General features: G+C 39.2%; 2 protein-coding genes across 2 annotated transcripts; both read right to left on the reverse strand.

Moving 5' to 3' along the window:
* Nucleotides 1-19,563: 19,563 nt before the first annotated feature.
* On the reverse strand, nucleotides 19,564-48,161 carry CPA3 (carboxypeptidase A3). The gene is made up of 11 exons (XM_004419270.3): nucleotides 48,028-48,161; nucleotides 47,861-47,936; nucleotides 44,982-45,106; nucleotides 36,137-36,239; nucleotides 35,931-36,032; nucleotides 34,763-34,864; nucleotides 33,310-33,420; nucleotides 32,246-32,336; nucleotides 31,028-31,230; nucleotides 29,164-29,248; nucleotides 19,564-20,097 (listed from the first exon to the last, which is right to left on the reverse strand). Exons 1-11 carry the CDS (start codon nucleotides 48,093-48,095, stop codon nucleotides 19,910-19,912), a joined length of 1,254 nt encoding a protein of 417 aa, XP_004419327.1. The 5' UTR covers nucleotides 48,096-48,161; the 3' UTR covers nucleotides 19,564-19,909.
* Nucleotides 48,162-53,500: 5,339 nt separating this feature from the next.
* On the reverse strand, nucleotides 53,501-86,687 carry CPB1 (carboxypeptidase B1). Its single transcript, XM_004419271.3, has 11 exons — nucleotides 86,617-86,687; nucleotides 86,429-86,504; nucleotides 79,211-79,335; nucleotides 72,424-72,523; nucleotides 72,238-72,339; nucleotides 71,294-71,395; nucleotides 68,450-68,560; nucleotides 68,282-68,372; nucleotides 67,404-67,606; nucleotides 54,737-54,821; nucleotides 53,501-53,688 (listed from the first exon to the last, which is right to left on the reverse strand). Exons 1-11 carry the CDS (start codon nucleotides 86,685-86,687, stop codon nucleotides 53,501-53,503), a joined length of 1,254 nt encoding a protein of 417 aa, XP_004419328.1.
* Between the last annotated feature and the right edge of the window lie 53,615 nt (nucleotides 86,688-140,302).

Genomic DNA, 140,302 nt, shown 5'->3' on the forward strand with positions numbered 1-140,302 from the left:
CTTACAATAATAAACATTCATTTTCGCCTTCACAGATCTGTGGGTTGTGTGTGGCTCAGCTGAGCTCCAGGAGCCTGGCAGTGGCTCCAGGCTGTGGGTTGTGTCCTGTCTGCTTCACCAGTGCCAGCGGCTCTCTGGGACATGTTCTTATTGTAGACCACAGAAATGTAAGTGGGCAGGCGAGACCACACAAACATATTTAAAACTTCTGCTTGCATCACGTTTGCTTAAAGTCCATCGTCCCATGCAAATCACATGGCCAAGTGCAGCCACAGTGGCTGGGACATCTACTCTGCCCACAGTGGGAGGCACTGCAGAGTCACTTGGGAAAGAGCGTGGCTGTGTAACTGGATCAAGGAAAGAGGGAAGAACTGAGAACAGCAATCCTGTGCATCGTCACCTCAAAGCACTTGTGCAGATTGTCTATTGTTAGCTCACCGTCGTCCCCATCCCTATACTATATTAAAGGTGCTCATTGCACTGCATTGTAGGGGAGAAGCCTAGTGTATTAGTCAGCTTGGGCTGCCATAACAAAATACATAGACTGGCTGGCTTAAACCACAGACATTTATTTCTCATGGTTCTGGAGGCTGGGAGCCTGAGATTAGGATGCCAGCATGGTCCGGTCCTGGTGAAAGCTCTCTTCCTGACTTCCCACCTTCTCACTGGGCCCTCACATGGCAGACAGAGAGAGGCAACAGCTTTCTGGAGTCTTTTTTTTTTTTTTTTTGTGAGGAGGATCAGCTGTGAGTTGACATCCATGCCAATCCTCCTGTTTTTTTTGCGCTAAGGGAGACCGGCCCTGAGCTAACATCTATTGCCAATCCTCCTCCTTTTTTTCCCCTTTTTCTCCCCAAGGCTGCAGTAGATAGTTGTATGTTATAGTTGCACATTCTTCTAGTTGCTGTATGTGGGACGCCGCCTCAGCATGGCCGGACAAGCAGTGCATCGGTGCGCGCTCAGGATAGAAAACCGGGCCACCAGTAGTGGAGCCTGTGCACTCAACCGCTAAGCCACGGGGCCGGCCCACTGGTGTCTTCTTATAAGAACACTAATCCCATCACAGGGGCCCACCCTATAGACCTCATTTAAACCTATTTACCTCCCAAAGCCTGGTCTCTAAATACTATCACATATGGGGTTAGGATTTCAACATATGAGTTTGGGAGGGGGACACAACTCAGACCTTAGTTCCTCGGAACAACATTTCCCAGAATCCCCAGCCAACAGAGTTCTGGGTCAGATTCTGTTAGTGAGAAACACTTACTTGAGATATCAAAAGTGGGATGTTAGGAGAAGGTGTTATTCTTTGCCAGCAGGTGGGCAGATAAATAGCAGTTGGCAGTCATGAGGTTTACTGTGACTTCCGGGCATTCTTTTGCGAATGACTTGTTTTGGTGTAGCCCAGCTGAGATCAGCAGTAGAGGTGTTCTGTGATTCCGAAGGCCTTCTGACCTCTGAAAGACACTGGTGGTTTCCCCTGACCTTTGCTCCCCCAGAACTTCCCACAATTTCGTAAGCACTTGTAATATTTTATTGAATTTAAGATGCCATCGATTGTGTCACTAAGAAAGAAAAAAAAATGCTATCAATTAGATTAAAAAATTTTTATTCCTAAGATTTTTAACCCATACTTTTTTTTTTATTGATGTTTTAATAGTTTTTAACATTGTGAAATTTTGTGATGTACCTTTTTGTTTGTCCATCACCATATATATGACTCCCTTTACCCCTTATGCCCACCCCCACCCCCATTGCCCCTGGTAACCACAGTACAGTTTTCTCTGTCCATGTGTTGGTTTATATTCCACATATGAGTGAGATCATATGGTGTTTGTCTTTCTCCTTCTGGCTTACTTCACTTAAGATAATACCCTCCAGGCCCATCCATGTTGTTGCAAATGGGACGATTTTGTCTTTTTTTACGGCTGAGTAGTATTCCATTGTATATATATACCACATTTTCTTGATCCAATCATCAGTTGAGGGACACTTAGGTTGCTTCCACTTCTTGGCTATGGTGAATAATGCTGCAATGAACATAGGGGTGCATAAGCCTCTTTGGATTGTTGATTTCAGGTTCGTTGGATAGATTCCCAGTAGTGGGATGGCTGGATCATAGGGCATCTCTATTTTTAATTCTTTGAGGATTCTCCATACCGTTTTCCATAGAGGCTGCACCAGTTTGCATTCCCACCAGCTGTGTATGAGGGTTCCTGTTTCTCCACCTCCTCTCTAACATTTGTTGTTTTTTGTCTTGGTGATTATAGCCATTTTAACGGGCGTGAGGTGATATCTTAGAGTGTTGTTTTGATTTGCATTTCCCTGATGATTAGTGATGTTGAACATCTTTTGATGTGCCTATTGGCCATCTGTATATCTTCTTTGGAGAAGTGTCTGTTCATTTCCTCTGCCCATTTTTTGATCGGGTTGTTTGTTTTTTTGTTGTTCAGTTGTGTGAGTTCTTTATATATTATGGAGATCAACCCCTTGTCAGATGTATGTTTTGCAAATATTCTCTCCCAGCTGGTGTTAACCCATACTTTTTAAAAAGGCTCTTTTAGATTTATCTAGACAGGTTTTAAAAAACATATTTCACAATTATACATACAGAAAAATGCAAATATGAGCACAATAAATTTGCTGTTATTCCTGAAATAACTTCACATTCAGAATTTTGCTCCTATGAGTCATTTTTCTACTTTGAGGCCTCAATGTTTGCATTTTCCCACTCATTAGGAGGCGTCAAGAACATTGGTGATGGGTCATTTCTTAAAAGGATGTTCCATCAATATCTCCTGTCTTTTCCTCCAAGCTGCTAACAACTATTCTGCCAGTTTGGCTGGTGTTGTCTTGATTTTATGTCAACTCATATTCCATTCTCAAAGAGACCTTAAATGGTTTGTGGATGCAAAGTGTGAGGATTTGCAGTGGCTCAGTGGTGCCACTGGGAATGACTACGAGGTTCTGCACTTCTCAATGAGCTTGTTCTTTACCTGTCTTAATATACATTCCTGCAATGCATCAAGAACTAACCCAGTTGGTGGGTCATGAAGGGTTCCTGGTTTTCTATTCTGAAGACTTTCAGTTAGCTTTGTGGCAATCCATCTATGTTTTTTGAGCACATACTATAACATCTTAGGGGAAGATCTCATTTTTATATACCATTTTGCAATTTAAAATTAAATATAAAACTCATGGAATGTACAACAGCAAGAATGAACCTTAATGTAAATATGGACTTTGAGTGATAGAGATGTGTCAATGTTGGTTCATTGATTGTCATAAATGTACCACCTGGTGTGAGATGTTAGTGGGGGAAGCTGTGCATGTGTGGGGGCAGGGGGTATATGGGAACTCTCTGTACTTTCTGCTCAATTTTGCTGTGAACCTAAAATTGCTCTAAAAAATAAAGCCTATTAAAAAATTAAATATAGCAACAACACTGTTATTGGCAATTATGCATAGCTTTACAGGTTTAGGCTGCTTTTCATAACCTGTGTCATGATCTCGATCTCTTTACCACATTTAGCACTGGTAGTATCATCACGGGAGTTTCTTTAGCATTTTCTATTTGACTACACAAATAATTTTATTAATTTCCTCAATTGAATTACGTGTTGCTGGAAGTTAAGTAACTTCTGTGCACAGTCAGCAAAAACTTTCTGACAAATTGATAATTAGGGCTTTAAGGATACAGTCATGCAGTGAATAATGACATTTCGGTCAATGACGGACTGCATATATGATGGTGGTTCCATAAGATTAGTACCATATAGCCTAGGTGTGTAGTAGGCTATACCACCTAGGTTTGTGTAAGTACACTCTATGATGTTCACACAATGACAAAATTGCCTCATGACACATTTCTCAGAATGTGTCCCCATCGTTAAGTGATGAACGACTATAATCCTGGATGGCGCATGAATTATTCACACAAGCCTCTCTTTCATCTCTTCTGGATGATTTGGCAATTTCTCCTGCCCTCATTTCTCTCTTAGTTTGGGTTCCCCTAAAAGCAGAGCCTGAGACAGGGATGCTGGTGCATAGAGAGCATATTTAGAAAGTGATTTCTGGAAATGGATGACCCTCTACGGGCATTAACTTCACCCCTGGGGACATTTACTATCTCCTACACCCCAATTTCCAGGGTTCTCTGAGGTAGAAAAGCAGAGACAGCCTCATTATTTTGAATAAAGGGAAAGAACAGTGGTGACGACTGGGAAGCCCTGTGCTGGTTTTGTTTTTTCCATGTTACTTACTAGGCCAAAATGCATAAAGTTGAGACTTAGCATGATCCTATGACATTTGTTCCCCCAGTCTGTTTGCATTTCTGCCTCTTTAACAACTGTTTGGGATGCATGCTGCCTGTCTATCCTGAGTGTTTCTACTCTGCATTCCCCAGTTCCCTCCAAACCCCTATCAGCCCAAGTAAATCAATAATTTGGCAATCTCATGTAGAAGTCAGACCCTACTGAGTCTGGTTGACATGTATTCAGTTAGCAGAGCCTGTTCGCTTCCCATCACGTTTCTGCTCATCAGATTCTGGACTGTGGTTGCTCCACCTAGGTGTTGCCATCCCAGGAGGCCCTGCTGAAGCAGCCTGCCAGGATTGGTCTTATCCTTTACTATGCTCTAGATGTGTTAGGTGCTACGGGGGATAAAAAAAGAAGTCCATGCCATAGTGGCTGATTTCCAGAAGTATAGATGTGTGCTCAGGAGTAACCTTACCCCAGGGGAAGTTTCCGAAGTCAGCAGCTCTAACTCGGGGAGCAATTGAGAGAGGAGAGCTTTCATGGACTGGAACCTTTTAGAAAGGCCCCATGAAGGGGCCAGGTCTGAGCAGTGAATTTGTTTAGGGGAGCAATATTGATAAGGGTCTTAGGACACATTCTTTCTGGAGCCTGGGCCTCCCAAGCAAATGCCACTTTAAGATGTGATCTTATTCCTCTTTGGTCACCAAATTATCTGGTAAGTTAGTTGAAGTCTGTAGACCTTAAGAGAGGGCAACTTGATTGTGGGATTGAGATTTGAATGTAGGTCCAAATGCTATGCTTGCTGAGGAGGCGGGTGACTGACATTTAGCAGTGTCCTTGGAGAGGCTTGGTGACATACTTGTGTAAGGAAGCTCAGTTTCTGGATGTCTGGCAACTCTGGATAAGAGCCGTAGATGCAGTGGGACCCATCAAGAGGAGAACCTGATGGCTTGCTCTCTGGGGCAGCCAGATGTAGTACAGTCCATGCACTCAGGTCCACACCATTGTGTCATCTGTGCTGGAACTTGCTGGGAGAATTGCTGTCCCTGGCCTGTTGGATGGTGCTGATCAGCTCTCGGGTGGACCTGCACCCTGTGGAGCCATGTTGCCTCTTCTTCATTTCTAGGGGAGAGCTGTAACCATTTGCTTTCCCATGGGCAATGGTGGGATGGAGGCAGGGGTCTAAGGTGGCTGGGAGGAGCATTAAACCTTTCTTTTGTTGACTCATTCCTTGGGAGTCTATGCTGTCTGTAAATTCTCACTTGTTAGGAAACAGTTCACGGTCAGCCCCAGAGACCTTGAATGATGTACCACAAGGACTCATGGTCACTTTTGGAAGGCATCACTTGTGTCTCAGACCCTGGGTTCAAAGCCTAAGGCTGCCCCTCTGGTGAAAACCATGGGTGATTCTCTTAGATTCTTCGAGTCTTGGTTCTCTTCTTTATACGGTGGTTAATTATACCTGTCTCATAGCATCGATGGGAGATTAAATAAAACAGTGATGTAAAGCACCTGGCACGGAGCTCCAGGAATGTCAGTTCCCTTCCAATGCAGCCTAATGTGTCAGCTGTGATACCTGAAGCTAAAGCCTTAAAAGTCCAATTTAAATTTAGTGAAAAAAAATAAGATATTCATGCATTATTAAAAAAAATAAACACTACGAGAAAAATCTTTAGATTCAAGCTGAGGAATTTTGAAGGTGGAATTACAGTCTTGTTTCCTAAATGCAGTTGTTTCCAGTGACTATTTTATCCACTTTATATGGAAAAAAATATATCATATATAGAAGAGATAGCTTTGGTATAAAGGCATCTGATGAAATGCAGCTAATTAAACACATAATTTGGTACAGACTGTGTACCCAACATATTTTGGCACATAAAATATTTACTCTGATAGACTGAAGCTGTTACTCTGAACTGGGTCTGAGTTGTTATTGAGACTGAGTGTTTTTAATCCAGCAAACAATAATGACTCCATCACTTCTGACTCTGTGTGTCTGGTTTCAGCCCGGAATGAGATTTTATTGCTGTGCTTTCAGCTTTTGGTAAGAGTGCTTGATAGACTATCTCTGCGAAAATCCTGTTTTGGAAAAGAACGTCAAATACTTGTTAATTTATATTTATATTCAAAACTCTAAATCTGTGCTAAACGTAAGCAAGTCTCCTAATTAAGAAATTTCCTCCTATTTTCACTTTTATGGGAAAGCCGAGAACTTGAACAGCACAAAAAGTAGATCAGCTCAAAGTTTCTTTTCAAAGTGCTTTGATGTTTGGTTTCTACCCTTTCTGCCTCCTGATGCGTTTGTATTAGAAAACGGTGTCGTTTTGGTCATGTTCTAAGAAGGTATATTTTGAGGAAAAATCTCCCCCAATCTGTGCTTTAAGAAAGCACTGTTTGGGTTTATTTCAGTTCTAAGTTTACTTAGTGTATTTAAGTCTACTTCTAGTTCTGCTTGAGTTCAACTTTAGCTTCCTTCACTGTTTCTGTCGTTTTTAGAGCTTCTGGGCTTCAGATCTGTGACCTCTCAAATTAGGGGCATGGAATGAGAATTTGCTGATGCTATCTAAAGCTCAAGATTCTAACTTCTTTCCAGCTGTAAATCTCTCTGGTGCTGTAGCACAGGGTTTCAGCACAGACCACGGGTCGGCTAATCTGGGCGGGTGTGGTGCTGAGTCTGCATTTCTAAGAGGCTCCCAGGTGATGCTGAGGCTGCTGGTCTGAGGAGCACACTGAGCACATTTTAACATTCGACGGCTTGGGTTTGAATGCCTGTTCTACTCTTTATTAACTCTCTGATTTTGAGTAGGCCATTTAGCTGCTCTGAGCCTCCATTTTGGCATCTGTCAAAATGGGAGTGATTAAAATGGCATTTAGCTCTAAGGGTTCATTTAAGAATAACTGATATAACCCATGTAGAGTATTTAGCACCTAAACCAAAATGATAACTACTAATAAATATTAATATATATCTTATCTGGTGAAATAGTTTCTAGAAAATTGGAAGGAGAGAAGAAGGAGTCCTAATATTTATTTATTTTTGCTTGAGAAACATTTCAGTGCAACTTGGTGACCACCATCTTAGCTTTGTCAGGACCGTCTTTGTTTCAGCACTGACAGTCTTGTGTTCTGGGAAGCCCCTCACTTCCGAGCAAACACATGGTCACCCATGTGTTTTATATAGCTCTTTTTAAATCTTCACAATAATCTCAGGACATAGGTACGTGACCTGAGTTTCACAGATGGGCCATGGCTAGTATGTGGTGAAGCCTCCATTCAAACCTGCCTTTGAGTGACTTCAGAGTCCTTGAATGCTTCATTACGTCTGTTGTACGTACAAATGTTGTTCCTATATTCTTATTTAGTCTTTCAAAATGTATATCAGAAGTATATTTGGTTTAGAATGAGATAAAGGAACAAAAGATCTTTAACCTCTATAAGATTATTTTAATAAAAAATCAATAGGTAAATAGTAATATACTCGACACCCCAGAATCATGAGGCTGCCCTGGTCCAAAGCCTAAGAAAAGGTGACTCATCTCAGAGATTTGCTTTTTGTAGACCAAATGAAATGGACACTTGGGTTAGGATGAGGCTTAGAGGCAGAGTATTTAAATAATTTTGGGAGAGGGTGGGAGAATGGAGAAGGGGCTAGGGAAAATCTGATTTTATTACTTTTTTCTTCCTGACCCTTTCTTTCTAGTCTTCTGCCAAAATGACTAGACACATGTTCCTTACCTTTCTTCATTTCTCTGCCTTTGTAAAGAGTTAATTAGGGCAGCTACAATTGAGCTTTGTAAAGTGGCAATATCAAGGGATGCCTGAACATGAGAAGGTCCCCAGATTATCCCATTACCCTGTGTGAGCTTTTTATGTGACAGCCAAGGAACCATATCAGCTGGAATCTTCCCCTTAGTCTTCATGAAACAAATGCTGTTAATTCCAAAAATACTTTTGCAAATACTTCTCACAGAATTCACTCAGTTTTACTTTTAAGAAAGCTACTGCTTATATACAAAGGAATTTTTACAATAGTTTCCAAACCAGAGTTTCCTCAGTTGGATGTTGCCATTGTGCACCTGGGCCTCAGTGGAAGTCACATTTTTCATGTTCTAAAAATGGATTTGGATATGAAATTTAATGTAAAAACTTAAAACATTTAAAAAGTCAATAAATTGATAAAAATATAAAATATAAATATAAATAATAAAAAATAAATTAATGCCAGTTATTTTAAAAGCTGTAGAATCAATAGAATTTCAAAGCAGAGACCCTTTATTATACTTATTTATGTATATTTTAAAACTATTTTAATGTGTAACGGAAATACGTAAATCTGTGTTCAAATGCTTGGTTTTGTTATTTGCAAACATTTTCATAGAAGATAGGAATTGAAATGGTAATATTATGCCTATTTCGTCTATTTGATTTGTCTACAATTTTAATTGAAAATAAAACCTATGAGTAATTTACTTTGCAAATAAACTGCACAATTCCATAAAGACCACTAAAATTATTGGGAAAAAACAATCATTGGAAAACAGATGGAAAATTTAGAATTATTCTATATCAGTGGTTCTTAAAGTGTTGTTCCTGGACCAGCAGCATCAGCATTACCTGAGAACTTGTTAAAAATGAAAATTCTTGAGCCAGCCCTGATGGCCTAGTGGTTAAAGTTTGGTGCACTCTGCTTTGGCGGCCCGGCCCGGTTCCTGGTGGTGGAACCACATCACTCGTCTGTCAGTAGCCATGCTGCGGCGGCGGCTCACACAGAAGAACTAGAAGGACCTACAGCTAGAATATACAACTATGTACTGGGGCTTTGGGGAGAAAAAAAAAAGAGGAAGATTGGCAACAGATTTTAGCTCAGGGTGAATTTTTCCCAGCAGGAAAAAAAAAAAAAGAAAGAAAATTCTTGTGCTCTACTACAGACCTATTGTTTCAGGAACTCTGGGGGAAGGTCCCAGCAACCTGAACTTCAATAAGCTTCCTGGGTGATTCTGACGCACCTTCAAGTGTGAGAATCCCTGGTCTAGACCATCCAGAAGTGCGTCCAATGGATTGTTATCATTGATGATATACCTTTGGCAGGGTTCGAGAATTAGAACCTAAATCGATGACTCACAAATTAGATAACCTCTTTCTCTCTTTGCCTTCTAGAGAAGTGATGACCATTGGACAGTGTGATGTAATGAAAAGATTCTGAATTTTGAAGAGTGAAGGTCTAGTTTCAGTCTGCAACTTTATATATGTGGGTCACTTAAGTACTTTGAGCCATGGTTTCTAATATCTAAAATGGGGATAATAATAGCCTCCCCCCAACTCAGCCGCATCAAGTTGTTGTGATCAAATACAGACATGCACGTGAGGGCAGTTTTTAAATGATCCAGTGCTATGCAAATGTTACTTTTCGTATGATTATTGCTGCCAGTATGATTGCAAGTCTCAAAACTTTCCCTTCTCACCTCCCCACTCTTTGCCCCATTAAAATTTAATTACCTCTTGAAATTTAAGTTTTGCAAAGCAGAGATTTTTTAAAAAAGAAATTGGAGACTTTAAAAATGAGAAACCAGATTCTTGCAATTTCTTTTATATATGAAATGATGCATATGGATGTTTTCTTTGTTTCATGAATAGTCTTTTAAGCCTTTAATCCACAATGTAAAATGAATCACTAGCACACTTCAGTGATACCATGGCAATAATAATGCATTTGGAACATTAAGTGTCAAATTTCCCTCACATATTTCAAAAATTGTTTTACATTTTTCTGGTCTAACCTCTCTTGACACCAGTGAACTCTTAAGGCTTGTAATTGAAGGATAAGTGAGCAAAAAAGCAGTTCAAGTGATAATGTATCCATTTCAATTCCTGTTTTCTGGACGGAGACCTTTTATGCTAAGTTCATGTGAGAGTAAATTTTTATGACAAAATTATAACCCTCAGATAGATGTTACTCAGGCAGGCTGAGATCTGTCCTGGTATAATGGGTTTTGTGACAATGAAATGCAAGAGAGTCTCCCAAAAGCTTTGCCTAAGGAATTTCTGACAGTAGCCTATATGCTGCCGAAATTTTCAGGATGCTATTATGATTCAATTTCTACTCATTATAGAAAAATGGCTTGGTATTTTAATCATGAAATACAATTGTGTTGAAAAGGAGAAAGAAGTGTAAAGGCATAATCTTTGAAATGTTGCCATGTATTCATATTGGCTGCACTATTTATTAAATGTTGTTGCTTTTAATGTGGTTTGACATAATAAAACCTTCTAATTTGGAAGGTCACATATATTTGTTACTTCTAATTTGAGTTACTCATAATTTTCTGCATGTCACTAGTTGAAGGGAAAGGAGGCGTCCTCTGCAATCAGAGGTAATCTGGACTTCATATAATTCCCTGTAAGTTCTTTCTTCCCTAAGTGTTAGAATACTGCTTCTTCTCCCATTTCAATGGGTTAATTTTTTTGAAGAAAATATGTAAAGTTGCCTTGAAATGTTCTAATATGCGGTTAAAAATATCACAGCATCTATAAGGGCCATATGTTGTTTTCTTTTTCTTCCCCAGCTTTATTGAGATATAATTGACATAGACATGGTGTAAGTTTAAGGTGTACAACCTGCTGATTTGATACACATATATATTATAAAATGATCACCACAATAGGGTTAGTTAATACCTCCATCACCTTACATAATTCTCTCTTTTTTTTTTTTTTGTGGTGAGCATTTAAGATTTACTCTCTTAGCAACTTTCAAGTATATGATACAATATTGTTAACTATAGTCACCGTGCTGTACATCAGATCCTCAGAACTTATTCATCTTATAGCTGGAAGTTTGTACCCCCTGACCAACATCTCCATATTTCCCTCACCCCCAGCCCCTGGCAACCACTATTCTACTCTGTTTCTATGAGTTTGGCTTTTTCAGATTCCATAAATAAGTGATACCATACAGCATTTGTCTTTCTCTATCTGACTTTTTTCACTTAGCATAATGCCCTCAAGGACCATCCATGTTGTTGCAAATGGCAGGATTTCCTTCTTTCTCATGGCTGAATATTGCGCATACAGTCATGTGCCACATAATGACATTTTGGCCAATGATGGGCCACATATACGATGGTGGTCCCATAAGATTAGTACCATATAGCTTAGGTGTGTACTAGGCTATACCATCTAGGTTTGTGTAATTACACTCTATGATGTTCACTCAACAATGAAATCACTAACAACACATTTCTCAGAACGTATCCTTGTTGTTAAATGATGCACGAATGTGTGTGTGTGTGTGTGTATATATGAAAAATGGATGAATATATATGTATATGAAAAATGAATATATATATATATGAAAAGCAGCGTCCATTGATGGACGCTTAGGTTGTTTTCGTGTCCTGGCTATTGTGAATACTGCTGCAATGAACATGGGAGTGCAGATGTCTCTTTGAGATCCTGATTTCATTTCTTTTGGATACATACTGAAAAGTGGGATTACTAGATGATATGGTAGTTCTATTTTTAATATTTTTTTTTGTGAGGAAGTTCAGCCCTGTGCTAACATCTGCCAATCCTCCTCTTTTTTTGCTGAGGAAGACTGGCCCTGGGCTAACATCCATGCCCATCTTCCTCCACTTTATATGGGATGACGCCACAGCATGGCTTGCCAAGCGGTGTGTTGGTGAGCAGCCGGGATCTGAACCAGCGAACCTCGGGCCGCCACAGTGGAGCTCTCGCACTTAACCGCTTGCGCCACCAGGCCAGCCCCTATTTTTAATATTTTGAGGAAGCATACTGTTTTCCATAGTGGCTGCACCAGTTTACATTCCCACCAACAATGCCCAAGGGTTCCCTTTTCTCTGTATTCTTGCCAAGACTTCTTATCTCTTGTCTTTTGGATAATAGCTGTTCTAACAGGTATGAGGTGATATCTCATTGTGGTTTTGATTTCTATTTCCCTGGTGGTTAGTGATGCTGAGCATCTCTTCGTGTATCTGTTGGCCATTTGTATGTCTTCTTTGGAAAATGTCTAGTCAGGTTCTCTTCCCATTTTTTAAATTGGATCGTGAGGTTTTTTTTGCTATTGAGTTGTATGAGTTCTTTATATATTTTGAGTATTAACCTCTTATCAGATAGATGGTTTGCAAATATTTTCTCCCATCCCATAAGTTGCCGTCTCATTTTATTGATTGTTTCTTTTGCTGTACAAAAGCTTTTTAGTTTGATGTAGTTCTTCTTATTTATTTTTGCTTTTATTGCTTGTGCTTTTGGTGTCATATCCAAAAAGTCATTACCAAGACCACTGTCAAGGAGCCTTTTCCCTATGTTTTCTTCTAGGATTTTTATGGTTTGAGGTTTTATGTTTAAGTCTTAAATCCATTTTGAGTTAAATGGTTTCCAAGTGCATGAAATATCTTTTCCATTCCTTCACTTTGAATCTATGTGTGTCCTTAAAGCTGAAGTGAGTCTCATGTAGGCAGCATCTAGTTGGGTCTTGTTTTTTAATCCATTCTGTATCTTTTGCTTGGAGAATTTAACCCATTTACATGTAGAGTAATTATTGGTAGGTAAGTACTTACTGATGCCATCTTATTAATTGTTTACTGGCTGTGTTGTAGTTCCCTTGTTCCTTTCATCCAATCTTGCTGTCTTTCTTTGCAAACTGGTGATTTTCCATAGTGGTATGCTTTGATTTCCTTTCCTTTATGTTTTGTGTACGTACTGTAGGTCTTTGCTTTGTGGTTATTGTGAGGCTTACATAAAATATCTTATAAATAACAGTCTATTTTACACTGATAACAACTTAACTTAAATTACAATCAAAATCTCTACCCTTTTACTCCCCACCTTTTATGTTTTCGATGTCATAATTTACCTCTTTTTACATTTTGTATTCACTAACAAATTTTTGTAGCTATAGTTATTTTTAATACTTTGGTCCTTTAACCTTTTTTACTAGAGTTAAGTGGTTAATATACCACTGTATTAGAGTATTCTGAATTTGACTATATACTTACATTTACCAGTGTGTTGCATATTTTCATATGTTTTCAAGTTACTAATAGTATCCTTTCATTTCAACTTAAAGAACTCCTTTCAGCATTTCTTGTAAGGCAAGTCTAGGGGTGATGAACTCTCTCAGCTTTTGTTTTCTGGGAAAGTCTTTATCTTTCCTTCATTTCCAAAGGAAAGCTTTGCTGGATAAAGTATTCTTGGCATTTTTCCCCCTAGCACTTTGAATATATCATCCTACTCCCTTCTGGCCTGTAAGTTTTCTTTGGAGAAATCTGCTGATAGACTTATGAAGATTTCCTTATAAATGACAAGCTTCTTTCCTCTTTCTGCTTTTAAGATTCTGTGTTTGTCTTTGACCATTTTATTATAATGTGTCTTGGAGAAGATCTTTTTGAGTTGAATTTGTTTAGGGGTCTATGAGCTTTGTGAACTTGGATGGGCAAATCTTTTCCCAGATTTGGGAAATTCTCAGCCATTATATCTTTAAATAAGCTTTTTGCCTACTTCTCCTTTGCAACTCCAATAATTTGCAAGTTACTTCTCTCGATAGTATCCCATAATTCATGTATGCTTTCTTCACTCTTTTTTATTCTTTTTTCTTTATTCTCCTCTGGCTGGATAATTTCAAAGTTCCTGTCTTCTACTTCACAGTTTCTTTCCTCTGCTTGATCCATTCTGCTGTTGATACTCTCTACTGCATTTTTTTCATTTCATTCATTGTATTCTTCAGCTCCAGAATTTCTGTTGGATTCTTTTTTATGATTTCTGTCTCTTTATTAAACTTCTCATTTTGTTTGTGTATTGTTTTCCCAATTTTTTTGGATTATTCTTTCTGCATTTTCTTGTAGCTCACTGAACTTCCTTAAAACAACTATTTTGAATTCTTTATTGGGTAAATTGCAGATCTCCATGTCTTTGGGGTCAGTTACTGGAACATTATTATCCTTTGGTGGTGTCATGTTTCCTTGATTTTTTATGTTCCTGAAAGTCTTGCTGTCTTCATATTTGAAGTAGCTGTCACCTCCTCCAGTCTAACTGACTTTGGGAGAGAAATACCTTCTGTCAGCCCTGCTAGGAATTCTGAGGCTTTCTCAGGCCTTCTGTGGATATGCCTGCTCCACGCTTGTGGCAGAATTCTTGAGCTTGTATGCCTTCTCTTGATCTTTTAATGCATCAGGCTGGCTGCTGATAGTCTCCCTTTTGCTTTTCCAAGGACAGTGCTACATGTTCAAGCTTGTGGTTTCTCCTTGTCCCACAGATTTGGGCCATCTTTTGGCATGTGTTCACTATCTGTCTGCTGAAGCTGGCTCTCACCACTATTGGGAGTGCACACAGGGAGGTGGCCATGGGGTGTAGGAATATGTGTGTGATGAGTACAGAGCACTGGGGGTGCTTGTGGGCCAGTTGGGGGAATCTGTGGGTGAGGCCTCCCAACGACTCATGGATAGGCCTCAATATGGAATCCGTGATATGGTTAGTAGCATCCACGTCCCTTTGATATGTTCCAAGCCCTGGCTGCTGTTCTCCCAGCTGCTCACTGCTCCCAGTCTTGCAGCTTATGACTCAGTACTCTGGATAAGGTGAGAGAGAAATGGGCCTCTTTGGCAGCATCCCATACAGCTGGAGAAGCCAAGTGCTCACTCACGTGCTCTCCCTTTCCTCCCTGGGAAGAATCATGGGCCAAGAAGGGCTCTCTTGGGCTGAACCGTGACGCCTTGGAGGAGAGGTGATGCAGATAAAGTCAAACTGTTCCTCTTACCTTCTCCAATGTGTCCAATCTTGGATATTTTTGCTCCAATGGTGTGCTGGAACTTCTCCACTGGACTCTTGGACTTCCACAAATTAAGTGGTTGATTGTTTAAGTCAGTATTTTCCAGGGGATCCCAGACTAGAGGGACTGGAGCCAGTTCATGGACCACTTCAGGGTCCACAGCTAGGACTGAGGTCTGTATATCTATTAGCTGATGTATGGATGGGCAGGACTCCTCCTGGATTCCTTGGCATATGGAGCTTGATCTTACAGCTCCCACAAAGGCACTTTTGTCCATGGATGGATGCCAGTTGTTGTTGAAGGAGGGATGTGAGTGAGGGATGTCCTATTTGGCCATCTTGCTGACGTCACTCCTCCATATGCTACATTTGGACAAGCACCAGGTCAGAGGCAGAACAACTGGGGATACTGTGGGTGGCCCTATAGAGCAGGGAAGCATTCAGGCCACATACTAGAACAAATAAATTGGCAGGCTTTAATCATTTTGTAAAATTTTATGCTATTTAATTTTTTTGTTTTTGATAATTGGAAATGTTTTATGTTTTCCATCATCTAATAGACATTTTATATATTTTTTTCTGAATGTTGTTTAAAAACAAAGAAAAAATAGTAACAACAAAAAAGAGCAAATTACTGTACAAACTCTGAGATCCCTGAGTGGAGTTAATTTTGACTTTCGTATGTAAATATTTTTTCAAATTATGTTGGATTTTGTTTTCAATTGTGCTTAAACTTTTGAGGATCAATAACCCTTAGATTGTGAGAAGCTGATGAAAACTTCGCATGCAGGGAAACATACATATGCACATGCACACCTCACTTTACATCCCATTATAGCAGAGCCTTGGGGAAGAAGCACACTTGAGAGCAGCAATTGAGCCATTGTTTCTGTACCACCCAACACCTACCTCAACTAGGAACCACCTGAATTGACTCTCTCTAGGATAAGTGTACTTTGTCCCAAATACAAACAAATGGAAACCAGTGGCTTACCTTGGTGAGCATCTATTATCTTAAATCCCAACAAAAATCTTGGAGATAATTAGGGCAGGGAGAGGGTGATTGTGTCTTGCTGGATATTATTCGGTGGTAGACTCAGGATTCTAACTCAAATCTCCTGATTTCTAGTCTTGTGATTTTGTATAACACCACATCCCTCGCCAAGGATTTCCATCTAAGACACACCTGGAATGCTCTACCAATTGTCAGAGTCCTGGGCTCCTACTATCATATTTTTTGCTTCGGTTCTCAAGAGCATTTTATAGTCCAAGATGATTGCTCAGCATCAGTCTTCACAATTGTATTCCAGCCAAAAAGAAGGAGAGAGGGATGCAGAAGAAGGAGCCAAGTGTATCTGGTAGAGGTCTTTGAGGTTGGCTTCCTAGACTTTGCCACGTGACATTTCCTCTTACGACTCACTGGCAAGAACAGTCCAAGAGGCACTTCTATGTGAAAGGGAGGTTTGGAAATTGAGCCTGTATTTGAGTGGCCATGTGCTCAGTTCAAAACTGGGAGGCCTATTACTAGGGAAAAGGGGAGAATAGATTTTAGGGGCAACTGGCAGTTTCTAGGGTCGGGCACAGTTTCTGGACTCTCTTGCTTCTTATAGATGCTCACATAAATGAGTGTTCAACTGCGATTGCTTACTGGTGCTGCTTTGTATTATTTGTGTCCTGGGAAATCAATATCAATTTAATACTACCGTATTTCATTGTAGATTTTGGAACCAATGCATATTCTTTTTAAAAAAAACTCCTATTTACATTCCTATATTAAAGGTAAAGGTTAGTTTATAGTACTGAGAACCACATGGTGGAATCAAGAAGAGTTCTGTTTTTGATCTTTTCCCATGTCCAGGAAAGCCCAGTGTCCATCCATTTGGAATGGCCAAAATAATTTAAACACTTTTGTGAGAACAATTGCTAGGGAAGAACCTGAGAACAGAGAGAACTCGTGTATTTTCAGTGATCTGTTTTAAGTTTCTCTGGGAATTACTTGTTTATTTTTTTATCTAAAGAAAATCAGGCGTAGATGTTTGTCTTAAATGAGAAACAGAAACTCTTGTCAATAAGCCTAATGTTCACTTAGCCAGTGGGCACTTATGTAGTTGTAGAATGTATCCAGCATTTAGGATGTGGGGAGAGTACCTCTGATATGACATTTAAAAATCAGTTTGGAGTCATAATGCCCACTGGAAACACATTTATTTGTATTAGAAAAATAATGTTTCATTTTCTCATATAATGGAGATATGTATCTCTGCCACTAGACCATTGCCATAGAATAATAAATTTTCAAAATACGAAACAATGTCCCTTGAGTGAATTTGGTAGTAAGAAAACTAGGAAATGAATGATGATTTAAAAGATTTTTTTGTGAGATATTATCAAGACGATTGTAAGAGATAGCACACTTGTCACATGGGTACAAAGTCCTTTCACTGATAAATGAGAAATGACAAGGGAAGAATCATAGCACTGACTGCTCAAACCATCTCATAAATAAAGTGAAGTTTTAGTTTTTAAATTTTACTGTAACTATTTTTCTTCACAATTCATGTGAAGTCAAAGAAACAAAATACCCTGGGATGCTGTGCAAAAGAAATTCGATTAAGATAAGGAATGGTTTTGTTAGGATTTTTGATTTTTCGCCACTCCAATGATTATTCTGATTGAGAAAATAAATATTAAATTACATAATAGCTCAAATAGGGGCCAGTCCAGTGGTGGTGTAGTGGTTAAGTTCGTGCGCTCGGGCATGGACCTACTCACTGCTCCTCAAGTCATGCTGAGGCAGCATCCCACATAGAAGAACTAGAGGGACATACAACTAGGATATACAACTATGTACTGGGGCTTTGGGGAGAAAAAAGGAAAAAAAAAGAGGAAGATTGGCAACAGATGTTAGCTCAGGGCCAATCTTCCTCAAAAAAACCCCCAAAATAGCTCAAATAAAATAGTGTGTAAAATTTTTGTGTCTTTTATAAACTGAATAGCAGATGAACACAGGACGATATTCAACCATAGGGATTATCTCTCTCAGCTCCTCCACCTAAAGACCCAATGAAATTAGAAATATTTATGTAAATTTTAAGGTTTAGAATTTCTTTCAGTCCTTTCTCAGTTGAGTAAGTAAGTGTGAACGAGTGTATAATTCCCATATGGCATGTTTAATGGAACAAATTTACATTCTCGTGTTCTGAGCCAGTTTTGAATGCTAAATATTTAGGTATAGATGTTATATTTTTTATAAGGGGCAATGTAATCTTATAACCACAGTTTGTCTTTTATTTTTTTGACCGTGTCACCTTCCCCTTCTGTACCTGTAAAGTGATTTTGTTAGTTTATGTTGGTTACCCCTTGACAATTTTGCATGTGAAACTTTTACCTGCCTCATAACTATCAAAAACATCATCACCTTGCAGATTTGATGGCACTCTTTCTTTTATGGGCCCCTAAAATATTCATGAGGAATGTCCCAGATTATTTGTTGATCTTTCAGGATCCTCAAAAATTTTATCCGGAGTGTTCTGAGAAGAAAGTTTATAGGAAGTCAAGGAACTCTCTACTTGTCCCTCAAATTCTGGTCAGGCATCTGTGTTCTGGATTTCTAGAGTGTAGAAATCTGTTGTCACTTGATGAAGTACTGAAGAATCAAGGCTGGGGAAAAGGTATTTTGTAACACTATCTTAAACAATGGGATTATAGACAGTATAAACGTAGTAAGTTACTCTGCTTGCCCTTGTCAACATGACTTTCTCTCTTCAACTTGTACTACATTTCCAGGCCTCTTTTCTATCCATTATGAGGGCAGGGCTCACAGCTAACCAGTGGCCCTCACAGCTAACCAGATTGTCTTGGCTGTGTAACTGCCAAGAGATTTTTTTATTTTTTTGGGTGAGGAAGATTAGCCTTGAGCTAACATCTGTTGTCAATCTTCCTCTTTTTGCTGAGGACGATTGGCCCTAGGCTAACATCCATGCCCATCTTCCTCTACTTTATATGTGGGACGCCTGCCACAGCACAGCTTGACAAGTGGTGCATAGGTCCGCACCCGGGATCCGAACCTGCAAACCCCAGGCTGCCGAAGTGGAGAGTGCGAACTTAACCACTATGAAACCGCGCCAGCCCCTGCCAAGAGACGTTCTGGCAGGTAGTTTCCTCTGATTATGGCAGGTTAAATTAAACTATTTTGAATTTAATGTACATTGTGTTGATGAGAACTGGATTGGTTGTTTAAAGCACTGAGATTCATCTCTATATGAACCACTTTATTTCCTGCTAGGACATCCTTTTGCTATTGTGAAGATATAAACAATGTCTACTCCTATTAAAAAAATATATATGTAGGAAAAATATGTTTTTGAAAATTGAAGATCTTCTTTCTTATTAACAGACTTCATGAGAAGCATTAATGCTTGATTATTAATGCTAATGGAGAAATGTAGAGAATATACTTCATCAGAAACAGAAGATGCATTTTGGAAGGCATTTTATTTTCATTATATTAGCACATGAAATGATGAAGTTGCATGGAAAATCTGATTCTGGAGAAACTGAAGGTTCTCATTTCTTTCCTGTGACCACTGTATATCATCTTTCAAAATACTCAAAATCATCCTTTGAGCTGGGTTCAGACTTTACTCGGAGCAAAGAAAGGTAGTAAAAGCTTTCACTTAAAGGTATTTGTTAAGGTGCTACTGAGAGTAAATAAAAGTAGAAAGAAATAACATAGTGCTTAAGTGAGCAAGAAAGGGACTATTCAGGTGATGTGGAAGCTACAGCTAGGGATAACTGAAGATTGACTCTCTGGTGGTGAAAGGCATAAAGAAGGATTAACTGGCTTATTCCAAACTGAGGGCCATTCTTTAGGAGGTGTGCTTGAGGATATACTTGGCAATAAATTTGACAGCTATCATGGTCTCTTTACAGGTTGACTTTATCTGAGATTCCGGAAGGAGAAAACCAAATTTGCCTTTATCTCGGAGCTCAAAGGCAAATGTGTGTTTGATGCCCAGGTTGTAAGCCCAGTCTAGAGAAGAACCTGATGTCGGGTCTGTAAAACATAAGCAGTAAATATTTAATTAGAAACAAACGCTAACATTTTTTTTGAAATGGAAGTTCACAGGTGTAAAATTAGCAATAAAAAATAATTATGTGTACAGTTAATTGAAGTAATGAATGGGAGTAGTGGTGTGCATAGTATAGAGCGTTGAGTAAAAAATAATCCTGGCTTTGGAATCCACCACACATTTTAAATATGTGCTGCACTTTTATTGTCAATATTAGTTTTTGCTTGGGTCAGTGCTCTAAATTGAGTTTGCTTCCTGGGCACACATTGTTGCAGATTGAGGTGGTCTGAGCAAGGGCAAGCAGCTGGGGAAACCAACTGAGAAGAGGTCACCAGTCACTGAAAACCCACCGAGGAAAACTATACATATAAGCTATGCAAAATTACATTCTTTCTAATAGTTCAGATCTTTTTCTATTCAAGTTGCTAGGGTAAGCTATTTTATAGTTAAAAGGCCAAGAAAGCTTAAATCAGTTATTTTAAGGATGTATTTAATCCCCTAATCCAACTTTTCCGTGTCAATTTTTATGAAATTTTACTAAGAATGTTATTATTTGGTAAAAAGATTGAAAATATAAATTTATATCTAGAGGTTATGTATACATAATGTTTATACAAGTTCAGATAAACACTATAAATGTATTTATATGTATTTTGCTTTATATAATAGAAAAAGCATTTTTTTGTACACGAAACCATTTATGTTCTAGGATTAGTAATGAGTTTAACTGATATTAACATGTTGGGTTTGTAAGATAAGAATTCAAAGCTGTGATGAAGGAAGAGAGAAGGAATATTTTGGTGGAAAGAGATAGGGTTGGCTCTTAAATTATTCAGTAAATATTTGCTAAACCTTTAATATGCACAGTGCATTTTATTTGGCACTGTGGAGGGTGGGTGGTGCAGGGTACAAAGATGTGGAAGATGCTATTGGTGTCTTTGGGAACTTACAATTTAGGGGAGAGAAGTCAAAGATGCAAATCAATGGAGACAGGGCAGAATATGTAATACCCTAGGAAAGGTACCATATCTTATGAATATTTAAAGGAAAAAAGAGATTATGCCTGGTGAGGAGGACAGCATTCCGTGCTTAACATTTGCTCAAATACCACCTTGATGATGGTGAGCCTTGAACAAAGGCTAGTATTTTTCCAGATAGAGATGGATGAAAGGCATTCTGGCCAATGAACTCAAGGATGGAAAAGCATGGAGGCATTTTTAGGGACCCGTGAGACCCAGTTGGACTGGAACAAATGGAGCAGTGAGAGTTTGTGGCAAAACTCAGAAAACCTGATGAATCAGGATAAGGTGTTTTGTTTGGGAGGCAATAATAGCCATTTCAGTGTTGGATTTAGGACGGTTGATCTGGACTGGAAAGAGTAGAGACCAGTTCGGAGGTATTGTGAAATGAAAGCCTGAACTAGTGTACAGTCACCACACTGGGCATAGAATTGAGGGCTCTATGTAAGAAACACTGCAGTGAAGAGTCACAGAGTTTGCTAAAAATGATTGAGATTTCAATGTGGGTGGCTAAAAACAAGCCACATATTATTAACAGAAACAGGCACTCAGAGAGGGTAGTGATAGGGAAAAGAGAGGGTGAAGGAAAGAAGACAAAAGGGTATATTTAGAGTCAATCAGACATCCAGGACGGAGCTTGGGCAAATGGATTTTGAAATTATTGGCTGAAGCATCTTAGGTGAAATTGGCTTGCACGCATTCAGGTCATTGTGTCTTCTTGGTGGACTGATCCTTTCATCATTATTAATGTCCCTTTTTGTTTCTAGTAAATTTCTTTGCTCTGAAATTTGCTTTATCTGATATTTAATATGGCCACTCCTCCTTTGATTAATGTTTGCATGGTATATCTTTTTCCAGCCTTTGAATTTCAACCTATGTCATAACTGAAGTGAGTTTCTTGTAGACAGTGTATTGTTGAATCACATTTTTTAATCCACTCTGCCAATGTTTGTCTTTTAATTAATATATTTAGATAAATTATTGATATGACTTAAATCTGCCATCTTATTATTTGATTTTTGTTTGTTCCCTCTGTTTTTTATTCCCATTTCTCCTTTATTGCCATTGTCTTCGTACATGAACACTTTTAGGATTCTATTTTGATTTATTTATGATAATATTTTTGAGTATATCACTTTGTATAGTTTTTAGTGGTTGCTCCAGATATCACAATCTACATACATAACTTATCACAGTCTCCTGGTATCAGTGTTTTACCATGTTAAGTGAGATAGAGAAATCTTACTTGCATTTAGGTTCTTTTCCCCTTCCCACTTCTTAAATACAATTGTCTTGAGTATGTCTCTACATACACTGAGCATCACATTGGATGGAATTACAATTTTTGATTTAACCCCCATGAGAAGAAAGTCTATTTACCCTATTTATTCATTCATGTATTACCTAACCCATTGTTCTTCCTTCCTTCCTACAGTTTCAACCTGCCTTCTGCTTTCATTTCTTTCTGATTTGGAGAACTTCCTTTAGCCATTTTTAAAGGGTAGGTCTGCAGGTGACAAATTCTCTTAGTTTTCCTGTGTCTGAGAATGTCTTTATTTCCTCTTCATTTCTGAAGGGTATTTTTGCCAAATATAGAATTTAGAGTTGATAGTTCTTTTCTTTTAGCACTTGAAAAATGTTGTCACTTCCTTCTGGCCTTCCATGGTTTCAAATGAGAAATGTGCCGTCATTTGAATTGTTTTTCCCTTCTACATTGTTTCTCTCTGGTTACATTCAAGAGTTTTTTCTTTGTCTTTTGTTTTCAGTATTTTAATTATGGCTATTTAAATACGGCTTGATGTGAGTTTGATTTTATCCTGTTTGAAGTTCACTTAGCTTCTTGTATATGTTGGTTTATATCTTTAGGAAATTTAAGTCTTTATTTCTTCACATCCTTTTTCCAGCCCCACTCTCTTTCTCTTCTCCTGGGGCTTTGATGACATGAACTGTGGATCTTTGGTATTATGCTGCACAGCCCTGAGGCTTTGCTCATCTTCTTTTTCAGTGTGTTTTCTCTCTTCAGATTGGGTGAATTCTATTCTATCTTCCAGTTCTCTGATTCTTCCTTCTGTCATATTCATCTGCTGTTGAGCCCTTCCAGTGAGTTTTTTAAAATTTAACTTATTGTATTTTTCAGTGCTATAATTTCCATTTGGTTCTTTTTTATATCTTGCATTTCTTTGCTGAGATTTTCTATATTTTCATTTGTTTCAAGGCTATCTGTAATTGCTTGTTGAAGCATTTCTATAATGGTGTCTTTGAAATTCTTGTCAGATAATTCCAACATCTAAATTATCTCAATGTTGGCATCTCTTGATTGTCTTTTCTCATTCAAGCTGTGATTTTCCTCGTTTTTGGTATAAGTGATTTTTGATTATATCCTGGACATTTTAGCTATTACGTTAGATCTTACATCTTAACTGAAATCTATTTTAGCAGGTAGTCACCTTGTTTAGGTTTAGCATGCAGGCCTGGTCTTCTTTTGTGACTTGTGGTTCCAATGACAGTATAGTTTGCAGAGCCTTTGCATTGCTCTTTTAGTCTGGTTGGTTCACCTAGTGCGGCTGGGCTCCTGCTGATCCCTGCAGGTAGCTGCTGCCTGGGGGAAAGGTGATTTCCTAGCTGGGCCACCTGGTGCCTCTAGGTGGCAAGTGTGGGCTCCCGCCTGTGGGGGATAGAGAGCACTTCCCTGATTAGGAAAGAGGCAGGAGGAAGAGGAGGGGCCTGAAGAGAGAACCTTGTGAAGCATCTGCATATCATACCTATTTTTTTTTTTTAAATGTCCATCCACTTTTAGAGGCAGTCAGCAGAGACAGAGTAGAAAAGGAGGAGGCCAAGCAGGAGAGTTCAGTGTCGAGGAAGCCAAAGGAAGGGCAAGAGGAAGCGATATCCACGGGGTCCAGTGTTGCAGGGAGTTTGTGGAGCGTGTGAGCTGAGATAACTGTACGGGCTTTAGTGATCAAGAAGGCTGCCATTGTTAGCTAGAAGTCGGGTTTAAGTTCATTAGGAAAAAAGCACGTAAAGGTAAGAGTTTAGTAGTAATGGAGGTCGAGTAAATAGGAATTGTGTCTTGCCTGGTGATGTAGAGCGTGCTAGACATTTTAAGAAACTTGGTCAGTTTCTAGCTGTACCAGCTCTCCATTTTCAGTTAAGTAAACTATTGTGATTTCAAAGAGTTAAAGAGTATGCCTATTCCATTTTGACAAATTTATTTTATGTGAAATTTCTCATTAATAGTGGTGATTGAGCATATATGTGATTGGTGACTTCATAATTGTGTGATGTTATTGAGTGTAATATATTTTCTTTTATGATACCACTTTTTGTATCTTCAAAACCTTAAATTTACAAACAAAAACTATATTAAGGCATAAAATAAATGCAACATTGAAAGCTTTTTACTTGCAAAAATACATTATTATAGAACTTAATTTGTTGAACGTGCTACTTAGCCTTTTATTTATCTCCATCTGTACCCACTAAAATATGTGTATACATTTATAAAATACAATAACAATCACTTGCTAAATACCAGGAACCCTTCTAAGTGCTTTATGTATGTTAATTCATTTCATTAATTCTTGCAAAATCCTTATGATTTAAATACCAATTGCTGTTTTACAGAAGAGGACACTTAGGGACAGAGAGATTACGCAATTTGCTCAAAGACGGTAGCTAGTAAGTGGCTGAGTCAGGAGTCAAACCCAGGCTGCACATCTTCAGAGTGTGTGCTATGAAGCATTGTGCTGTACTACCTACCACATGGCAGTCTGGAGTCCTCACGATAAAAAGTCTTCACTGAGTTCTACAACATAATTTTTTTTGTGGCCATTTTCTTAATATATCAACATTAAAAATTTTTTTTTCCCACTTCTTTTGAGGCACATTAAGTGCAAGGAATTTACTATAATATAATCAAAACACGTCAAAATAAAACTGAACCAAACTAGGAATCTGGTTTTGGCCCAAAGGAATCCACATAAAGTGAAACTGGTGACTTTACATGTGTTTTTTAAAAAAGTATTATTGACGTGCTTTAAACATAATAACCTGCATTTCTATATCAACACTAGATGAAAATTCTATTTGAAGCAAGAGCTGAAGCTAGAGATACAGGGGCCTGAGTTGAAATATTTTCTCTGCACTTCTGTTGCCCCTTAATATAATCTTAGCTTGAGTGTCTCTTAGTAGATAGATATTGGGTATTGTGAGCTACAAATTCGGGGTCTGGATTTTCTCCTTCAAAATGTACAGCGGTATAGAGTATGGAAAACAGTACGGAGTTGAGAAACAGGAGCAGATCTTGCAATTTTGGTGGGTGGGGAAGGCAACAAGAGAGGTACTTTGAAGTTAACTTTTTAATTCGCGATGTGACTCACAGATGGATGATATTAATGATGCAAGCTGCCTGGTTCCTATCAATTCAATGACTATTCTTGCTAACTAGGTATGATGTTCAGTTATTTCTAAGCTGGTAAAGGATTGGATATGCTGTCAATACGCAAACGGAAACATTTTACAATCTTTTAACATAACTTTTTTTTTTTTGGTGAGGAAGATTGGCCCTGAGCTAACATCTGTGCCCATCTTCCTCTATTTTGTATGTGAGATGCTGCCACAGTGTGTGTTGATGAGCAGTGAGTACGTCCGAGCCCAGGATCCGAACCTGCAAACCCCGGGCCTCCAAAGCGGAGCGTGCAAACTTAACCACCCATGCCACCAGGCCAACCCCTTAACATCAATTTTTGTGCCATCCAAATATTGCTGCTTCATGGCAAAGTAGTTGGTACACCATTTGACTCTGGCCTGGAATGCTGATTTTTGTTCCTCTTCTGCCCCAAAGTGATACGATCCTTCTGTATGTCAATTTTACAGACTATAAATGAGAGATTTAGCTTAGATCAGTTGTTCTCAACCTTAGTTTCATTTTAGGATCACTTTGGGTACTTTAAAAAAATGCAGATACCTGGGCCCCACCGCAGACTGATGAATCAGAATCTCTGTGGGGGGCGGGGTGGGGGCATGGGGCTTGACCATCTGCGTATTTTAAAAGCTTCTAGATGATTCTAATGGGAAGCCAGGCTTGGGAACCATGAATTAGATCATCTCCTAGGTTTCTTCCTGGTTTCAAATTTTATGATTTTAACTAATTTGCTATATTTGCTTCTTAGGTTCAAATTGCAAACATATTTATTTTTTTCTGAAAGTCAGAGATCTCTCCACAATTTGGGTTTTAAAAATGCTCCCTCAGTTCTTTTCTTCTGTCTCCATCAAATTAAAGAGAGAAAAATACTGGCATATGGTAGATGCTTTCCCAAATCCTGGGACTTGTTAAGTGACCATCAATTGGAATGACCAAACTTTAATCGTGGGATGCCCTTATTTTCTATTCTTACCAAGTCAACCACTTTGTGACCCGCTGCTTCCATGAGTGTTTGATTAACATTCAATCAGATGCTTTATTAAAGCAGTCACTCCCAAAAACTTTGCATGTCTATCAAGCTGCTGTAGCCCTGTATGGAAGAGGGAATTCTTTCTAAATCTGAATTCCTTAAAAAAAACTTTTAAGATAATATAATAAAAAAGTTTAAAATACTGTGACACAGAATAGTAGATTGTACAGAATAGTAATTCCTGTTCACCCTGTCCTCCCATTTTGAAAGTGACACACGATGGCATGGAGCTATGGTGTCTTTGGCTATCTGCTCCTCTCAGAGTGTAACTCCTTGAAAGCAGTTATTGTGTCTTAACTCTTTTCACCTATCTCTCAAAGCTCTAAAGTGCTGGGCTATTATGTAGGTGCTCCAAGAATTCTTGCTCATTAAATGATTATGATGCAATGCCACGCGTAGCTCTAGTATGCCCATAATTTGCATATATATCTGCAAATATACTATTTGCATATATATGTGGAAAGTGTGACAGTAATAATCCTTTGATGCTCTAGTTACCATTTGCAAAGTTTGTTCCTGTTTGGAACCCTTTGTTCTTTGCTGCCAAGAAAGTCTGTGTGTTTTTTCTGCTTATGATGGAAGACTTGCTCTTACATTATATCTGGGTGGTTTATCTGGCCCTGCTATTTCTCAGTATCCACTACGTAGGTGGCCATTTTAAACTGGTTTTCTAGTCTGTCCTCTAGTTCTTTATTTTGCTAACTTTCTGTCCACTCACATATGTCATCTGTTTTGAAATCTTGTCATCCACTTGTGTATGTAATGAATCCCTGGCATCGCTGCATTGCAGCAAGATTTATTTGAATGCTGGTGATTGGCTGTGTCATTGTACTTTCTCTTCAGCCCTTTAGTGACTAGTTGATAGGTGATTGCTGATGAACGTTCTCTAGGAATAGGACTTGCCTGCTTTTTTTTTAGTTATTTTTCCAATTCCACCAAAGGAGCCTCTAATAAGTAGGTTCTAGAAGCCGTATGTGATGACTCCGTCATTTTCAAATTCCATGGCAATTGTTGAGGGTGTAGATTTTCAGTTCTAAGTTTATACTTTTAGCTTGGGTTAGGGAAGTGGGTTATAAGGTGTGGCCAGGTAGAGTAATTGCAAGGAACCCATAGATTCAAATGCACATATTTATTTTTTCAATCTACAAATTCTAAAAGTATAATGGAAATAAGCGTGTGAGTTTGGTGGTGGTGGGTTGTCCAGAAAATGTTTAAAAGTTAAACAGCAGTCTTCATGGTAAAAATATTGGCTGTCATGGCTCTAGAAAGTGATGCAGGCTAAATCAAGTCTAGTCTTGTTGTAGTTTCAATCCACATTCATTCCTTTTGGATGAGTCAGGACACCATTTTCACTGAGCAAGTTTATGGGAATCAATTCTGCTGTTGTTCCATGCCCTGCACTGTGCTAGATGTTATGTGGTCTGAGAGGAGATCTGAAGTGTAATCTTTGCTTGAGAAATTAAATTTTGTTAGGAAGTTAAGGTTTTGTAAGCAGTTTCATTGGGAATTTTCTGTAAAGTTCTGGCCTAAGAACTAAAGCTTGGAAATGGTTTGGAGAAAAGGCGATTTTTACTAAAGTATTTCCAAACTAAGATCAGTGGTACTTGCAGAAATGATCTTAATTCCGAGGTCTGATTTAATGGTCTTTGATTGGTGAAAACCAAATGAATTTCTTTTCATTGCTTGAAAATAGAAAAGCCTGGTTATTTTAGCTACAAAAACCAAAAGGGAAAGTAGTATGCACAGTAGTCAAGATCATGGGCTTTGGTTTTGTTAAAACCTGGGATAGAATCCCAGTTTAGCAAGTTGCAAGTACTGCCCACCTCCTATGGTGTTGTGAAGATTAACTGAGATTGTGAAAATCAAGGGCTAAGCACAGTTCCTGATGTGTAAGAAATCGAAGTCAATAATTCAAAAACACACAAAGACAAAGAAAGTCTAAAACTAGTGGAGAATGAGAAGTAGTGCTGAGACACTAAAACAAAAGCAAGAGAACTAGAACCTAGTGACCTCCTTTCTTGATCCACCATGTAGATTTCAGTTGAACACAATAGGAAGGGCTTGGTGAGAAGGACAGAAAACTGGTTCTACGTGATCAAAGTGGCTGAAACTGTTGGCCTACCCATTTTCCCACCAGAAGCTCGGGAAAAGACAGTGCTTGCTTGGGGACAAGGCCAAAGAAGAAAGAGTCCAATTAAAGTTAAATGGTTTAGAAAAAATATATGAGCTGGCCCCCAACTAATTCTTGTTAGTTCCTGTGAGTATAACATGGTGGTGGGGGGGAGCAGGAAGGTGGATGAATTAAACTGTAAATTCATCTTGATTTAATAACTTCTGTTGACCTTGTTTTAACCTTGTAAAAGTTCGGTATAATTTGTTTCTAGAAAAATCTTATCCCCCCAAAAGGGTGGAATCTGTCCCCTAGATTCACATATAATTCAGAATTGCCTGTTAAAACAGAAGGTTAAATTAGCAATTCTAGATGTTCTAATCCTAATTTACAAATTCTATAACTTCCTATAATATTTATAAAAAAGAATTAGGGAAAATGACACAGTAAATAATAGGAAAAACTTACAAATTGTTGATGCTATTGAGCCATGGATGTAGTGGGTTTCATATCGAGTTGATAGAACATCAGTGCTGATCTTTGCAACTTTGTCCTGGAGAGAAAGGGAAGTTCGAGTGGAATAGTAGGATACTATGTAAATGCCATTAATTTACTGGGGATTAAAAAAAGTCAATTTTACTGGTTACTTGGCGTTTGAAGATCGAAATAAAATAAGTGTTAAATTAGAAATTTATTTTCAATAAGATATGCTGTCATTGTGAAAACTTCTAAATGTGAAATCGGTTATATACAGCAATGTCATATCTCATTTTGTGTTTCTCCCCTTTCTTGTCTTCCTCTTTTTCCTGCCTTCCTCCCTCTCCCTCTCTTCCTTTCTTCCTTCTAAAAAAACATATTCATTCTTCTTCTTCTCAGACTTTTTTGGCTTCAGATATTTATCTCTTCCAAAGTCAGTTTCTCTCACGTTCCTCCTTCCTTTGTCTTTATAGGCTCCACATTGCCCTAGGACTTTCTCCCACAACTGATTTTAGCATGCCAAGGGAAGAAAGGTGGTTGGTTGACTCCTCTTTAAATCAGAGTTTCTCTTCCAGGGTGGCATTTCATGACCTTTAATACACATTAGTGTTTTGTGCTGTTGTAATGAACTTTAATGAAATGGAGTCATATTTGTACTCTAAATGAAGACTTTTTTTTTTAGTCTATATGTATAGTTTATATAACCAATAAATAAATTTTTTCTCAATCAGTTTAGTTGCTGTGTAAGGACTTACTTTACTCAAAGTGGTTTGTTGTGTATAGTTGTATTTTTTAATCCATAACACCATTTTCCTAAGGGCAGATTGAAATTGCATTGCTGTATCTTTGCATAAATTAATCAGACTCATAGGTTCAGATTCTCAACTTGGCTGGTTAAATAAGTGACTCTATGAGCCATATATTGGTTGCATGTCTTCTTTGTTGTATATACACAAATTGTTTTATTGACTGGTTCAAATCTCTGTTCCAACTCAAAATTAAATGCTGTTGTGCTGAATACAATTGACTGAAGTCAGAATGACAATTGTGACCTCTTTAAAAAACTTAAAAAAAAATTTTATGAGGCAGTATTTGAACCACAGCTTTTACTGGATGTGCTGTATTTGCCAGGCACCATGGGATCTGGGACACTGAACTTTATCTGCTTTATTTGTTTTCTTCTACAGCAATTAAAAATATTTATTCCTTTTTATGGGTATTCATTCATTCAAACTGCCAGTACTTGTGATTCATCGGAACCCGTATGGAGGGTGTTTTTGTTTTGTTTAAAGCTAACATGATAAAATTAGTCCATAGAAAGAAAAAGGATGCTTAGTGAATCATAGTTCTGCAAAGACAGTGTGTTCTTAGTGAGGAAGCTTCACAAACAGGCATGATGTTCTTTCTTTGGATAGTGAAAGAATTAATACCATTTCCAAGTTGATCAGGAGGATAAAAATACAACAGATCTCCTTAAATCTGGTGTTTTGGGGACAGGAATAGTGGATGTCTTTGCTGTTCTGTTAGGTTTTTGCTGTGTATGGTTTTACAGTATGGCTCATGGTAAATGTTTACACAATGATCTGTGTAGTAATGGAATTCTACCCTGGATGGCCTAGACATTTCTTCCTACTGCTTTATGTGTAGAATCACATTGAAAGATTTTATCATTTATATACTTTTATCACATGAGAAATTAAGCATTATGATTTTAACTCCAAGGTAAATTTCATTAGTTCTTTTCTATGATATTAAAATGTGAAGTTCTTTCAACATGAGCCAAGTTGTTAATGAAGAACAGACTGAAAGTCAATGGTGGTGTCAATGCATAAACCACAAGCTTTTTTCTACATACCAAGTCCTCATGGTTAGGTGGCGGCTCTGATGTATATCCGAAGGGAAACAGTAGCATCTGGGAGTAGGAATGGAATGTGATGTAGGCCTTGATTGATTTCAGGTGCCTTCGAATGAAGTCAGTGACAGCTTTGGTCTCTCTCTCAGACTCTGGTGCGGGGCCCCGATAGATTTCCTTACATGGGTGCTTGGTGTCAGGAAGAGCTGCAGAGGACATGGATGGACAAGATCACAATCTGCTTCCTATCAGTACAGCCCCCGCCTCTTCTGACGGGGATTCACAAAATGTCTTAAACATTTTAGTCTCTCAGGTTTGCAGGGCTGTCTCAATGTCTCTGCTGTCACAGTTTCTGCAGATTAACTTTGTACACACAACTCAGAGTGTAACAGACTTAGCCCACTGGAATATTCTTAGCCTTGTTTATTTCCCCTCCATTTCGCAGGGTCACAGGAATAATACATCAGAGGCAGCCCAGGGCCTGGAGCCAGATATACCCCAGTTTCAATTCAACCCAGGCTGTAACTGGCTGGAGACTGGTGTAAATTACCTTCTTTGAGCCTGAGTTTCTTCAACCTGTTTCAGCAGGCAGCTCTCAATTAGGGGTAGCTGCTATTATTACAGTCATTACGGTAGAATAGAATTAAAAGCTGAGGTGGTATTTTCAACAAAATTAGTTAAAGGAAAAATTTATGAATTGGGATAGTGGTTATTTCTTCCTGAATGTATGTAAGGATAACGTCATATTTGTGTAGCAACTACAGTGCCATCTGATGTAGTGAGCCTCTGCTTATCATTGCATTCCCGTTAAACATTTTCACTTTCTTTGCCCCAGATGTTTCTTTTCATTGAACATCTGAAGAATTACCTGTGGGTTTTAACCACTGGTATTTCTCAACTTTTATCAGACCAGGAAGAGGAGGGACCTGAAACCTCTCTCCAGATTATCTGAATTTTTGTACATCTAGACTGTGCCTGATTTTTAGCAAGCTAGATACATTAAGAGATGGTGTGATATACAGCCCCGCCACTCACTTCCTCCCATACAAGGGAGCATCTGTCATACTTCTACGATAGTGATTATCATCTTTCATTTTTTAGATTAGAAAATTAACATGCAGGGAACACCTATCTTTACTGAAATAAGTAGGTGGTTTAACTAAGTTCGGTGTCTAAACGCTCTTTATAGCTATTTTCCTTGAGATCATGTCAGCTGCTCACAGTTCCACGAGGTGTTGAAGTTCCTGTTGAGGTCAGTGCCGATGCAGCGAGACTTCTGGTTCCTGGAACGATTTTTTCTCCACATGCGGTTCTGTAGGATTGAATGATGAAGTGTTTACACCACATCAGTTTGCGTTTTTCAGTTTAATCATTTCGGATCCTCTTTGCAGGTATCTACAACTTTATTTGAAACCTATCTGGTTAACCTGAGGACCTTTATTATAAAGAAAAATATATTGTTTTCTTATAACTTGTAATATTTTCAGACACATTGCTTTTTATATTAATAGTCTAAGGCTTTGATAAAATTATTCAATTAGTTTTAAAAACTGTTGATTAGTTCTCAGTGTTAGAAAATGATCAACGATGTTCTGAAATTACCTATAATTTAAATGATAACTTCATTATGTCTTTCACCATTTATAGATTCAGATATAATATAGGTCAAATTGTGACTGTTGGAGCATAATTTTCATAAAAGAACTTGATGTGATAGTATCTATCTGAAAGTTCAGTATTAATCTTATTTAGCAACAGTAGGGCCATAAAGGATCCTGTTAAAAGACAGATAGACATCTGTGTCACTCTTTTACTCTCGGCCCTCCGTATCCCTGGTTTCTGCATCTGCAGATTCAACCAACTGCAGATAAAAGGCCTATGATGGTTGCGTCTGTACTGAACACGTACAGACTTTTTTTTCTTGTCATTATTCCCTAAACAATACAGTATAACAACTATGTCAATGTGTTCATAATGTCTTTAAATGACTTTTATTTTTAGCTAGAATATGTTTTTGCCATATCATATAACATACATTTCCTTTATAATTATTTTTCCACATTACTGGCTTCAGCAGCAAAAATTTCATATTGTGTCAAGGACATCTATGCAACCAGGAAATCATGCTTGCCTTAGTCTGAAATTGAGATTTTTAAAAATATCCTTTCCTGAATTGGAATTAACTGGTTACCCAAACCTTAAACTTAATGTATAACAATCAAAGTGCATTAAAGTCAGTAAATAATATATTATATAAATGCAAATGAGAGACTACAGAGCAGTACCTGTGTCCATGACCAAATATATCCATCAACATTGAACACAGGAAGAACATAAAAATTCATTCGGTCCAAGAGCTTGGTCATAATTTTGTTTTTTCCATAAGTTTTGGTTGCCTGTAGGGGTAGGAAAAAAATTGAGCTATTGGTGTAAAGTTTAGCTATGATGTGGAAAGCTGTGGTTATAATAGTAACAACTACCATTCCTTAAGTCGTTCGCCCAAGGTCACATGATTTCAAACATATTTCCTCTAAACTGCACAAAAATAAATGACCTATATATATGACAGAAAAAAATGACACTTATTCAGACTAGTGAAATTAACTGAACTCAACATTCTTTAAAGGATCATTTAATTAATGAGATTTGTAGCGTTTCAAATGTAGCATGCAAGATATGTTTCATAGAAGAATGGAGGCCAAGTGAAAAATTAGCAGTACAACTTGTTTTAAATGGATTCTTGCCTTCACATTCTTTAGGTAAATATGAATTGAGTCTGTAAGCATAGAAATATGTAAATGTTGGAGAGGATTAATAAATTAATTATTCATAAGATTAAAGAAAAAATACTCTATTAATAAAAAAGTCAAACATTGAGATTGACCAATCAACTTTTTTTCTCACATCTAGCTGAAATTTCTCTAATTATCTGGACTTAATATGGCTACCTAACATCTCTCTCATCATTCTTGGAAGATGTCTTCCAGGTACATGTGTACTGGAGCCAAGAGATTTCTCATAGCCCCATGGTGTGTGTTCTTTTATGGGTTGAATAAGGGGAACTCTCGGCCCTCAGCTGGAAGAGCTAAAACAGCCGTAGAGATAAGACAGTTCTACTGGCAGGTTCCTTCCTAGTGAAGGTACCCATGCCCAGAAAGCCATTGTCCTGCATGTGCCATCAGTGTGTTGTACACAAAGTTGCAGAAAGAGAAAGTTAAAAGATAGTAGGAGTCAGAATGCAATAGAAATAGAGTGAGAAGAATAACAAACTTATAAATAGGATTTACTCTAAAAAAAAAAGTGAGTTATTTTGCATTTGGAAAGGAAATTTAAGTATGAAAATTCCAAGTGCATGTGTGGCCAGTGAAATATCTAAATAGGAACTAAAGGTCTGGGCTTTGAGCTCACTGAAGAACGGCCATGTTTGTAATATTAAGGTGGTTTCAGATTTTCCAGGCTTAACTACAGGGAAAGCTCTCTGTTTTCCCAAAACCAAAAAATTTTCTTTTAATTTTTACAACTGTCAGCTGGAGTTCAAGAAGTTTGAAGGAAGGTGTCAATTTTATAAAAACTGCAACTATGAGTAAAATCCAGAGCATTTATTTCCTGACAGCACCACACGTGGGCTCTTCTGGTTAAGTGGAGCCATGCTGGTTTGGAAAGGGGTGTTGCCCCTCAGAGAAGTGCCGGAGACTCGACAGTCAAAGGAGAGCTGTGTGAGTGCTCCGATTCACCTACCTGATAGACGAACCACTGGCAGAATGCTGGCGAGACCCATTCTCGCGCATGAATGCCACAATCCATAAAAATAGCCTTTCTGCTGTCATCCTTTTTCCCAATCTATTTAAAAACAAAGTTGAGATATTATTTTGCATGAACTCACACATTGATCGCTTGTTGTCCAATAACTCATTCATATTCTCAAAGTAGTTCTTTCCTTGTCTGCTGCTGAACGGGTAACTGTAAGCACATATTGTTCTCAGGGGGGACCATGGCACATACCCTTAAGTCTCTATACATAATTCATCATCTATTACATAGTAGATTTTTCAAAAATTTTTTCTAGTTGCAGAGTTGCTTGTTAGGATTTTTTTTTTTTAAAAATCACAATCCATTTTTTTCTTATTGCTAACATCCATTAGTCTGAGAAATAGTTTATAACATTGCTTCTATTTCTGTCACGTCCTTTTGTTTTTCTGGCTTCATAAACGGGGGATGTTTCCCCCGGATATTTATTTAGTGTGTAGTTGTGTTTGCAGTGTGGAGGAGGAATAGGGGCTGAAGGGCTATCTGAAGGGCTATTTGAAGGGCTATCATTTTGAAGAAAATTTAGATTGTTTTGGGTGGTTGGAGAGAAGGAATGGATGGGAGTTCAGTGGAAGGAAGGGCTTGCCAGTTATTAAGGGGATGCTTCAGGGAGCAGTGTCTTTGGATGTACAAAAATCCAGCAGCAGCTGAATGACAATTGTCAGCTCAGTTATAGAAGGGAATCCTCCATCAACAAGAGGTTAAAATGCCTCACTTACTGTTCTGGGATCCTATGATTCTATGATTCTTAAATTTCTCTTTTCTTCATGACATTTTAGTCATCAGTTTCACTGAATTTTAATGGATGGAAACTGTTTTATACACCAGGGACATCATAAACTCTTGTAATAAAGATATAGAATAAGATGTTTGTCTGGGTTTATCCTCTGTATCTGACAAATGGTTTATTCTGGGACTTTCTTGGTTCCACTTAAAACCATCTGTCACTTTTATTCTTGAATGGATGTCTAGAGCATAATGTCCTTCAAAAATTAAGACTTTTTATTTTCTCAAAATTAGCTAGATGTGTCACAAAGTAACTTTTCAATTCACGTTTTTCAACAATAATAAGAATCAGTAGTCCTTGAATTATTTGTACCTTGAGAACATACAGTGGATTATCTTCAACAGTAGTTCCAATTTTAATACGAGAAACCATTTCAGGATGCTTATGCACCATTTTTTCAGTCCAAGCAACAATCTTAAGAGCAAAACAAATTTGAGGAATTAGAATAAAAGAAAAGTAAATGACAACAAATGTTGAGGATAACTCTCTTTTTGAAGTACAGGCATTTTAAACTGTACCTTGTCCCAGTTATTGTATTTTGCATAGCTGTGCCTGCCTGGGATATCTTGTTTAACATCAAACTGTTTCTCAATCTCTTCTTGTAGATCATGAATCAAGATTCTGTTTGATAGGGGATTGATAAAGTACACAGTTACTAGAGAAAGGAAAACACAGTTATCTTTCATTTGCAGAAATATTCTCTTCCTTCTTCTCTCTCTTAGATCTCAAGTTTGCCCTGTTTCTTCATTATTCTCTTTCCATCTCCTTTAGATGTGTCATGTGTCTGGCTTCACATTTCCTGTTTATCTAGAGCTGTGCTGTCCAATATGGCAGTCTCTAGCCACACATTGCTCTAGAGCACTTAAAATAAGCCTTGTCCAAAACTAGAGATTGCTGTATATGTAAAACATACACTGGATTTTGAAGACTTAGAATAAAAAAAAGTAAAATATCTCACTAAGTTTTATATTGATTACATATTGAAATGTATTTCAGCATGAACATATTGGATTCAATAAGATATATTACTAAAATTAATTTTTCCTGTTGCTTTTTACTTTTTTAATGTGGCTGCTAGAATACTTAAAATCACACACGTGGCTTGCATTATACTGCTACTCGTCAGCGCTGATCTACTGTCACTCCCCATCCTTCTCCAGCGCATGCACACACAACACAGGCAACAACGGGTATGCTTACGCACACCCCTTATCATTTCACACTTTGAGAGCTGGGAGAAACTTGAATAACAACAATAATAGTAAGCGCTTACTTAGCACTTATCGTTGCTCTAACCACCTTATGTACATTAACTCATTTAATCTTCACATGAGATTATTATCCTCCTTTTACAGATGCAAAAAATGAGGCACAAAGTGTTTGAATAGCTTGCCCATGGTTACAGTGCTAGAAAATGGTTAGGCTGGTTTGGAGGGGGTGAAATAAGATGAGGGAAGAATTGTTGGGAAGCTGATGTTGGGGACCAGAAGGCTAATGTCTCTACTCTCTTCTCTATTTTCCTCTCTTCCTAAGTCATCTCATCATCTCATTGAGTCCCACTGCTCTCACGGCAACCTGATGGTTGCCATGTTTATATCTCCAGATCTGGCCTCTCCCCTGAACCTGCCCCTCACCTTCCTCTTCCCTGCATCTCCCGTGTCTGGTACAGCCAGCTGCCTACCTGACATTTTCACTTGCACATCCATTTGTGTAGTGTGGGCCAGGTATTGCTTTACATGCATTATTTTATTTTATCTTATTAATATTATCACCATTTTAGAGATGGGGACGTTGTCGCCCACAAAGTTTAAATACTCAAAATTTGTATGTGTTGGAGTTGGGAATTTGAATGCTGACTTGCCTGACTTCAAGATTTATGTTTCAAAAATACCATTGTCCTCACATACACAAGTATTTTTGTGTATTTTGTCTGTTTTAGGATTTTCTTTTGTGCTCTGTTGATCTGTTTTTCTACTCTTGGGTAAGAACCAAACCATATTTAATTATAGTTTTAATATTGAATTTTAACATTTCATAAAGTGTCTCGTAATTCTTATTTTCAAAATTTTTGAGTAATTTCACCTGTTTTTAGTAAATGTTTTGTCAGAATCATTTTAGAAATTATTAGAATTATTATTAAAAAGTGGGCTTTTGATTAGAATTATATTAAATTATTAATAAATTTGAGAATAATCTTATTAATAATGGACCATATATAGCTATCTTTTTAATTCTTCAGTAGAATTTTGTATATTTTGTTTATTCATTTTTTTTTTTTTTTGTGAGTAAGATCAGCCCTGAGCTAATACCTGATGCCGATCCTCCTCTTTTTTGCTGAGGAACATGGGCCCTGGGCTAACACCATGCCCATCTTCCTCTACTTTATATGGGACGCCGCCACAGCACGGCTTGACAAGTGGTGCATCTGTGCTCGCCCGGGATCCGAACCTGTGAGCCCCGGCTCACTGAAGCGGAGCGCGTGCACTCAACTGCTGTGCCACTGGGCCGGCCCCTATTCATATATTTTTTTATTAGTCTTGTGAGTGGCTTTTTTCTCACTAAACATTTGAACTGGTTATTATTCATATATTAAAAAAACCTTATGCTTTGGTTGTACTTATCTATTAGCCACTTTGTTTAAAAAACTATCTTTTTACTTCTAAGAATTTTATATTTATGTCTTTAGGGTTTTCTGTGTAGTTACTTCTGTAAAAAATTATGCTTTCTACCTTTTTTTACAATAACTCTTTCTTTTTTTTTCCCTTTATTGCATTGGCTAAACTCTCTGAACAATGGAAAATAATAGTGGTGAAAGAGGGCGTTCTATTTTTTTTCTGGTTTTAACAAGAAAACCTGTCTTTCACCATTAAGTATAATATTGACTGCCATTTTGAGATTAATATGGCCGTATCTATTGATATGAGCAAATTATTATTGTCCATCGATGTATGGTTGCTTTAAAATTTATTATTAGATCCCTTAATACGTTAAATAATATGTTACAGCCATAGGAGATTTGCAAACACTCTCACAAAAAGCCTCATTCATCTTATTTTAGATACAGTTATAAAAAGCTTGTCCAACCTAGGAAGAATGCACTGGACATAAGGAAAATGACTTACAGGGAGCAAGCCTACTATCAGTAGGTGATAGCTGACAGCAAAAAAGGGAAGTGAAACGACACAGATAGAAGGACTTTGCAAACACGGGGTCTGGGGTCCCTGGATGTAAGTCCAAATGACTCAGCATATTTTGGTAACTTAAATAGCCCTTGAGGAGACCATTCTTTTACAGCACAGTATGAAAATTTGTGTTGATAATGATAATCCCTCAGCCAAAGGTAAACTATATTCAATATATTCTATTTTGCAGGGTAAGGAACTGTGGCTTATAACGAAAATATTTCAGTGAAATATTTACAATAAAGGATTTTTTGAAGTTGTACTAATCTGAACAATTTCCTTATTTGGATTATCTCATTTCCCATTGACTTCACATAAAAAAGGGCGTTCTACTTTTGTTGATGAAACATATGCATTTTCCTTCTGTGAGCAGTGAGTCCTATGGAGGAAGAGGCTGTCTGTTTTTTTTTTTTTTTTTTGTGAGGAAGATCAGCCCTGAGCTAACATCCATGCTAATCCTCCTCTTTTTGCTGAGGAAGACCGGCTCTGAGCTAACATCTATTGCCAATCCTCCTCCTTCCCCCACCCCCCCAAAGCCCCAGTAGATAGTTGTACATCATAGTTGCAAGTCCTTCTAGTTGCTGTATGTGGGACGCGGCCTCAGCATGGCCGGAGAAGCGGTGCCTCGGTGCGCGCCCGGGATCCGAACCCCGGCTGCCAGTAGCAGAGCGCACACACTTAACCGCTAAGCCACGGGGCTGGCCTGAGGCTGTCTGTTTTTTAACATTCCTTCTAGTAGGACAGTATCATGCACTTTTTCACCTCCATAAATACTGTTAAATAAGGAAGCAGTAATCTACTGGGGAGAGGCTCTGTGGTCAGACATTCTTGAGTTCCATCCCCAGTTCGGCTCCTTAATACTTAATGTGATCTTGGCTGGGTTAAGTATCTCTCTGAACCTCAGTTTACTCATTTTTGCAATGGGACCAAACATGCCAACCAGGATGGTGGTGAGGATGAAATGAAGTGAAACATGAGATGCACTTGCCATGCCACAGGCATGCAGTGAACCTCAGGATAACAGTGAAGATGAGTCACAAAACTGACAACTGCTTCACGTCTGAACGTGTCTTTAAACCAGGCTCTGATGGTATGTAGCTGGTTGACTGATTTCTTCAATTTCTTATGATAATGAACTGTGACACTGCAGCACCCACTCTGCTTGTCGGTTTCTTCTTGCTGATTGACTGACTGATCTGAGTTCAGAGGCAGAACGTAAACAAGGTATACTCCTAATTAGAGTTTATTTAGCACATGAGACCAAGTACTGCTCATGAATATTGATTCTCGTTAACAGCAGTGACAAGCACATTACTATGCACATTATGTCTAACTCACTGTACGCTTGGCTTTTGACTTATGATGAAATCTGGGATTTCTAAGAAAAAAAATTGTGACAATTTTGGAGTCAGTTGGGGCCTGTTGCACTAAAACTCACTTGAAGCTTGAGAAGGTTGGAAATTATATTTTGGGTGGTCACTACAGACATAATTATTTTAAGCCTTAAAGAGGGCATGTGGCTTTTGTTCCACCTGCATTAATAGAAGTAGAGGAACCAGACGAAAGAGAAATTTTATGGTCCCGGAGGTTGATTCTAACATAAGGCAGTATTAATTAGTCACAGGAAGCTTGTATCTAAGAATATTTTTAGACTTACACATATCAATTTAGCTCTTGTGGTAACAACAGCAAAAGAAAATTTCGTGAGCTGAAATACAACCTTTCCACAAATGCAGCTGCATGAGGACATCAGAACTTGCCAGATTGTTGCTAATCGGGACTAGAAATTAAGCCTAAGGCTGGAAATTAAGAACTAGGGCCAGATGTTATTTCCATGAGCCCTTCCACTAACCAGCAGCCAGGTTTAAGCAGATGAAACCAAATTACTTTCTCTCAAATATTATTTTAGTGCTCCAAGATTTGCTTAATTTGTTAAAAAAATATTCCTAAATGTAGGTGAAAGGGTAAATAATTAACACTGAGGATTTAATGACGTACATGGCTAATGTTTATCGAGTCTTTCTCATGTGCCATGCACGCTGCTCAGCGTGTTATTTATATTTTATCATTTAGTTTTCATGCCAACACTATTAATTCGGTACCATTATCACCCCCGTTTTTATAGAGGTTAGGTCAATTTCCAAAGTTGACACAACTGGTAAAATACAGAAGTTGGGATTTGAACCCAGGGATGTCGGACTTCAGTACTCTAGCTGTGAACCATTCCAAAACAATGCCTCCATCACAAGGAGTGCCTTGTGCCACTGCCATCAGACCTGGAGTCTTCTTAGTCTACCAAGGCTGGTGCAAAGTTTGCCCAGTTGACCAGCTCTCCTGGAAGCCTGTGTCCCAAGGTCAGGGAGCAGGGAAGAAGCTCAGAGAAGAGGCAAGATGAATCTTATTTTGATAATTTCAAGGCACCCTCCCTCTGCTGCTTTTGGAGAGTAACAAAGAAGGAATGGGGTACTGTGGGCAGGTGTATGTGACTGCTATAGCCTCTGGGGTGTGTGTGTGTGTGTGTGTGTGTGTGTGTGTGTGTGTGTGTGTACCTGTGGTGGGAGGGATGTTACAGGGAGGCAGAGTCATTGTTATGGTGCCTTATAAACTGGTCTGCCCACCCCCCCAGGCCCACATTCCAGCAGGATAGGGGCTACCCAAAAAGCATGATTACAGGTTTCCAGAAGATCCATTTGTCCCCAGTAACTCCCTAATTTTGCTACCATGTATCAAACTTGGTACTCACTGAGAGGGATTTCTCAGCCTTTGAGGCATACCTCTGTGTTGGATAATAAACTGTAAGGCACTAATTTATTCACTAGGAGGGAAAGGGAGCATCTGGTGATAGCCTCTAGTTATCCCCTGTTGCACAGCGTGTGTGTGTGCTCATGTAAGCACGTGTATAAGTGGTCTTTCCTCCACTTGCATTAATAGGAGTGAAGGAACCAGGCAAAGAGTGATTTATGGTCTCAGTCAATCATTATGAAACCCCTATGAAACACCATTTTAAGGATGAAGAAAATGAGGTGGAGAGAAGTTAATGTCAATGTTAAATACCTAATACATGGTTTAAATGGGACTGGACCCAGACAGCTTCGCTCCAGAGTCCACATTCTTGCATATCACCCTCTTCTGCTTTCCACCGTGACCAACATCTCTTCGACATTTGTAGCAGGTGTCAACTGATCTGTTTTACTCTTGGGCAAGTAATATATAAAAATGTGGAGCAGAAGGAAAAGCGAATGGGATGAGACATCAGAATGATTTATTTGATTGAAATACTTATTTGATAGGCCCGTGTATATACTTGGAATATGAATATGTGTCTGACTGAACAGTATTAGGTAGTTAGACATTAACATGAAGTGTTGATGGTCGCTGGGTCGGTTTGGCGTCGATCTCTTTTTCATTTCCCACATAATCTTATGTGGATTTTAATAAGATATTTTACTCAATTGTATCGTTTGAGTTTTACTATTGTATTAATAGTTGTTCTCTGAATTACCTTTCATTAACAACTCTTTATTTTCTAATTTTAACTTTTGATCAAACAAAAGGTAATCTAAAATGTATCTAAGATACAAACATTTAAAATTTAAGAAATTAGTAAACACACTAGGGTTTTTAACTGCTGAGTCTGAATACAGCGTCTGCTCCTTTAGGCTCAGTCCAACGGATGGATGTACTCTCCTTTAGATATTTACTCAGCAGTCTGTTCAGGTTTGTTAGTATATACACATTATTTGTTTTTTGGACTTGGCCTTCTATGATTTTGTAAAAGTGTAAATAAAAAGGAGCAAACATGCTACTTTAGAATCAAATCTGTCTTAGTAATTTAATTTTCTGAAAATTAAAAGAATATCACACACAGATGCTTTAAATTAAATAGTGGTTTATATGCATTGTCTAGTGAAGGGTGTCTAAGTAAATCATTGTATCAAAGCAGCCTCCTAATGTGGTTTTATTCAGACTGGTGCCTGGGTCCAAGCAGATGTTTCTGTTCTTAGAACCCTCTTCTGTTACTAACTGACACCAAGTCACACATATAATTAATATGCAAATAAAATTATCTGTGTAATTAGTACTTGGAGACAAGATTTTAAATAGTTCTTGTCTGCACAGATCACTTTACATATTTATATTTCTGAGGAAGGTAACTATCTAATTATGTGGCTTTCCCACAACTGTGGTTAATTTGGACCAATTTCTAGAAATCATGTCCTAATTAGATAAAACTAATTTTTATAGGTAGTTTAACGCTTTGGTTCTTGATGTAGATAGCGAGGAAGTATCTTGGCATAAGACAAAGTGAAGGACACACTATTGTAAGGATCTGGAGTTAGACCTCTGTTTGGGTCAGAATTGTTTCAGGCTGGCAGAGGCCAAGAAGAGCGAAGAGGAGAGAGGGCTCATGGGAGCTATGTGATAGAATGGAAGGTTGTCGGCCACCTCCCTAGGTGTCTTCTGTCACAGTGATTTATTCCACTATCTACACTCATGTCAAGCAACTAGCTTTTTGTTTACATTACCTGGATATTCAGGAAAACAGAATGCTTCATTTTTACCCTGCTGTTCAAATCAAATTATACAATATTGGCCAGCTACAATTTATTTTAGTCTAGGCTGTGTACTTTGTAAGAATTAGTTGATCACAGGAATCTGGTCAGGTCTATATTAATGAAGAAAAGAGAGGAGTGTGAAAATCGAGGCACACATTTGAGAAGTCTGACTGTGAAGTGAATCAAGAGACACAGTCTCCAGCAGGTACAGAGTGGGGGGCGATTTCTTTTAGATGAAAGAATCAAGACGTCATCTGAACCTTAGTGTAACCAGAGTCCATAATGCACTACTAATGTCTTTGATCTTGGAGGTATATTTATAAAGTGTCTATTTCTAATTTTAATGGGGCAATTTATAAAAACAAAGAAAAGCACTTATTGATACAGTAATTAAAAAGGGTTAGATGCTGGTATAAATTAATTTTGAATATGTTCTCCCCATGTATTAACTTCTACATTTGTTTCACAACCCTCTTGAAACAATAGCAAAAACAAAGACAGAGATCAGCAACATCACAAATAATAGCCTGCTACTTTTTAAGCCATTAAGCCACAAACAAGAATGTTTTTTGTTTACTTGTCTTACGTTGTTTTCCCTTAATTTCAATAGAGTTTATATTTATTAAGGATATGGTAGTAATATCATAAATACAGTCAAGTCATGAAGAGCTGCAGTAAATCCCACTCTGCAATATGAGATCATAGGATCTTTGTCTCTAACAGAAGAAGGCCTTTTAAGTTACAGCCCTACGTTAGAGAGCAGAGGCATGAAGTAACAAGTCAAAGAGAAAGAACTAGTGGTTAGCAGTGTTTTGAGTGGGGAGGGTCTCAGTAAAAGGGACTCCTGGGATGACAAGTGCTGGGGGAGTTAACAGAGGACCCCTCAGGACATCAAAACGCTAAACGTTTGAAAGTATAAAAACACATTTTGTTTTCTATATTAGGCGTTGATTTGTGATATTCATTGTTGGGCTCCCTGCTTGTTCACTGCCCCAGGGCCCTGACTGTGCATGGCCCATGGATGGTGCTCAATAAATTCTAATTTCCCCTTATTTCTCTATGAGGCCACAATGACTCATTCCTGCATCTTTGGCCATTTGAGAATTCTCTCCTCTTGCTTTATGTCTTATTCTGCTGTATTGCCTTTGCTTTCTCTGAAGAAGTTCTTTTATGAAGAATTATTTTTTTATCATATATTTTACATCCCCACATCTCTGCCTTGAACACTGTTATTTGGGCCTCCTTTTATGTATCAGGAGAATTCAAATGCAGGAATGTGGTGCTGGTAGTCACCAGCAGCCCCTGAGCTCCTGGGTGATTACCTGTCAGGGTGATGAGTGTGGCTAAGCCATCCATGCCTGTTCTGTCCTTACTAGGGGCTGATTTTTTGGAGATGGCAGATGTAGGTAATTGTCATTCTTGCAGATAAGAGCAAACATAAGATGGAAGTTGAGTGGCCAAGTTTGATCTCATCGCCTCTATAAGCAGGCCTCAAGAGTCTTTTAGGAAGGAACTGTGAATTTTATCTCATAGATAGAGCTTTTGTTTTTTGGCCCAATTAAAAAATAGTACTTCCCTCTCGATTTCAAGAATCCAACACATTTGAATATTTGCATAGGACTTACTCATAGTGCATTTTATTTTGGTCCAAGGCAGACTGGATGGCGTGGGATTCCTTTTCACTAACTCGGAAATCCACTGTCATGTTAGCAGCGACGTGGTGGGTGGCATCTGGATACCAGAAGTCAAGCTGTGGAGATGAGTTCAGCGTTAGCCACAGTTGTTTACTTGTTCACGCAACACATTTATTAAGAAATGACTGTGTCATACACCATGAAAGGAATTTGGAGTTCAATGTGACTAAGGTATGGACCTTTCTTTTAATAAGCTTATGAGATTTTTGCAAACATATTTAAGAACTGTTGAAGATTAAGGAGTGGGAAAGAAGCCATTTGTACTGATCATTTTTTCAGGACATACTATCTATGTATATGTATCTATGTATCTATATATAAATGTATATATAGTATCTATATATCTATATATAAATGCAAAAGGAATGAGCAGTATTGGGTTAATCTGTTTGCTTCCACCATCTTGGGGTTGATTAGGGTTGTTTCACAATTGATTTAGCCACAGCACCTGTCTCTAATTGGGAATATAGATTAAATATATGCACACCCTCCCCCAACCCCGTCCAAATCAGGCCTCAAAACCAGGTGTCCCTCTGAACTCTGGAATTCCTGGAAGGCTTGTGCCCAACAGAAGGCATAATCTCCAGCCCTGTCATTTTTCTAGCTGTATGTCCTTGGGCAAATTACTAAAACTCTTAGAGTTTCAGTCCTCTCCCCTAAAAAATGGGGCTAACAGGAGTCCATTGGGAGTGTTGTGAAATGAGTATAATGTCTGGGACATGCAGGCATTTAGCAATGCTGATTCCCTTCTCTTTCTCTTCCTCTAGCTGAGAATTTCAGAAATTCAGTGAATGGGCCCAGGAGGATAGCATTCAGATTAAAATAACTTTGAGAAGATTCCAGTTCTTGTTGTTCTTCAAAAATCATACTCAGCTGTGAAACCAAATGAAGTACAACTCCCCAACCTGGGAAGTGTGGAGGAAGTACTCAATTTCCACCCATCACACCAAGCTTGTGTGTGTGTCCAAGTCTACCTGGCGGCTTTGTAGTTGAATCTCACTCTAACTCTAGGTCAATCGATTATGTGCCAATATGAGACTTCTATGAACCAACCAATATTTATTGGTTTATTTCGGTCAAAAACGACAGCATGAATTGGACATATGAGAGATGCAGTGTGACTTGAAGATGAGTTAGGCAGGGCCATCTAATCACCATAGCAATTTCTCTGTTCTAACAGGGTGATGTGGAGAAGAGTTTAGGGCTTGGTGAACTTGCGTGAGCATCGATTAAGCACCGGGCACAGGACTGTGTCCACGGCTGTGGAGGCTGATAAAGGGCTTATGAGAAGCAAGAAGGTTAGTGTGGGAGACAGAGCATGTTCAGCAAGCTGACCAAGGCTGGGCTGAGCACAGGGTGCTCCAGGAGCACAGGAAGCAATCCAAACTGGGTTACGAGAGTTGGTGGACAGGGAACAGTTCCTGCAGGAGACACTGCCTGAGCTGGGTCTCGAAGAATAAGTATGCGTTAGCCAAGCAAAGAAGGAAACACATTCTTCGTGAGAAAAGGGTTGCGGGCCAAAGTGGGTGAGTATTTGGTGTTCCTGGAGTGAGAAAGAGGGTGGGGGAGCAGGAGCCTGCAGAGGCTGAGAGGCTGGCAGATCATGAAGGACTTTGAATGCCACACCAGCACCAACAGAAAATGCTTCTACAGTGCTTATTATGACCAGGCCTGCTTCTGAGCACTCCCCAAATGTTAGCTCACTTAGTCTTTATAATAACCTTAGGAAGTAGGTATGATTTTTATCCCCATTTGATGGAGGAGGAAATTGAGGCCCAGAGATGTTAAGTAACTTGCCTAAGGCCACAGAACTGGGATTGGAACCTCTGAAGACCATGCTCTTTCCACACTAGGCTGCCTCTCACTAAAAGCTTCCAAAGGAGGAATGCAACCCTCAAGTTTGAGAGAGAGCAGTAGGTTGCGGTGTGGACTTGGCTTTTTGGGAGGGAGGACTAGAACCCTGGCCACTAGTTAAGGGGCTATTGAAATTGTCCAGGTAAGAGGTAGAGCAGCATGAACTTGGCAGTGACAGTGGAATGGAGAGGAAAACATCAATTTGAAAAACATTTGGCAATTAGAGTAGGCAGAACTTTTGATTGATCTGATGTGGAGATAAGGGTGTGTGTGACTATGATAAATCCCAGATTCTCATCTGGGTTCAAGTCTGATGTGTAATCTTGGTCATTTAATTACTGTCTTTGAACTTCAGTTCTTCTATTTTAAACAGATTAAATTATGACTGACATTGAAAATCCATTAGAGAATTTGAAATGGTGTTGTAAGGCGGCTGGCCTGCCTTTTGTACAGGAGTGGCCAGATAAGTGAGAAAATGATTATGTCAGCCCGTTGGATTTTGAAAGACTGATCTAACGTTAAGGGTTTCTTTTAAAATGGCTCTGCTCTTGGAAGGGTCACATCTTGCTATTATCAGCCAGGTCCTTGGTGTTATCACCTAATACTTTATCAGAAATTATGCCGTTGGTGAGGGTGAGGATGGGAGCGAGCAGAATGGAGCGGGCACAGCACCTGCGGGAGGGAAAGAGGCCTTGATAAAGGTGTCAGAAGTGGCCTCCTGTGTCACAGCGTCACCTAGAAAAAGCTGTTGCTTGCAAAGCTTTTGGGAGGGAAAGCGCAAGTGGTAATCTGGGAAAAAACGAAAACAAAGCAAGTATTGGCGATGGGCGGAATTATCCCGCCCCTTCCCTTCGTCTTTGTCTTTGGTGGCATCGTGGGCATTAAACCTAAAATAAAAGAGAAGCAGCTTTTAGAGAACAGGGAGAAAAGATAAAACACCCCTCTAAATGCTTTACCTTGTTGGTTTTGGCCAAGTCCTTTATGACGTTTGCTTGTTCTTCATCCTTGGGCTTCACTCGGAGCACCTTCTCCCTTTAAGAATACAAAAGATGGAAAGTGTGAACTGGAGGGCAGCATCCCTCAGTCCGCCTCCCACAGCCGGCAGCGCAGGCGTGGGGTTTACCTGTCGAAGCGGACAGGAGCGGTGGCGAGCGCGGCAGCGATCAAGCCCACCAGCAGGAGGGACCGCATGGTTCTCTGCCCGCCCCCGGGGCCCTCTGCCGGTTTTATGCCTCAGCTCTTATCTGGAGGAGGGACTGATTTCCTCTTAGGGTTCTGGTGGACAAAATGGTTTTTCCCTCGTGTTTTCTAGTTGAGGAGGGTGGGGAGGGGTGGCAATACTAGCACTAAATGCCCATTTTGGGGCAGGCACAGTGCCATGCTACTCATATACCTTTTACAATAGGGACCCCATTTTACAGATGGGATGGGAGGCAAATTCCTTTTTTAGCAAATGACTTGCCCAAGGTAGGAGAGCTAGTATGTTCACGGAGCTGGGATTTGAGCCGGTTCTTTGTTCTCAAATACTGCTCTACTGTGTGCTTGAACTGACTGACGGAAGGAATCAGTTTTGATTTGCTCTTGGAACCTGAATTTGGGAATCTGGCCACAGCACCTTGGTAGGTGATCCTTAGTAACATAAAATATGTTTTTGAAGCTACGTTGTAAATTGTTAAGTTAAAAACATTTAAATTACAAAATATTTTGATCATACTAAAAATGCTATAAGTAATCTGGTAGACACTGATGTTCACCATCTAGATTCTATGATGGCTGTACTTTTGCCGTGTTTGCTCTGTACCTCTCTTTGTAAAGAAGAAAACATCAGAGAAAGAGCTAAAGGCCCACAGCCTGGCTCCTTTCCCCTCCTCCTCTCTCTGTCCTCAGGGGGAACCCCTGTTCTTAAAGCAGCTTGAGGACTCCTAGAGGGAAGGCAAGGAGTTTACTCAAATGTGTGTCCATCGGCGGCCTTCTTCAGGGTCTGGATGCTGTAGGTGCCCAAAAAATGCTTTCTGAAAGTTGAATTAATGATCATTTCAAACAGTCTCTTGGGGGGGTTTTAGTCTTGAACACAACTCAGTTAATTATGGATTATTTGAGAGAAGGCAACACTTTTACCCAGAATCATAGGTAACTGAACAGACTGAGTGAATTTATCTAATGAGATAACTTATTAGAATTTCCTTTTAAAAACTACCGCTTCACACTGACAAGTGTATAGACGGCCATATATGAAACTTCTCAGAGTCATGGTTGTATACTTTTATTATCAAAATAATATTGTTGGGGTGATGCCCCTGTTATAAGTACGGCAGCAATAGCTTCATTCCTCTCCGTCTGGTAGGTGTACAACATAACGTAAGGCTTTCTTCTGTTCTCCCAAGAGGGGCCCCTTGCCCCAACCCTGCAGGTAAGAAAGAGGAAGGTCTTACAAATACCTTCATGTTCTTGACAGTGGACGAGCTCATCAGCACTAGAAACTCCCAAAGCAAATGCTTGCTCCATTGCTTCCAAGGGTGAGTTTGTCCGGGGTATAGAGGAAAACAAAGAGCTTGGCTTTGGAGTTAGACAGACGTAACCTCAGAGTGGCTCCCAGACACCAGCTTTTTCACTCCGAGACGCTGCCTAGTCATTCTGAGCCTTGGTTTCCTCGTCTGTAAAATGGGGATGCAACTGCGACTCTAACAAGTGGCTGTGAGGGCTAAATGAGATAACACATGTAAGGGACTCGGTGGATGGTAGGCACTAAAATAACGTGCCTGTGCCCTCTAGGTGGTTGACAGAATTGTCCGGTTCTGTAAACAGACTTACGGTTGGCCCCCGTCAGGCTGCAGACCTGAGTATCAGCGTATGTCCAGTGGTGGATTAAAGTGGTGGTTGTGACCTTTAGGGGTGAAATATCTCTCTGTATTTGTTTTAATGTGGACTACTTCAAGAAAATTTTTTTTTGTGTTATAGCTTTGCTTTTTGAAGTTTTATTTTCTGATTCTAAAAGTAATAACTGCTCATTGAAAATAATTTAGCAAAATACAGAGAAATTGAAAGAAGAAAATAGAAATCACCCTTAATTCTAGCATTCTGATATATTTTCTTGAAGCCTTTTTCTGTGTGACTAGTTTTAAAACTATGTAGAGAGGCTTCTATGCATGTTTTCAGGTCAAGTAGGAAGGACACTTCTATTTTATTTGGGGATCTAAGTAAATGTTTGAGGGATCCTGGTATCTCTCAGGATAAGACAGGATAAATAAATCTTTGACTTCTTGATATCTGTTGCATACTGACAGTTCTCTGTTTCTGGAATAGGACACAGAAGTGTGATGCTTTTAAGACATCCCACTCCTCCCTGACCTATTTAGCCTCTGAAGAACTGTACAATAGATGGATTTCAAGAATATTCTGGAGCTTTTTCTCAGAACGAGTGTGATTTCTTGGCAAGTATAGTTCAGTACAACCTTATATTACTGCATCAAGATTTATAAAAGGTCTTGGCATGTGTATGGAGGAGGATGAATAGTTGTTGGACACCATATCATTTTAGGATTGACTATGTAAGACAGTATGATGTTTCATATGTTAAATTAATCTCTTTAAAAAGAGATTTAAAGTTGGATGTTTCACATGGCAATAATTTTCCATCTTTCTGGATCTTTGCACTCCTAGGATTTTCATTGTGGTGTATGCCTATCCATGGTTTAAAATATCACTTTATTTTTTTAAACTATGCTTTTCTGCATATTTTTCAAACATTATGACTAGAAAAGAAATGTCCTAGAAAATGGAAGCAAAAGCTCTCTTGGATTTACAGGAGTCTTTCAAATAATTCTCTATCTTCAAATCAAATCTAGTAAACTTCTGGAATACCTTTAGATATTTCATAAAGGATGTGTTGAAAGAAAAATTTGTTACCCTTAGTTGTGGATGTTGGACTCAACATTGAAATGAGACTGCTTTGCAAAATGCTGCAGAGGAGCTTCATTAGTTGCAGCAAAGGTGGCATTTCTGGACGAAGACAAGGTGTGTGATTCAGGCATGTCAGACCTGGTGGAGGGGGCGTCACTACCTGCTCAAATGAGATGAACTGAGAGGCTCATCAAGACCCTATTTGGCACCCAAATAACATCAATAACTGTGGTAGTTCCTTCTTCTAGGCCTGAAATTCTCTCTTTGACCAATTCATATAGGTTAGCTGGCAAAAGCAGATGAACACATGGGATGTGATTCTACGTATGTAGAACTTCCATAACCCGGACTGGAAAACCAGTCTTGCTGTTTTGTAGCCACACCACTGGGGAAAGGAAAGCTTCAGGGGGCCATTCCTGCGCTGTTGGTTCATTGCTGCTTTGGGGGAGGGGAGAATGTGGAACTGAAGGCAGGGCTCAGAGTCTGTCCTGGGCTCTCTGGGTGGGAGTGTATTACAGGAGGGAGGAGGAGAGGTGCGTCATAGCTAGGCTTCTGGGTGGGTGGGCCTGGGCAGGGACTCTCGGCCATGTCTGGTCAGCAGGGCAGGGGACATATGGCACTACTACACGGGAGGGACTAAAGCAGACTCCTCTTTCTGTTTTTCTCAGTTTAGCTCAGGCAGGTGGCACTCCTAGCCAGCTCGTTGTAAACTTTCAGTTGGCAAGAGATACAGCAAAAATGCCTCCCGTGCAGGAAGTCCTGCACACATGGGATTTTAAATGAGAATATTTGCATATTTGCTTTCCTAATCCTTATTCTTCTACTTAAAAATTCCTTGGAATTTTAGAAAAGCCCATATATAGTCCTAATTTCTGTTTTAAAACCCTCAATTTAGGGGCTTCGGAGGGTACTTTATGGTTTACCCACATGACTTCTGAATTTGGGGCCACAGTGTTCCTCAGTTAGAGGTCCCCTGCTAGAGGCAGGGGAAGGGAGAGTCCTTGGAACTATCTATGGATTGAATGATGCACCTCCAGCAAGATAACTTCACTTGGGTAACCACGGTTGAGTTAGCCCTCCAATTCACAACATGGCTTTGACCTAAATAGAATGGGGGGAAGATAATTTAGCTAAATTACTATTTTTAAAATTATGATCAGTACTAATTTAAGAATTCACGAGAATTTCTTTTTTGCACTTGAGGATGTCTCTTTATCTTTGCCTATTTAAATAATGTATTCCTCAATTATTTTGAAGATTGCTTGGCAAATTGTAGCAGCTGCACTGCTACCATCTAGTGGACAATTAGTGCAATTAATCATTCTTGCGCTTGACAACTTCCAAACAAATCACTGTGACTTCACAGGATTCTTTTTTGGCTAGAACACTATTAGACGTAATTCAACATATTATGCTACATATGGAATCCTATTTTCCTTGAATCCATGTAGAAAACAATGAACTAATATTTTGTTCTATGATTTTAAAGTAAGAGATGCCCCCAAATTATAACTAAATACATATTATTATATTTTAAAATTTGGACTCTGTGCAATACTCTCCAACATTAGCACGTTTGGTTTTGATTCTGGAAAACTTCAAGTCATGTGTAATGTACAAGTCATGGAGTGATTTTTGCCTCTTTCATTTTGGGCCCAACTGGTCCAGCCAGCGTCCTTGGCACTCTCTCGTTTCACTTCCAATCTGCTGTGCACACCCTAGCCTGGCTGGTGTTTTAAAGAAACCCTTATCGTGTCATTTACAATATAATGTCTTTAATGACTTCTCATTGTTCTTAGACCAATGGTCCAAATCCTGAACGTGGCCTCTATGCTCTGCCTGTCCCCATCTCCCTCCTCAGCCCCTACACATACCCTCTCCCCTCAATTCTCCAAGTTCCACCCTCTCTGGCTTTCTTCTCACAGCTTCTGAGTGGTCCCAGGGCCTGGCAGTGATGCTCCCTTGGCCCCGCTGGTTGTGACTCATTCTTCAGATTTCCCCACTTCCTGAGAGAGCCTTCTCCCCCACGTCAGGTGGGGAGACCTTTTGTATGTTTTTTGTATCTATACTGCCCAGCACTTATTTGCTTGATATAAATTAAATCTCTAATTATTAAATAATTGTTTGTTCATGGCTATCTTCCCAAATGGCCTGTATCACCATCAAGGGCAGAAACGTTATTTTTCTTTTTCATTGTTCTGTCCTCAACTGCTTAGCAGAGTGCTTGGCACATAATAGAAGCTCATAAAGTCACCTGAATGAACTGAGATGAAGCTAAACCAAGACAGAGTCTTGTCACCTGTACCACGTTTTACAATCCTAAATTCCCCCTATATTTCTTCTTCTTCACAAGCCCCCCATTATAGCCTGTGCATGTCTGCACTCTGCCAGCGTTGGCCAATACCCCTAGGACTTTAACTCCTATATGGCTGACCCTCATCATCACCTGTGCACAGCTTGCTTAGCCGTTTGTTCACATCATTTTTCTCCCAAAGAAGTAGACACTCTGTCATGTTTTTCAATGATAATGATTCACTTTTATTATGATCAGTATTAAAAGATGCAAGCAGTTTAATAGACCCAGAAGCTTCAAAGAAAGTTTGGGATCTGGAAAACATCCAGTCACACAAAAATAAGAATTCAGGATAGGAAAGAAACAAAGAGTGAGCATTTTGAAAAGGCTCCCAGCATCTGGACTAGTACAGATGTTCCAGGACGTAACTGGCGACATACTTGACCGCCAGCAGCGTCTCCTCACAGGTTGGCTGGATCTGGGATTCAGGGAGGGCAAAGCCATATCTGCCTGTGTCCCGGAGTTCAAAGGTGAAGGAGTATTTGATTCCTTGGTCATAAGCCCAGTCATCGGAGCCCCCAGCAGCAGGATCTGAAACGTGTGAACAGCAGAAGAAAAATCTTTAAACCTAGGAAGGAGGTTAAAAAAAAATGCCAGCTTCCTTTTATAATTATAAAGTTTTCGCTGTACAAAATAATATAGGTAGGCCAGTTTTCTAGTAAACTGGATCATAAAAGATATGGGGGCCTATTTTAAAAAGTTAGTTCTATCTTACCTCTAAGCCCGCTTTGTGGGAGTGATGGGTTTCATACCCCAGGAAGGATGTACTTTGTGATATACAAACTTCTCGGCACGCTTGTATGCCATGGTAAACTGTGCTATATAGTACGTAATTTGTTTATAAAATATATATGATTTCTGGGAAAAGAATGTGTATCTCCTAGGACAATGAGGAAAGCTGCTGGACGATTGGTGACAGGAGAGGACTCCAAACCCTGAGGAAACCATGCTGAGTGATGGAATTGGAGCAACTTGAGGGCAGGGCCCGGCCTTCGTCTTTGTTTCTCAGGGTCCAGCGTATGGCCTGGCCTAGATGAGGCATTCATTCAGTTATTCATCCAATAACAGTTATGATGGCACTGCCACGCAGATTCCGTATTCACTTGTTCATTCATTCATCCATTCCTCCATTCGTTTATCTATTTACTCAGTCAACAACCATACAGCCCCACTGAACAGCAGCCCATGGGCTCAACTCTGGAGATGTCAGGACAAAGGAGAGACATGGCTCCTGCCCTCCGAGGGCTTACGGTATCATGGAAAAAGAAACCTCACTGAGCTAGTCTGAAGAAAACATACAAGAGGTTCACAACAGATGAATAGGTGGGTTATTTCTGCTAGAGCCCCCTTAAGAAAGGAGTGTACTCCATCAGATTCAGAGAAGTTTAAAGACGGACAAGAATACAGAAAACCATATTCTACATAAAGCTTTTAAAAAACCCTCAGGATTGGAGCCTCTCCAACTGCACTGGAGGCCCCTTGATGACAGGACTGGGACTTTTCCCTTGTATTTCTAGTTCTTTCAGACCTGGCGCAGAAACCTGGGGTTTCTTTGCACAGTTCCAAAGCCCAGACTCACAGATTGTCGTGGCCCCTGGGCCGTAGGTGTACTTGGTGCCGTACAGGGTGGCAAGTTCTTGCACGGTAGCTTTGGCCAGGGCGTCCTGCAAAAGGACCAGCAGTAAGCGAGTAAATAAATGAATAAAGACACACTGACAAACACACACTTGCACATTATTTTTTTTTATTTTTATTTTTTGTGTGAGGAGATCAGTCCTGTGCTAACATCTGCCAATCCTCCTCTTTTTTTGCTGAGGAAGACTAGCCCTGGGCTAACATCCATGCCCATCTTCCTCCACTTTATATGGGACGCCGCCACAGCATGGCTTGCCAAGCGGTGAGTGGGTGTGCGCTCGGGATCTGAACCAGCAAACCCCAAGCTGCCACAGCAGAGCGCGTGCACTTAACTGCTTGCGCCACCGGGCCGGCCCGCTGCACATTATTTTTAAGACATTGAAGACGTGTAGGTCACAATTTGGGTTAGTGTTTTATACTTATTCAGCACCCATTCCAGTGTTTCCGCTTAGTCATGTGATCCAAGCGATTCTTGTGAAAGGGTGTCTCTCCTCACGCCCTCCCCACGCTCTCACTCTGAGCTTCTGTCTGTCACACACAGAACGCGTCCTACTGTGTCCACACCATTGCTAGCCTCTGAGTGCTCCGTGAACGTTTCTGTCTTCTATCTCAGTGTCCCAGGGTCCAGCCCAGGGCTTGCCACTTAGTGGTTGTCCAGTAGCTATTTGTTGGAACTCAAAGAATGATTAGCACTCTTATCCTATTATTTGAGAATTAGGTCCTTCCATTGATTTTAAATAATTGTTGCAGTAAAGTATGGGCCCTAGCAATAAATTCTATTTTAGTCAGAGGATAATCTTTTACTTCGTTTTCTTTGCATAGAACTTAGTTGTTCTTTTTTTCCTAGAATTCTTACTTAGGCTTGTTAAACATTTTTTTCAAACCTTAGTTCAAGCTGGAGGAAGGAGGCTGTAGCGATCTGTAACTGTCCCAGGCATCACCTTTCCTGACAGTAAAATGTCACTGTGAATTAAGAATTAGTTTATGTCTAAGGATCAGTTTGGCAAATCTATCTTGTCGCTGGAGCTTGTAAGAGAAAGGCAGGAGGCAAGGCGGTCTTTATAGTTGTGCGAAGAGGTTGTCTACCTCTTTTAGGCAAACAAACAAAAATCAGATACAAGCAAAATAACCCCCCAAAAAACGAAACAATAACCACCTGGAAACGTGGCAGGTTATAAAGCCAAGATAAAGTCCTGACGGGATTGTGTGAGTTGGGGCAGGAGTGTTAGAAACGACACTGTGAATGATTGGATAGGCAGCGTGCAGTGCCAGCACACGAATGCTTAGGAATTGGCAGCTCCGAGGACGAGGGCTAGTTCCAGCTTGGAAGATTTTCCGACTGAAAAATTAGGAAACATTCCTTCTATTTCAAAATGCAAGACATTTGAATGGCCCTCGGGCCCCTACGCCCAGCTTCTTGAGGAAAAGGGCTCTGCACCCCACTCGTCCTGCACCGGAAACACCCTCGAGTGCACGCACATGCTGCTTATTTAGATGAGTCGCTTGAAAAACAAGGCCTGACTCGGCCGTCTGGGGAATAAGATTTGAAACTCTGATTGTTTACGACAGGAGAATTAGCCATAATTCATTCTGGTTATGAAACTAGCTATATTTCATACTTTGGCATCATAATTATGTCTTGTACATATGCTTGGAGAACCGTGAAGATGGTGATGAAATCAGCATAATCCTATTTTTTACAAAGTAGCAGCTTCCCTCAGTCTTGTTCTAATATTAAACCAACTTAGTAGAGTCTTACTTCAAATTGATGAGGGCATGGCTATAAGACTTCAAGGATTCCAGCTCCTAAGACTTAAGGCTTTATCAATCAAGTGGTAAATTAGAAAATTTAAAAAGAATTAGAACATTTAAATCACGATTTTCTGGTCTGGTCCACTGAAATAATGAAATCCGTTTCTTGGAACTAAGTTATTATTTTCAGTTTTGGAACCATAACATGACAATTTTAGGATTTCCCTTCCCTTTTCTCCAAACTGGTAAACTAATATGTGCTTTCTCTTACTGCATGGAATCTTCACTATTGTGATCTAAATGAATAGTTCCTGCTGTTTAATCTTGTTCTAACCAACATCCTAGGGTTAGGTCTTCTCTCGTCTCCTATGTAAGGGGCCTTTGCTGATTGAAATCAGAATAATCTACAATCATTGCCTATGCTCAGAAGAGATATAAAACTCTTGAACATGGTGCAGTACTAGTTCTTTTGTAGGTAAACAGTATTACTGTTTCCTACTATTCTACAGTTTCTTTAACTTGCCATTCATCGAAGGAAATCTCTAGTTAGTTATTTTTCTGTAACGCAGAACCTCTGATCCTAAAGAATTTATTCCTTCCCTAGCTACCTTCCTCAGGCTCTTTTTCTCTTCTGCTTTTCTTTTCCCCCTTAAGCCTTGAAATATTACTTTTAGTTAGTAGAAATATGATTCTAATATGTTTGGAAGCTGTAATGTACAGCATAGTGACTATAGTTAACAATACTGTGTTGTATCCTTGAAGGTTGCTGTGAGAGTGGAGCTTCTACCTTCTCAACACAACAACGTTATCATTATGTGAGGTGAAGGATGTGTTCACTAATGTGGTAGACATTTCTCAATGTACACATGTATCAAACCATCACATTGTATACCTTAAACTTACACAATGTCATATGTCAATTATAGCTCCATAAAGGTGGAAAAAAAGAAATATGATTCTTCAGGATTAGTTCCAAATGTGAAAAGTTATGAAGATTAGAGAAAATTTAAGACAAGAAGATCATTGTCATTATCTATGAACTCCTGTACGTCAGTTGACCTTCAGGTCTCTCAATATATTTATTGGTTTAACGTAACATTTGAGTTATCTGACAAAACCAAAGGGGCTTGTTATCTCTTTTGACTTATCAACATATCAGTTTAGTCATAACTACCATTACGGCCACACAAATGTGTTCAGTTTGCCTTTCCTCAAAGTGATAGCCAAGTGCTTTCTGAGCCTTCAGAAGCATCTTTTGGAAACAGTAGTTTTGCCTTTGATGCTGAAGCAACATCTAAGATTGATGTTAGCTTAAAAAGGCTTATTTTGTTCTCGTCACTGGTGCCCATTGAAGGAACATTCAGTTGTGCCTCAGGCTTGGCTCTCCTTGTCCTCAGTTGCTCTCTCATCTTATATTTACCCCATCACTCATCTTCTGAGTGTCACCTCATCACCACATCTTTCAATGGCTGTCTCACCTTCTATTGAAGTCCAGCCTCCTTGCTTGGCAGAGAGTCTTTGTGAGTTAGTCCCTCCCTTCCCTCTCAGGCTGTGTCACCTGCTGTGTTTTCCCACATTCCTTCAGAGCCAGGTTTCCCTGAGCTACTTCCCTGCACACCCTTTCCTGCTTCTCCGTACCTCCAGGACTTTGGGCATCCTTCTCCTTTCATTGGAATTACTATTGTTCTTCCAGGTTCAGTTTTAGCATCACCTTCTTCGTGAAGATGCCCCTAACACTCTTAGGGAGCCCGAGCACCCCTCCTTTGTGAGGGCTCACACCTCTATGAGAGTTCTTATCACCGTGCTGCAATCAATTGTTTTCACATCTGTTTGCCCCGCAGGCGAGCTCTTTGCAGGAAGGGATTTTTGGCCATTCATTTTGTATCCTCAGCAGACTGCACAGCATGTAGCACACGGTTGGTTGATTGAGTCTTATCCTAGGGCTTCAGACCATTACAGATGGGCCCAATTTGAATGGGCCCAATTTGGGGGTAGGGGTGCAGAGTGCTGGACTCTGCAAAGGCTGAACTGTGACCCACCTGAGTGGACACTGGGGATGCTTGTGGGGAGGGTGGTGGTACCATGTAGTGATGGTTGATGGGTTGCCACATTTAGACATGGACCTCTGCTGTATGCTTTACTTGTTTCTATTAAATTTTAAAGAAATGAAGTCTGTGGACCCTTTCTCTCAGCTCCTCTCAGGCCAAGAGACAAAAAAGTCAGAACAGACATTAATCAACCAAAATATCATATTTAAAATTCCAATTATCTTAACAAAAATCCCTGGAATCAGTGTGGGTCTTTTTCTTTGAAGAGTTCAAATACTTTCACAAATGTTACTCATTTATCTTCACAACATTATCTGTCCACATTTCATCGACACAGAATTTTCTAGCAGAATGGAATGCCATGTGGCACAGCACATGTGGTGGGAATGTTCCAAACAAGATGGGTAGACCCACCCTGCCAGGAATGGTAGAGAGAGGTGATTCCTGTATTTTCTAGATGTTAGAATGGTAATTCCTTTTCCTTGTCTGTTTCTGTCAAAAGGGTCTAAGACAGCTGATGAAAGACCCGCAGAAGCAATGACACATCAGAGAGCCTGATTCACATCTCGAAACTCCAATGAATGACACTTTCTGTACAATCTGTCATTTGAGGGACATTTTACATCCTTGCTTAATGGGTTCAAAATAAGAACTAACATTTACATAAAATCTTAGACTTTAAAAAGAGCTCTTGATAAGAGCTAGATATTTTTATCCCCATTTTACAGATAAAAGAACTGAAACTGAGAGAGGATAAAAGAACTCGCCTAAGGGCGTGCATCCCCAGAAGTGGCTGACTTGAGCTAGGTTCTTCTTGCTTTAAATTTTGTGCTCTTTTTCACTTCTCCTCGTGGCCTTTCAATACTTCAAAAGAAGTGTTGCTGGAGCTGGTTTCCCCAATTGTAAAGACCAGAAGGAAGCTAAATATAAATCAGCCTCAGAGAAAACTTTGCTTTCAAGAAGGCCAGGCATGGCCTGCCTTTATTAATCCTTCGCGACGAGTTTCCTACCACGTCTTATGCATGTTCTCTTTTGTCACCTGTGTTCTTAAAAAGAGGCCTTGGTTATAGAGCAACAGACAGAGAGAGAGTCTAAAATGTCACATCCAGGGGCCGGCCCCGTGGCTTAGCGGTTAAGTGTGCACGCTCCACTACTGCTGGCCCGGGTTCAGATCCTGGGCGCGCACCAACGCACGGCTTGTCCGGCCATGCTGAGGCCTGTCCCACATACAGCAACCAGAAGGATGTGAAACTATGACATACAACTATCTACTGGGACTTTGGGGAGAAGAGGGGGAGGATTGGCAATAGATGTTAGCTCAGAGCTGGTCTTCCTCACAAATAAAATAAAATAAAATATAAAATAAAATAAAAAAAAATTAAAATAAAATAAAATAAAAATGTCACATCCAGCTCAGAGAACCAAGAGACAAAGGACCAATGAGAGTAATGTTTCGCAGGCTCTGAGCTCCAGGGCTGCTGAGATGAACAGGCCAGGGTGCTCTTTTCCACTGCCCTGCGTTCCTGGGTAATATGTGATCAGGAAGCCCCTGTCCCATGACTGTGCTCATGGTGCTCCCTGCAGCCTCCACGTACACAGCCACTGTCATGACACGGGGCTGCCTCTTCTCATCGTCCACGGGGCCATTATTACAGTACAAGAAAATAAAAGCCCCGAACTGACTGTGGGGTATAAACTAATTCACAGGAAATTTCCTTCAGAACTTTGTTTCTAACTCAAGTCCTGAGTTTGATCATCCCTCTGGGTGAACACACGTGACAATGGAAGCATCAAAACGGTCTTTCACCGCTGCTTCCTTCCTCTGTCCTGTGATAATGGGTAAGTTACTCCAGGGACCAATGAGGAAATTACCCTTTATAATTTTGGTGCAAAAGGCAAAGCCTGCAAGGCCTTGAGGAGAAAGCCTTTGGGACTTGAAAAAACAAATATGTTTCTTAGAAAAAGGAGGAGATAAACAGGCATAGGCTCTGGTACAAAGCCCTGAGATTAGAGGAGGGGAAGGAGTTGGAGAAAGGCTTGGCTTAGGAGAGCAGGGCCTGCCCATCTTGGCAGAGCCCGTGGGGAGTGTGCGAATGCTTCCTCTGATGGAAACCAAATTGTTTCTGTGGCTGATCTGTGTACGTATTTTTAAGCTCTTTAAAATTCAAGGAAAATGTGAAGTGTGAGTCAGCTAAAGTTGCAAAGTCCAGAGATTTTTTTTTTTTGGTGGAGGTGGTGCTTCTTCCCAATAAGTATTAAAAAATAGATGCTGTGTAATGGGGATGTACAGGGTTTCTTGCACTTTAGATTTGTAGAACATTGTAAACTACTTGTGAGGAGGCTGTAAGCTCCTGTGAAAGTCGGGGACCTTTGGCCAGGAATGTGACTCTTGTTATCTTCGTTTAGAGCAGAGTTTCTCAACCTCAGTGCTCTGGACATGTGGGCTGGATCATTCTTTGTTATGGGGGCTGCACTGTGCATTGTAGGATGTTTATCAGCATCCCCTGGCCTCTACCCACTCAATGCCAGTAACTTTCCCACAGTTATGACAACCAAAAATGTCTCCCCAACATTGCCAAATGTCCCCTGGGGATGGGGAAGAGGGCAAAATTAGTTTAAAGGAAAGTCAGATAAAAGATATAATTATGGTAAACAAGAGTGTATTTTAGAGGAAAAATTAAAAAGGAAGACAACTCGTTTTAAAGGTATTCTGAATGCTTTACTTTTCTCTACTGACAATAGCACAAGTGCCTCTTAAATACCACCGCTAGGTCAATCCTGCTAAAATATCATTTTACCAGCAGGGTTGCCAGATTTGGCAAAAAATATAGGGATACCCAGTTAAATTTAAATTTCAGGCAAACAGTGAATACTTTTTCAGTATAGGTCTGTCCCATGCAATATTTGGAACATAAACACTAAAAATTATTTGTTGTTTATCTGAAATTCAAATCTAACCAGGAGTCCTGTATTTGACCTGGCAAATGTATTTACCAGCTCACAGGCTCCAGGGCTGCTGTGACCCAGGATTCATTCTGACATTCAGGTCCCTTCATAATTTGGTTACCTCACCCCCGTTCTTCCCTCACAAGAACACTCAAAACAGGCTGACCCTTCTACTCCGCTCCTCAGCTCTATTTTTCTGTCTCACTGTTTCACGTTGGTTGGCTCTTCTCTCTGCCTAAAATACACTCTTCCTTCTTCTACCACCCAAATTCTGCCCTTCCTTCGAGGCTCTGAACAAATTGTAACTCCTCTGTATAACCTTCCTTGAATAGCCTCATCCCATGTTGCCGTTTTCCTGCCCTGAATTCCTAGCACTGTGCCTAGCTGGAAACTCCCAGTTCTGCACTTCTCTTGTATGGTTTCTGACATCCGAGTCTTGCCATTTCAATAAGACCCTGTGTCTTCAGTGGCAGGAACCATGGTTTATGCTGAGCTCTTAATAGGTGCTCGATGAAGTTTCTGCTAATTGCCTGATGAGCCATGTACCGACCAGGCCCTGTAGGAGAATTTTAACAGCTTGAGGAGTCACTTAAAATGTATACTGGTAAATCAACAACCAGTTTCTGTAATCAAAGAGATTCTGCAGTTGTCATTTAAAAATTTTTTGTCTTATAAATGAGATTAGAAATTCTGAGAAAATTCCTGAAGCAGATGTTTTGCGCCTCAAGTCCTGTCTGCCTTGGCTGCTGGTAGCCTGCCTGACAGGGGGACTGTGGGCTTGTTACTCCTGTTATTAGGCAGGGACGTGGTGGCAGCTGTGATTGGGTGTGCGCGTGGCCCTGCAGTTGTCCACCTCCTAATCACAATATTTCTCGTCTCTGATTTTTATGTTTATCTCTAATCATGGGTCTTGCTTTGTGCTCATGTGCTTGGGTGGAGCAGTGGATTTCTATCTTGATGGCTCATTAACTAAAACTTTAATTAAGAGGTAGTGAGGGGCCAGTGGACTGGAATGTGTTAGACTTTAGAAATGGATTTCTATCTGTTGGTCAAGTTTAATAATTTTTCAGAAAGACTGTCATCTTTGTCTTCGTTAGTGAATATATACCCATGAAGGTATGGCCCAGAATCATAAAAACTGGGCCCTGAGAAGTTAGGCATCTCAGCTGACCAGTGTGTATTCTTAGCAATGTCCAGGGACAGAGGTAATAACGATGTATTTGTGGGATGGAAGACTTTATTTGATGAATGTTCTTCTGCAAAACAGCTACATGGGATACCAACATAGAACATGGCCACACAAATATGTGTGTGTTTCTTTGGAAATTGGGTCAGCTTAGGAAATTCTTCAGGATCCAACAGCTCTAGGCCCAAGGCTGCCTCTACTACTGATGTTGGCTTAGCCAAGTCTCTGTTGTCTCAGCTGGAAAATGAGAAAGCAGAACCAGAGAGACTCTAAGATTTCCAGCTGTAAAATTTGGTGCTTCTAATGCAGAAATGTGGTGTGAGACGCTGGATCAGCACCTGTGTGTGGTGCACATCTGCCTTCCATTTGGTCTATCTGGGGAAGGGGTCAAGATACTTAGTTGACCAGTTATTATTCTAGGTTCCTGCTTTTGGACTTAGAAGTGTTATTATAATCATAATTATTATTAACAGTGCCATGTTGGCCTCTTTGTGGGGAAGGTGGACCAAAGATTGGAGGCTTCTCTATGCTCAATCAATGCAAAGATATGGATAGGTTTGGGAGCCTTTGCAATTCTGTCTCCTAGTTTTTCTTTCCTCTGGTAATGAAGAGGTCATACAATTCAATATTTCATTATCCTTTAGAATTTTGCAAGTGTAGGTATATTCTTTTTCTGGGTCTTAAAACTTCCTTTGAAGATAGTGATAGAGGGTTTTATTGAAGAAGTCAACACTGAGGGACTGGACAGATTATGAAGCCATGGGAAACTCACAGTGCACCTTCTATTCTTTCTTGAGATAATATGGTATGTGTGAAAGCAATGTGCAAATTGGAAAGCATTATGTGTGTAAGATACTCTTATGATTCCTCATACTTTTTCCTGATCTGCTGAAGACATGTTTTTTTGTAGCCTTCTTTGTAATCCATGCTCTTACTTTTCCTATTCTTTTACTTCATTGGTCTTTTGCACTCCCATCTCTGCCTTTCTTCCCTCTGAGGGTCGTCTCATGATATGAGTAATTGTCAGGAAATCTACATGTAAGATCTTTCATAAATGAAGCCACATAAATTTTTATCATGACTCAGATATCAAAAGATTGGCACTTACAATATGTTCTAAATTTGGGCTGAGAATGCTAATGTAAGTACAGAATAATTTCCTTCAGTTTAAAGTCTTATTCTCCTTGAAGCATTTTTTGTTGGCAACAAATATAATCTTATAAGTTTTATAAGTATAAAGAGTAATAAGAATCATATATAGGGCCGGCCCCGTGGCTTAGCGGTCAAGTGCGCGCGCTCCGCTACTGGCGGCCCAGGTTCAGATCCCGGCACGCACCGACGCACCGCTTGTCCGGCCATGCTGAGGCCGCTTCCCACATACAGCAACTAGAAGGATGTGCAACTATGACATACAACTATCTACTGGGGCTTGGGGGTAAAAAAAGGAGGAGGATTGGCAATAGATGTTAGCTCAGAGCTGGTCTTCCTCAGCAAAAAGAGGAGGATTAGCATGGATGTTAGCTCAGGGCTGATCTTTCTCACACACAAAAAAGGAAGAATCATATATATATATATATATATATATATATATATATATATATAGGCAGAATTCTGTATAAGACAGAGTCTGCTTTGCATCCCTTTAAGAAAATTCTGAGTTTCCATAATGTGGTATGTCAAGAATTCATCTTTCTTATCTTTCCCTATCTTTTGTTTTCTGCAGTGGGGTCACATTTTTCTAACTGAGAATTAATATAGATGCACTAGATTTGGATGGAACATTCCTCTTTCTAGGTCAAGACTTTTACTTTGTTTCCTTGATATCCTCATTACAAATAAAAACCAGGAAAAAGTCAATATTTTTCTTTTGAGAGACTCAAATTCTCTTTGGGCTATACATATGTTTGTAATAACACTATAGTTATGAGTTGTTTTAGCAAAATGTGCTTAGGAAGTAAGTGAATTGGAATTATACAAAATAAGAAAAAAATTGAAAGGATCTCTTATTCAAAAGATTTAAGTTGCTTTGGAGTGCCAAACTAAATTTAGATCCCGAATGAATCAAATAATCAAATCAAATAATCAAAAAAATCAAATCACCTTAGATTTTACTAGTGGCATTTAAATATTTCTTTTAAGATACTAGGCAAAAGTTTAACCATAGAAAAAAATTATTGGAAATTAAAGTAACTTTTAAATCAATGAATGTGATATAAGTGCAATTAAGTTTTGCATTTTAGTCACCTATCTTATCATGCTCTGCAAAAGATAAGAAGTAGCATGTACTTTTCTTTGAATTTATTAGTTTTGTGAGTATAAAAATAAACATCCAAGATAAGATGATGTTGTGGTCTGTACTTTTTTTTTTTTTTTTGGTGAGGAAGAGTTGCTCTGAGCTAACATCTGTTGCCAATTTTCCTCTTTTTGCTGAGGAAGATTAGCCTTGAGCTAACATCTGTGCCCATCCTCCTCTATTTTGCCTGTGGGACGCCGCCACACATGGCTTGATGAGTGGTGCATGCGTCCACGCCCGGGATTTGAACCTGTGAACCCCGGGCCACCAAAGCGGAGCACATGAACTTAACCACTATGCCACCGGGCTGACCCAGTCTGTGCTTTTTTTGAGAATAGATTATGAATGTTTTACTTTGATATAATTCTGTTTATTTCACTTCTTTGTTAATTAGAATTTAAAAACAATTTTGGAGGACAGGATTTCGAATATCTCTTACTATTGCTTTTCTTTCCTTGATTTTAAATGGAGAAATGATTCTTGGAGAAGAGCATCAGTGGCTCACATTCTGCTGGAATGGTATCACACCACTTGGGGCACATGTGAATTGGCCCACTAAACACACTAACTCTGAGTCTTGGGTCTTTCCCTGGATAAAACTCTCATAGGAAGTAGCAAAAATTATTCATGAGATCCTAAAGGTAGAACTTACATGATTGTTTTTTTTACAGGATAATTTGTAGACTTTTAGAGTAGCCCAGATACGACATTATTTTCGTATGGAGCCAGTGGGGTGACAAAGCTTTCATCTCTCAAAGGGCTTAAACTTACTCCCCAAATAAGAAAATGTATTGAGACTTGGTGAAGCAGCTCAATTACAAAGAACACTTTAAGCTTTTCTGTTAGCATTAGTCTTTTAGAATTTATCTCTAAAACTAGTTGATATTAAGCAAACTGGATATATTGGTTATTGCTACACTTAATATAGTTTACAATTTTAGTTTTAATATTATACTTATTAATTCATTATACTTATTATACTTATTAATTCATTATACTTAGTTATTATAGCTTTGTCTTTTCCTCTTCTGATGTGGAACAATTTAAATGTATTCACATGAATTAAGCAAACAACATACCTGCACCTCCTCTCCTCTGGTGGCCAGAAATCTAGGGGTGAAATGAGGTACTGACCACTCCCATCTCTGGGACAGCAGGCCTGTGAGCACCCACTGGGGACACTTACAGACTGAGCATGATTGAAAAACTGAAATATTTAATAGTTCCAACTAATGATGTTTTCCTTTGTTTTTTGGCTACAGACAGGGAAAATGGGAAGCTTTTTAAAAAATAGCGTTTTTTTTTTTTTTTATTAAAGAAAAGGACCTGGCCAACGATTAGCTATCAATTTTCTAAGAAACTGAGTTTTTTTCTATTTTGCTCTTCACAAAATATTTACAGCATTACATGTTTTATTTGGTCTCTGAAAGACTGTATCTGAAAGTACAAAACAACAATTTCCAATTGTTAAAGTCACTGGGGCTTCGAATTTATGCATTTAGGTGAGCCAAATATCTATGTCATTGTTTAAGTGGAATACTTTTTTTTTTTTTTTTGGCGTAACTCAAATGCTTTAAATCTTATACTTGTTCTTTTAGATAATTGGTCCCGACCTCTGGCAGCCAAATGTTTCATAAATTTAAAAAAAGTATTGTTTGAAGGATCAAACCTGCTTATTTTTAAAAAACTATACATTGATGTGTGATATTTGTTAATGTGAATGTCATTAAACTCTTATGTTATTTAACTTTTCTTGTTATATCTTGATTGTCCAACAAGACTGCTAGTTTTTTGAGTCAAGGATGCTTAAATTTCTTTGCATTATTTCCTGTATCTAATAAGGACCCATTCACATCATTGGTTCATTGATTGATTTACTTCTGTGTCTCACCTAATCAAACTGTGAAATAAGCAGTTTTAGGATCTCATCATTTAACCAGCTATCAACCAAATGTGCCAAATTCCTGATGACAGCTGCCGTGCTCTGCCTGTGTCAAATCCAGCTCAAGGCAACTGGACAGAGTTGACTCTCTGATTAAGATCATGTATGAGCTGAAGGAACTTTGTTGATTATGCCAGATGCATCTGAAATCATCACGTGAGTCAGCCTTGCGGTCAAGCAGGAGGAAGTGGAACTGGTGTCATTTTGAAGATTAGTGAATAAACCACATGTTGGGGACTATTCCCTGCATCAAAATCATATTTCTTTTAGTTAATTTATCTAGCCAATTCTAGATTCCTTGTAAGTCTGTAGTAAGTTTTTTACTTCTACTACCAAAAACCAATAATAGAACTTCCAGAACTTGTTCTTATAATTTTTTTTTCAGGAATAGAATTAAAAAAATCCCAACAGTGAAAGACCATATCTACCACCATGACTACTTACCAACTCGACATCATTCTCTGGGAGTTTGTAAGCATAGGAGTAGGGGTAGAGCAGCATCTGGGAGTACGAGTGGATTGTCAGATACGCCTTGATGGAAGAGAGGTTTTCGCGGATGAAATCGGCCAGGGCTTTGGTCTCTTTTTCAGACTCTGCGGCAGGTCCGCAGTAAGTTTCATCGCAGGGGCTGCTAGAGGCTCCAATTGCTGAAAAAAATGTATATTGTTGTTTATGGCAAATGGTCATCTACCGAAGTTCTCACAGGACATGTTTCAAACTTTCAAATTAGAGAGTTAAAAATAAGTTTTTTTTACAGGAATCCTTATAAACATCCTCATGTATGTATACATTATAAAGTATGTATACATTTAGTCACAAGATTAGGATGGTACCTTTTTAAGCTAACAGGGTAAAAAGTTGCATGTGAAGTCACCAATGTGTCCCTGGGTGGTATTATACAATGAGATCAAGAAAATTAGTAAGTAGAGGAGAAACTAATATCTATGAGAAATTTCTATATTACTGTAATCATTTTCTGAGAGTTGAATCACAAAATTATAATTGAATCACAATTTTATTTAAATAATTATTTAATGATGGTCTCTTCTAGATTGTACATTCTGCAAGCAGTAGGATCATGTCTGAGTTGTTCAGTCGTATGTTTCCAGCCTCTAGCACAGCTGGGAGCACAATGGAGCACATAAACATTTTTATTGACTCAATAAGTAAACTGTTTATTGTCTGTGCTTTCAGAAAGTTAGAACTCTAAAATATAAAATTTTACATTTTTTGTTGTTTTAGACACTGTTGTGTTTTCCTATGTTATTTTTCCTACTGTGCTTTTCAACAGGTGCATACAAAATGGTCAGCCAGATACTTACAGCACCAGCCAGCATCAAAATTTCTGTTGGGGTCTGTGCCAATGCACCTACTTCCGCTATAGGTGGAGCGAGTCTTTCTCCACATTCTCGCCTAAAGTGGATTATATGGTTAGGACAAGTATAATAGAAAGTGGTTGGTTCAGCCCCTCTCAGTATTGGTTCATATACCTTGGTCCAGGTGTAGACGTAACCATCAATATTGAGCACAGGCAAGACATAAAAGTCAAACTTGTCGAGAAGTTCTCTTGTTTGGATCTCACTTCCATAGGTGCGAACAGCCTGTGTATGAATTACGAAGAGAATTTCATGGAAAAATGGAACGCATCATGCTGCTAAAATTTACATAGACTGAATGAATATTGACTTTGGTAACAAAACCTGTGTCTCCTACTGAGGTAGATATTATTAATATTTAAAAAGCAATTAACAAAATGTTACTGATTGTTTCTAATTCTTCTCTGTTTCCAGGATACTCTTATTTCATCCGTATATAACTCACATAATTATTATTTTTTATTTTAACTTTAAAGATGAAAGATTTAATAAAATTAAAGACTGTTAAAGAACATATATACTCACTGTCTTTGAAATAGTAAATGTAATAACTTTTTTTTCAAAGGTAGTAGAATATGAGGGTAAGACCTATTCCTGGTGAATAAGAAATGTCTATGGAATCACCTAGAAATTTATTTACTTTCTATGAAAGCTCCTGTAGATGGTCTTACTAGAGGGAATGTCCGACATGGAAGAAGAATGAGAAAGCCTCCCATTATGAAGTAAGCTCACATTGATGGATTTTGGGGAGGCTCTCTCCAAGGCTCCAAGCTGCATAACGATGGATGTCTCCTTCTTACTCCTCTTTCTTGAGAAGAAAACCCTGTTGAGGGACTAGTTGTCCCTGCTAAGTAATGTGGACACTTACCTATGAATGAAGGACCTCATGCCCACTTGTTTTTATTTATTTATTTATTTATTTATTTATTTATTTATTTATTTAGTGAGGAAGATCAGCCCTGAGCTAACATCCGTGCTAATCCTCCTCTTTTTGCTGAGGAAGACCGGCTCTGAGCTAACATCTATTGCCAATCCTCCTCCTTTTTTTTCCCCCAAAGCCCGAGTAGATAGTTGTGTGTCATAGCTGCACATCCTTCTAGTTGCTGTATGCGGGATGCGGCCTCAGCATGGCCGGAGAAGCGGTGCATCAGTGCGTGCCCGGGATCCAAACCCGGGCCGCCAGTAGCGGAGCGTGTGCACACTTAACTGCTAAGCCACGGGGCCAGCCCATGCCCACTTGTTATGTTCTCTTAGTCGTAGTCCCTCAGCCCCAGGGTCATATTAAACTTAAATTCAACTCTTCCCTGTGCTTGCTTGAATAAACTTTAAAATATTAAGCCTTCTACGTATTAATAGTTTTTATATACTCTTCGTGACTCTATACATGTATATTCATTACAATAACACACGCTAAAGCACGTGCTTTTTAGGTTGGAGGAGCTATAGATCTGTGTTCTGTTAGTGGTCTACAACTGGAGATAACCAAAGTAATGATAAAAGTTCTTTCCTTCTAGAGGCCAGATGGTGAGATACCCACTGAAGTTAAATGGTGCCAATTGGATATACAATATCTAGAAACCAAGACCATAACAAATAGACACAGAGGGACTTCACACAAAAGAAATTATATTGTATATAATAATATTCTTATATTTTTGAAGCACTTCAATATTTTAAATTTTTAGTTTTGAGATAATTTTAGACTTATAGAAGAATTGCCAATACAGGGAGTTCCTATATACCCTTCATACAGCTTCCCCTAATGTTACCATCTTACATAACCATGGTACAAGGATCAAAGTGAAGAAACTAGCATTGCTACAATACTATAAACTAAACTATAGGCTTTATTCAGATTTCACCAGTTTTTCCACTAATGTCCTTTTTCTGTTCTAGGATCTAATCTAGGATCCCACATTGCATTTGGTTGTCATGTCTCCCTACTCTCCCCTTATCTGTGACAGTTCCTCAGCCTGTCCTTGTCTTTTATGACTTTGACATTGTTGAAGAGTTTGCAGAGGGTCCTTCAATTTGGATTTGTCTGATTGTTTTTTTTTTTATGATTAGAAAGGGGTTATACATTTTGGGGAAAAATACTACGAAGATGATATATCTTTTCAGTGCATAAGACAGAGGGTATATGATATTGATTATGTCTTATACTGGTGATGTTAACCTTGATCACTGGGTCGAGCAGTTTCTGCTAGGTTTGTCCATGGTAAATTTTGCCTTAGTAATTTAATGCATATTTTGGGGAGACACTTTGAGACTGCAAATATCCTATTTCTCTTTAAACCTTTACCCACTAATTTTTGCATCCATCCATAGATTTTCCTGAAATGATTATTACTCTGGTATTCTCATGGTAATTTTCAATTTTGCTCATTCTTTGTACATCCATTAGTTGTAATTCTTCTTTAAGAAAGAGTTGTTCTTTCTCTCCTTTTTATTTATTTATTGAATCATTTATTTATATCAATATGGGGTATTTAAAATCTTTAGTTAAAGGGGTTTCATATATATGTTATCATTAGAATTAAGGAATAAGGAATGAAAAAACAGTATTATCTAGAGTCAGGACTACTATATATTATTTTTTTTTATCCTGAAGTATACAATGATTATTATTCGGGAGATAATGGTCAAGTTAGTGGCTTAGCGACAAGCAGTAAATTTTAAATGACCCATCCATTATACTATCTGTTAGCCTTTCCACCAAAGGTGGGTGAGAAAGTTCAGATGAGTGAAATTCAGATAAATACAATTTGCTAACTGTTATAAAATCTTGCCTTATAAAGGTCTCTTGGTGAAAGTTGAAACTAATACTCAAAAATAAGAACTTGGAATTATGATTTTTTTTCTGTATTATTCTCTTTTATTATAACTAAGTTATAAGGAATTGATTGAAATAAAAGTACTTCCTACTTTCCTCTGCCAAAAGTCTTTCTACTTACTGACCTCTCTCACAAACCATTGGCAAAATGCTGGGGAAATCCACTCTCTGGCGTGGAAACCGCAGTCTATGAAAATGGCAGGCTTGTTTGATCCGGCTTTGCCAACCTATTGAAGCAAAGGAAAAGGAAAACTGTGATTCATCACATTCAGGGTTAATATTCACTACCCGTCTAGGCTTTGGCCTCAACAGGTGAAACTTGACAGCAGCAAGAGATATATCCCATGACTGAATTAAAACATAGTACTAGCACAGTATGTTCTTGCCTCTAGACACTCACAGTGTTTGAGCTGAAGGCTTACATGGCTGTTTATTATTTTTATTAAGCTTGACAAGCTCATATTTTCAGAAGATGCTTGATTACCGTGCTTAATTGTACTCATGTGGAGGTTATTTTCAGCTGCTATTATTAGATGACATGACCAAGACAACTGGATGAGTAATTAGAAGTAATCATGATTGTTGCTAATCTTGTAAGAATTTTTCCTTCTCTCCCACTTATTCCTCGTCTTTTTATTTTCTTCATTAGAATTACATGACAAAAATGACATTAGAGGATGACAGAAACAAATTGTCGATATGCTTTGTAATGTCTAATAGATGTGAAGTTTATGAACCTCTTTAACAAATGGATTTGCAAACAACATCTGGGAGAGAAGAATTTCATCAAGGTAGATGATCATTTACATTGCTTACAGGAATGTGGTTAAATTTATAGGACTTCTCTTATTTTATTGCATTTTTCCTTTTGAATAAATCAAAATAATGATTTAAAATTCTACATACAACAGAAGAAGCTAGGGAATCTGTTGGATTCCCTGGGGAATATGGGCAGGGAAAGAGTTATAACAATGTTTGGCATAAGCATGTCTGTGAAACAGATGTTAATGTGTTAGAATTCATTGATTTAGCCCTCAGACATGGCAAGGTCATGGTTAAAAATGATTACCTTGAGGAGGTATATAGTGCGTCCTTCAAATGTGGTTCCAATGGTACTGCGAGAGATGAGGTCTGGATTCTCACTGGTGACTTCTTGAGTCCAGGCCTCTATCTACCAAACGGAACCATTTGTGGATTAATGTGATGTTCTTGGTTCAATTCCCAAGTGTCTGTCTAAACCATGTGCACATCCTACCGTTTCCCAGTTGTTGTACTTCACGTAACTGTGTCCAGTCGCACGGGCCAGGCTATCAAACTGAGCCTCCAGCACAGATCCCAGGTTGCTTATCAATACCCTGCAATAAACCAAAGTGGGTGTTCCTGTGAATAAGCGTGTTTCCCGGTGAACACATGCAGAAACCCAGAGTTGCGGCTTTAGTAGATGGTACAGCATGCCATCTGGTCCATGTGGTCACGTGTGTCCTCTGATTGTTCCTGATGCCCTTCGACCTGAGCTGCTCATCACAAAGAGTGAGTAAACCATCACGAAGGGTACTGGAGAGTGGGAGCAAGGCAGGCTCTTCCTCGGCCCAAACTTCACGTGTTTGGGTGTCCTTGGACCCTAAACTCAGAGAACGGTTTCCTCTGGTACCGGGGGCATTCTGGGTCAGGGCCTTGGGCTGCCACACGACACCATGCACTTGAGCCCTCTATATGGTCTTTCTTCCTCGGGACTTGGCTGCTTTTAGCATGAAAAGTCCCATGTCCCAGGAACCTACTCAGTCCCAGGTAAACTGGGACTGTTGGTCACCTGAGGCCTTTCTCTAGGTTTTTGAGAAAACTACCTTGATGGGTGGAAATTCAGAAATATTAACAAGCTAAAGATTTATTAGACAAAAGAAGAACAAGTTTTTGTCTAATACTTGAAAAATTTTAAATATATTTTGGGTTTAAAGAGCAGGTTTTTGCTAGCCTGTCTTTTGGCTGGTTTAAAGTAATCTAAGAATGGTTCTGTAGCAAGGTAATATGAAAATTGGTGACAGAGCCTTCGAGGCCTACTTATTTCTATAAATTGTTGTTCAGGTGCAAGTTCCTACTATAAGAAGCAGGCCTGAAGGTGTGGGTATGTCTGACTTTGTTTCTCTTTGCTACTTTTGAGTGGAAAGTGTGCTCTGAAGGGACAAACTTTTATGAGCATTAACGTCCTTGATCACAGTACTGTGACTATTACAGACAGAGGCTAGTTTGCGAGACTTCTATTATCCACAGTCAAGCCTTGAAATGTTTTTATCTGACACACAGAGAATTGCAGCTGCACATCAAAAGTCTGCTTCTCCTCCGGCTGCCCAAGGGCATTCTGATGAAGTATGTCAGGGACATCCTCTGAACCTCCCTCCTGGTCCCTCCTTCATTTCGTTAACTTGGGCATGAACTTGTATCTGTTTATGGAAAATGCAATAAATTAATACCAAATGATATTTGCTTCCTAGCGAGAGGCAAATACTGTCTTAACAGTCTTAACTGTCTTAAGGTAGCATTTTTTTAAAAAGGGGGAAAGGAGCAGATTTTAGTATTTATTTTGTGGGAAGAACATTTCCCGTTGAGCATCCGTCAGTACTTTGTTAGTGTATTAGTTTCTGTGGCTGCTGTAAATTACCACAAACCTAGTGGCTTAAAACAACGTGAATTTATTATTTTACAGTTCTGTAGGTTAGAAGTTCAACACAGGTCTCACTGGGCCAAAATCAAGGTGTCAACAAGGATATGCTCCTTTCTGGAAGCTCCAGGGGAGAAGCGGATTCCTTGCCCTTTCCAGCTCCTACAGGCTGCCCACATTCTTTGGCTCTTTGCCTTTCTCCTTCATCTTTGAGGCCAGCAATAGCAGCTCAAGTCCTTCTCACGTCGCATCACTCTGACCTCCTCTTCTGCCTCCCTCTGCCACTTTTAAGGACCCTTGTGATTGCGTTGGACCTATCTGGACAATCCCAGATAATCTCCCTATTTTAAGTTCAGCTGCTTAGCAACCTTAATTCCATCTATAACCCTACCTCCTCTGCCTTGTAAGAATACCTATTCAGATGTTCTGGGGATTATGATGTAGACATTTTGGTGGGACCATTATTCTGCCTGCTACAGTTAGGAACAATGATCATGGTAAGTGCTATAATTATATTCAACACCCAAATTGGATTGTTAGGGAATAGGATGGAAGTAGAAAGAATCCAGAATTAGATCAGGGTCATCATTTTGCCTAACTCAGAAAAATAATTTAATTTCTGGGCCTTAATTTCATAGTTTTTAGAATGGGGCATTTGATTAGCTGGTATTCAATGTCATTTTCAGTTCTGAAATGCGATGACTTGACTCAAATCCATAGGCCTTGGTCGTTTACGTAGATGTCTTCCAAAGTTTGTGAAAAAAAAAATTAAACTCTAGTAAAGTTGCCAGTTACCACCTTCATAAACTCCAGGAAAACACCTAGAATAGAGATAGTTTAGGAAAATGATTTTCAAATATAACTAAAAACTAAAAACAAATGAACAGAAACAAGGCAAAACAAGCAAAACAAAAACCTTGAAAACTTAAAAAAAATCTACTGGCAGAAACCTTTAAGAAAATGCCTATATTCCTAGATCAGCAATTTCAAAGAACAAATCCTGCCTAACAAGGATGAACTTCTCTGACCGAATGAGAAAACTAAAAATCCAAGAGGAAATGGTAAATGACATCTACTTTCACTTTAACAAGATTTTCCATTGTCAGTGAGCAAGTAAAATATTGTCTAGGTCACATGGCTTCTTAGTGGGTGCCCAGAGAAAAGAAACCATCAACTAAATGCTCCCAGGCCTTCCACAGCCTCAAGACCTTCAGTAGACGTTTGTGTCTAAGACCATAACCACGGCGATCTCTGAGCTATCAGGAACCAGCTCTGAGTGGAGGGAGAGCAGAGTTTCCACAGCATGTCGCTCTCCTTTCTCCTGCCCCCGATCTCAAATTCAAATTATTTAAGAGAATCAGTGACCGTGTGGGGGTTAGTGTTTTGTTCGGTACTAAAATGAGACATTCTGTTAGAGTTATTACTACGTTAAATATTAAGCATTTTCATCAATAATCAGGACAAAGAAGCATAAAAAACAGTTAAATTTAAGATGACACTCGAGAGTAAAGTGTCCTCTAGTAACTTGCAAAAGAGCATCGGAATGAGGTTGAAATGCGGTGCTGACTTTTGCCTGAAGGCGAGGGATTGACCTCAAATGATGCTTTCCAGCTCTATGATTATTTGATTTCATTAGATTCAAGACAAAGCACTACTTTAGCTATATTACAAAATATTATTACTAAGTAATGAGCTTCTATTCTTGGAGATTAAAACAATGCCTCTCACTGTAATAGGGACTGCATTACAGCTCTGAAATACAGAGGCATGGACACTATTTTATATTTTTATATGTTCCTTTTATAGTGCCATCTAACGTCTTCTCCTTTTTTTTTTTTAACATGCGGACAAATTAGGTAACAGAGACTCCCACCAAAGCGAGGAACACAATGTCTGAGAAGGAGAGACATGACTTAGTTTTCCCCTCCTTTCAAATTCTTGAAAAAGGAGCATTTGCTCTGTTCCCAGACCACGTGCCCATTGCTATTGAAGAACGCTACTGTGTACCTATTCCTGTGCAAGGACACTCTCCTGTGTGCATCTGAAATATGCAGGAAAACAGTATTACAAGCAGTTAGCAACGATCAGTCTCTCCCTGGGTTAGATGGGGCAAAGATGACCTTTGTGCAATTTGTATGAAGGGATTCTCTGAAGGGCAGCCCACCAAAAGGTTCTGTCGGCTTGGCTTCAGAACCATAAGTTGGAGATTTACACCATCCAATTCCTAGTCTTTCTGTACCTAAGGGGCAACAGAAGCATTGAAAATCCAATTATTTTTCTTGGTGCACACATTTTGAATTTTTTTCCCATGGTAATTCAGAATCTAATTAAAGCTGCCAGATGATACAAGCCTTGGTGAAGAGGGTTGGAACCGTTGAAAAATCTGAAAAGCTATTTTGGTGGAACTTGTGCAGTAGATGGTTCCTGTTAATACAAACACAACTGCAAATTCTTAGGCAGGAAACTGTCTAAATACAATTAGTTCTCATACAAGGTCACAATGGGGTGCACAAGGACTGCTTGTGGCCCCAGCAAGGATATTGCTGGTGTGCTTCTCCAGGATTTCTAGGGACTTATTATTATTTAATATTTAGAATGTTATATGCTATGAATGTGCTAAGCACTGAACAGAGAGGCTAAAATTAACAGGATCTTAGCCCTTGGGGAATGTCCTGTCTTCTAGATGAGACAACATTCGTACACAATTCCCAGAAAGTTTTCCACCTGACAAAAGGGGGTTGATATGCGATTATGCCATTTTACTACTTTGTGATATGGGTAGAATTAGGACATCGTTCAGGTGGCTAGGGTTAGCTATGGTTGCTGATCTTCCTTTTGTTTTTCTTAAAGAATTATAAAGAAACTCATCTTTTTGAGTGTTACTAAAGCCTCCTAAACTCTAAGATTTTAGAAGTTCTTCCTAGTGTAATAAGAAGAGGAAAATGTGACAGCCATGAATCTTAATCACATTTTGAAACTTACCATGTTATATCTTTGTTTTAAAAAGACAGTCAATCGTTTTTTTTTTTGGTAAGGAAGATCAGCCCTGAGCTAACATTCATGCCAATCCTCCTCTTTTTGCTGAGGAAGACTGGCCCTGGGCTGACATCTGTGCCTATCTTCGTCTACTGTATATGGGACGCTGACACAGCATGGCCTGACAAGCGGTGATCTGAACCCAGGCCGCCAGCAGCGGAGCGCGAGCACTTAATCAACAGTCAATTCTTAAGGTCACATTTTGACACTTCCCTCAGGCAGAAGCAGATAGCTAAGTTGTGTGAAGCATGATAAAACAGAGTTAAACAAAACAGTTTCTGTTGACCTTTAAAAAATGTATAATCTCCCTCTTTGTACAGTAAGAAACCATAGCAGCATTCACAGCAATAGTAATATCAGTTGCAATTCATTTATATATTGTTTTATTTCATCTTCTCAACAGCCCTTTGAGAGAGACATTATGGCTTCATGTTATGGATAGGGAAACTGAAGCTCAGAAAGGTTAAGCAAATTACCCACGGTCACACAACCAGGAAGTTGCAGAGCTGGGATTTGAATCTGGTCTGTTTTTTTCCAAAGCACTTACTTGTTGCTTTATGCTGCACCACTTCTCCTGATGGAGGTACAGATTTTATAGGTGATAATTCTGACATCTCCACTACCATAAATACTATTTTATATCTTTAAGATGTGAAAAACAAGAGAGAATTTCTGTTAAAATTATGTAGGTTACATTTTCTCAAAATCTAATGAAGACTTGAGCTCGTGGTGGGGGATTGTTGGATAACATTCAGATGTTCAGGACTGGAGCCTGAGACTATCTCTTTGCTCCTCGCTGATCTGCTCCCTGGAGGAAGAACTCTGTTTTGGTCTAAAGACCTTACTTCCTCCTTCTCTCTAGGACAGATGCCTCCAGGTCAATATGGTCTCTCCTATTTCTAAGCCTTAGCGTGTAGTCTATTCTCTGTCTAGAGTATGACTTTTCCTTGTCTTCATCTGGCTAACTCCTACTCATCCTTCAATTCTCAGCTGAAGCCTCATTTCCTAGGGTGGCCCTCCCTGACCCCTAGACTTGGTCTCTTCCCTTGCATCTCCAGCTCTTTATTCTTCTTGACATTTTGTTTTGCTGAGGAAGATTTGCCCTGAGCCAACATCTGCTGGCAATCTTCCTCTTTCTGTATGTGAGCCACCACCACAGCATAGCCACTGACGAGTGATGTAGGTCTGCACCTGGGAACTGAACCTGGTCTGCTGAAGTGGAGCATGCCGAACTTAACCACTAGGCCACTGGGGCTGGGCCTTGACATTTTTTACACATTATTGCAATTCTTTGTTTAAAGTCTGGTCTCCTCTGAAGGGGGTAGGGCTGTATCTATCCTTTTTGGTCCTTGGTATATATAGGCACTCACTATCTATTTGTTGGATCAACAAGTGGGCACTGCTTTCCTGAGGAGGATATTCTCATCTTAAGAGGCTTAGATGGGGGCCAGCCTGGTGGTGTAGCGGTTAAGTTCACATGCTAGGCTTCAGTGGCCTGGGGTTCACCGGTTTGGATCCTGGGCGCGGACTTATGTACTGCTCATCAAGCCATGCTGAGGCAATGTCCCACATAGAGCAACTAGAAGGGTGTACAACTATGACATGCAACTATCTACTGGGGTATTGGGGAGAAAAAAGGAAAAAAGGAGGAAGATTGGCAACAGATGTTAGCTCAGGGCCAATCTTCCTCAAAAACAAAACAAAACAAAACTATAACTATCTTCATAAAAAAAAGGCTTAGATGGAACAGCATGGTATTTGGGGAGAGGAGATGTGGGGTGATCAGCTCAGCTAACTCTATTATAGGCCTTTGGAGAACCACTTTCCTTTCTTTCAGTCCTTCTCTCCATGCCTTCTCCTACTATTAGAGATAATGGTGGGACCTTGGGGTAAAAAAGGACAGAAGTACCACTCAATCTAACTGTAGTCTGGTCCTTAATCTGAAAGAGCATGAAGAGCCCTCATGGCTCGCAATAGGTCTGGCTGCTCACCTGAGAGAAGACTGGATACAATTTGGGATTAAAACTGTGTCTAGCTGATAATAGAGTGTCTGTTGGTTTGGCCTGTAGTCTGTATATCATTTGTAAACCAGTAGCAGTTCAGATACCTGGCTGAGGATTTGGGGTTTGAGTGTCACAGCCATTTTTATAAGAGCAACAACTAAACACAAAATCTACCCGGCCTGAAGTCTTAAGATTTGAAATCCAGGGCCAGCTCTGCCATGACCTATTTGTGGGGTCCTGGGGAAGCTATGGTTTTGGTCTTATTTTTACTTTCCCAGGGTTATTCAGAGGCTCAGATGAGAGCATACGTGGGAGAGAATTTTAATAGCTATAAAACATAAACTTACTCATATTGTAGTTCATTCTGCTCCATAAAGTCTTCCACAGTGACACTATCACCTGCTTTAACACGGAAGTCAACTGTACTGTGAGGTTTGATTTGTGTGGCAGAATCTGGTTTCCAGAAGTCAATCTGAATAAGGAATAACATATATTGTATTGGACACCTATAATTCAATAGGTGAATTATCATCAGCAAGCACACTATTGCTGTACTCCATTGGGTTATTTTCGAACTCAAATTATCCATGAAATCTTTAAACATATCTCCTTTGAGTGAACAAGAGTTGGGACCAAGCAGTTAGATGTCAATAAAAATGTTTACACACACATACATAAACTAAATTGATTGTCAACAAGCATGAAGAACATATAATTATTTCCCACAATGCTAGTTAATTGCAGTATTCTATAACTGCTCTTTTCTATTTATTGATTTTCTGGAGCGGTTGCTTATTGTCATAGCAATGTTTGTGGTCAGGGATAATGTGTTGAATGAATGATGATGAATTAACTAGAGTCACAAAATTTAATAGAGAGAAATTGAGCTTTCTTTTTTACTTTTTAATGGACTTATTTTATGAGTTTATCTTGGAACTCAGTGCTATACATGTCACAGTAATGTGTAGAACCAGGAAGATCCCTGAGCTGTGGAGGATACATCAGGGAGGAAAAATGTATCTTTCCACAGTGGTCATCTTGGCACTACGGCCAGAAACAAAATACTCTTGAGGAGCCAGTAATGTGCTGACATTTTCATTTGTTCAGTTATTCATCAGCTGTTATTGAGGACCTACCACGTGCTGGCTCTGTGCCTGAGAACAGGAATATACTCGTGGGTAAATCAAACATGGCTTCTGTCCTTGTGGGGGAGATTTTAGAGAAAATTATGCACAAAATAACAGGAGGACATGTTTGATAATTCTAACGTTTTTCTTTGTGGATGTGTGGTGTCAAATCTCCTTTTTCCATGGAAAAATATTAACCAAGGACATGCTGCGTCTCATAGGTATGTGTTTTCCTGTTCCTTCCTTGAGCTGAGTAAATGTCTAGAAGCCTGAGGTGAGCCTGACATTGCATCTTTCTCTGCCCCTGTGTCTTGCCAATCCCTGTTCAGTTGTTTATGAGCTAGTCTCAGGTGGGAGATGTGACTGTTGGTGATATTTGGAACTGTTGGTTGGAAACTTGGAAGGGAATTTGGGCAGATTTAGAAGCTATTTAATAGAAACTGATGAGGTAAGATATTATGATGCCTCAATTGTAGATACACCTGTGTAGACTCCAATAGCCTGTTTCCTGTCCTGGTAATCTTCAAACCACTGTAGATGTCTTGTGGGTGCCGATTCTGAGTCAGGGCCATAGGGAATGTCAGAGCAATGGAGGCAGGGGCATTAGAATTACAGCAGGAGGGATTCCAGAAGAAAAAGTGTGTGTGGTTGTCACTAAGCTGTTGAAAAGAGACAGTATTGATGATTTGATAAGGATTGGCTACAGAATGTGATCTAGTGAGTCAAAGATGAGAAGAAGTTAAAAGATAGTGGAGGAAGTACAAAGGCATGCCATGATAAGGACAGAGAAAACAAGAGGCTGGTGATGAATTCTAGTTAGCCAGCATTGTAAAGAGAAGGGCACTGAAGATAAGCACGTTACAGGAGAAGGCATATTTTTAAGTGTTAACTCTGAATTTGTGTTCCTAATAAATGCTTGTCACTCCAAGGTGGGATGGGAGAGGGAAGTGTATCTATTATAGACACAGAGATTAGAATTGATAAAACACATAAAGTCCTCCAAGCGTCTGGAGGCAACTTGACAGTGCCCTGTCTGTACATAACCCTGGGCCCTTTCGGTGTGCTCAGGGTCCTCCCCATGGCCGAGATCTGTGTCTCTGTGCTGGAAAGCACTTTCCCCCAGAACTAGAAAAAGCCAAGCTAACAGCTTTCGGCAGGCAGGAGGAGCAAAAGAAATAACTCTTTCCACAGAAGTGCTCAACCAATGACCCTGGAAAGTGGATGTCTAAATACTCCAATTCCTTCACCTCTCAGGTGGGATAATTCTGAAGCGTGTGATTTGCACCCTTTCTTAGAGTTTTTGTAGGATTAAGCTCTAGTCATTCTCTGTGGTAGCTGGCTTAATAGTGCCCCCTTTATTGGCTGCCTTCCCCTCTCTGTATCACGCCTCACTTCTCTACCAGTGCTCCCTGCACTTCCCAAATGAAATCTTTGCCCTTGAATCTTTGTCTGGAAGAACATATATTAAGATGCTAGCTGTCCACTTAGAGCAATAAACACCTGCACAATATCCTTGGTGATGGTTGAGTACTTCTAGTACTACTTCAGAACAGCCTAATTGCCTTATGAGTGGTGTTTTCCTGATATTAAGTTGAAAGTTGCCTTCCCTAATCTACTAACCTCTTTCCCATTGGTCTTGGCTCTGCCAAATATTGGGGGAAATCTATATATATAGATATACATAGATGTCTCTCTATATCTATATCTATCAATCTATCTATCTATCTATCTATCTATCTATCTATCTATCTATCTATCTATCATCTATCTATCTATCTGAGAGAATTACCTTTAAGATTCTGCAGTGACAATGATAGATTCTTTAAAATGGGGTGGAGAAATCTCATAAATATGTTTGACAGAAGACTTGCAGACCTAACCTAAGGGCCCTGAAAAACTTCAGTTTACGTGGAGAAAATTTGTCAGCAAACATACTAACATCCAACGCTATGGAGTCCTGCAAGTATGATGCAGATTTGCTATACTGGAGTTAATCCCCAGTGGAGCCAAAAATCGGGAGCAACACTGTAGCCTCATAGATGTTTACCAGTGCATCAAGTATGGATACAAGTAATAGGCTCAAAATATTAGCACAAGGAGATAAATACAAATGTCAGTAATTACCAAGACCTTGTGAATGAGATCTATGTCTGAAATATGGAAATGGAGTAAAATATATGATATGAGATGTGTAGAATTGAATTATATGTTAAAAAGTTATAAAACTGAGGTTATAAAATTATAAATCCAGGAAGCTGAGTGACAAAGAACCATAAAGAACATTTGTTGGAAGATAAAAGGAATATCTTTAAGTGATAGTACTGTGGGAATGACAACTTAATCAGCCAGCTGGCTAATAACTAAAGAATCCTTCCTAAAATATATCACAAAACCAGCACAAAAAGAAAATAAAGTAGTGTATCCACTTTAAATTCTTTTGGGAATAGGATGGGCATATAAAATAATAAATATTGGTGTTGGAGATCTTTGGTTCTTTACAAATTTGCACAAATTTGTTTCTTCACATTACACTTGACTGTAAGGTGAGCATCTGATAGACTCTTCATTTACCTTGATGGAATTTTCCTTTCTTGTTGGAAGAGGAAGTGACTTCTACTCTAGGCCTAATTCCAGACAGCAGGGAGGAACTTCCTAGTGCAGTGGGATCGATGGGAACATTGGAAGACTGTGCCCATGTTACTCTGGGCATAGACGAACATGCACCTTAAACTAGAGAAACAGAGTTGAAGGAAGTACAGAGAAAAGAGAGTAGGTTTTATGGTGAATGTTTCCAGTAAAGGACCAAGTGCAACCCTGATTGCAAGGAGATGAAATAAAATCCTTGCTATACAAAATGACAGATGAAAAGGAGGAGGCTGCTGGTGTCCAGTGGTCGCAGATCTCTCCAACACATTCACCTTTTGAAAGGACATGTTCAAAAGCTGGGAGGAAGGACACACGGCCAAGGATGAATACAAAGACTAGATGCCCTTGCACGATCTTATCAGGAAGGCTGCAGTCCAGAACATGCTGCGCTCGCAAGACTCCTGAGGAGAATAAAAATCTCTTTTTCAATCACGTTGGAAATACAATGAATAAAGAGGAAACATGTGGTTTCACTGCTTGGAGCTAAAACATGACGTTTGCACCTGGAAGAGAGGAAGTAGCCCTATTTAACTCTTGTTTGGTTTTTGTCTTTTCCGAGGAATTACACTATCTCTTGTTGCTTCTACTTCTACTGAGAAATAAAAGTACCATAAGTAAAGAATTTTTCACATGTTATGATTTTAGCAGAAATATCTTCTTTGGAAAGAGAACATTGAGGCCCAAGATAGATGAGGAAAGAGGGGATTATGTAAATTGCATTCAAAATCCCAGATCGAATGATGCTAATAATAGCAAACTCTTATATAGATCTCATTCTATAAGTTCTTTCTAAGTGCTTTATTTATATTAATTCTTTTAAACCTCACAACTATCCTATAGGGTAAATACTATTATTCTCCTCATTTGACAAATGACAAAGTTGAGACACAGGGAGGTGTGTGTCCAAGGTCCAGCGAGCAAGTGGGAGAGCCAGGAATTGAATCCAGGTAGTCTGAGCCCAGATTCTCTGCTCTTGACCACTGTAAAGCACTATATTTTAGGTAACTAAGAAAACACTGCAGATATGATTGCAGAGTTTTCTCAGCAATCTTGGAGGAATCAGAGCTTGAAGGGATCACTGAGGAGTGGAGGGGGCAAGTCTTGGATTACATAAACAGGGAGACAGGTGAATCCCAGAAGCAGGAGCTCCTGGGGCCTGGCATGGATTCTGGCAGAGATGCAGAGAAAATTGGAAGCAGATGGGTTGTGAATGCTTAGAAAAGAAAGCTGTGATCCCTGGGAGCCAGGACGGTTTAAAGCGAGAATAAGTCAGGCCCAATTAACTTCATCTTATTATTGAAAGAGACCCCTAGCCTGGTAGAATGCTGAATCTGGATCTTAGCCAAGTGTTTGGCAAGTCTGCATTTATATTCTTCTTTACAAGATGGAAAGCACAGTGTTAGCTCTAGGTAACACCCCAGTGACGTGGGTAGTTGAGCAAACTTATCTGAGGAGAGATGGTTAATGAGTCACTTTCAGTACTTAACACTGTGTCTGGCACATTGGAGACTCAAGATACATACGTATTGAGTGAATGAACTGAAGGAGGCCTCTATTTCTGTGCTGAGCCCCGACTTACGTAATATTTTTCTTTATCAGTGACAAAGATAGAAGTCGAGAAGGCATGCTCATCAAAGTTGCTGGTGATGCAAAGTTAGGGGGAAGAATTATTTCCCTGGATCGCTGAATTCATTTTTAAAAGGATCTCAACATGCTGAGAACAGGCTATCAAGGTAAAAATTTTTTTTTTTTTTTTGTGAGGAAGATCACCCCTGAACTAATATATCCATGCCAATCCTCCTCTTTTTGCTGAGGAAGACCGGCCCTGAGCTAACATCTATTGCCAATCACCCTCTTTTTTTTCCTTTTTTCTCCCCAAAACCCCAGTAGATAGTTGTATGTCATAGTTGCACATCCTTCTAGTTGCTGTATGTGGGATGCCGCCTCAGCATGGCTGGACAAGCAGTGCGTCGGTGCACGCCTGGGATCTGAACCCAGGCCGCCAGTATCGGAGCGTGCGCACTTAAGCGCTAAGCCACGGGGCTGGCCCCTATCAAGGTAAATTTTAATAGAGTAAATCTAAAATCCTGCATTTAGGTTAAAAAAAATCAATTAGGCAAACACAGAAGGAAGAATATCCTGCTTGAGGGTGATTCATGTGAGAAAAAAAATAACCTAATGGTTTTTTTTTTTTTTTTTTTTTTAAAGATTTTATTTATTTTATTTTTTTCCCCCCAAAGCCCCAGTAGATAGTTGTATGTCATAGCTGCACATCCTTCTAGTTGCTGTATGTGGGACTCGGCCTCAGGATGGACGGAGAAGTGGTGCCTCGATGCGGACCCGGGATCCGAACCCGGGCCACCAGCATTGCAGCGCGCGCACTTAACCACTAAGCCACAGGGCCGGCCCTAACCTAATGGTTTTGATTGGCCGTAGGTTTAATATAAGCTAAGAGTGTTCTACAACTGTTCAAGATGCTAAAAAGAATCTTAAGCCCCGTTAATAAATGTCTGCTTTACAAGTGAAGGCAGACAATGGTCCTGCAGTATGTATTAATCAGAGCACACCTGGAGGTCCCTTGTCAATTCTGCGAGCCACATTTTAAAAAAGAAATATAGACAGAAAGACTGAGCTGTATCCAGAGGTGGCTGGAATGATCAAGTGTCTGTAAACGAATGCTAAGAGAAATGATGGAGGATCTGGAAAAGATAAATCTTAGAGGGAAGACAATATTTGGCTCAGCTAGGTCCAATGGGTCAAAGTTAGAGAAGGTAGCTTTCAGCTCAGCATAACAATTAAAATGATTTGTAAGGCAAATGGGCTACTCTGAAAAGCAGTATTCTTACTATCCCTGGAAATACTCAAACAGGTTTTATTAGGGCTAGCAACTAGGGTTGCTATTTCCATGGAGGAAATTCCCGATTTGAGTGGAAGACTAGAATAGATAACTTTATATTCTCTTTCAATTCTAAACTTCTGAACCTGTTTCAGATTATGACACCCTTTACCTTCTTCATTCTTCCTCCACACCTTAAAAGCTAAAAAAAAAAAACTATTAAAAGATAGATAGATAGATGGATGGATAGAAATCTAGGAGCTAGTAGATTATTTTGCTTTATATACTCTTGAAGAAACAGCATTGGCCCAAGTGAACTGTTTGTGATCAGCAATAACTTCCTGCCACTCTACATATAATTAAAAATGTCAGTTTTCATCCCATATACAGTGGATTTTTTTAAAAGTAGAATAGAGATTTTGGTTTCTTAAAAATAAAAGTATGGAAATCACCCATGGGTTTTTACTTTCTTTTCCCTCTCATGTCATATCATTAAGAGGGCCTGAATCAAGGTCATGAACACTCAAGCTGTTTGATTTGGAATGAAGGAAAATCAAAGAGAACGGATGATACATGGATTGTGGAAACGAATTTCAAGTTGGACAAAAGCCCAGGTTTTCAGTAATATCCAAGTTGATCATTTTTCTCTTTTGCCTTAGAAGGGAAGTGACTGTATGTTAGATGTTCTATGACCTTTGTGACAGTTCCAACTCATCCAGTTGTCATGCTCTGTCAGCTCTTTTAAAAGTTACCATGGATTTATAATACTATATGGCTTATGGCAATCTAGGCAGAAAAAGAAGGTATTGTGGCACTAAATGTTTCTCAAGATTTTATTTCTTGGTACAACAGTGCTATAGTTAATATTTCATGTCATTCTTCCTTTGATGGAATCACAGTGCAATCTAAGATTTTAAACTAAGTGTGAAGCAAACCTGTGGTATAGAATTGTTTACCTGGTTGGTGCTGGCCAACTCTTGGAGTAAGCTGACATGATTTTCGTCTTCAACATTGACACGGAACACCTTCTCACTGAATGGTGAGATAGCAAAAGAATAAGAGAAAATTTAAAACTGGGTAATGCATTCAAATTTTTGAGCTAGTGAGGAAGAGGGACTTGCTCATTCAGGAGATGCTTACTTACCCTTCATAGTGCTCACCGGAATGGTGAGCAGATGCTAGGGCCACAGTCACGAGAACCAAGAACACCAACATTGTGCTTACTAGGTCTTTTGGGTGGGTTTCACCTGCTTTTATATCCAGGGTGTTCTTTGTTTTCTTCTCCTGATTGCAAATAGGCACTGTCAAATCTTGATGAATGGTTTTCCTGGCATTGTTGCCTTAGTAGCTGTGTAAAGTCTCAGAGTCTATCTCTCTCAACACCTGTGGAAACAGAGCAAATAATCTCAAGTTCAACCTATCTAACTTGGATGTCAGGCCTTGAAGAGTCTGGAGGTAAATGAGTTTTAAATAAATCTATTTTGTAGTCTCTTTTTGTCATTTTTATTTGAGAATTACATACAATAAATTCTATAGATTTAAGTGTAGAGTTTGATGAGTTTTGACAAATGTATACACCCAGGTAATAAACATCCCAATCAAGATACAGAACATTTTCATCACCCTAAGGATTCCTTTGAGCACCCCTCCAGTCGATTTCTGTACTTCCCTCTGGCAACCACTATTTTTGAATTTCTAGCTTTTCATACATTAATTTTGCCTGTACTAAAACGTCACGTGAATGAGGTCATACTGTATATATCCCTTTGTGTTTGGCTTCTTTCATTCAAGATAATGTTTTTAAGATTTATTAGTATTTTGTTTGTATTATTGGTTTGTTCCTTTTCATTAACAAGTAATATTCCATTGTATGAATATACCACAATTTGTTTATCCATTTTTCTGTTGATGGATATCTGTGTTGTTTCCAATTTTGTGTTATTAGGAATAAAGCTGCAAGAAACATTTTTGCACAAGTCTTTTTGTTGACATATGTTTTCATTTTGGAGGGAGGTAAATATCGAAGAGTGGAATTGCTAAATAATAATGTAGGTGAGGGTTTAAATGATAAGATTCTGCCTAACATTTTCCCACAGTCATTGTACCATCTTAAGCTTCCACCAGTATCCAGTTGCTCTGCATTCTCTCCAACATTTTCATATTATTATTCTTTAATTTTGGTAATTCTAGTGAGTGTGCAGTGATATCTAATTGTGGTTTTAATTTGTATTTCCTTGATACTAATGACGTTGAACATCTTTTCATGTACTTATTAACCATTTGTAAATCCTGCAGTGTGAAGCATCTATTGAAAAATTTTACCGTTTTAAAGAAATAGGTTGTTTGCCTTTTAATTATTGTTTTGTAGCAGGTTTTAATGTATTCTGGATGCAAGTCCTTTGTTAGAAATGTAAGTTGCAAATATTCCTTTCCAGTGTGTGGCTTGCATTTTCTTTTTCTCAATATTATCTTTTGATGAGCAGAAATTTTAAATTTTCTTTTTTTGTTTTTTTTTTGTGAGGAGATCAGCCCTGTGCTAACATCCGCCAATCCTCCTCTTTTTTTGCTGAGGAAGACGGCCCTGGGCTAACATCTGTGCCCATCTTCCTCCACTTTATATGGGACGCTGCCACAGCATGGCTTGCCAAGCAGTGCGTCGGTGCGCGCCCGGGATCCGAACCAGCGAACCCCGGGCCGCCGCAGCGGAGCGCGCGCACTTAACCGCTTGCGCCACCGGGCCGGCCCCGAAGTTTTAAATTTTGATGAAGTTTCAGTTTATCAATATTTTTCTTTTATAATTTATGACTTCTACATTTTTTTCCAAAAAACTGTTGCCTATCCCCCAGGACTCAAACATATTTGCCTACGTTTTCTTTTTTTTTTTTTTTAAAGATTTTATTTATTTATTTTTTCCCCCCAAAGCCCCAGTAGATAGTTGTATGTCACAGCTGCACATCCTTCTAGTTGCTGTATGTGGGACTCGGCCTCAGGATGGACGGAGAACTGGTGCCTCGGTGCGCACCCAGGATCCGAACCCGGGCCACCAGCATCGGAGCGCGAGCACTTAACCACCAAGCCACGGGGCCGGCCCTACCTACGTTTTCTTATAGGAGCTTTGTAGTTTAGGTCTTTATGTATGGTGTGAGGTATGGATTAACAAGTTTTGTTTTTTTTTATTTTTTAATGTGAGGTAGATTAGCCCTGAGCTAACCTCTGTTGCCAATTCTCCTCTTTTTGCTGAGGAAGACTGGCCCTGGGTTAATCTCTGTGCCCATCTTCTTCCACTTTATATGAGACGCCGCCACAGCATAGCTTAACAAGCAGTGTGTGCCCAGGATCAGAACCCCAGACTGCTGCAGTGGAGCGCGCACACTTAACCACTATGCCACTGGGCCGGCCCCAACAAATTTTTTAAAATATGGATATCCAGTAGACCCAGTACTATTTGTTGAGAAGGCTTTTCTCTCCCCACTGAATTACACTGGTGTCTCTGTCAAAATTTATTTGGCCATATATGTTTGGGATAATTTCTGGGCTTTCTATTGTGTTCTATTGATCTATTTGTCTAATTTTACACAACTATCACGTTGTCTTGATTACTATATTTTATAGTAACTCTTAAGGCCAGATAGTATATAAGTCTTCCAACTTTGTACTTTTCCAAGATTGTTTTGGCTATTCAAACAACTTTACATTTCCATATATATTTTAGTGTCAACCTATCAATTTCTATGAAAAATCTCACTGGGATTTTCATTGGTGTTGCACTGAATCTATAGATCAATTTGAGAAGAGCTAATATAATTACAATATTAAGTCTTTCAACTCATGAGCATGTTATCTCTGTACATTAATCTAGGTCTTTGTCAAAAAGTGTGAAGGGTCTGAGATTTTGTCCTACCTGCAAGATAAATAGTTATCTTGCCAATTTTACAGATGCTGTCAGAAGATATGAAACTGCTGGGTCAGAATCAAAGGACTTTATTACACATGGCACGGCAGGCAGCATAAACTTTATGTTTGTATCAGTCCTTTTATTCCCTAGTCCTACGGGGATGATGTTTAGGTGGGCCCAAACCTATGCTGGGTACATAGATTTGTGTCACAATTGAGGTATACTGAGTTTAGGAAACTCTCAATCTTATGAGGGGGCTGCTAGCAAATCTGCCCAACCTTTGCCCCAAAGGAGACATTAGCTTTATTATCCTGGAGGGCAAACAGATCTTTCTTTTTTCCTATAGGGAGATGCCATTTCTACCTTCCAAGCTGTTTGCTGTACAAACGTCTTTGAAAAGATAGTCCAAAATAAAAGCTATCCCAAGACATGCAGAAACAGAGGGATCCATGAAGAATTGTCTCTCAACAATACCTACCCTTTCACACACTCTTGACTTCTGGTGAATTTTCCCATGAGTACGCTACTCTGTTGGTCACTCATTAATCTGACTGACAGGGGCTGGGACCAAATCCATTCAATTTGTCTAATGTGGAATTTAATTAAGGTTAATATCAACAGGACTCCAAGCAGCATGATGAAACCATTCTGTAACTCAGCCATTCCTCCCCAGGGTACCAGACCCAACCAACTGAACAAATTCCATAAACCATCAGTGTCTGCTTTAGAAAGCCAAGTAGCTTTCTTCTTAAATTTCAGTATTGACTGCTCCACTTTGCCTGAGGCAGTAATAAAGGTACAACAGGATCTATTAGCTATTGCACAAACTCCACCATGGCCTACAAGGTGGCAGTCTAGGGCAATTCTATCATCCATAACAGCCCTGGTCTAAACTACCTAAATGAAAGGCAGAACTCCTTATTCATGTAACTGAAAAGTTCAACAATAGTGCTGGTTTCACAAGTTCAGTTAAAGATGTTTGTTAAGCCTGGGTCTCTCTTTTTGGTCACTTCTACCATATGATAACAGGATGGCCAGTAACAGATCCAGTTTTGCATCCTACTGGATTGGTGATCCTACCAGAAAGATAGTTTCTTCTTCCCCAAAATTCTAACCCACATCTTCAGATTGAATCTCAGTGGACTGACTTGGGTGCCTCTCTTTCCTTGAACCAATTCTGTGGTCAGGATGATGGGATGTGCTGGTGGCCAGGCCCAGGTCACATGCCCATCCCTAGAGCCTTGGCATAAGCCCCACACAAAATGCCTAATACAGCTACTACTGCTGCTGCCGCCACCCTTCCACAGGATGGGTCCTGAACAGTGCTCTCTTGTGTATATCACCAGTTCCCAGTGACAGTCAAGGTCATAAGTCAGTGCCCTAGCTACAAAGGAGACTGGGCAAGTGGGAATCTGACTTATAACATTGATAGTAGGAAGGGTCTCCACCTCTTATGGCTCCTTAGCTAGAGCATTCTCCAAACTTAGGGAAGGGGTTCCGACCTGGATGGCTAAAAAGAATGACAAATATATACTAACAGAGGACATAATCATTTGCGGATAACTGTTGGTATTGTACTTGAAACTGTAAACATACCAGAGAGTTTATTTCAACTGATGCTTTGTGAATCCAAGTGGAGGGCAATTAGGATTTTCAGTTAGTGATTAAAATTTGTTTTTGTTAGTTGCAATAATTTTTCCATAGATATTGAAATTTCTGCTTCCCATCTCATGTTTATATATTTAAATTTTTCTGTTTTTTGCACAGCTTTGGTGATTAACAAGCCAAAAGGCACCTTTGTGTCTGCTGTGTTTCATGTAACAGTGTGAGATTTTGGAGAGTCTGTAAACTGCCCCATGGTGTTATAATTCATCCTATGTGATGTCTCAGTTTCTGGAAAAGCATTTCCCCAAGCATATTCCGTGGTTTTAAATAGGAAGCGTTCTGAGGGCAAATGTGTTTGCTTTAAACAAAAACAAACATGCTCTTTTAGTGTCGGGCTTTTTAGAGTCTTTAGTATGTATTGTAAATCATCAAAAAGGGACTCTGATACAGCATTCCCAAACATATCTCACAGTAGAGTGCCAGGTTGGATAAGTCCAGCTAAAATTAGAAGACTTAGGACCATTGCTGCATTCCAGTGTGTTTGGCAGTGGGACATTTTCTTCACAAAGCGTCGCCTAAGACGCTTAAGGGAAACTCTGGGAAACTCTAGACTGAGTTCACAAATGGAATCACATTAACTTAAAAGTTTGGCCATATGGATTCTTAGTCTGTTTTGTTCAAGGCTAAAGAGTATATTGTGACTTCAATATTAAGGTCACTGGGCTAAGTGCTATGGAGTATTGAGAGATGAAAGGGGCTTGATTCTTGCTCTTCAAGCCCTGCTGTGCCAGGCATGCAAGTGGAGTAGTTTTCTTGGCATCTTTCTTTGTTTTAGAGAGTGGATTTAACAATTGGGTCAATTGATGATTCTGGGTACACCATTCTTTCATCTTGAATGCAACCTGGAACTCATGGGTGAGGAGTAGATAGAGGGCTCCTTCACTCTTAGAGGACCAGATGATACAAGGGAAGAGAGAAATCAGGGGATCTGTAATTTCTTTTAAATCAGAGAAAACAGTTCTAATGATTTGGAAGAGTTCAAGTACTTTGTACAGTATTTGTGATTGTAATATATTGAATAGAAAAAAATTTATATAAAATTATTCTCTCAGAAATCCTGTATCAACATCGTCATCATCATCTTCATATTCTATCATCAATTGCTAGACGATTTACTATGAAAGGAGAACATTGTTGCTTCAATTCTGATGTTAAGAACACAATAGGATTTTAGGTGATAGAGGAGGGAAGCTCCTAAATGGGTAGTTATTTCTGAAAAGAGTTAGCTTTTGTTTTTATCTGCATCCAATCAAAATAACTTATTGTTTCAGTCACTTCAGTGAAAATCCTGCTCACACCCTTATCTTAACTGAACTGTCCAGTTGTTTGTGAAGCAGCCAGAATTTCTCTGTAACTTGGTGGGTATAACTGATTGATGACCCAAGTCGTTGGTATTGCTCCAAGGAGGGCAAACTCAACCTGAAAATGTTATCCAGGTGCACCAATGGCCTGTTAGGTTTGTGTAATTATATTTAATATTCAAATAAACTGCCTTTTTATGGATATGAAGAGGGAGGCTAGTAAACACTTTCTTGGCTAGCTTTTCTCTCTGGCATCACTGATGGTGGTAAATGTTTTTTTATTTAAATGTGATCATCACCGTTAATGGGCATAGTCTGCATATCTCTGGTGGGAATGTTGTTTGTTACTGAATTGCAGACCAGTGTTTTTGAAAGCTGGGAGATAAACAGGACAACTTCATCCCATAAATCTTACCACCTGACTCATCAATTTGAGGTTCCTTATTGAAACAAGGATAACATCTTTAATCATGCAAATATTTGGAAACTGCAAGCATATCTCCATTTGGAATTTGGGAGATAATTAAAATGGACAATTTATGATTGATTAACTCATGAAGAATGGTTTATTTAAAAGGTAGTTGGTTCTCTTTCTATCCTTATATCAACACTCTATCAACAGGAATTAAGAAAACAGCATAACTAGGCTCCAGTTCCTTGCTGAGGGCAATTAATCAGGACAGAGGAGCGGGGAGGTAAATTGTAATGGTGCCAAATAAGTCAACCTGTTTTGTACCTACATTTATCTTTGTTAATTCTTATAGACCATCTTAATATTTTTATCTTTGATTTGTGTATTAGACTATGGATTTTAGGGAAAAATTCTCAGATATGTTGAATTATTAAATGAATAAATTACATATATTGCCATATTGACATCTTTACTTTATTGGAAACAGACTTGTAAGAGATGTACATTTCTACCTTTATTTAAATATGAGAAATATTTGTTTTATTCTAGCTTGTAAGGTAATGGGGAACTATTTTTATTCTTAAAATGCTGTAACAGAACATTAAAGCTCCTTAAAACCTTTTGAAGAAAGGGCAGGGTTTTAATAAATAAATGTTAATAATATAAAATCCCATATGGGTAGAGATATAAAAGCATAAAATCAATTCCAAAAAGAAAATGTCACTATTTTCTGACAACCTGTTTACTGTTTACCTGCTATGAATCTTCAAAAAGGTCTGTGTTCTACTTTGCATGGCTCCAGTTCAATTTCAATTTATTCTTAAAATTAGTTTGGAAGGGCCGCCCCCAGGCACACAGATAATGTAGCTGATGCTGTCATTTGGCAGTCTGGTTCTAACCACCAGGTTGGTTTTTTCTGTTCCCAGATTCTAAGTCATTGAGACTCTTGTGTTTCTCTCTGGTATATTACTGTGAGGTGATTTTATAGGCTAACCCTATGACAACCACGCTGGTTGACACTTGAGAGTAACAAACAGGTCGACAACAGATTCTCCTGGCGTCATTTGAAAAAGTTGATATTTGAGTGCTCAGAAAGATGATGAGTATGATGGAAGTTAGCACTTGGACTTTCACCCTTTAGGAGTGATATACTTTAATATTGGAATGTTTGACAGTCCCTTTGGAGGACTAGGTATTATATCACCATACTTTTAAATAACAAGATACTTTCAAAGAACTCTGAGAATTAAATAGCTAAATTGACACCTTAAGTGAGATTTAAAAGAAGATTCCAGAATCTTTGATTGTTCAGTTTCCTTTTACCTCAGAGTGTTGGTCTCCAAATGCAAGGAGTGTTGAACTTGCTTCACAATTAATGACCTAATTTTGCAGCGTGGCATGCTGCTCCCCAAATTGATCTGACTCAGAGGCAAGTCTGTTAAACATGATGTCAGCAGGAATTATTTTGACAGCTGCCAGAAACAGTAACATAAGACTCAAGAAGTTTCCATTTTAGGTTGTGGTTGTCTAGAATTTGGTCTGATGTATACATACTAATGGACAAAGACAGTAACACAGTGTTCAAGAGAAGAACCCACAATAAAAAGTGATCACATCAATCAATCAAACAAAACACCAGGTTTCTCAGGGAACATTGAGAGGTAAGGCTGAGACACACAAAAATATACCCTCTAACTTCAAATTAGAACAGCAGAATCAAAGGCACATTCTTCCTCTTGATGGTCTCTGGTATTGCTTTACTGCCATGAGTTGTGATTCCAAACCACACAAAATGCCATCCCTTATACAGGGAGGATTGGCTGTTGACAGGACCCTCTTAATCCGAGGAGGATGCCTCTGTGGATGGGCTATAGTTTTTATTCTCAGGATTGATGATCCAGCATCAGATTACATGATAAACTTGCTCAAAGCATGGTCTTGTGTTTTCTAACAGTGTTAGATAAACATTCAGTATCTGCATTTCAGAGTGGTAACACAAGGATAAATCAAACAGCAAATTAAATTTAGGTATGCCATCTGCTGCCTTTATTTTATGAATTCCAGCCCATAGGACATTGACTGGGCATGAATGTATAAGCCATTGTCTTTTATTGTTGGACTTACTACAAACATTGGACAAATGTTCATCCATGCTGTCGATCTTCTTGGAAAGAGTAAAATTTAGCAAAGTGAATTTTTTTTTTTTTAGTTGTAGTAAGTCCTTTGTTTTAATAAAAATAAACCACAACAGAAGAAAAAACAGCATGTACTTGTTTCTCCAAGTGCAACATCTCAGCAGGCTTTAGGAACTCATCCACAAGGGGTAAATTGTTTAATGCATAATTGTAAGCAGAACTGTAGAAAGCCATATTAGGCTTCCATGATTTTATTCTCTTTTTCTGGTAAAAGATCATTACTTCTCCCTGGGCCCCTAATAGTTAAGCCTTTTACAACTTTTCCATTTCCAAGAAAGTTCTTGATTTCTTCTGGTGGTGATCCTTATTCCATGTCTTCACAGTGGTTTCTTTACTAAATTATGTTTTTCCAGTGTTTCTGAGGAAACGTTTCTATTCTTTTTTCAAAACAAATTTAAAAAGTCTCCACTTTTGGAGGGACAGTAGATACATTCTCTTTGAGCAGTTTAATATAAAATGTGAATTTACACACAGGAAGTTACGTTTTTGTGCTATCTTTTGGAGGCATTTTTATCTTAATGTCTGTTGCCAGTCTGGTTCTTGAGCAGCGTTTGCTCAGATTCAGTGGTTACCAGCACTAGTAAGAGCTGCCTTTCAAGGACTTTTGTAGATTTTTAGCTAACACCATAAAATGAGTTCTCTATTTCTGAGGCTAATAAAAGTCTTAATGATATGTGCATCCAACAGATGGGACAGAGGGCTGTTCTGGCAGTGGGCAGTTGAAATCTGCCCTCAGTTGTTTGTGTAAGGCTCTCGCTAAAGTCAATAAAAGGTAATTTTCACACACAATTTAGTTCATAGTACAAAATGTGGGGAAGAGTAGCTGGTTTAAGTCCAATGGGCATAAGGGTAGCAGTTGGGAAAAGTTTTGTTTGATGGCAAATTTTAACTGACAGGCTGACAAGTTGATCAAGAGAAATGCAGGACCAAGTCACAAATTGTGGACAATGGCAGGGCTTCAGAGGCAGAGCAAAGGACACAGCTGAAGTAATTATCCCCAACATCACTGGCATAAGCCTTGATGATTAAAAAAAAAAGATCGCTCTCTCTCTCTCTTTTTCCGTTCCCAGTCTTCCTTTTTCATTCTCTCATTCAAACTCATTTTTGAAGCCATTCGTTGGCTCGTATCTACTTAGCATTTTGTCCAACAAACAAAATGTTCACACACATCAGTACTGCAGTGTGAGAGCATTGTAACGGGCATCAGGCAGATTCAGAATATAGTGTACACTCTGACCATGCAGGGTGAGGTGTGTGGCTCAAATCTGCTGAGATGAGAGAGACTCCACATTCTTCCTGGTTATGGTAGGGATATCGTGTGTAACGCAGATAAAGCTTTAATGGGGTTGAGAAACAGTCTGGAGATAGGTTTATCAGTGAAAATTATGCGTAGAAACCATTAGAACTTTACTCTTTCATGTACCTATTTTATGAATTGTTGATGATTTATGCATATTAATAGCTTATATGTATTTCGGGAATAAAAAAGAGTCAACAATGTTTTTGACATGAATTATTTTATCTGATGTTGGTGATCTCGGAATCTGGTTTAAATGTATGCATGGCAGGTATGCAGAATAGGTTCATGTTCTGGCTCTTATTAGTGTTCGGTCTTTGAAGGTGGCAGGTACTGTAACTCTATATACTAAGAATACTGACAAATGAAAAAGGAGTTTACAGTCGTGGAACTTGTAATATTTTGTTAGACTACTGCAGGGTTTCTCTGTCTTAGCACTTATAATGTTGACATTTGGGGCTGGATAGTTCTTTGTTCTGGGGGCTGTCCTATGCACTGTAGGACGTTTAGCAGCATCCCTGGACTCTAGCAATTAGATGCCAGTGGTAACCATCCTTACCCCTTCTGAATTGTGACAACCAAAAATGTCTCCCGATACTGCCAAATATCCCCTCGGGTCTAAATCTCTCCTATTGAGAACCACTGGTCCACTGATTAGCTTGCTTCCAAATCAAGCTACGGCTTGCATGAGCTTTAGTAAGACTGTAGACACAGATGTAGACTGTAGACACAAATCGGGAGAAAGGTGTACGTGTAGTATGTTAATATTAGACATTGGTCATGGCTTTTTGATGGCTCCATCAACATCCCTAAGAACCTATTAAAGCATAAAATCACAAGACAACATCAGTAACAGTGAGGTACTTACATGCCAGCATGGAAGCGATGCTTGATCCAATAGATTATTCTCTGGAACTGTGCAGAGCAGAGGGGTTGGCGGCCTTGTAGGCAGCTGCAGTTTTGTGAGGTGAAGTGGAACAATTGTACCCAGGGCAAAAGAAACCCTGAAACATGGCCTGAGGAGTGGAAACTGCGAAGTGACAAGCTGGAAAGCAACAGCAATTGCCTACAAAGAGGGCGGCAGGTACTGAGTGGGAGGCTTTTCTTGAATAGAGGTAACTTGATTTCTTTAAAATCCATTGGCATTTGTTCCTTCTGAACATCTGCAAGTTCTTCCAGTCCCCCAGGGAAACTGGATTTCCTGCACAGTCCAGCTGGGCCCGGAGGCTGTGACTGGAGTGAATGGGACAAGATGCTTTCTTACTGTTCTCTGATTCCCCTGGGCCCGATTCCCTCTACCCTTTCCAGGTGAAGACAAGCTGGGGCAGGGGAAACCAGGAGTTGTGTACTTATTTCTATTTTCTTTCTGTTTTAGTTAGGATACTCACTCCCCAAAGTGAAGTGAAGAAGAGGGACCCATTTCTTGCTAATTCTTGTCTCTTTGTGATCCAAATAAATGATTTTGTTATCCTTGACATTTTCCCATAGACCATAGCACATTCTGGGCTTGGGCCTGCCTAATACTGTTAGTAAAAATCTGTGCAAGCACACAGACATTCTTCCTTATTCGTGTGTTTTTTTCTTTTACCTGTAACACATATTTTTAAAAGAAAACTATTTCTTTAGAATTCTAAAGCGCCAATGTAATTTGCTAATTTCTGAGTTCCAGAATTCTTGAAAATGTGTCACTGCTCCCTGGGTGACTTAAAAGAGGGTAGCTTCAAGGCTGAAGTGAGCGGTACATCTTCATTTGAAAGAGACTGCTTCAGTGAGAGTTTGTGGATGCTGAAGCACGTTTCAGAGGTAAGGGGCTACGGATCGTGTTGAAAGCCTGCTTCATTGCTCAGATCTTTTTGATAACAGACTGTTTCAAGTTAGCATTGGTCTTTCCAGATACCACAGTTGCCCAAACAGACCAGGTGTTTTTAATCATCCATGACTTTGCTTACGCTCTTCCAACTGCTTGAAATATCTTCCTTTCTCAAGTCCAGCGGAGGAGACCCTTCACCTTCTTGCCATAGTTCTTGAACCAAAGGCTCAGTGTCCCCTCCCCCACCCAGATTTTAATGTGTCTCTATTTGCTATGGTTCTTACGATGACTAGCATATCATAATAAAATTAGTAACTTTTTTCTTAATGGTGTATGAAGTAACGGTTTATTTTATAATTGATAGCAATTTAGATTTGATGAAATATAGTATGTGAATCTGCACTTCAATGTGTTATCCAAGTGGAAGTGTGCAGGAGGCAGTTGGAAGTGATGATCTGGGTCTTTGGAGGGGTAAAGGTGCAAAATACACTCACCCATCCCAACATTCCCCAAAGTCTCAATCCATTACAGCGTCAACTCTAAGGCCCAAAATCGTCCTATTGAGAGGTCATGTAAACTAAGGATTGATGAGGGACCAATAAGGAAGTAAAGTTACAGAGCTGTGTAACTATCACCAAAATCCAATTTTAGAGGCTTTCTATCACCCTGAATAGATCTCTCAGGCCTTTTTGCAGGCAATCGCTGCTCCCATCTCCAGCTCCAGGTAATTACTGATCTGCTTTCTACTTCTAAAGATTTTTATTTTCTGGGCATTTCATAAAAGTGAAATAATATAATATGTGGTCTTTTGCACTTGGTTTATTTCCAGGTAATGTTTTTGAGGTTCATCTATGTTGTAGCATTTATCAGTAGTTCATTCCTTTTTATTGCTGAATACTATTTTGTTGTCTGGATGGACCATGTTTTGTTTATCCAGTCACCAGTTCATGGGCATTTGGATTGTTTCTACTTTTTGGTTATTATGAACAATGCTGCTAAGAACATTCACATATCAGTCTTTGTGTGGATATATGTTTCATTTCTCTTGGGTAGGTACAGAATATCAAACCATGGATTCTTATCTCAAGAACAGGGTGTTGTTCTATAGACATTTTTGAAATTTTCTTTTTTACTTAGGGTTGTATTGAAACCTTGAGTTATATACCTAAAAATTAAAATACTAATGAGTATGTGAATATGAGAAGTGCAGCTAAAAGCCTGTTAAAATTTACTTGGCATCTGGTACAATTTACTGTCATTCACTAGTAACTACCTTCAGTCTTACTGTCTGGAATAAAAATGACATATACATTATATTTACTACTCTGCTAATACCACCAAAAAGCCTAGCAATTGTCATTTCCAGACTGTCTGCTGTAAGGTGTTGTAGCAATCTAATTCTTTAAAACTATGTCCTTGAGTGTATCATTTCATTCCCTCCCTTTTTGTCCTTTTATGCTTGAAGGACATTTCACATTTGAAAACTGGGATTTAGATTGGTTCTTAAAGGGGCCAAGAGAAAAAAATCGTTTGTTTTAAAATCTTTTCAAATCCAGAACAACATGCAGGATAGCTGATAGATTTACCAGACATGTTAAGAGATTGGGAAATTTCCCCCACCTCAATTTGCTCTGTTCTCTGGCTTCTTATACAGCAGAGCAATCTAGAGGCCAATTCTACATTTGCACATTTTTGACAGGATGAATAGGGAAAATGTGATGATGCCGAATGTTAAACTAACATCAACAGCAACACTTCTCAGGACATGTCTGCTAAATTGGTAGTGATAGATTAAGATTTAGAATATAGTCTTCATTCGTCTGTTTACTAAACTAGCCTCTTATTGTTTCTAAAGGTATTTATGTGGCATTGTCCATGAGATAGGCACTGAGCTAGGCACCTAGATTACAACTGTGAACAGCAATTTATATTGTACACGGTAAAGAAAGAAGCTATTTAGCAAATGGTTCTTCCAACTAATTAAAAAAAAGGAGTTAATTTGCTTTAGAAGAAGAAATTTGCAACTTTTGATTACTTGATTTAAAGATCTTTGGGGCTTCCCTTCAGTTCTGTGGTGTAATAGCTCGATCAACATTTTTCCTGACTCTTCTGTGGATTTGTATTTAACAGCTTCTAAGACCAGGAAGAACATGACCAAGGATAAGAAGAATCATTCTCTAAGGTGAAAGAGAATGGTCTTCCAAGACTTCCACGATGAGGTCTTCTGAACTCTTGCCTCTTGTTGAAACCTGAGGAGGAAAAAGATGTAAATATTGTTCAAAAATAAAAATACAAGGGGGCCGGCCCAGTGGCACAGTAGTTAAGTGCTCGTGCTCTGCTTCAGCGGCCCGGGGTTTGAATCCTGGGCATGCACCGATGCACTGCTTGTCAAGCCATGCTGTGGCGGCGTCCCATATAAAGTAGAGGAAGATGGGCATGGATGTTAGCCCAGAGCCTCAGCAAAAAAAACAAAGAGGAGGATTGGCATTGGATGTTAGCTCAGGGCTGATCTTCCTCACAAAAAAAATAAAAAAATAAAAAAAAATAAAAATACAGGGTTAATTACAAGCGTTTCATACAAAATAAAAATATTGTGCTGTGTCCTATTCATCTAAAGTTCTTGCACATTTCCTCATGCTATTGATCTTGTACAAGATGCTCAATGTTTGCTTCAGTTAGAAGTGACCCGATAGATCTTTAGTTAAAAATGGCTGCTCTCTTGGGTACCACATTCCCAGATGAAGCATGATTTAATTTTTAAATTCGAACTTTTCTGCATAAAAGTGAGCACTCATCAGGTGACATCTAGGGAGTGAAATTTCATATAAATTAGAGAAAATGCTATGCTAAGTTTTGAGAAGAAAGCCTAGAAACTAGTGATGCTACCATCTAAGAGAAAAGTCATTTTCAATATAGCGATATATCAAGTTATACTTCAAACTTATCAAATTCTAATTCATAGGGGTATGGAGTTGTCCAGTGACCCCACAAAGACAATCTCACCAAAGTTCAACACCATACATTATCCTAAGTGTGGACATCCATAATACTGGTTGAGCTACACCAAGATCACTCCTGTTTCTTTCTAGACTTTTCTTTCATAACATTAACAAAACATTGAGTCCCAGTATTGTAATATTGTTATTTATAATAAGAAATATATATTTGATATTCCTCCCCATTCCTAGCACAAAGCTCCTAAAACTCTTGGAATTTCTTAAGTGATAAGAGCCATAAAGGTGTCTTGATATTCATAGCAAACCCCTTTCAACCACACTTTAGTGTATGTTAATGAGGTGACTTTTGGAAAGCACTTAAGGATGAGGGCTGGTTGCCAAGGGAATGAACTTTTAGTCCCACCCCTCTAACTTCGGGGAGGGGAGAGGAGTGTAGGTTGAATCAATTGCCAATGGCCAATGATTTAATCAATTATGCCTATGTAATAAAGCCTCCATAAAAAACTCCAAAGGAGGGGGTTTGCAGAGCTTCTGTGTTGGGGTGAACACATGCAGATTCCGGGAGAACGGTGAGCTCAGAGAGAATGGAAATTTTGCGCCCCTTCCTACATACCTTGCCCTACGATTCTCTCCCATCTGGCTGTTCCTGAGTTATATCTTTTTATAATGAACCAGTAATCTAGTAAGTAAAATATTTCACTGAATTCTGTGAGCCACTCTAGCAAATTAATCGAACCCAAAGAGGGGATCATGGGAATCTCTGGTTTATAGCTTCTTGGTCGGAATCACAGGTAACAACCTGGACTTGCAATTGGCACCTGAAGTAGGGGGGCGAGTCTTGTGGGACTGAGCCCTTAACCTCTGGGGTCTGATGCTATTTCCAGGTAGATAGTGTCAGAATTGAGTTCAATTGTAGGACACCTAGCTGGTGTCACAGAAAATTGCTTGGTTGTGTTAAAAAAACACACACATCAGAAGTATCAACCAATGCCAAATTAGTAAGCACACTTTAAAGATTTCCTTGTTTGTCAGTGCAATAGCTTTTAAATAGAAAAAACTGCATTTGGTACTGAAATATCAGAATAGAAATACAACTAGGTTTATTGTCTGCAGGGATTAGGATCAGAGATGATCTGAGTTCCAGAGATATGCCTCCACTACCACAGGCCCACTGGAGAAAGTGGGGATTTTGAATACCAAAGGAAACAGGCCCTAAGGAACACTCAGCCTCCTGTTTTCTCCTGGTGCTATGCATATGCCGATGGCGGCCAGGTGGAGGATTTGGCTAGCCCAGCTAATTGCTTCTCTCTGGAGGAATAAGCGAATAGTGCAGTAACAGTGCGCTACCCCTAGATACAAATTAAACAGCACTAAAGTGCACATAGAAGAAATTAACAAAGCTCCAGAATGGAAAGTGACTTTAAAAAATTCATTCTCTTTTTATTTCAATTTTACGATTAATGGGAAATGAATAAATGAAAAGACCAAGGAGAGAGAGGAAATAGTAAGGTATTATTACCACAACACAAAGCTTTTATAGATATTATATTTGCATGGGCTGAATAAAGGAGACGGATTTTTAATCCTTTCCCTAGTTTTAAAGATCACTATTACTTTTTAAAAAATTATTATTTTGGGCCTCTCCAGGCTAAGCCAATGTACTTTGGATTTCAAAGTACAGAAACACGAAATTTTAGTTTACTCTCCCTAATAGAAACAAGGCTATAGCTGTCCTCTCTCTCTCCAGGTAGATGTTATTATTCTTTATGTTGTATCAAGGCATATGACATTGTCCTAGGCGTAATATGAGCTGCTTACATTTGAAGTTAAAATCATACTTCTACCAATTTTGGTGTGTGAAAAATGGCACAGCATTGGCACACATTGGTATATATTTCACTGAATATGTGGAGAACAAAATAGATTCCTAAACAGGTAAAAGGCATTCCATATTATACAATAGTCAACTGTGCTTCCTTCTCATAGTTTAAGATATTATCTGGCAGTTGGATGGATCGGCTAAAGACCATCACCATATTATTTATTGAGAACTTACTCTGCGCCAGGCTCAGTACTAACAAGTTAACATGGATTGTCTATCTTGATTTTCACCATTGCTCTATGAAATACTCCCATATTATATTTGAAGAAACTGGGACTTAGAAAAAAGTAACTGCTCAAGGTCACACTATTGGCCAGAGCAGCCAATGACATCATATTTATTTGTATTTGAAACAACGAGAAGGGAGACCTATGTAGTCTGAAAAGGGATGAGTCATCTGAGAAAAAAAGTGTGAATTCAGGTGTGACTTTCATCCAGATGCTTCTACCTGCCTCCTGATTGGGTCTTCTTCATGATGAATTAAGAACAAAGTAACACAGGAAGCTTCATGTCAGAGTATTGAAGTGATTGGAATAGATCTCATTTTCTTTGGCCAGACAGCACAGTATTAGGTGCTTTTCCTCAGTTGGACTTCTTATAAATTATCATTATTTTTTCAGGCAGTTTTCTACCCAGGTGGCTAGGTGTTTTGTTGCAAAATTAGTTCAGATGGTCTTACAAAAAATTACATTAAATGTTGTTACACATGCTTTACTGAAATGAAATATTTAACGTTTAATGAATTCTCTTTCCTCATTGGTGAGTCTAATCTATCCGGCACAATTTAAAAATAAATTTCACTTATGAGTCTTTTGTTTTCCTATTGTTTCCACATTTATTCATTATTTTTAACTACTTACTGGAGGGTTTAACCGTCTTCTGGATTACTCTGGGGAGGCCCAGAAGGCCAACTAGAGAATTCAGTGATCTCTAAGAGAATAATCATATAAGATGCTTCTATAATATTATTTGAGGAGGAGGGCGGTGTGTGTGTGTGTGTGTGTGTGTGTGTGTGAAGTATTACTACATTTTTAAGTACCAGTGTATGGTTGTGTATTTGATGCATGTGGATACCAATTTTAAATGCGTGAGCTTCCTTACAGTCTTTTACAGGTCCAGAAATATTTTTGGGGTTTTGCTAATACTAATTTCTATTATGATATGGGGTTAACTAATGTAGCCTTAATTTCTATAGGAAAACTTGATGTTTAAGTGATAAAAATTATGTCTGCAAATGTTCTACTTTGATTGGATAACTTTAATGACTGTATATTGACTAAAATTAGCAAACAATTACCCATTTTCATTCTGAGCTGTGGGAGCTGCTTTCTTTCTTTTACTTATGACAAAGAGGCCTGGCCTGGAGCAAGCTGCATCCATCCACGCCTTGATTGCATTGCACGGTGAATTTCTCTCTTTGTCCAAACCTCCACTGTGTGCCATGGACAGACCAATTCAAGGGCCTTCCCCCAGAGCCTGCTCATGTGCTTAGTGTATTGATAAATGGCTTATGGAAAGTGAGAAAAGAAAATGAAGTGAAGGAAGGACATGGGAGGAGGTAGTAAGGAAAGAACGAAGGGAAGACAGATACAGAGTAGAAATAGTGAGAAACTGCAGGAAAAGGGGACAGGGAGCGGATTGAGAGATTCAGGACAAGTCTCGGGAAAGGGAAGACTCGAAAGAACAGAGAAGACTCTTCCCTGAATCTTTCTTCTCCTAAAGCAGGGTTCTCAACCCAAGATCCATGGAGACAATTCAGGGGGTCTGTACGTTGGGATTTGAAAAAATTACATCCTTATTTTCTCTCACTTCTAACTGAAAGTTGGCATGTCCTTTAACTATGAATATAGGCCACACACCACTGTAGTAGGACAAACACTTTCATATCACAAGGTAATTGTTGCAGACATCTTGAAATGTTACTTATAACGACTTTGAAATTATGATGGTGACTAGACTTGCCACTAGTCGTCTTATTTAATGCTTTAATAAGAAAGCCACGTATACTATACCATACATTTGGTTTTTAAATATTTTATAACTGTATCAATATAATAAGTTTCCTTTCCAATCCTATGAATTTTATTTTATGCATTTAAAACTATTATTCTGAGAAGGGATCCATAGGTGTCACCAGATCCTGAAGGGGTCCGCGGCACCTCTGCTAGACAGCAAAGCTTCCCACATGGGTAGATCACAGTATGCCTGGGATATTTAAGCTCTCAGTCCTTAGGGTAGCAGGTTGCTGCTGGAGCAACCCCAGGCAGGCAGATTGCCTGACCTCAAACAGCCTTGTCTGTATGAACATTAACTTCCCGTGTTCTACGATAGGAGGAAGGCTGGGGACCCTTAGGGAGTCCTCTAAGTCACTAGTGATTTGACTCCTTTAATTTTGGTCTTCCAAGGACACCACACTTTTTCAAATTGTCTCATACATGGTGTTATTATCTTTATTTTAGGGAGAGAGAAGCTTTATTACAGAGAGGAACAAGAACAGGGAGCAACAAGAAGCTCTATGAACCAGGAGGCTCAGGAGTTCCTTGGGGAGAGCCCTTTGGACAAGAACGAGACCACTCCCTGGCTGGGAAATGGAGCCTCATCAAAGAGACTCTTTTTTTGGCTTCTTTTTGGGGCAGAGGAAGATGGTGCACCGAATTTTGCTAAGAAATGTACTACCCTTAAGTCCCAGAGACTCTCTTCTATTTGTTTGGGCGTAAGGTCCAAATGACTTTGATCCTGCTCACATTCATATCTGATCCATAAATTTTTAATTCATTAAGTTTCATCTCATAGAGGATAATGCTAACAGTGTCTTTAAACATAGCTATAAAAGAGCTAATTTCTAATCAATGCCCAGAATTTCTTGTGAGCGGTTTGACTGATGACTTTCTCTTCATGTAGTCATTTTCCTCCTTTCATGTAATATATAAGGTCAAATTTTAATAAATCCAGAGCCACACTCCACATGTCATTTGGTAGTCTATAGTCTATGTGTACTTGGCAATTTCTCCTCAGTTTTTGAACAAAAAAATTATTAGGAAAAAGGGCATTGGGGTCGATTGGATTGTTGGTTCTTTTCATAGATTCCTGAAGATTTCTCTAGGCTGCTTGGTGTCCGCGTCCCCAACTCTGCAGTAAAAGGCTTTAAATAAAATGGAATCCTTTTCTCTTTAAACTGTAAGGAGCAATGATAGTCCAAGGGCTATACAGAAAATGTCACACTCAGATGAGCAGTACTGAGTGTAGAATAAGGTCATTAACTGGCCGTTGATGACGTGTCCTGTTTCCTGGTATCCAGGAGACTGAAAATCACTTGGGTTTCTTTATCTAGGCCACAGCTGTCTTGGGCCTGATTCCAATCATTTTGATCTGGTGAGGATTCTTGTTGGCAACATAAATGCAGTTGAGGAGGGGTTGGAATGACATGGTAGTGACAGCTGAAATGCATTTCCTGATTTTGATCAAGGTGACTGTTCTCGGTAGTATTGCTGGAGACCCTAGGCTTACTCCTCTCAAATGTCTAGGAGAAGATTTTTTTAAAAAGACCAAAATTTTCTTTCCTCCACTAAACTCTGGACAAAGAGCAATTGTGAGCCAGTGTTGGTTAATCCATCATATTATAAAGTATGAAAATCAGTAAACAAAAAAATGCAAAGTACCCCTATGTGCCCACCCCCATCTCCCAGGAATCCATTCATCAGGAGAGGCAGCATCCCAGCAGATTTGCTAGTCTAATTATGATGTATTTCCTTTGAACCAGTTTGTACGCAATAATGGATCAAAAGTCTTCACAACAGGCTTCCCAAAGCAATTCATTAGTTCAGTAAAACAATGTGAGTAATAGTTGGAGCACGCTTGCTTCATAATCATTTTGTTAGGGAAAAAAGAACAGCAGCTGTAGTTCAGTGTAGAGGGCCATCAGAAACAGTTGATTTATCAAAATGAATTGATCTTGGCAGTTTCCATTGGGGGCTTAGACAGGGAAACACAATTAGAGTTCAGTGCTGCTCACATAGCCAGAACAAAGCAATGTTGGCTCATTTTCCACTAACATTCTAGGCTACACCATGGATAGAAAGAAAATTTCGAAATTTATCCAGCCGTACAGATTAAGCCACACATCTAAGCAATCAACAAATGGAGTAAAAGCACTCCCAGCTCTCCCTCTATAGGAAAATGACAGGTCAATCAATACCTTCTTCTAACCCTGGGCCTGTTATCTTATCCTGAAGCACAGAGCACCAATAGTAATATAACACATTCTGGCATACCAGGAACACAATGGGCTGAGAGGGTTAAAGCTGAGCTTGCAAAATGACCCCCCAATGGATTATCATTGTGACCCTCCATAGGGTTGTACTTTGGGAAAACCCTCAATCAATTAGTGCATATAATCCTGATTTTTAACCATTGATCATAGCTCTGCACAACTGCATATATTCAAAACTTCTATCCTTTTCCAATCCACACTCTCTTTCTTCTTAAAAACTGTGGCTTGATTCATTTGGTTTAGCAGCTGCCTCCTTACAGCACATGCCTCCGAGATACACAGATTACATTGATAACTGGCCATCTGTGCTCTACAGTCACTTGCACCAGCTCCAAATCTTTTTGGCTTCTCTTTCCAAACTCTCAGTGGGATACTTGACCCTCAGGTACTGGGAGGCAGTCAAGGATGCAAAGAGCTTTGGATCACACACAAGGGCTGCAGAGCTGAATGATTCCATGAAAGTGGCCTGTATGGAAGTATGACGATTTTTTTCAAATGCAGAGGGATTCTGCAAATACTTAAAACTTATTTTCACATTACCTACCTTGTCTTGCCTAAGAGGAAGCAGATTTTCCAGGCCAACGCTCATTTGTTATTGCCACATGATTTTAATGTCCAAATCAGGCTCTAGCTCACACTGCCAGGAAGAGTGCTCAGCTGAATGTATTATCCACTTCCAACATTCCCTCATTCTGGAGACTTTGTGGTCTGCCTAACTATGTTACCTTGGGTGCCAAGTCTGTTCTGGGGGAACCAATTGGGGAGCTCGGCAGAGAGACAATGAACTCGCTCACATACTAGGAAAGTCATGGTCACACGGCTGAGGGAAAACAAACCAAATCCCCAAATCCCACAGTGAAAAGTCTTTGGTTTGCTGCTACAGGCAGGAGTAAAAGGGCCATGATTGGACTCTGCTTAGAGGATGGTGTGACTGAGAGGAATATCTCAAAGTCCCAAGTCTGTTCAGTTGCCCTAGGGCCTGCCTTGGCATCCATTCTGCTTTGGATTAGACAACACTAACTCCCAGGAGCTGCCGACTTTTTATGATCAAATGTCTTCATGAACCACAGTGAAATGGAAATAAGTTAGCATCTGGAGTAAACAGAGGAAAGACAAGAGATTTGATCTGTACACTACTACTTTGCTCTCTGTGAGAAGTAGCCATAACTGCACCTTCAAGGCCATCTGATTAAACGAATGATTGTGGGGACTGAGAGCCTAGGATTGGAGTCACAGGCACCTCCAGAGCTGATCTGGGCTTCAACCTCCTCTTTGTTCCTGTCCTTAGGTTGAGAGGTAAACTGAGCAATGATGATTTCCTCTCTTGAAAGGTCTTCAGATCCTGGGATTTTGGGGTATTTTCAGCATTTCATCCAAATCCCCTGCAGTTGATCAGTAGCTCTTGTTGCTGATTGATTCCCTCCCCTCATGTCCTCCCCCCAAATTAAAATGTCCTCATGGGTCTTGTTTTCCACATATTTAAGGGTATCAGTAGTGCCCACCAGAAGAAAGGCAGAGGAAGGCAGCAGGGCTTGGGGACAGGGCCTGGTGCTGGGCACAAGGTGCACTGGGTGGCTGTGTGATGTTGGACGAGCCACTTAACTTTTCTGAACATGGTGCACTACTCTGAAAAATGAGAGGGTTCCTTTGACAATAAGATCCTGTTGTGACCCTTCGACAGAAAAATCAAACAATGCCTAGTGCTTCCAGCACACACAACAGGACTACATTAGTGTTAGTAAATATAAGCTACATGTGTTAGCATCAAAGTGGTATAAATAGAAAATAAATAATGTATCTTGGTAGGTATTAAAAAAGTCAATGCACTTTCTTCCATCCCCCTCCCATTCTATTTGCTGTTCCCCAGGAATTCTAAGGATACTGGTATTTAATATTAGCAAGAGTTGGACATTATCGGGTATCTGTGGTGTAGCTGTCTTTAGCAGTTTATGAGAAAGGCTGTCCCCAGCGATGCGCTTATGACATTGCGTCCTCATAGCATAGCCCAGGGCTTTCCTCACCTCTCTTTCCTTCTCCCCAGAGCCCTGTGTCAGCAGCAATGAAGGCTTAAGTAGGCTCTGTCAGGAAAACTCTCGGTGACCCTGGAAACGGGATTTAACCTTTCCATGGATCAGCATCCAAATTGCAGAGCAAAAATGACAGGAACTGTCTCTTTCACAAGTCGAGGAGTTATGACTAAGAAAAGGGATTGCAAAACGCTCTGAAAATCCTAAAAGCTACAGACAGGTCCAGTGAGGCTACTAATTCACCGGCTCATGCCTGACGGCCATCACCAGAACCTCAGGACCAGTTGCTTTGTGGTAGTCCAGGTCATTTCCTACTGGAAACGGAAAAGCCTCAAATGACAAAAACTTTCACCAGTATTGAATGATTGTTAATGGGAAAACTGTGGATTTCTGTAGTGCGTGCGAGGCATATCAGTGCTGTAAGAGGTATCGCTCCTGTGGTGAAGCCCAGGTCAGGAGCACTGTTGGCGTGGCTCCTTCGCCGGCACTAAATTCACAAAAATCTCTTTTAACAAGATTTTCTTTTTTTTTAAAAGGAGAAGGAAACAGATTTGGCATAAGTTATATGACAGCCACAATGAGGCTTTCTTATGTATGAAAGACATTGACAATCAGCCCCACGGGGTTTATGTAATTTGAGAATACAGCTTTAAAAATCATATTACAGACGGCAGTACTTAAGATTAATGCAGAGGCCATTTACCTTTTTATTACGTGTTTTATTAGCACTTAGCAGCTTGATTTATGAAAGAAAAAAATTGAATATAGTGTGTCAAAAGAGAAAGATTGTGCTATCAAAATTAACATAAGAAAGTGACACTCCAGTCCTCAGTTTTAGGGGAGAAAGTTGAGGGAAGTGTTCTGCAGTGTAGCTGTGGGTGTCCTGGGAGGTCATCTCCCAGGGAGGGCTAAAGAAGAATCAAGGGAGACTTCTCTGGGGAGGTGGCGATCATGGAAAGACCAAAAGGAGTGTGTTTGTAGCGGGGTGTGGGGGAAAGTGGGGACAACCCAGACAGGGAACAGCATCTGCCAAGGTCCTAAGGTGGGAGAGAGGTTGTCGTGTTCTGGGAGCAGGTGGAAGAATCGCGTGGCTGGAGCTTCATCAACAGGGTGGAGCACGGCAAAGCGAAGTCTCAGAGATGCACAGATAACATTTTTTATGAAAAAAAATATAGTTTTTAAAGTAAAACCTTAGTTTACTTGTTGATAAATCAAAAGTTATTGTCTACAGTAAAATTGTGTACATAAATTTTGACACAGTTATTCCATTTCTAGGGAATCTAAGGGTATTTATACACTTAAATATTTGTGTATTTATGTATATATATAAAGAGGTTTATATCCAAGGACGTCTATTATAGTGTTAATATCTTTTTTTTTTAAATCATCTTTTTTATTCAGTTTCCATGGTTTTATTCTTCATCCAGCTTTCTGTAAGATTGATCCTGTTTTTATTATTCCTGACTTTTTCCTCTACTAATTTGGAAGTTTTTCACTCTATTTCTATTTTATGTTATCTTTAAATTTTTATGCGCCTTCTTAAATTCTAAAGTTAAACAGTAAAACAGTACATCAGAGGAGGCTCTGAATCAATGTAAGGCTCTTGCAAATCCTTAACTCTGAAATCCCCCACTCATGTTCTTTGTTTCTGTCCCATATTTTAGTCCCCTTGTTTTAAAATCATTTCTGTTCTAGGTTTCAAACAATTTATTCACTATTAGCTGTGCCTGCTCTACTGTTTGGCATTTTAATTTTTTTAATATGAAATAATTTCAAACCTAGAGAAAACTTGTAAGAGTAGGATAAAGAACTTTTTCGTCTGGCATATTTAAGAGTAAGCGGCCAGTGTGATGTCCTGTCACTTCCAATTACTTCACTGTATGATTCGTACAAACAAGGACATTCTCTTACAACACCACAAGCAACCATCAAAATCAGGAAATTAATATGGATACATTACTACCATCTAATCAGGCTCCGTTCAACTTCCGCCAATTGTCTCAGTAACGCTGTTCATAGTAAAAGAATCTAGCACGGAATTATGCATTGCCTGTCTCTTAGTCTCCTTTAGTTGGAACAGTTCCTCAGTCTTCTTGGCTTTCGTGCTGAAACTTTTCAAGATTACAGCCCCGTTATTTTGTAGAATGTCCCTCAGTTTTCGTATCTCTGATGTTTCCTCATGGTTAGACTCAGGCTGTGCATTTTGATGGGAATATCACAGGAGTGACCTCATGTTCTTCTCATTGCATCTGATCAGGTGGCACATGGTTTGGTTTGTTCCCTTGCTGGTGATCATAACCATGATTAAAGTGGTGTCTGTCGGGGTTCTCCACTGTAAAGGTACTCTTTATCCCTTGGTAATTCTTAAGGATTTTGTGGAGAAATACTTTGAAACTATATAATTATCCCATTCCTCATTAAACTTTCACCAGGCAGCTTTAGCACAATTGACGTTTCTTGGCTGAATTAATGATTATGCTGATGGTTGTCAAATTGTGGTTTTCTGATTTCTTTATTCTCTCTCCATTTATTCATTGGCAATCTACGGTAGGGAAAAGCTTTCTTTTCTTCACGTTTAGATATTCACTTATTATTTATATCAGTATGGACTCAAGAATTCCTATTTTATTCAATGGATTATAATCTGTTGCAATAATTATTTATTCTGGTGCTCAAATTGTCCAAAAATTGTCTAGGAGTTCCCTTACACTGGTGTCTGTGTCTTTGAAATTTCCCCATGATTCTTTGAGCATTTTCTTACTTTCTGTACCAAAGATGTTCCAGGCTCTCCTTATATTTTCCCTGCCCCAGCCCTGGAAGTAGACATTTCTCCAAGGTGCCCTGGTTCCTCTTAGTGGGCAGTGGTTGGTTATTTAAAAACTAAGATCTGAATGTGAGGTGTAATCATTGCTATTATTCCCAGGTCTCTCCCACATTAAGCCTCTCTGTATCTATCTATCTAGGTACATATACATATATATATTTCTATATTTACTTCCCAAACTGTCTATATTGACACCTGTGAGTTCCACTGATACCTTTGATTCCAATCCACTTTATTTTTTCTCTTTCCTTTTTATTTTTTTAAACTTTTTTTTTTTTTTTGTGAGGCAGTTCAGGCTTGAGCTAACATCCGATGCCAATCTTCCTCTTTTTTGCTGAGGAAGACTGGCCCTGGGCTAACATCCGTGCTCATCTTCCTTTACTTTATATGGGACGCCGCCACAGCATGGCCTGACAAGCAGTGCGTTGGTGTGCGCCCAGGATCCGAACCTGTGAATCCTGGGCTGCAGAAGCAGAGGGCATGCACTTAACTGCTGCGCCACAAGGCTGGCCCCATATTTTTTTTTTTCTTCTCATGTTTGCCACTCCTTTCTCTAACAGTGAGGAAATGGACTCCATTATCCTCAATACATTTATTTACTGCGTCAGTCCTGTCTATAAGGAGCCCATTTCTCATTGCAGCTCTGCCCCTAACTCATTGATCTTGCACAGACACTCATCTTGCTCAGCTCCACTTAATGGCTTTTGAACTGAAACATTTAAGTTTTTTAAAAAAATTACATTGATCGTATATTTTATTTCTAGAATTTCTCTTTTGTAAAAAAAAACACATTTATACCTAATCTTCTGTTCTTAACATAGAGTTTCTGTTCTTTTCTCTATTTCTTTGATCATTTGAAACTTTCATATTTATTTGCAAGTTTCTTTTGGACTGCTCTGCTGTCGTCAGTTCTTAGGGTTCAGATGATCCCATTAGTTGCACCTATACACTCTGCTTCAACGTGGCTCTTTTCTGCGTGGGGCTTATAAGCTTTTGCTGTGAGTGGTTTTACAGCAATAGTTGTTTACCACAGAAGCTCCAGTGTCCTGGGCTGTGGAATTGTGGAGTCATTCCTGTGGAATGATTTTGTATTTGCCTCATCCAAGGATTTATGAGTTTTACTGGTTTGGACAAACTATTCTAATTTCTCATGTTGAGATTTCCACATCCAGGAAATATGACCCTTAGACCCATGAGCGGCCCAGGTTTGGTGTTCTACTTTCCTAGGGTGATTCTTTTCAACCTTATCCTTATGTACATGACCAGCTTCCTTGTAGCTTTCCGAGGCTGGCAAGCAGAGCCTGTAGAATGGAATGCACAGCTCTACGTGACTCCTGGTTTTATGCAAAATTTAGTTCTGACTCTCATGGGTGTGACTTCTCCTCTCCTATCTCCTAAGTTCTGTTAAATTGCAGCCTCCAGCCCCTATGGCCTATGTCTGATTCTTATAGCCCTCGTGAGCACTTACATCTCCTACTTATCCTTAAGACTTTTAGTTTTCCCTTTGTTTCTGGCACTAGGAATTTCCCTATCTTGTTTTACACTTGGCTGTGTATTAAAATAGTTTTTTATTTAGATGTTTGGTTATACATTAGTGCACATTTTAATGTTTTGAACATGGAACTCTGTATAGTTTCTAGTAAAGAAATATTGTAAGTGACTTACATGTTTAACAATAGTGGACTGCTGAAATAAATTATAATGTAGTTGTAGATGGAATAATAACTATTACAAATAATGTGGTTGAAATACAATCAAGTAGATGGGAAGTGCTTGTAATATAATATTAGATTAAGAAGCATGATACAAAATTATAGGATGTTAATTAGGTAAGAAAATAAAAATAACGTAAGAAAAATGTCTATAAGAATATACTAGAATGTTAAGAGTAACTCTCTCCGGTTTCTGAGATTATTATTGAATTAATTTTATTTTGTGCAGAGATAATAGAAAAGTAACTTTGACAAACATTCCTAAACTGTCGAATTCCTCAAATAATAATAATAACAATACCAGTGGTACTTTATAACTCAGATATTAGCTAATTATCTGGACACTGGTTGAAATAAAACACTTTAAGGTTAAGGACTAGTGAAAACTAAGCAATTAAAATTATGATTTGAGAACTTACTCATCTTATTCTTTCATTTTTGATATTATTTTAAAAATAAACAATGAAAGAAATGCAAAAAGTATTCAAGGACTCTGAAGACTTTACGTCTTGACTGGCTGTGCCTTAAAAGTAAACATAGTTTCTAGGAGGTTTAATTGTAAGATTTTCCCTACATTTGAGATTGAATAGAAAGTTTTGAAAATGAAGAAGGTACTTTGATTTCAAACCATTGTGCGCATTCTCAAAGGGATTTTATCATTTGAGTTTGAACTGAAAATTAATAAGAATCAACCTTCATATGATTATCTAAATTAGGTTTAAATAAAATTCTGTACCTTAGCCAATCTTTTGTTTTCCCTAGTGCCCCAAGGACTAAACTTTGAGTTTTATATTCATTGAAATAAGAAATGCTACTAATTATCAGTTTGTGGAATAGCATATATATTTGTATTCAAGCAGATTTTTGTAGTAACTAATAAAAAATAATACATTTTAAAATCTGACTGTGTAATTAAAAGCTGAATAACCATGTCCAGTTGGTGACTTCATCTTAGAGTACACTGCAGGGAATGCACTTTTGAGCTGTAAAGCTTTAGGAAAAATAACAAAGCAAAACAAAAACAAAATAGCTATTTTCCTGTGCATATGTCCCAGAAGCAGATTTTATAATGAAGTAATTGTTTCAGACACTTTGCCATCGTTAGAGCATTTAATGTATTTATTTGCCTATTTAATTCTTAACCCTGTTATCTTAACCGGAAATGCTCACAACTGTAATTTATATTTCTAATTATTATGTTCTTTTAAATTGACTGCATCACCATAATCCTTTGTGACTGGTTTTTCAGTGACTTTTCTTCTCTTCTGTTTTAAGTTGTTCCTCTCATCAACATTGCTGTCCATCTTCACTGTTCTCACATGGTCTCTCTGGTGCTTTCCCATCTTTTTTCATAACTAGAAAATGATATTTTTTTACACACTGGGGTAAACAGACAAGGCCTCTGGTTCTAGTAGCCTGAGGTGGAGGGGACACTATCTCAGATCACCTGTCCTGTTGGCACACCTGTACCCTTGGCAGTGGTGTGCCAATTGGGAAGCCTTGGATTATTCCATGTTGACTCTGTTTCATTAGAATTTCATCTAGGGGCCTCAAAGTCCTCATTTTTGTGCATATTAAAACTTTAAAACTTTTAAATAAGTGAACCAACACTTAAAATGTATAAAATTATTTGATTAAGTAATCAAACCCACAAATGCGTATAGCCCTTAAGAAAGGTCACTGCCTACATGTCTCTGTACTTGTCAACCTTCATAAGCGAATGGGTATGGCTTTCCTGGAATTACTGTGTGTCTGTGGGTGAGTTGCCTTGAGCGATTAAGGGAAAAATATTGTCAGCTGAATCTTGAGATCTTGAAGAAATTTACTCACACTTTTATAAACATGCACATGTATTAGATGCTGGGTTTTATATGATTACATCCCCTTTCTCTGTCTCCTTGCCTTCCCTTTCCTCTTTCTCTTTCTTTTTAAATCTAGTCCTCTGAGAAATTTAAGGTAATGAAGAATTTATCACTTATTTTTTGAATTTTATCTTACAGTATAGGAGTTTACTTATTTAATAGGGAAAGAACTGTGTCCAGGAACAATTTCCAGGAGAAAATAATTTCAAAACTATATTGTTTCAGAAAGGGATGCTACCCTCTAATCTGGAATTTGTGTGAAATAAAGAAAAAAAGGCTCTTCTAAGAGGAGGCAGGAAGAAGAAAACACTTATTGAGCAACTTACTTTAGGTAGGCACCGCCTCAGCCTCTCTCATGTATATTAGCTGTTCACGCTGTACATGGTATAAATTATGTACAAATAACACTTCCCATTTTTGCCTTTGCTGCCTACAGCCACAAATAGAACTGATGCCCAAGGACAATTATGATCTCCCTTTAGTTTCCTAATGGAATAATCTCCTTCCTTCCTTTGTGTGGTTATCTATCTTCTCCTATTTAAAGGTTCTGGTTTATCTGTCTTTTTATTATATGTTCCTTCAAATCCTTTTTCTGAAAAAACAAACCTGAATAAGTAAGATGAGGATTGCGATAGGTGCTCTTGAAGGTAACTTTGGACCAGGAATATTCTACAACTTCATAGTGAGAGTACGAAAAGTTCCCAGATATTCACATTTCTCTCCTCCCCTCTTTCAAATTGAGGGTGATTTCTCCAGTTTCTTATATCTTAATCAAAATACCTACCAAAGGTGCATTCCTGTGAGATAATTCCTCTTCAAGCTAGAGAACACTTAATTTAAGGATTTGGCTCTTCATGAGCATTTCACAAATTCTAAGATCTGTGGGGGCATTTTTCTCTGAGGGAAAAATATAATAATTTATAACAAAGAATACTAGATATAATTTGATAAAGGAAAAAATCTTAGAGAAGATCTTTGTTCCTTGGAATATCTTTGTTCTATCTTGAAAACACCTGTGCAAACTCCAGTTGTGAAATAAGATCTTGGGAAACAAATTCTTTCTTTTTGGGTAAAAGCAAGAAATTATAGAATAGTGGAGAGAACAACAGACTGAGGGTCAAGGGAATAATCTGGGATGTTTGGAAAAAGCATGGACTTTGAAGATAGAAAGACAACGGTTCAAATTCTGAATTGCCAGTTCACTGGGGACCTGGCCTCATGTAATTTCCATAACTATTTACTCCAATTTTCTTATCTATGAAAAGAAGACAATGATACTTACGTGGCTGGATTGTTCTGAGACATCAAGTACCTAGTTCAGTGCCTACACCTGGTAGGCTCCCCATAAATAGCAGCTGTCATTATTAGGATTGCCAGCCCTGGTGGTCTAGTGGTTAAGATTCAGCACTCTCACTGCTGTGGCCCAGGTCCCTGTCCTGGTCAGGGAACCACACCACTCATCTGTCTGTTTTCATACTGTGGCGGCTGCATGTTGCTGTGAAGCTAGAAGCTATGCTACTGGGATTTCAAATACAAGCAGGGTCACTCATGGTGGACAGGTTTCAATGGAGCTTCCAGACTAGACAGACTAGGAAGAAGGACCTGGCCATCTCCTTATGAAAAAAATTGGCCACGAAAACCCTTGTGAATAGCAGGAGAGCAGTGTCTGATACAGCATTGGAAGGTGAGAGAGTGGCACAAAAAGACCAGTCAGGGTTCTACTCTGCTGTACCTAGGGTCGCTAGGAGTTGGAATCAACCGGACAGAACTAACAATAAATGATTAGGATCTACAAAGCCCTGGTTTAAGTTCTGATCTTGCTGCTGTGTGATCTTGGACAAATCATTTTGCTTCTCTGATGAAGTTTATAGTTCTCAGCCACACTTCCCTGGGAAGAACGTTGTGAGATGAATGTTGAGAATCATGGGTCTCTTTGGCACATCCACCTCACGTAACTGTCAAGAGCACCATGGATAAAGCTTGGCTGTCTGGACTTGAATCTGAGCCCTGACACTCACCATTGGGCAAGTTGTTTCACTTTTTGGGTTTAAATTTCCACATTTGTTTTATGAGGATAACAACAGCACCTACTCATAGGATTGCTGTAAGAATTGTATAATTTAATGTATGAAAGTGGCTGGCACATTATGAATCTTAGTAAATTTCAGGTATTCATGATACTTGAGTCACTTTCAGAGGAATTATTAATGCTAGTAATGAAAAGCATCACAAAACAGTGTGGTATAGAGCAGGGGACACGAGCTTTGGCATAAGACACAGTGAGATTCAAGTTTTCACACTGTTTCCCAGCCTTTCAGAGGTTCAGTCTGTTTAAAGGCAGTACTACTATGTACCTCGTATGCCAGTTGTGAGGGTTAAGTGACCCCTTGACTTCTTATCACAGAAACTTCGTAGGGGGTGCTTCCATTTTCCTGGTACTGGAAAAGTGCAATGGGGATAGTAACGCAACTAGGAACTCATAGTGACAGAGGCTGTTTGTAACCCAGAACTCACCTTTAAGCTCTTTAAGACCGCCAGGTGTTGACATCTCATTGTCCCACTTTTTCAAGTTGAGGAACCAGGAAGATGCTCCCCTTTGAATCTCTCTTCTGGATCTCTTGCTCGAAACAGACAGCTATCATGGATATTACTAATATTTGGTAAGGGCCTGATGTCTACCAAGTGCTTGGCTGCACATTACTTCACTCCATCCTTCCAATAACCCTAAGCTTGGGCAGTATCCCTGTTTGACAGATGATTAAACTAAGGCTCAGAGAGATGGCTTTAAGTTTACCTACTCATGGGCAACTGAACGAAGACTTAAATGGCCCAACAAATTTCACCCTGATTCCTCCCTGTGAACCTGCAGGGGGCTTGTGTCCATCAGTTGAGCCTGCCAGGATAGAAAAATGGAACTCTTGGAGTTGACTTTAGCTTGAAATAGGCAAACTTGCCCTCTAAGCTTGAATCTGAGTGGGGCAGGGCAAGCTGACTCCTTGCCAGGCAAGAGGACATTTAGCTGAGGCAGCAGGTGTGCCCTGACAGCCCCTGATCTGATAGCACCTTTTACTTTGACCCACTTGAATCTGTCCCCATGTGGTTCTGGAACAGACAGAACCAATGGCAAAAGTGGTCTCCCTGGGGGCTGCATACCTCCAGAGTAACCAATGGTAGATGAGATAGTGGAGGTAGATGATATAAATTTCTGGTTTACATAGTCAGATGCCTTGGTTTTCCTATAGGACAATTCTGTTAGGTTCTACCACAGTATGATTTTGATGCTATTTTCACATTCAAAACCTGCATTTGGTGCATGTGTTTTGGATAATTGGGTGTTTATCTGTTCAACTTGCATAACAGGCATACTGACATTTTTATGTGTAACAGACGTGACTGTCATGCTCAAGAAGACTGATGCAATTTCAGAATATGGCTTGATGATGTTACTACAAACGGTAGACCCTTTTGCCTGTGTGCAGAGTTTTGTAAATACTCAATTAGCAGCAAAGGAAAAGAAAGCAACCTTTAATGTCTTATTATTGGTTGAGATATCTTCCACAGAAATTTTATAGTTAGAATAATTGGTGGTTCATTTTATATTTTATGATCTGCAGATTCTCAGATGCAGGTTTGTGAAATTATTTCTTAATAAGACTATAGGTATAGTCATATGTACCAAGAGGGACTTAATGAGGAATACATCTATTATACAGGCTTACCTTTTGTCCCATTACTGCACCCTTTGAAGTACGCTCTAAATTCTTATGTTTATACATTATGTCATTCTCTTGTGAATAATGTAATTACTGCATTTTTTTGGTCTTATAAGGATCCGTTTACTAAATGTAAAGCTTTAAAATGTACAATACCAAAACCTCTGTTTTGGCATTCTTTATTTTTTTAGACTACTGGGATCCTCAAATCTATAGAAGTGACCTGGATGCTTCTTGACCTTTATAAGCTCTGGTTCTCCATTGTTTTATGTTGTACATAAATATTATCTCTCTAAATAAAGGCTATAAACTTCTAGAAAGCTGGGGCTATATTTTTATTTATCTCTACTCTATTATTTCCTTCTTTATTCTTGCTTTAGGTTTTTTTACTATTCTTTTTTTAGTTTCTTGAAGTGGGAGCTTAGATTATTGATTTGAGAGTTTTCCTTTTTACTAACATATGCATTTAGTGCTATAAATTTCCCTCTTGACACTACCTGTATCCTGCAGATGTTGATATATTACATTTTCATTATCATTCAGTTCAATGTATTTTTTGCTTTCCTTTGAGACTTCCTCTTTGACCCATGGATTATTTAGAAGCATGTTGTCTAGTTTCCAAGTGTTGGGAGATTTTCCTGTTGTCTTTCTGTTGTTGATTTCTAGCATGATTCCATTGTGGTCAGAGAACACACCGTATTGGATTGCTTGCAGTGCCATAACAAAGCCCCACAGGCTGGGTGGCTTAAACAACAGAAATGTATTCTCACAGTTGTGGAGGCTACAAGTCCAACAGGAAAGTGTTGGCAGGTTTAGTTTCCCCTGAGGCTTCTCTCCTTGCCTTCCAGGTGGCCACTTTCTCACTGTGTCCTCACGTGGCCTTTCCTCTGTGCACACACATCCCTGGTATCTCTTCCTCTTCTTATAAGGACACCATTCATATTGGATTAGTGTCCTACTCTCATGACCTCATTTAACCTTGATTATCTCTTTAAAGTACCTATCTCCAAATACAGTCACATTGGGGGTTAGGACTTCAATATATGAATTTTCGGACATGCAATTCAGTCCAGAATACACACTATGTATGATTTCAATTCTTTTAAATTTGTGGAGGTTTATTTTCCGGCCTAGGATGTGGTCTGTCTGGATATATGTTCCATGGGCACTTGAAAAGAATGTGTGCTTTTTGCTATTGTTGGATGGAATGTTCTATAAATATCAGATTCTTTTGGTTGATGCTGTTGCTGAGTTCTCTACCTTTACTGACTTTCTAGCTGTCGAAGTCTCCAATTATAGTCATGAACCTGTCTATTTCTCCTTCCAGTTCTTTCAGCTTTTGCCTCACATAGTTTGTAGGTCTGTGGTTTGTGTATACACATTTAAGATTGCTACATCTTCTTGGTGGATTGATCTTTTTCTCATTATTTAATGGCCCTTTCTGTCTCTGGTAATTTTCTATGCTCTGAAGTCTACTTTATCTCATATGAACATAGCCACTCTTGCTTTCTTTTGATTAATGTTTGTATGATATATGTTTTCCCATCTTTTTACTCTCAACTTGACTATAGCATTATATTTGAAGTGAGTTTCGTGTAGACCGCATATAGTTGGTCATATTTTTAAAAACCATTCTCTGTATTTTAACTGATGTTTAGACCATTTATATTTGTAGTAGGCAGAATAATGTCCCCACAAAGATATGCACATCTTATTCCCCAGAACCTGTTACCTTACACAGTAAATATGTTACCTTACACGGCAAAGGGGAAGTAAGGTAGCAGATGGAATTAAGGTTGTTAATTGGCTGACTTTGACATGGGGATACCTAGATTATCTGGGTGGGCACAGTGTAATTACATGGGGAAGTAGGAGACGAAGGTAGAAGAGGAGGTCAGAGTGACACAATGTGAGAAGGCACAAGCCAAGGAATGCAAGCAGCCTCTTAACACTGGAAAAGGCAAGAAAACAGTTTCTATCTACACAGCCTTCATAAAAGGATGCAGACTTGCTGAGTCCTTGATTTTAGCCCAGTGAGATCTGTGTCAGACTTCTGACCTACATAATAGTAATGTCATAAATTTGTCTTACCAAGCTTGTGGTAATTTGTTACAGCAGCAATAGAAATCCAATATAACATTTAATGTAATGATTGATATGTTAGGGCTTGTTTTATTTTTGTCTTCTGTTTGGTCTCTGTTTTTCATTTCTCTATTTTTTCCCCCCTGACTTCTGTGGGTTATTTGAACATTTTTTAAGAATTGCATTTTATTTATGTATAGTGTTTTTGAGTGTACGTTTTTATAGCCATATAGCTTTTTTTACTATTGCTCTAGGTATTACATTATGCATAGCTAACTTCTCACAGTCCACGGCTTTTGTCATTTTACCCTCCTCCGTTTATAATTGTCTTAAATTTATATTTCCTCTACATGCATTTAGAACCACATCAGATAGTGTTATACTTTTTCCTTCAACAGTCAAACATAATTTAGAAAACATAAGAGAAGGAAAAGCTATTGTATTGATTATTGTATTTCTATTACTATTGTAACAGGATTGTGTTGTATTTATTATTGTACTTCTAGTACAATAATATTGTATTGTATTGTATTGTATTGTATTTCTAGGGTATTTACCATATTTTTTCTTACTGTGTTTTTTCTTCTACCTTGAGGTTCCAAGTTTCCTCCTTTTATCCTTTCCTTTCTGTTTAGAGAACCTCCTGTGGCCATTCTTTTAGAATAGGTTTGCTGGTGACAAATTCTCTTAGTTTTCCTTCATCTGAGAATTCCTTGATTTCCCCTTCATTTTTGAAGAATGTTTTCACTGGGCAAAGGATTCTGAGTTGACAGTCCTTCTCTTTCAGCACTTGAAAAATACCATGCCACTTCCTTCCGGCCCCCATGTTTCTGAAAAGAAATCTGCTGTCATTCAAATTGTTTTTCCCACAGGTAAGGTGTTGTTTTCCTCTGGCTACTTTTAAGATTTTTCTTTGTCTTCAATTTTCAGAAGTTTAATGATACGTCTGGTGTAGGTTTCTTTACGTTTATCTTGTTTGGGGTTTGCTCAGCTTCTTGAATCTGTAAGTTGATGACTTTTGCCAAATATGGAAAGTTTTAAGCTATTTTTTTCTTCAAGTATTTTTTCAACCCTGCCCTCTTTCTTTTTTCTTTGTGGGGTTCTGGTGACACAAATGTTAGATTTTTTGTAATAGTCCACCAGGCCCCTGAGGCTCTGTTTATTTAATTTTTTCACAGTCTATTTTCTCACTGTTTTCATATTGAACATAAGTTCTATTGTTCTATCTTCTAATTCTCTGGTTCCTTCCTCTGTCCCCTCCATTCTGCTGTTGAGATCATCCACTGAGCTTTTTATTTTGGTTATTTTTCAGTTCTGAAATTTCCATTTGGTTCTTATTTATATCTTCTATTTCTTTGCTGAGGCTTTTAATTTCTAAAATTTGTTTTAAGGGTGTTCATAATTGCTCATTGAAACATTTCTAATGAGACTGATTTAAAATCATTGTCATCTCAGTGTTGGAAACTATTGATTTTCTTTTTCATTGAATTTCAAATTTTTTGGTTCATTGTGTGACGAGTGATTTTTTTATTGGAACCTAGATATTTTGAACATTATATTGTGAGACTCTGGATCTTATTTAAGCCTTCTCATTTATCTGGCTTTCTCTGACACTGCTGTGGCAGGGAAAGGGAGAGTGCTACCTCACTGCTGCCAGATGGAGTTAGAAGTTCAGGTTCTCTACTCAGCCTTTTCTAACACCTTACTGGGAAGTTCTTTCTTAGGCTAGGCAGGTGCAGGAGTTCTGGCTTACCATGTGGTCTCTACTGAGACCATAGTGGGGGTGGTCTCACTATAGTGAAATTCCTGACTTTCTACTAGGCCTTCTCTGATATCACCCCAGTGGGGAGGAAGAGAGGGTGCCTTGTTACTACTGAAAGGGCATGGAATTCCCAGTTGCCCATTGGTCTCCACTGACACCATGGGAGGATCTCATTCCTGGTCAGCGGATATGAAAGTCCCAGGTCACTACTTGACTCTCTCTGACTTCACTCAGCAGGGCTGTTGGGGCACCTCATTACATCCTCATGAGGGTGGAAGTCTAGGCTCCGTACTTGGCCTTTGCTGGTGTGGGTGGGAGTGAGGCCACAGTTTTTCTCTGTGGTATTTGTCTGGAGTAGAGCAGTTATTTTCTAAAAGTGTTCTGTCTTTATAGGCTGCCCTCTACCTGGTCCTTTGGCTAGAGAGAGCTGGCTTTTGTTGGGGCTTATTTTTGCCTGTGCCCATTGGCATTTCTGTGTTGTCATATTATTTGGCTTCAAATCTGGTATATATGAGGCAAAAAGAAAGCCCAGGAACTCACTATCATGTCTTTCCTAGAGTCCTGGAGTTCCTAGCTAGTCTGCTACCTTCTCTCCACTTTTCAGAGTCTTCTTGTTTTTATTTTATATATAATGTCTATGGTTTTAGTTGTACTTAGAGGGAGCAATAGGGAAAAGTATCTCTACTCTATCTTCCCAGAAGTGGAAATATTTTTATTATTCCTTCAGTAGCTCCAACTATTCCAAATGCGTATACAAAGTGCCAAGCACTTTTTAGGAAACAATATGTTTAGGAAACGATATTTGATCTCTTGTGAGATTATTCATTTGACAGATATTTTTTAGGTCAGAGGATACCACAATGGCTTCCTAACTGGTCTCTCTGTGTCCATCTGTGCCCTCCCTAACATTTATTCTCCACATAGTAGTCAGAGTGAGCCTTTACAAAAGTAGGTCAAATCATGTGCTCCTCTCTCTCAAATACTCCAGTGCTTTCTCACCATAATTCAGAATGAATCCAGAGTGTTTATTATGAATAATTCAAGAAAGAAAAATATTCCAGTGTATGGAGCATTGGAATTCCAGATTCTAGCCCTGGCTCTGTCACCAGAAAAGGGTGTGACCTTGAGAAACCATCTAATTCCTCTGGATCTCTCTTTCTCTTACTTGAAAATAAGGGAGTTTGGTGAGCCATACCAAATTTGCCACTGTCCCAAATATTCTATGAAGATAACAGACATGAAAATTTATGTACTGTACATATGATTTTTCATATTTGTGTAGAAGTGTAAATCTCCTTGTCTCTGAATAAATCCAAAAAATTACCTACAGTTATGTTACTTAGAATAAAAGTCTTACAGTAACTACACAATCAGTGCAGAATCTGCACCTCCTCCCTATTTGCACTGGCCATTCCCTCTGCCTGGAATGCTCTAATCCCACATATTCCTGGGGCTGACTTCTCAACCCCTTTGCTCAAGGTCACCATCACAATGAGGACATCCTGATCTTGCCCTATTTTTAGTTGAATCCCTGCTCCTCCCCTGAACCTGGCCATCACTATCTTTTTCCCTGCTTTAGTCTTCTCCTTAGCACTTATCACCTATATATTCTATGTATTTTTTTCATTTACTTATATTCTTCTTATTTTACTTATCTACCCCATTCGTTATCTTCTTCCTTCTTCTAGAATGTAATATCTATAATTGTAGAGATTGTTTACTATTATTTTTTTTGATGTTTCTTTAGGGCTGTATATCCAACAATTTTAAGAGTGCCAGGTGCTCAAAAATATATATTGAATGAACATTAAATTCACATCTAATTGTGCAACCTAACTTTACTTTGTCATTGACAGTGACAAAGAGAGAGGAACGGTTGAAGTCTTCAGACCTTTTCTTTCATCAGCCTTCAGCTTTGTTTTCATATATCAGTTGCCCAGCACACTGAACCAGGCTCCTGAAGGTGCATTTCATTTATCTGCAATAGCAAATTAGTGCAAAGAATTAGATTCTAGCAGCACTTGGAACACATGAGAACAATATTTAGGCCAACATAATAACTGTCTACTGAAGCTACCAAGATTTTGTATGTTGGAGTATGATCTCACGCAAAATGAAAGCACTGATTCACACAGCACATAGTATTGTTATCAAGATTGTTACATTTCTGGGGCCATCCCAGTGGCATAGCTGTTAAGTGTGTGTGTTCTGCTGCGGTGGCCCGGGGTTCTCAGGTTCGGATCCCGGGTGCACGACTGACGCACCACTTGTCAAGCCATGCTTGACATGTGGTGATGTCCCATATAAAGTAGAGGAAAATGGGCATGGATGTTAGCCCAGGGCCAATCTTCCTCAGCAAAAATGAGGAGGGTTGGCATCGGATGTTAGCTCACGGCTAATCTTCCTCACAAAAAAAAAAAAAAAAGAGAGAGAGAGAAAAAAATACTTAAAATAAAAAAAAAAAAAGATTGGTACAGTTCTGTGGATATTTCAGCCCTTGACTACTTTGCCAAACGCAGGTGCGGAGCTATGGCTGGAGATGTGGAGTGGGCGTGCAGAGTCCTTCTCGGTGTGTGCATGCATGCATTTTTATGGACCCAGACACCTGAGCTGTTGTCCTATCTGCTCATTTGCATTTCTCCTTAGAAATGAATTGCTGATCTGTGAACCTGGAATGGCTCAAAGGAAGAGCTGGAACTATTACATTCCTAATTTGCTTTGAGATGGGATTAATCCTATTGTTAATAATTATAAAATAAGTGGAAAGGAGTATTTTGCTTAAAAAAACTGAGGACGTAAATGTTCAAGTTTTCAGTCTGGCCACCAAATTTGAGGCTGTGAACATCTAGCATAAGGGTATAAGAAAAAAGACTACTTTTAAAAATAATAAATCTTGACTTCTTTTATGCCAATTTTTCTGATGAGTTCAACATTCTTACTTAGCAGCGCCTAGCCAAATCCTGGGTCTTACTATGTAGGGACTTGTAGAAAAAATAAAGAAACTGAAGCCTGAAGGAGACTCTTCAGTTTATTCGGCGCCTGCGCCTGTGGCCTCCTTCCAATCATTCTGAGTCTGTGTAGGTTTCTGCTGAGTTTTTGGTAACAAGTGGGGCCTGACATCTCCTTAGCCTATCCGCGAGGTCCATTCTATTTCTTGCGCAGACTGTTTATCTTGTTCATTACATTAATAACCACTGGAAAGAGAAACACTCTGGCCTGGACAGAGGCAGCTTTCCTAATTCACATTAGCACATGAGATAAAGTTGCAACATCGCCACTCTCTATAAAAAAATGAAAGCAAAACAGAAAAGCCCCAAACCAAAGAACCAACCGAACAAAAAGGCCTTCTATGGATTTTGCAGACTCTCCAAGTTGTCTTATGCTCCCCCTCAGTCAGAACAATTTTGTTCATCATGCATTGTCAACAGTGAAGCTGCAGTTAGGATTTGCCTGCTCGTTCTTTTGTTTTATGGAGAAGCAGGTCCTGCAGAAAATGCCATACATCATTTGAAAGAAGACAGGTTGGAAATGGAAGCCATCACTAAGTCCTGAAACATGTAATCCTGATCCTGAATACTGGCTTAAAAATTCATCCCCTCCTAGATAACCTGACTTGATAAAGCTAGACTGGTGAGAATCTCGTGTATGATATGGTGTGTTGATAGTGTTACAGGTTATTTCCTTTACTTTCCTAAACATGCTTTTCAAATTGGTTTCAAGCTGATCCAGCTGCCTCTGGCAAAGTACATCGAAAGCATAACTGCCTTAAATATGACAGATCGCCAGCAGCTGTTGTTGAAAAACTGACACTGCGCTGGAACCGCCCCAATGGTGAAGCTGTGCTTTGCAAAAGCCACACACTCTGAAATACTTGTCTTTGTGATAAGCTTTTGTATGAGGTCTGTCTTGATGGTAACACCGAGAAGGCGCATCCTGCCGTCTTCAGTTTGTGAGTTATAAATCTTTCCAAGAAAGCAGAGTAAACCAAGAGATGTTATATACATTTATCGATTCAGGTTCAACATTTTCTACACTGATTTCACAGATATTTTCGTTTCCTACACCATATATCACAATGTGGACTCTATCTCCACTAGCCATTAACTACATACATTTGGATTTACTTTATGATTTTTGGCCTGATAAATGCGTTATTTCACATAGGTAGAGAATATGGTAATATATAACGTTAAGTGGGTCTTTGGGAAGGAAATGGAATTTATAAAAATAATCTAATCCATGTGGATATTTTCCAGCTCATCTTGGTGCTCTTTTAATCCAAGCTTTTTCTTAAATACTGTGTTTGCAATTTAAGCCCTGCCACATGCTGCCACCGCCGTTACAAAGATACATTAGATTGATAGAATGATGCTGCGTTCTTTGTGACTGGAGAAAATAATGACTTCCTCTGTCCTCTCTAATCATGTTTTTATGGTTTGTTTTCCAAAATACTGCATACTTGACCTTAAAAGGGGAAAAAGACTGCACATTTCATTTAAGGAGTAATAAAAAGTTGGGTTCTCATTTTGCATTTAAACCTATGGGGAAGATGTTTTACTATAAGATATTTTCATTATGATCCCTGGGTCTCAGACAATTCTGGCTGACTCTGGCTGCTTGAGGACTGTATGTCTCAATTATTGAAAACAGATGCAGTGGACTTTGACCTATTTTACTTTCTGTGTCTCCAAGTTGAAAACTTACTTTCCAGTTTTCCACGAGATTTTAGGAAGCCACTATTTCAAGTAAAAGGAAAATAAAACAAAGCTCATGCTTCATTTTTTCCCCCTCTTCACTATCTTACCTTGAAATTAAAAATCTTAGAAAAAAGGATGAGTGACAATGATGCTGTCTGTCGAACCTTGTTTAAAAGTAGAGCACTTCTAAAGCCCTCCTCTTAGAGAAGTCTACCATCTAAACAGTTTTCTGCTTTAAAGTATGCATTTAAGAAAGCTGGTCCTCTTCAAACCTTCAGATGTGTTACATGAGGCACTTTGTGTGTCCTACATCATTCACATAAATGAGAAGAACCCCAAACAGAACACTAAAGATTGTTAAAATGTAACTGTTTTAAACAATAATAAAAAGCATAACTAGCCCATTCCTTTGGAAATGAAATAACATTGTAAATAAGACAAAAAATTAATTTGGAACTTTCCCTTTAGTTGATTAAGAACCTGAACTCCCCCAATTTTGGCTACATAGACCTTACTCTTAAATTATGAGATTAAGAGATAGAATACTTTGTTTAAAAAGTAAAAACAAATTCACAAAATTTTTTACCTGTCAATTTGTGACAGCGACTTTTAATAAAAGTGCATCACATTTGTGTAATGCAGTGTCTAAAGACTTCAGTAATGCTGGTTAACTTAGTAAACTGCAAAATTTACATATGACTATATGAAAGCCCATATAACTTAGAATTTTTATCTTAGTTATTAAAGATTATACAATATTCATCTTTAAGAAGTTTTTGGAAATTTCAAGTACTATATTTTAGAAAATAAATTTCAGGGAATTCCTATGCTTTATTTTATTCTGACTAGCCACAAATGAGTAGCAATTTGGTAAATCTATTTGTTTTCTTCTAGGGTTGATTGTAGAAAGATGCTCAGGTTCTATCACTCTCATTATGCTTCTCTTAGCTTCAGTAGAGTGTTGAATCCACACTCTTTAGCCTCCTTTCAGAATGAATTATTAGTTTTAATGAAACATAAAATATTCGTAATCCATCTAATTCATTTAATGATCATTCAAGAATTTGATGTTTCTATTGCTTTTTAACACAGCATAGAAAACGTTTCATTTATCATTAGGATTTATTTGATGAATGTCAACTTATTTTCTAAATATCTAAGTGGATCAGCCTTAAAACCTAATCAGAAATTAGTGACTAAATTGTCACTCAGTCTATGCATAATCCAGGCAAGGTACTGCCACTTTCTAAGTAAGTTTTCCAGATTTGTTATTTTCAGTCTTCGTAATCGACACTCATAATCACAGAAGTCTCACTCCATAAAGGAGGGCACACACCAAGAGGTTTGCAGGTTGGTGTACGCGTAGGACGGGCAGCAGTGGGGGTGGTTTTTGCTGAGTGTCCACTGTGCTCCAAGCGCCCTAAGCAGTTACACAGGTCTCGTTTTCCTAATGTGGAGTTGGGTGTTTGGAAAGCAAAGCACACCTTGACCATCGTGGCTTATCCTAATTTTAGTTTCTCAGCTCTGACTGCTGGTTTCCTTACTGTTGCTCATAGTGAGAGGACGGGGTAGGAAGCCATGGGGACTTTCTTATGGATTAGTGGAAGGATTTAGTTACAGGATCTCGGAGCTGTTAGAGACGTTAGAGCTCATTTAATCCAAACCCCTAATTTCATGCAGGTGGAAACTGGGACTCAGGGAGGTTAAGCAACTTTCTCAAGGTCCCGGGCACGAAGTTCTGGGCTCGTACTTCTGGACCATTCCATGCATTCCAAGTGTCATTTCTGTGGTGCACAGACGGGCTTTCTTAGGCCGGGATCTCTGGGTTAGATGGACTGACTCCTTTATCTGGTTTTATTTGACTTTTAGACGTCTGCCTTTGCCCTTGGTGCCGTCTTGTTCCATCTCCTCTGGTGGCATCTGGATCTTTGCAAGTATCTTGCTGTAGCCATGTTGGGCTTGGGGATTCTGAGAAATCAAACCGGAAGTTTGATATTATGAGGCTCGGGTGAAAGTAAATTAGGACTTATCGAAATGTACACCAGGAAGCTCAGCCACAAAACTGATGGAAAGGCTAAGCCTGGACACATAAGTCTTCCACGTGCTTCACGATGCCTTCTTTCGTGCCTGCATTACCTATTACATTTTTACAAGCATTTTTTATTCAAGCCAGAGCTAGAAGAATGGAAAGTTTATGAAAGGATCAAAGCATTTATTCCTCAGTTTCCTTGAGCTGTAATACGAATCCCTTGACATTGGTGAATCTATTCATAGAAACATGTGTTTGTGAGAGAAAAAAAAATCACCTAGTATCCAGTCAGTGAACCACTCATTCTTTGTGTGTGTGTATCAGGGTGTGATAAATGATTATTTCCACAAACCCATATTTTCTTTTTGGCTGGCTGTGAGATATTACTCAACAAGCTATCTTGAATTCATTGTGAAAATATCTCCCCTGGACTCTTTAACAACTATGTTTTGTAATTTTTACATCCATAACTATAAATATTGAAGATATCTTAAGATAGCACGTTAAGATATTTGTTACAATAAATGAAAATAACCTTCCTGGCTTCCAGCTTCCCTCTTCATGAACTTCTTTTCTCAACAAGAGTTGCAAGCATGTTTGTACCATTACTGGGCTATATATTTCTACCTTTATATTACATAATAGGAGGGCTGCTCTCTAAAGTGTGTATCAGTATACTTAGAGGTGGTTTTGGTTGACACAAATTAATTAGAATTGTAAATTATTACATAACTCTTCCATTCTTCACTGGGAGCTGTAGTTAAAATGCTGGCACTGGCTCATTAACAGGCTCGATTCTGCCTTGTCAGGGCAGCTAGCCCATAAAGGATTTGATGCTTTCTTCTCCGAAACAAACAAAAACAGCTTTGGAACTGTCAGAAAATAACAGCAGCCCTTGAAGGCTAATCATTACTAGCTTTTGTCATGTGGTTGTAATTGTTGCATGAATTCTGCTTCAATCAGGGAAAAATATGCTTAAGTGCCGGTAAAAGTTTTTATGCTGCTATGAAATTTTGCAATTTATGGTTTTGTGCAGATCAGCCTGTGTTACTAGGCAACACTGTATGTGTCGTTCACTCAAATTATTCCTTAATCTCTAGCATTGCTACACTCTAGCTAAAAAAATCCCAAACCCGAAAAACAAAAACCATAATAAACTATTGTGTTTATAACATAGGGTTAAATCCGATGACAAAAGTGGAATGGAAGTTGTGATGCTGAAAAAAGAAGCAGTATTTTAAAAAAATACACTGGATGGAAAACAATAAGAATGTTTACAGCTTACCTGTATTCACCTCAGGAAAAAAAGTGGTTCCGAATGGATTTAATGATCATATAGTGCTCTGATTGGCCATTAAGCAGGCCAGGGTTTTGGCACTTAAGCAATCATATTTGTGATGCTGGTTTTAATTAAGAAGTACACTGCAGGATAGTCAATGACCAGGGAACTATGGTATTGCTGCTTGCTTGCTGTGCATCCACATGCATTTGAGAGAAGATAAAATCCTGAAAGAGATATAATGGCTCTCTCTCTCCATCTTTAAATAGACAGTCTGCCCAAGATTGTGCATTGCTGCACGGACCAAGTCTTAGAATCTACATAAAGTCTGAGCATTGTCATTTAACAGGCAAGTAATTGCAACTTGTTCCTCACACTAGTATCAAATTAAATGGCAAGGACAGAGCCCTAGACACTTCAGAGACGTTCGATGACTCAGAATGATATTGGAGAAATCCAAGATTCAGTGTGCTAGCAGCCGTGGGAACCTTGGGTTGTGGTTTGGAAGTGCTTTCTGGTTGGAATGCTCCTAGTGTTTTGAGTTTCTGTCATTATTGTTCTCAAGCAGCCTAAAGGATATTTCATAACTAGTCACCATGTCAAAAGTAACAAAAGTCACGTTTTGAGCAGAAGCTCCCCAGGTTCGTTTGAATACAACTGTCACATTTGGAAGTGCTTCCTAGGGGAGAGCATGTGGCTTACACATCTAGGAAGTAGCAGATTTGAGTTCAAACTCTGGCTGAACTCCGACCTCTTGTGCTAGATCCTCACCTTAAAGTTCGAGAAGGCTGCTCTAGAAGATAACACAGCTGAAGCGGGCTTGGATTCCTCAGGCCCTTGGCTTTGCAGGCTGCGTCTCAGGAGCCGGGAGTCAGGACCCTGGGGGCATGTGGATAAGCTGCTCCTGAGCTGGGTTCAGCTTGTTTGAGCAGCATCCCCATGAAACTAGGCTTCTCCTTCCTAGTTACCTGCAAACCTACCTTCTCCTTCTCCTCTTTCCCAGATCCCCTGGGGGTGACTTATCATTTCCTCTAAGTGCCTTTTCCTAGCATCAGGGTTGACCTATGGTGTGATTTTAAGGGTCCTAGAAACATCTTCTCTCCAAGGTTCTTTCCCCTCTGTCTGATATTTAAGAGTCAGAACTCCACTTCTGAAGTTTATTCCTTGTGAGGCATTGTCCTGTGTTAAAGCAGACAGCCTCCAGGAGGGCTCAGTTTGCCTTTCAGGGCAAGGAATGGGATGATGTGTGAGATGCGGTGAAGGTGGGGACCACCTGGAGTCTAGGGAGAAGTGTCCAGAGGGATGGAGGACTTCTTGAATCCCTTAATGCCTATGAATGTGGTGTGTGTGTAACTGGAGCTGTTTTATGCCTGTATCACATGGAACAAGGGCATCCTACAGCCTGTGTAGATTAGTGAGATGATCTTTGAACTGAACTAGGGGAAAAATATGGCTAGAATGAGACCATGGAAATGTAAACTTCTCAGTCTTCTGCAGAAAATTCTGGAGATCTTGGACTTTCTCAGGGAGTGAGTCAATCTCACTTAAGGTTTCAATGGATCCAGAGGTCCCACTGACGTCACAAGAACATTGCTACTCATGTCAAGTACATCTTTGGATGACTCTTATACCACAGTACTGGATACCCTCACAACACCACCTTTGTTGAATTGGTTGTGTCATGCTCTTGGGTTTTATAGAATATTACTAAAACAACCATATAAGAATCAGTTCTAAATTAAATATGTTGCTTAAAAATGATCCATTATGTGACTCTACATCTCCACCCACAATGCTATGTGAGAAATTCCCTTAGGAATTCAGAGTCAAGAAGACACTGCTCCATTTGGGAGCCTGGTCTGCTGTTGCTTTGATAAAAAGAACTAGAGATGTTATGATGTTTGTCTTTTCAGCCCAGCTGCAGGAAGCTCAGAACCCAATATTTTTCTCCTTCACAGCAACTCTTTTAGCCTGCATCATCAGTGGTTTTGCTCTTCCTTTCTGTGGTCCTTATTTCTGATTTCTATTAGATTATCCTGTTTTAATGGGTCTTCATTGGAAGCTGCTCAAATCCTCGATGGAAATATGTAGAGTAAAAATAAAATACATCTTTGATTTTCTTCAATAAAAATTTTCATTAGAATCACATCAACTACTAGAAATACTCTAGAGTGTCCTGGTGGAGCTGCCAGCTGCACTGCCGGGCTCACGTGTTTTACTTCCGCACTTAGTGTCTTCTCTGAGGATTAGCTGCTCCATGGGATCCACATCTTCATTTCGTCTCCCAGGGAAGGGGGTGTAACCATTCGGCTTTACGTCATGCCCCAACTGCCTTAGTTCCTAATATTCATGAATGAATTTAAAATATACACCTTTTTGCACAATCTTAATAGATTTGCCTACTTCGCCCCAGAAATGACACTGATCTTTTTAATATAATTTTTCCATGAAATAGTTTACACAATGCAATTTGAGAAGGTGAGTGGGAGCACAGAAAAGAGAGAGGTGGAAGATGCCCTTTATGGTTATACAAATCAGCAGACCAACGCCGTGCATGGCTGCTGATTCACACTGAAATGGCGCTCCTCTCTTCCTTCTCGACCCCAGGGGTTCTCAACCTTGGCACTACATTTTGGACTAGACAATTTTTAGTTGTGTGGGACTGTCCTGTGCATTGTAGGGTGTTTAGCAGCATCCCTGACCTCTACCAACTGGGCGCCAGTAGTGCTTTCCTCCCCCAAAGCTGTGACCATCAAAAATGTTTCCAGATGTTGCCAAATATCCCCTGGGGGGCAGAATCTTTCCCAGTTGAGAACCAATGATCTACTCTATGCCCAACTTTCCCATCATGATAGGCTTCATCACTACTTTCTCTTTCATCTTGGCTGCTGGAACTTTCATCATGTCATGGTGATTCTCTCAGCCTGTGGCTGAATCGCCGTGTTTTTCAATGTTTCATGCGTCACCACTCCTTTCTACCTGTTCTACAGCCAGAAGCCAAAGGCGAAGGAGTGAGCACATTTGCCTGTTCTGCGGCAGCTCTCTTCTTCCCTCTCGCTGTCTTGAATAGCATCCATTTGGAGGCGACTTTCAGTGATACTGCTAGAACCGTCCTTAGGACTCATGGCTGTGATCTGGTCACCCTCATCCTCCCCGTCTCTGGGCACAGTTGAAATAAATCACACTTTTGTTATCATTATTCCAGGTATATTCTTCATCTAAATTTATTGCCAAATCTTCACTGAATACCTTAGAAGGAAATCTGTCTCAGAATGTAATATATAGTTTCTCCACACTATTTTTTTCAAAAGAACATCATTCCATTAGGTTGTAAGAAGGTAAAATTTGACAGGAAAATTAATTTAAGAATTTCCTTCCCCCTCCCATTTAGTAAATGCTATCTCAATTCTTGGCTGCAGAAAGGACCAGAGCATTGAACTAATTACTGTGACAGTTAGCAGTTGTAGCCTGTTTATTTGCTAGATCCAGTATAAGCTCATCCAAAACCAAATTATAATAAATGTAAAACCCAGTGCTGTGCTGTGTAAGGTCAATTAGTACTTTCCATTAAGGAGCCCAACTTTCGAGGACAAAGACCATTGAAATTCTAGCTCGAGACCCAGTAAGTATGGGTTTAAGACAAAGTAAAACATTTCTCATGTTGACTTTGAATAAATAGACATGGACAATATTTTGGAAGGTACCTACATGATTCATACTCTGTGATGCTGTTTTTTTTCCGAGCGGGCAACATAGTTTAGCAAATAAGAGCAGAGATTCTGGAGTCGAATGCCTGGATTCACATTTCAGCTGTAGCATTTGCCAGTCAGGTTGCCTTGGACAGATTATGCAAAATCTCTAAGCCTCTTTTTGTCTTATTGGAGAATAGTAGAACTGACAAGAGTGGTTGCTGTGAAGATTAAATAATGTTATGTATATAAGAGAGAACTCTGTGACTGTCCTGTAATACGAATTTGATAAATGGTAGCTATAGCGATTTTGCTGAAGACTGGATTTTAGTGGATAATTTTCACAGGAAAGCCCATCCTCAAGTGCATAAAGAAAAAGAGAGCTCTGGAAGGCAGTGCTAGCTCCTTGCTCAGAAAGTCAGTCCTCAAACAGTGTCATAAGGACTTGGCTCCTCTCTATTTCTTGGTCCAGCCTTTCACTATGTTGGTTTCATATGTTGGCTTTATCCTTATGCTTCCTGTGAAAACTCCAGGAAATTCTGGCCTCTCCCACTGGAGAAACCAAATGGCTGTAACTGCTCTTCATACTCACTTAGGGTCTATATAATGAGAAAGAACAAGCGTTTTGTCTGGTAGCTCCTGGCAAAATCGGAAAATTCACCTTAATTGGGTCCATTTAGGTTATGTGCCCATCCCATTGCCGTCAGAGGAATACGATGGGCAGATCTGGATGTGTCGGCAATGGGGGTAGAGCCCTATCCAGACTCCACACTAAATGTGGGAAGGGGTGGGCACCTGAACAGAAATAGGGGGCAGTTTTTGGAAGAAGGTAGAACAGATAGGGGCACTCAAGGAACAGCTCTAAAGGTGATATCATCAGTGGAAAGGTTTTTTTTCCCTCTACTATCCACTTATTACATGAATGAATGAGAATAGCAGTTACTTACTTGTAAGGACATCAGATTATACATTGGGGATTCTTCTTTAATTCTTTATTATTATTATTATTATTTGTTGTTGTTGTTGCATGTCTCCAGTGATTGAAATTGAGGTGCAGCTTTAGAGAACTGCCTGCATAGCCTCTGGCTGATATACTTTGTGTCCATTCAGTACTACTTAGAAACTTCTCTGTAACAGCAATTACCAGGACAATGCCACCAGTCAAATGAATCCACATCTGGGGTTCTTCCATCACGCAGCGCTGGCTGATTCACAGCACCTCTGCTCCGGAGTCTGCATATATGATGCTCTCCTCTCTCTGGTGAGCTCTAGGATGGCTTCTCCCTGTTGGGTAACACCGGCCTGCTTTCTGTCTGCTATTTTTCAGAATTGAAGCTTATTTTGTGAAAATTATCATTTAGCAACTGGATGTGCCAATATGGCATAGCCGAACTTCATCAGGCTTGGAAAAGAGGTTCTGTGAGATATATCCCAACTCTTTGGGAGGTTCAGCAAAGATTCATATTTTTCATCTTGTTCAGTTTTTCAAAAAAAAGCTTTATAAGACATAGAAAGAATCAAGAAATGGGCCCAGGGGCATATATGGCTCATCATCATTTTGATATTTGAAGAAAAGTAATCATAATAGCAAACTGCTTTTAATAGTTTCAAAATTAACATCATTTTTTCATCAAATTTACATCTCTTGTGCACATAAATATTTTCCCATCATGCTGCTTGAAGGGCAAATCTTAGGGTGTTTAAACTATTAGAGGGTTATTATAGAAAGCTTCTTTGTATATGAGTGATTTAGAATTAAATATTAATAAAGCTAAATTCTCTCATTCTAAGTTATTATCTTTTGAAAAAAGACAATATTCTAATTCTGGCTCTTTCTGATTGTGCAAATTAATTCTTTGGACCTCAGTTACCTCATTTTTCAAGAAAGGTGGGTGAACTTGTTGGACAAAAGCCTTTTATGTTGGATTTGGGCAGGGTAGGATGCTGCGTTCCCAGGCTCTTTGAGATCTAGAGAACATCCAGGTCACGGAGAGAGTGGAGGGTCAGGCAGGATGCAGGGCATGTATTTGAGCTCTGAGGTAGTGGGGGGTGCTTATTTCCTCTCTTTACTTACTATTTCATGGTCCAAATCATATTTATAATAGTTTCTTGGGCAACAGAAGAGTGTTTTACCAGTGTGCTGCCTCAGGGGGAGAGCCCAGCGTACAATAATTTACAATAGTAGGTACTGTAGTAGCCTTGATCCTATCCAGCTACAGGTCCTTCTATGTCACCATACCTCTTCCCCCCAACACACACACTGCTGGATGTCCCGATCCTCACTCTCTCAGAAGAAGACGTATGAAAGAGGGACAGTCCACAAGACCCCTTATTAAGCTAGAGACCAAGATATTTTGGGACCCAGACTGGTATCATTCCTGCTGGCTGGCTAATGGGTGATGTGCTGGCCACTACAGAAGTGAAATTCTTACTGGTCAAGCAGGAAGGAATATAGGCAGATCTCAGCTATAGATCATGACATTCTATCCCTTGATTAGAGACATGGATGCTGGTTCCAAAGTATGAGGTGGGTATGGATACAGCTTGGCATCAGACACAAGTAGAATCAAGGACTCAATCTTCTCTAGGGCTTTCTTGCCTTTTCTGTTAACTTCACTCTCAGTAAACCAGATTTCTCCACAGAGTGGAGCCATGGCTGCTAACAGATCCCAAGCTTACATCTCACAACTTCCAGCACTAGGGAGGGGCCAACCTTCATCAGTGCCTGTCTGAAAAATCCTTAGGGAAAACACTGATTGGTTCACTTCAAGCCTAGACCAATTAACAAGCCTGGGGATAGGGCTTGGTAAGAAAATAGCTTATTCTGAGGTGGGCCTGTCCTTGAGTGAGGTGGGAAATTCCCGTGATAAGGGGAGAAGGCATGCTGTGCTGAGAGTTCCACAGGTGTCCACTACCCAAGTATATCAGACAAGAGTGGATGTAGTTACAGATGTCATAGTTTAATGGATTTGATCAAATTTTTAAATTTGGAAAACCTGACTCTTTGATCATTAGCTCCAACATTCCACCTCTTCCATTTCCTTATTCCCTTTACATTTTTTCTTCAGTCTCATTAAAGCCTCCAGTGTGGTTCCACAGAGGAAATTTTCTCTCCCAACACGCAGCCTGAAATATATAAAAGTCATACAGTTGAGTCTTGCTCCACACTATTCTGTTTGCTGCTTATCGCTTGCTTCCCTCCCTAATATCTAGGTTTCCTCTTCCTCTGGAGTTGATCTGGGTCCAGTTTATCCAGCATGGCCCTGGGGCCCTAAACATCTGTGTACAGCTCTCATGTGAGGTTTGCACCCTGACCTTTGGGCAGTGCGTGGCTGCCTCAGGCTCGGTCCACTCCTCAGCCTCTCTGTATCTCATCTGCTCTGATTTACTCTCTTCTCTGCCCTCAGGGGTCTCACCCTTCATACCAATGTCCAAAATTCTCTGGGACTCATTTTCTTCGCTCACTACTTTTGTGATCTGAATCTGTTTTCTCCTCTCTGGTTCCCCAGGTTGGCATGTATTGTTGGAAAAAAATAGCCCCAGTATACAAAGTTACAAAATTGAGAACCTTTGGTATCTTTCCATGGCTTGGCAGCAGAGCCGCTTCTCACTGGGCTCTCTTCCACAGGCCCACAGCAGCTGATCGAATCGTTTACCATACGTTCTAAGCTATATATTACACAACCTTAGTCCTCTGGCACAGAGTAGGTAAATAATACAAAATGTATAGAATCCGTGAATGAATGAATGATTGAAAAGATGAATCTTTCATGGGGGAAACAAGAATTGGAATGTAAATTGGAATATACATATTGCCCTTGAGTTCTGTTGGGCACCTACATCCTTATGGTAAATATTCCATTCTGCATAAGTTTTAAAAATAATCCAAAAAATAAGGAGTCTACCTAACCTCTAAATATGTTCATGAAGAATAAATCATGGCATCCCATCCTAACATTTTGGTAAGTAGAGTCTCAACTTCAATATTAAGTTGGTCTCACTGAAAAAGCAAGATTGATCATCAAAGTTATCATTATGTATCTATTTCACAAAGTGGGATGGGGAAAAACTACAATATAATTTGATGAAATCAAAATGAAAATGAGACTTGGTTGTTCACACCAGTTAATAAATAGATTAGTTAGAGGGTATCTAAATACAATTATCTACCAAAAATCTTATCAACTATAACTTATCAAATGGTTCAGCAAGTTCAAGTACTTATAATCACGTGGATTAAGATGACAACTGAATAAAAAAAGAACCGTTATAAAGCTGACTTGGAGGGATTTCAAACAGGTTGTTTACACTATAATTTAGGATGAGCTAGAATTTATATTTTAGAGATGATCCTTTGTGAAAACAGTAAAGGACCTTTGGAGTTAGTGGCTGATGTTACATTAGTGAAATTAAAAGAATATAAAAGGAAAATAATGTGAGGCATATGCAACCGCATTTATTCACAAAATTAACTCTATCCTTGGGAATGTGAATGTAATAGGCCGCTTTGTGGAGGTGCTGGCCAGCCCACCAAGGCCTCTCTGAATGTCCCCCCCAACACCTAGCTTAGGCTATTTTATACATCACCCCAATCCTTTGGCCACTGTTTATGGAGCCTGATGAGTGCCTCAGCCTGTTCAGTGTGGACTCCAGGAGCAGCGAAGGTCTCTAGGGAGAAGAATGAGGCCACTGCCCAGGGGACCAGAGATGCTACTGTGCTGTATTCAGGGCAGCATCGTTCCTGCTCTTGCATGTGGCACCTGGGTCCTTACAGTAAATCTGCCTTTTCTGCCTAAATCTAGTAAATATTCCATGCTGTTGAGGCTGCAGTGAGAAATGTTCACACATAGTTGGTGTTATTTTAAATTGTTATAAGTTTTCTGGAAAATATTTGGGAATATGGGTTAAGAACATTAGAAAGTTCACGTCTGTATGCTCAGTTGTACCACTTCTAGGAGGGTATCATGAGGAATTTATCAGATGCATGTACTTGAATGTTCATGACAGTGCAATTTATGATACTGAAAAATCAGAAAAAAGCTAAATGTTCCAATTTAGGGGCTAGCTAACTATATCAGGATATGTCTGTATTTTGTAATGTTATGCAATTATTAAAATGTTTTAGAAAAATATTTAATGGTGTAGCAATCTACTATGCTATGACAGTAACGGAAAAATCTGTATCCAAAGTACTATACACATAATGACTCCAATACCATGATTTATGTGTGTGTGTGTGTGTGTGTATAATGAATACAAAAAAAGTAGAAGAAAATGCACCCAAGTGTTAAAAATGGTAATTTTTGAGTAGGAGAACTAAATATGATTTATTTTTTATGCTTTCCTATATTTTCTAAATTTCCTAGAATGATCATCTATATAATTAGAAACACCCTATTATTAAGAAATTATGTGTAAAATAATGTATTATTTTAGTGTTACAAGGAATGAGTTTTTTTCTTTGTTGCGT

The sequence above is a fragment of the Ceratotherium simum genome, chromosome 5 (genome assembly GCF_057802395.1).
Source record: "Ceratotherium simum simum isolate JZ-2026a chromosome 5, ASM5780239v1, whole genome shotgun sequence".
Taxonomy (NCBI): domain Eukaryota; kingdom Metazoa; phylum Chordata; class Mammalia; order Perissodactyla; family Rhinocerotidae; genus Ceratotherium; species Ceratotherium simum.

What these genes read in the sequence shown, in the direction of transcription:
- CPA3 (XM_004419270.3), bottom strand. Translation starts at nt 48,095, where the DNA reads ATGCGGTCCCTCCTGCTGGTGGGCTTGATCGCTGCCGCGCTCGCCACC. An exon ending in CAAAATAAAATGCACTATGA is followed by an intron (nt 36,240 to 44,981) that starts GTAAGTCCTATG and finishes CCTATCAAACAG; the next exon opens with AATCTTGATTCATGATCTAC. An exon ending in CTCAATAGCATCAACAATTT is followed by an intron (nt 20,098 to 29,163) that starts GTAAGTTTTTCC and finishes TATGTTTTACAG; the next exon opens with ACCCGACATCAGGTTCTTCT.
- CPB1 (XM_004419271.3), bottom strand. Translation starts at nt 86,687, where the DNA reads ATGTTGGTGTTCTTGGTTCTCGTGACTGTGGCCCTAGCATCTGCTCAC. An exon ending in CAGAATGAACTACAATATGA is followed by an intron (nt 72,524 to 79,210) that starts GTAAGTTTATGT and finishes GGTTTATTGCAG; the next exon opens with GGTATTGATAAGCAACCTGG. An exon ending in TTTTGATGCTGGCTGGTGCT is followed by an intron (nt 67,607 to 68,281) that starts GTAAGTATCTGG and finishes CATTTTTTTCAG; the next exon opens with CAATTGGAGCCTCTAGCAGC.